At 44.2% G+C, this 144,179-nt stretch overlaps 5 protein-coding genes and 1 long non-coding RNA gene across 11 annotated transcripts in view; 2 read left to right on the forward strand and 4 right to left on the reverse strand.

Annotated features, from left to right (window-relative positions):
* Positions 1-4,359, forward strand: part of ncoa5 (nuclear receptor coactivator 5) — a 12,137-nt gene extending 7,778 nt beyond the window's left edge. For 3 of the 4 annotated variants that reach the window (XM_089011221.1, XM_089011223.1, XM_089011224.1), the window contains 7 exons: positions 39-290; positions 370-470; positions 1,276-1,405; positions 1,465-1,667; positions 2,317-2,521; positions 2,742-2,833; positions 3,136-4,359. In XM_089011221.1, the coding sequence (XP_088867347.1) occupies positions 39-290; positions 370-470; positions 1,276-1,405; positions 1,465-1,667; positions 2,317-2,521; positions 2,742-2,833; positions 3,136-3,887 (1,735 nt within the window). In that variant the 3' untranslated portion in view covers positions 3,888-4,359. The remainder of the gene's footprint in view (positions 1-38; positions 291-369; positions 471-1,275; positions 1,406-1,464; positions 1,668-2,316; positions 2,522-2,741; positions 2,834-3,135) is intronic. The other variant, XM_089011222.1, reaches the window with a different exon arrangement.
* Positions 4,360-5,814: 1,455 nt separating this feature from the next.
* On the reverse strand, positions 5,815-76,672 carry slc12a5a (solute carrier family 12 member 5a). 3 transcript variants are annotated; one of them, XM_089011216.1, is made up of 26 exons: positions 76,224-76,672; positions 37,853-37,953; positions 36,482-36,619; positions 32,364-32,510; positions 25,222-25,276; positions 24,577-24,707; positions 21,143-21,390; positions 19,960-20,171; positions 19,659-19,826; positions 18,842-18,940; positions 18,589-18,646; positions 18,342-18,516; positions 18,133-18,251; positions 17,832-17,930; positions 17,624-17,743; positions 17,237-17,341; positions 15,991-16,159; positions 14,998-15,193; positions 14,015-14,184; positions 13,805-13,936; positions 13,226-13,333; positions 12,292-12,417; positions 11,233-11,441; positions 10,937-10,951; positions 10,644-10,777; positions 5,815-10,303 (listed from the first exon to the last, which is right to left on the reverse strand). In XM_089011216.1, exons 1-26 carry the CDS (start codon positions 76,381-76,383, stop codon positions 10,212-10,214), a joined length of 3,486 nt encoding a protein of 1,161 aa, XP_088867342.1. In that variant the 5' UTR covers positions 76,384-76,672; the 3' UTR covers positions 5,815-10,211. The 3 variants fall into 3 exon arrangements, with proteins under 3 accessions (XP_088867342.1, XP_088867343.1, XP_088867344.1); XM_089011217.1 differs by having other exon boundaries at positions 11,233-11,408; positions 76,224-76,670; XM_089011218.1 differs by lacking the exon at positions 76,224-76,672 and adding an exon at positions 54,201-54,436.
* A 1,852-nt stretch (positions 76,673-78,524) lies between these two features.
* Positions 78,525-105,644, reverse strand: sox13 (SRY-box transcription factor 13). The gene is made up of 13 exons (XM_089011228.1): positions 105,269-105,644; positions 93,334-93,554; positions 92,763-92,859; positions 92,173-92,345; positions 91,063-91,131; positions 89,556-89,658; positions 88,553-88,617; positions 87,682-87,832; positions 87,083-87,213; positions 85,563-85,668; positions 84,413-84,577; positions 83,032-83,248; positions 78,525-81,057 (listed from the first exon to the last, which is right to left on the reverse strand). Exons 2-13 carry the CDS (start codon positions 93,550-93,552, stop codon positions 80,775-80,777), a joined length of 1,779 nt encoding a protein of 592 aa, XP_088867354.1. The 5' UTR covers positions 93,553-93,554; positions 105,269-105,644; the 3' UTR covers positions 78,525-80,774.
* On the forward strand, positions 87,839-96,471 carry LOC148889818 (uncharacterized). The gene is made up of 3 exons (XR_016116751.1): positions 87,839-88,018; positions 91,529-91,639; positions 96,395-96,471. It is a non-coding gene; the product is annotated as an uncharacterized LOC148889818 (long non-coding RNA).
* Positions 105,645-113,617: 7,973 nt separating the features above from the next.
* Positions 113,618-120,642, reverse strand: LOC148889819 (cell division control protein 42 homolog). Its single transcript, XM_089011248.1, has 6 exons — positions 120,487-120,642; positions 118,742-118,867; positions 118,475-118,547; positions 118,155-118,264; positions 117,383-117,580; positions 113,618-115,298 (listed from the first exon to the last, which is right to left on the reverse strand). Exons 2-6 carry the CDS (start codon positions 118,844-118,846, stop codon positions 115,209-115,211), a joined length of 576 nt encoding a protein of 191 aa, XP_088867374.1. The 5' UTR covers positions 118,847-118,867; positions 120,487-120,642; the 3' UTR covers positions 113,618-115,208.
* Positions 120,643-123,320: 2,678 nt separating this feature from the next.
* Positions 123,321-125,397, reverse strand: snrpe (small nuclear ribonucleoprotein polypeptide E). The gene is made up of 5 exons (XM_089011254.1): positions 125,241-125,397; positions 124,486-124,512; positions 124,337-124,399; positions 123,640-123,718; positions 123,321-123,500 (listed from the first exon to the last, which is right to left on the reverse strand). The coding sequence occupies exons 1-5, from the start codon at positions 125,292-125,294 to the stop codon at positions 123,445-123,447; spliced, it is 279 nt and encodes a 92-aa protein (XP_088867380.1). The 5' UTR covers positions 125,295-125,397; the 3' UTR covers positions 123,321-123,444.
* Positions 125,398-144,179: the final 18,782 nt, after the last annotated feature.

The raw sequence follows: 144,179 nt of genomic DNA on the forward strand, positions 1-144,179 counted from the left end.
GAAGCTGGAGATCTCACTAGTTCTGCCTTCTTACTCAGGCCATTTGGCGGTTACGGGGACGGCAAGGATCCCCGGGCTCGGTCCCGCTCACCAGGGTTCCCCCGTGATCACCGAGATCGCGACCCTCGCGAACCCCGAGATCGCGATACCCGTGACGGAAGGGACCCTCATCGAGATTCCGGCCGAGAGCATAGGACAGGAAGCCATCCCCGGGACCACGAGTACCGATACCGCGGTCCAGAGAACCGAGACAAGGACATTAGAGGCGGTCCTAGTGATCCCGCCTACAGGTAAAGTCTACCGACTGCGGCTGGAAGAGACCTCGTGAAAGACTTTGCTGCTGAATCCTTCTTCAATCATTTGATACAGCAGAGAGGAATACGAGCGTTACCACCGTGGTGGAAATCCCGCAGATGACTACTATGGCAGAAGAAAGGATGACCCGTGGAATGGCCGGCGTGAGGCTGAAGGTATGTCAAGTGATGGGACATTTTCCCCCGGGCGATTGCACGTTGACTTCACGCAGCGTCTGAAATAACGTCTGCCCGGGCGCCCGCGGCGCGCAACGTTTACATCGGGCGTACAACTTACAGAACGTCTCGGCCCGGGTGGCCGACAACTTTTCATTTTCACATCAAATGTTTGCTTTATTCCGAAATCTTCAATTGGTTTGGAAATGTCGGAATTTTGCTTCATTTGGCAATTTGCATACTCGGCAGCCAATCAGAAGCCTGCGGCGAATAACTTGCTTCTTCCGGGTGCATTTCACTTTCCAAAGCAGGCGCACCGAGAACACAAGAAAAATGGATAAGTGGTTCGGAATCCAGGCAAAACCTCAAAAGAAGTTAACAAAATGTATGACGCTACAAAACGTAAACGTACATGAAAAGCAATGGTGGAAAGAAGAGTTGACGTGGCTCGTGGCAAACATTGCATTGTGCCCAACAGTGTATGGACAAAGCGCAACTGGAGCAAACTCATCAGCGAGGGAGATTTAGCAGCAATTAAGCAAGGGAGCATTTGTGCTAAGTACATACATCAACTAGTGTTGTTCTGTTATGTATTCTAATTATCAATCCTTAATACTTTGCAACAATGTTTTTGTTTTTGCGAGTATTCGTCTTATTGTGTTTCAAGTTGTGAAAAATGGGGCAGGCAACTTTTCCGAGTTGTCTGCCCTGGTGTCGGCTAATTTTTTGCCAGGACTGCTTCACGTGGCGCTTTTCGAACGGAAAAAGATGCTGTTTGCTAGCTAGCCTGTGTGTCGACCGACAGATGAGCGCCCCCGTCCGGAAGAGCGGCGCCGTAATGAGCTCTATCGACAGTACTATGAAGAACTGCAGCGCCGCCACGACACCGAACGCCCCGTCGACTGCTCTGTCATCGTCGTCAACAAGGCGCAAAAGTAAGGGCGCGCTTTCTCCCGATCAAAGTGTTTGAACTTAACTTGGTGTTTTTTCACAGCCGGGAATACGCGGAGACGGTCGGACGCAAAGTCCACGACTTGGGCATGGTGGTGGACCTGATCTTCCTCAACACCGAGGTGTCCCTGACGCAGGCGCTGGAGGATGTGGGCCGCGCCCGCACTCCCTTCGCCATCATCATTACCCAGCAGCACCAGCTGCATCGATCCTGCACCGTCAACATCCTGTTTGGCACGCCTCAAGGTAACGCGACCGCGACAGACTTTATTGAGATGCTCTCATCTCGTAGCCGCAGTTTCACGACTAGCTCAACGTAGCGCGCAAAGATGTGCTCAGGTACCACTCAACCGTCTTTCTTTCTATTTATTATTCATGTGAGCAGTTTATGCAATCAATGCTTTTAACCCATTCGATGCCAGCTGATGCGCAAAAATGCGTCTACTCCCGTGCCGTGGTTTTTGTCATTGTCGCACGTCAATCCAAGTAAATCCGCTTCGATTCCAAGCCGCGACAGTTCCGCATATGGTTTACATTAGCTCTTTAACAACAGCCGAAGGTGTAAAAATTGCTAACGTGGTAAATGCTGCCCCCTCGTGGAAGGGAAAAACATTGGCAGAGGTCTGACCGGCGCTTTATCGTCACCCCCAGCGAGAAAAACCAAAACCCGAACAAATTGGGGAATGGCGCTCCATCCACGTTCTGTTTTTCAATTGCCAAATAAATGTGGCAATTGAAACGCAAGAAAAGAAGGCTTTGAACTTTGACACGATTGATGATGTCCCGTGTCTATTTTTTAATTTTTTGGGTATTTTTTTTTTTTTCACACATGATATTGAAATGGCCCATCGTGACTTGAATTTGCTGGGATGAAAATAAGACCGTCTGTCGACAGAGCACCGGAACATGCCGATGCAAGACGCCATGATGCTGATCGGCCACAATTACGACGCCTACAAGATGGAGACCCGCGAGAAAGATCGCGAGGAGATCGCCCGCAAGGCCGCCAAAATGGCCGACGACGTCCTGCTTCGGGAGCCCGACCGCGAGAGCCACCCCACCTCCGTGCTGACGGCCGTCACGCTGCTCGCGGAGAACAGGTCAGCAAACAAGAACGGCAACGGGATTTCACGACGGAACAAACAAAGGTGGAAAAAAGGCAAACGCTGCCCCTTGCGGAGAGAAAAAAAACATTGCCTCGGCCGGCACGAGAAAAGAAAACCCGAGTGGCGCCCGACGTCATCTTTTCGATTCCCCAATAGTGGCCGTGAGTGAGTGAGTGAGTTGAATGTGTGTACTAATTGTTGGCGCCCTTGTTAGGTTTTTAAGGCCCGACGAACTGGAAGGCCTGATTGTGTACCTCACTGACAAACGAGCCAGGCTGACACGAAATCCGGGCGACCCTCACGCAGGTACAATTCATCTTCTCGCTGCTACTTTTTTTTCCATTCCTCCGCCACCTTGCACCCGTGACAGACCGTGACGTGCAAAAAATCCACTGATAGCTCCTATCCTTGTTTTATGTTACTTCCGGCTCGAGCGTGTGGCTGCCGCTGCTCACCCGCAGGAAAAACTTATCCCGTGACTGACTGTAAAGTGTCCTTGGGAGTTTTTTGAAATGGATGATGACGATTATTATCGTCATTCTTCACGGCGTCCAAAGAGGCGATGCGGCGCTCATGCTAACATGCTAACTAAGCTCTTCCCCGGACAGCCCCGGCCCTTCCCTCCGGCGCCGAGGTCCAAGCGGCGTCCGCGGGGCCGCCCGCCATGGGCGCGGCGCAGACGGCCGGATTGCTTCACGGCTTTTCCGCCCGCCCGCCGCCGCAAGCGTCCGGCCACGCGGCGCCGCCGCACTCGGGCCTGGCGGCGCCCCAGCCCGTCTTCTCGCTCCCGCAGCAGCAGGCGGGCCTCGCGGGGGCGCCGTCGTCCCACGTGGGCGTCCAGCAGTCCAACTCCAACCAGGAGCTGCAGGCCAAGATCCTCAGCCTGTTCAAAAGTAGCTCCGGCGCGCAGGGGAGCGCTTCGTCGGGCTCCTCCTCCAACGCCGCCGGCCAATCGCAGGACTACAATTCGGCGCGCCCCGGCGGGGCGGGGCCTCAGGGCTACGGCGGCTCGCTGGGGCGCAACCCTGCCGCCGGCGCTTCTGCGGGTGCTCTTCGGGGCCCGACCAACTCCGGCGGGATCAATTTTGATAATCCCAGCGTCCAGAAAGCGCTGGACACTCTGATCCAGAGTGGGCCGGCTCTCAACCACCTGATGAACTCTGGCGGTTTGTCAACTCAGCCGCAGCAGCAGCAGCAGCAACAGCAACAGCAACTGCAACTGCAGCAACTGCAGCAGCTGCAGCCCCAATTCGCCCCCCAGCACCACCAACAGCAGCAGCAGCAGCAACAACAACTTGCACCCGCTCGACCGGCACCCAACATGGGCCAGATGACACAAATGTACCCCCGACATTACTGAGTCACAACAAACCACCTCCGCATATTTTCTAAACAATTTTAACGTTCCTTCTAGTCAGCGCTGTTGATGTTTTCTATCTTTGTGAATATTTACGTCCCATTGTCGCGTGAGGTCAATGTTATGTTTTTTAGGACATCCTCTGTGATCTTCTCCCAGCACGTGAATGTTTCTGTTCAAAGACTTAGTTTTTCTTTCCTTCTCCATTCATTCATTCATTAAAAAAAACAAAATGGCACCACCACACGACTGCTGTAATAAAATGGGATTGGTTTATTGCATTTTGTGCTGACAAATCTATAAAATAAGAATGAGTATCATCGCCATAGAGAGAAAAGCATTGGAAATGGAAAACAACTTTTGTTTTGTTTGTAAATGTGGTACCATGAAACACAATAATAGATTACATTTTTTTCCAAACCTTTTAGAATATTTCACTTACACTTAACACATCAAATAAACATTTGCACACTCACTGTATTTGATTTATTTACACGTTAGCCCACCCCCAGCGGCCACCTATCAAAGCACATCCCGCCACCAATGAAAGCAAAACAAGAAAAAACAATCCAACTTAAGCACACAATGAGCGATTTTCAATGACCAAACTCTTTGCGACTTCATAAATAAAAGCGATGCCACATTTCAGGCATCCATTTTGTGTTCGTCCACGGCTCCGGTGAATTAAAAACAAAAGTTGGCCAATTCCTGACACGGATGTCACAAATTAAATCTGAAAAGAAGAAGTATTTAGCAAGTTGGCGGGAATGCTGGGCATTTTTTTTCTCCCATCTGGAAAAAAAGAAGACACGTTGCTTCACTTTATAAGCTTTTAGCGATAGCATGTTGATCCCGTCCGTCTTCATCCGTGGGGGTCATTGAGATCTGATTACACAAATCATACTTGGAGAAATGTCTCCAGACGGGACATTCTTCAACCATTTCTCTCCCAAAAACGCCTTGAAACATTTTGCCAAAACATTTTTGTTGTCGAGAGAGAGAAAGAAGGCAAGGATTGTCTGTTTGAAACGTATTGAAAGGAGTGTTGGAGCGTACCAGTTCTTGAATTGAATTTCTGAAAATATCCACAATCTTCTCAACTATTCTAATCATCAAAATTGGCTTTGCTAGCTAGCGTATTTTCCAGTGTATAAGGTCCACCCAAAAGCCTTTACTCTTCCAAAGGTGTCCCTGCTCCTTATACGCCGCTCGGTGCGCCTTTTATGGGGAAAAGTTTGAAAATACACCGTTCAGCCTTAGGCTCCGATGCGACGCGATGCGATGCGCCTTATATACCCCGAAATATCTGGTTGTTTTTCATGTTTTCAAACTTTCTCCGCGTATACGACGCTTGGTGCATCTTATATGTGGAAAAAGTTAGAAAATACAGCATTCATTGGGGGGGGGGGGGGGGGGGGGGGTGAGCCTTATACTCTGGTTCACCTTATACACTGGAAAATACACTAATTTGGCTCTGTTGTTCATATTTTTTTCACAGAAAAATCTAATTCACTGGAGCAAATATTTGCACAATGTCATATTTTATTTTATATGCATATATATAGATTTATACGAATGTAAATATATTTAACATAAATATACTTTGGTACTTATTTCTTCCAGACAATACATGAAAAATAGAATCTTATACTCTACTATAGTTAATCATCATGGTCATTTGGAAACACTTTCAAGGTTAAAAGAAGATTGGGGGGGTGCGGGAATTTACAGTCATGCGTGCGAGCAGGAAAAAAAGAAAAAAAAACAGGTAAATATATTCTTGTCGTGCATGCACACAATGTTTACAATGTGACTGGAGAGCAGCATTTAGCCAGCTGCCATTTTTAGTTTTGAATGATAAGATCGGGTGTGACCTCCTTTGCCGCAATATAGGATGTGTGGTTTTTTTTTTTTTTTTTTTTTGGGGGGGGGGGGGGGGGGGTGTTTTGCTCATCTACTCCTATTTTAGTCCGAGCCCTTGACATCCATTGAAGGACGGAGACTTGAGGAATGATCACCGGCAGCCTTTTTTTTTTGTCTCATGCTACATTTTTTTGCTTGGGGGGAATGGTGGGGGGGGGGGGGGGGGTGCTGTATGTTTGGGTTTGTCAATGCCGGTTCCCAAATTTTGGTGGTGTCCAAGCAGAGCCGCTCTCAGCGTTGGAAGCGCCAGTTTGATCAACCTTTTTGGGAATGACAACTGCAGTTGCATTGCATTTCAAAGTACGTAGCTGGAACGGAACAGGATGAGGAGGAAGACGAACGAACGAAGGAAAGGAAGGAAAGGAAAGGAAAGGAAAGGAAAGGCTTTGTGAGAGAAAAGTCAGACAAACATGCAAGATGTTTTCAAAATAAATGTGGCAAAGTAAGCTGGTTGGACTTGCAAACACTTTTTGTGGGGATTGTACAATGAACATTTTTTTTGGTCATAAAAATGGGAGGAAAAGAAGCAAACCTCGGTCAGAAAAAAAAAACAAAGAGAAGAAAAGACAAAAGTATATTGCACATCAGTTGACAAAAAAGTGGAGTCCACAGTGTTTGAATAATGTACAAGAAAAGACACCACCAGGATGTTAGCGTGTGTGTGTGTCTGGAGTGATTTCTTTCTATGGACACACGAGCAGCCTGAGGCCTTCAACAACAAATTCAACCTTTTCACATCAATACTTCAAATAAACAACAGAACAAGTTACGCTAAAGACAACTATTCTTTTGCCTCATGTATTTAATAATGTTTTTTTTTTTTTTTTTGCAGACCTTTCTAGATCGCCGTCTGGTAACCCCCCCCCCACTTTCCATTGTCTTAAGCGTGCGGCATCACTGTAAAAGCCAGGAAAACAAATAGCGCCATGCAAACGGCAAGTACAAAACACTCAACAGTGGGTGGGAGTATATGTATATACACTGTATATATATATATATATATATATAATATAGACGCTATATATTATATATATATATATATATAGCGTATTATATATATAGCGTCTCCGCTGATATGGATTGTCCATACACTTTTAGTTCTTTATTTCCCAAATGACCAACCGGGCTTGATGTGGTATTTGTATGTACAGTACTAAGACATTTACCAGTACTAGCAGCACTCGCTACAAATGGTTCTAGACATTCGAGCAACACCAAGGGGGAAAAAAAAGCCTTTTTCTTTTGTTTGTGACAGCTCAAGTCATTCATTTCAGTTCAATGTGTGAGAAATATACAATATGCAAAGTGTCTATTTAGAATTGTACTACAGCTGCAAATGATAACCCCCCCCCCCCCCCCCCTGCAGCCCCTAAAGTGTAAGAGGACATAATTGTAGAAAATGGATGTGATGAGGACAATGAAAAGCACACGTCCTTGCTTGAACTATTGCACGTTCGGTCCCAGATGCACAAATCAATCAATCAATCAATCAATCAATCAATCAATCAATCAATCAATCAATCCCTTAGCGTTTAGTCACTAAAGTCTTAATCCACCAGCAGAATGATTGTTTTCTGTTCAAAAGTCAATGGCAAAAAATGATTTGTCAATGGGTGCCACTTGGCGCTTTTGTGGACAACGCTTGTCCATTCTGGATTGTGGGAAGAAGGATCCTTTGCAATTTGACTCCTTCGGCAAACTTGACAGCCGCTTCAACTTTAGCTTTCAGTTGACTTGATTTCATCCAGTCAAGATCATTTCTTAAACACACTTCAGTTGTATTTGTTCCAGCTTGCGCTGTTGTTAAAGCGCTACATTGTATTGTATTGCCGCCCTCACTTCAAGCTCATATAACTCCGGACCCATATCATTTAGGAATGAACTCTTTTGTTCTGACGAAAGAAGAGAATGTCAGGTTTCTAACGCTGTTCTGAATGTGTAGGTAGTTCTAAGAGTCTATCTTCTGTGGCTCCTGGAATTCATGTTACGATGACAAAAACCCTGGCACTGGAGTGGACACATGACATCCTAGTTTCAATTCCCCAATAAATGCGGCAATTTTGCAGCATTTCAGTGTGAAGGAGGTTCAATTTGAGCAAGAATCTACTTTGGTGTCATCTCACCTCTTTACTGTGGAGCAAACAATCAAGCTAATGCTAGCTTAAGACTTGAGACTTGCGCGCAGTACTGTCTGTCATACATATATGCCTGTATATTAAATATGCAGTGTAAATATCTCTGTGTATAAAATGTGTCAGTCTACTGCATAGAAGTCTCTGTGACGGTAAAGAGAGGCCGCTAGCCTCTCGTTAGCCCAGTCGAGAAAAGATCAACGACTTTCCTTATTTTCCAAGAAAACAAAAGTCAGCAGATTTCTTCCCCGATTATATCGAATATTGACTCTGGAAACCATATGGCACACACACGCACACACACACACACACACGCGCACACACACACACACACACACACACACACACACACACACACACACACACACATATATATATACACAATTTTGGCAAAACACGGCACAAAACATGTAGTCGAGTGGATAAACTCTTTCTAGAACATAAATGTTTTTTTTGTTGTCGAGATCCCACTTTTTGCGTGAAGGGTGCAAGTGCACGTGGAGGCAATACCATCAATAAATAAATCAATCAATTACATTTTTCAAAACACCATTTCCAAAGAGCGAAGGACTGTTTAGCCTCCTTTTGTTATTTTTTTCTTTCTTTCTTGGATGTCCCAAAAAAGACGACACTTCTATCCAACCGAGCGCGGTGTCTTGTACATTATTTACACACAAAGGTCGTTGCTGGTCATGAGCGTTTAGCCCCGCCCCTTCCCGCCCCTTGTGATTCACCTTTCTTCATGACGCTAGCCTGCTGCTAACGTGCTAGTCGTCACAGTTTGTGCGCAAGCTAGGCTATCCTTGTTTGTTCAGTTTTTGATCCGCGTACCATTCACTAGGCGCTGGGAACATAAAAAAATAAGGGAGGGCTTATTGTATCTGCTTTTTTTTATCTGAAGAAAACAAACAAACAAAAAAGAAATAGGAAGAAAAGGCCTTGCTAGCATCACAAACAACCTGGATCGTAAGCGCCATCTATGGGTTGTCAAATGTGTTTAAAGCGCTCTTGCATTTGACTTTGTGTATTCCACCTGACGCAGAAGATATGCTTCCCCTTGTGTTAAATGTATAATCACCCGATTATGCTTTAATAAATAAGGATTTTTTTTTTGGGGGGGAGGGAGGGGGGTGTCCAACAAACAAACAAATTCATCAATGTTGAATTTTTTGACTTTCAGCAACTGAAAATGGAGGAAACAAATGGCATTTACTGTATGTCCCTCTTTTTTGTGTTTTTGGCACATCAAAATTCTAGTGGACCCTCTGCACCCTGCCCACCACCTTTTCCAGCGACTCCCGCTCCATGCGCACCCAATCCATTCGACATTTCAACAGCTTCTCCCGTCGGTCGCCATTAACTCTCTAAACAGTAACCCAAATAGAAGTGTATCGTGCCTCCATTTTTCTTAGGATGATGATACTAGTGCAGCGTGTTCTACCCGAGACAAATTCCTTGTGTGTTCTGCTTCGTTGGCCAATAAAGATGATTCCGATTCAAGTGGCAAAAGTTGGGCTGGAGGGCAAAGAGCCACGGAAGCAAGACAAGGACGGGCCGTGAAGTGGCCGACGTGGATTTCAGTTTGTACGTTTGACGTTTTCCTCTTCAGAACTATTGGAATCAAATTCATAACTGGATGAGAAACAAGAAAGCAAATCTGATTTTCCAAATCTGAAGTCTCTGAAGCCATTGTTTTGATTCTGGAGCATGGCAGTTTGTGAAGGCTGGCGTGACATCACGAACAAGGGGGCGGGACTTTCTGAATCTGCCCAGTTTCGAGCTCATTTGTGGCACTTTTGGGACACTTTTGATTGGTATTTGACTAAAAATATCAGCCTGCGTGTTTTGGCTATTTTAGATGCTCTAAAACATTTTTCTGATGTCAGTAAGGGTTGTCGGTTGTCCTTTAAGCATCTTCAATGACTTCCACCCCCCCAAGAATTTCGGGTAAGCAAACGACACAAATTGAAACGAAAAACACGCGTTTGCATGCATTTGCAGCCGCGGCTGGGCTAACGCGCCTTAGCGGCCGACGTCAGCGGACCAAGACCGAACCGAACCCATCGAGATGTGGCGACTAAAAAGCGTCTACGGTTTGGCCCCGCTATGATTCCGAAACCGAGTGGAGCTGCTCGTCATTCATCGGTGAAGGCGACGTGAAAGATGAAGCGGCATTTGAGTGAGACGGACGACACGGGACCTGATGGGTGTGAAGGGCTTTGGGAATGGTCGGGTTGGAAGGGGAGGCGGGATGGGGGGGCCCTGCTTTTTTTCAGGAGTAGATGGTGATGACCTCGCGTCCGCCTCCGCGGACCAGAAGGACTCGGTTGAGGCCTTCAGTGAGGACCTCGAGGAACTCCATGTCTGGTTGAGAACGGTCAAGGAAACTCAAGATGGCGTCACCACAGTCACAGTCGGGTCAATTTATTCTAAGCAGACAAAAAATAAAATAGTTGAATATGAACTTTTTGGGGGGCGGGACTTTCTGAATCTCACCAGTTTCGAGCTCATTTGTGGCACTTTTGGGCCACTTGAAGTCATTTTTAGTCCTGTTTTGCATTTGACTAAAATATTAGCCTGCGTCTTTTGGCTATTTTAGATGCTATCAAACGTTTTTCTGATGACAGTTAGGAAACAAACAAACAAACAACAAAAAAAATGGTGTCGGTTGTCTTTGAAATCAAGCTTTTTGGCAAAAGGATACAGTTCTCATCACCTGTCCGGTTCTTGGGCGGCCCGGGCATGTTTAGCAGGACCAGCTTGGCCTCGGAGGACTTCTTGATGATGACCTCGTTCAGTCGCAGCGCCGTGTGCATACGTCGCACGTTGGACTGGTTCCTGGACGGACACAAAGACGGGGACGTTCGGGACTTGTCAAAGTCGCTCGTGCGGTCGCGGATGACAAGATGCTCACTCGCACATATTTCAATTGTCCTCATCCATTCATGTCATGTCAGAAATAGTTGGGGTGAGGTGAGGAGGATTTGGGGTACTTACAGGTTCTCCCATTCACTGCAGCGGGAGCAAGAAGGGAAAGACGGACATATCAGAACCGGAGGACTCACTCACACTCTCTACTTCAGATTTGGGTTTTTTTTAACGGTCAATTTAAAATGGCGGAGCCACGAGAATGACGAAAACAGAGATTTTGCAGCTTCGTTAATATTGCACAAACACGGTCGGATGTGAGCTGGATTTAGCCAAAGGGCCAGTTTGTGACCCGCGGCCCGGTACCTATCCGCGGTGGTCCGTGTTTGGGTATGGCGTGGTGGAACCCTCTTGCGATCACTCACGGCTTCATGTTGAAGATGTCTTTGATCCCGCACGGCGCGGCAGCGCCGGCAGAGTTGCTGGCGTCCCCGTCGCACTTCTCCGTCCAAGTCATCTGAACCTGCTCGCCGGGACTCTGGGCCGACTGGGCCGAGGCGGGGCCGGCGGTCGGGGTGGTGTTGTCGTGAATCAGTTGCACCTGGGCGGGGGTGGGCACAGGGGGAGAGGCCGACTTTGACCATGAGGACGGATGGACGGATGGTAGCGAGGCCACAGGTGGACATAGGCGGAAATCCAGCAGTGTCGGAATGCGGGTCAAAGTCACAGAATGTTTGAGAGGGACAAGACAAGAGAAGAGAGAGGAAGTGGGGCTTCAACAACAGTTCCACGACTACAAAGTAACACGGTGGCTGTCACCATCTGAGCCTCCACCACCACATTCGGATGCGGCAACATCAACCAGAACCTTCGACCCAGCAGAGCATTTACGTTTTCATGAAACTTTTCGTTTTGGAGGGGAATCCACATCCGCAATTCGACATTTACGTTCGCCGTGGGTGGGCCACGTTGTAGTTCCGCTTGCCTCTTCCAGGGCCCTTATGAATTTGGGGAAACTATTCGAATGTTGAACTATTATTATTATTAGAAATTTTGGTTTGGATTTTAGCAAGCGCCATGGCACTCGACATGCTTGATTTGTTTTCTCGGACCGAATAAAATGATGTGGCGGGCCGGATTTGGCCCCCGGGCCTGGATTTTCACACCTGTGATTTAGAAGGGTTGCTGCATATTTTCAGAACATCACCTTCCATCTATCCATTTTTTTAATCCTTAAGTCGCGTGTGCTGATGGGATGGATTTCGGCTGATTTTTGAACGATGATGTCAGAGATGATGTTTGTCAGGAAACAAATTCTTTTGTATCTCAACGCACTTTGCTCAAATAAATCTGCAAAGTAATAACACACTTGTTGATCACGAGTTGCTCATTTTGGTGTCGATGAGCGAGAATCCCAAACCAAAGACTACAAACTACAAACCAAAGATGTCACCCAGGAAGTTCAAGCCATGCACGATGTTTACCTCCTCCTCCGACTTTTCCTCTTTGCCGGCCGCCGGAGGTTCTTCGCTCACACTCAGCTGGGTGGTGACGGACGAAGGGTTCTTGCGCCGAATGGAGCCACGGGATGAGTCGGTAATGCTCTGGATCTACCAACACACCACGGCAAGAAAGAAAGCATTCAAAGAAAAGAAAATAAAAGAACTCGTTTCAGTTTGTGGTGCGTGCGTGGCTGGCTGGATGGATGCATGGCTTGAGGTGCCCAAGATGAAAAGAAAGGAACTATCGCGGCTTGGAATTGAAATGGATTTACATGGTTCAGGAGATGTGAAACAATCTCTTTCCGTCAATGGATGCTACGGCTTCGTGCTGGATTTCAACCTTTAGATTGTAGCAGACGTGCACATTTCACCACTTCTTCATGAAACAAAGACACTGCAGAAATTGCTAAAGATTGAATGACCGTCTATATCTTTGTGGGTTTGTTACTTTGTTCTTGTGACTTCAAGATGGCGCCGCAAGAGTGGCTGACTTTACAGCAGCTCCTGTATTTTGTTTCCCCTCTTCTTTTTCTTTCCGGTTCCCTTCCATCACTTTGGTGCTGTGAAATGTAAATTTCTCCACTGTGAGACTAATAAAGGCTAATCTAATCTAAAATAATCTAATCTATTCTCATCTAATCTGATGTCAGGCAATGACTCCCATAAAAGTGAAATGTAAAGCAACTCCGATTTGAGCGAGGCAGGTAACAATCGCAAAAGATCCAGGAACGTCTCAGTCCTCTGCCAAGACATCATGGCGTCATGGTCCACGGCAAAGATGCAGAAAAAGAATATGGCGTCTCACTGTTGTGATTTGACCCCAAAAACCCTTCAGTCAAGCAACCCGTCTAGTTCCATTTGCGAGCACATTTTTGGAGTGTCCCTTTCTCCAAGATGAAGAGAGGAACTTTCTTACCTCCCTCTCACGCTCGGTCTTGGTCAGGTTGATCTGTTTCAGCATCTGTGAGCGTTGTTCCATCACCAGGGTCTTCTCGTAGGTGTATGCTGAGATGTCGCTGTCATGCTGCAGGGAAAAACATCAGCGAGAATTGGAGATTGCGGCCAGGGTTAGGGGAATATATATATATATATATATATATATATATATATATATATATATATATATATATATATATATATATATATATATATATATATATATATATAACCCGTAACCCTAATCCTAACCCTAATCTAACCCTAACCCTAACCCCTAACTCTAACCCCGAACCTCTAAACCTAACATCTAATCGTAACCCCATAACCACTAAACTGTAAACCTAACCCTAACACATAACCCTTAGCCATAACCGTAACCCTAACCCCAAACACTAACACCTAACTCTAACCCTAACCCTAACCCTAAATCCAAACCCTAACACCTAACCACTAATCCCAACCCCCTAACCCTAAACCCTAACCCCTAAACCAAACCCTAACCCCAATCCAAATATCATATTTTGTATGTTTTTCAATAGCTGTCTTGGTAAGTCACCATTTCCACCACTTCCACCATGGCGTCGATACGGAGATGATAGAGGAAGGTGGTCAGGTCCTTTTTCATCTGGATGCTGTTATCGTCCAATTGGGCCACGGTGAAGATGCGCATCTTGCACTTCCTCCAAACCTAAGCGTGAATGAACAATCGTCATTGCGCCGGGACGCTTTTTCTTCTGAAAAGAACAGAAATGAGCGTGAGGAGCACCTTGTGTTGGCGCAGAAGGAAAGGCAGCAGCATCAGCATGCCTCCGTCATGGACGATCCACCAAACATCGATGTGGCCTTCGGTAAAGCGTTCGCCGTTGGACGGGAAGGCTGCGATGTTTTTGGGTACGAGCAAGGCCAGGTGAGCTGCAGTAGTTTCTCGCACCAATTCTGCAAGAGGAACACCATAGAATTGGACCTGCAATATTTTTACAATTAATTATCTCGTGGATTATCTCATTCACTGCCAAAAATGTGTCCACTCCAGTGCCAGGGTTGTTGTCATTGTCACTCAAATTCCAGGACCCACTGAATTTTCACTCTTAGGATGACATAAATAACAATACATTTCATTGATACGTAAGTGCCTTTCAAAACTCTCAATGTCACTTTACAGTCACTGGATACATTTTTCTGTGGGTGAGCAGCGGCAGCCACACGCGCCAGCCTTCACTCAAACCAGACGTAAATCAAATAGATAGAAAGCCAGCTAGCTAGAAAGCTATATCGTTAATAGATAGCCAGCTAGATAGCAAAATAAACATTCAATGCAGCGTTAGAAACCTTAGACTCTCTTCTTTCATCAGAAAAAAAGAGGTAATTCCTAAATGACATGGGTCTGGAGTTATCTGACCTTGAAATGAGGGTGGCTGTCCAAAATACAATGCAATACATCCATATTGGTTTCTATAGCCCATTAACAACCGCTGAAGCTAGAACAAAGCGCTAACATGGGGGAAAAAAGGAAATGCTGCCGCCTTGTGGAAGGGAAAACCATTGTCAGAGGCCATGGACAGCGCTTTATCAGCAGCCAAATAAGAAAAAACATAACCCGAATATTTTCAGGAATGGCACGTTACGTCATATTTTCAATTTCCCGAAAAAATGTGTGTATGGTAATGAATGAATGAATTGGATCAAAAATGAATGTTTGCATTTCTGTAAATTGATCAGTATTTGTACATACATGCCAAAGCAACCCACCGACAAAATTCCTCCAGGTCTGGTGCTCGTCGCCTTGTTTCCAATTGCGTGGCCACGACACCAACATGGCGTTGTGCTTGAGTCCGCCCAGACCGCTGGCCTGGAGCAGGTGGGAGGTGGCGTCCCGCAGGTTGGACGAGACCGTCACCTGACAGAAGCCCTTCACCTTCTCTGTCTCCATCAGTTTACGTAGCGCCTACGAGGACGGGAGGACGGCGTGTTGGGGGGACGTTTGAAATTTCAGACCCCAAACTCAGTTATAGTTAGCCACATGAATTGTCTGAACTCATAGACACTCTAACAGTCTACTGTAGTACGGTAGGTCTTCAGGAAGTCATCACTGAAGCTGCTGGCACGTAATTACTGAAACAAGTGCCAGCAGCCATTGCTTTTTGTTATGCATCGCGTCCTCCTGAAGCGTCAACTGAGAAGAGGGAACGCCTAGCCCTAACCCTCACCCCGAACCCCCTAACCCGAACTCTAAACCAGTGGTTCTTAATCTTGTTGGAGTCACCAAACCCCACCAATTTCATATGTTCATTCACCGAACACCTCACTAACTGCAGACTCGACTGAGGTGTAGACCTCTGAGGCGGAGGATCCACCGAACCCCTAAGACCGACTCACCGAACCCTTAGGGTTCGATCGAAACCACTGTTCTAAACCACTGTTGTAAAACTAACCCTAACCCCTAACCCTAACCCCTAACCTTAAGCCCTAACCCTAACCCCTAACCCTAACCCTAACCCCTAACCCTAAACCCTAACCCTAACCCAAACCCTAACCCTAACCCTAACCCTAACCCTAACCCTAACCCTAAACCCTAACCCTAACCCTGACCCAAAACCTAACCCGAAACCCTAACACATAACCCTAACCCAACCTAACTGGAGCTCAGCTGGAAAAAGCCGCACAATACAAAATGTAACTTACAGCATCTCTCGATGAGAAGGTTTCTTCAGCCGTCATCTGTACAAATTTGAAATTGCCTACCTGCTCGGCCCTCTGAGTATGTTGGTAGTTGTCCAGGTAGGTGCCCACCAGGGCCGTGCCCACGATGGTCAGACCCTTGCCTGCCTTGAGCTGGTTGGTCAGCGAAAGCAACCTGGGCTGCTCCACGTTCTGCTCGCCGTCCGTGCTGACCAGCACCAGCAGTTGAGGCCTGGCGGGGGACAAAGCCACAGTACAGGGGAGGGGCCAAAAAAGTCCAGGGAGGGGCAAACTAAACACAACCAGGGCGCCAAAGGGAAGCGGCTGAAGGGGGAACGAGTCAAAAAGAGCGTCGCCTGTTAACTCCTGTTGCTTTTGTCATGGCGGACAGGTGGAAAATTACATAAACTGGCAGATATTAAAGGACAACCGACACATCCGGACAAGTTGCGTCCATCTTTTGTCAAATGACGACTGAGCGCATTTGACAAAGATTCCAGCGCGTGTAGCTACATTTGACTTTTTAAGACTCACGCTGAAAATTCATGAAGTCTTGTTTTCGAGTTGATGACGATGCTCGAAGTGACGTCACAGAGGGAACGCCGCTGACCGAGAAAACGACACACAATGCATTTTGGGTACTTTTTTTTCTGAAAACAACATGTTGATGGCGAAATTAGAAGGAAAACGACATCAATAACGTGATGGTGTCGCAGCGAATTGTGGTAACACGCATAAATAAGGTGGAAGTTGACACAAATTCCCAGCAGACAAATCAGGCCATTTCCAACGGAGCTTGGGTGTCATCTTGTGGATTTTCTGGGCGCTACATTGGAGTACAGATGGCTCAAATTGATACGGAAGGACAAACATTTATGCTTTCCTCTTCAGAACTATTTGAATCATATTCATATCTGGATGAGTAACAAGAAAGCATCTTGTTCTGAATCTGAACTCTCTGAAGCCATTGTTTTGATTCTGGAGCAAGGCAGTCTGTGACGTCACGCCAATATCCTGGCGTGACGTCACAAACAAGGGGGCGGGCCTTTCTGAATCATCCCAGTTTCCAAGCTCATTTTCTTGAAGTTTTGGGACATTTGAAGTTATTTTGATTGGTGTTTTGCATTTGACTCAAAATATCAGCCTGCGTGTCTTGGCTATTTTAGATGCTATCAAACATTTTTCTGATATCAGTTAGGAAAGAAAAAAATGGTGTGGGTTGTCCTTGAAGATTGGCAGATTTATTTTGTTCCTTTCTCTGTCATGAGCCACAAACGCCACCCGGCCATGTTGCGATGCGTGTGTTTACCTCCAGTTCTTGGTGTGGGGAGGACCTTCCTCCAGGCGCATAAGAGCATAACGTGCAGCGCTCAGGGACAGACCTCGGATGCCGTCACCCCATTCCTTCTCCGCACTGAAAAATACACACACACACACACACACACACACATACATTTATTCCATTCTTTGAGTTACCTGTTTCGTGTATTTTTGCCCATTTTATTTCACGTTATTTCTTTTTAATTATTCCAAATGTGATCCAATACATGTTCAATCATGTTTGTGTATTCTTATTCTTTCTGTATTTTTTTTCAATCCACTGAAGGGAAATTTGTTGCTACCAATGGATGTTGACTTCATCAAATGACATCATGAAAACATCTCAATATTCATAAGAATCTTGATTCTCACTCACCCTGCAAACTCAATATACTTGTAGATGGAGCCGGCAATCACCATGGCGACGATAGCGTAGTACCAGGAGCACAGGAACATGAGTGTGAGACACAAGCTCATCCCCAAAAAGGACAAAGTCCTGCGAAGAACAAAAGACACGGGCAGTGAAAGGACGTACGGCATTTGTGGGTAAAAAAAAAAATTGGCAAGGAGGAGAGTTCGCGCACCAGTGGTAGAACTTAAAGCGAGGCCTCCAGTTGGGGGTCCGCAGTAGAGTCTGTAAGGCGCAAGCCAGGTTGACGAACATGTAGCACATCAGGAAAAACCTGATGGGGGCACATCAAATGCACGGTGAGAATTTGCTGGAAAAATACAGGAGTCACAATATGTATTTGAACGGCTTTTCAAACGGCTATCATTTGTATCATCATTTGTATTTTGGAAACTCCATGAAAAAAATACGAGTTTTCACGACAAGCACCAGAGTGCAGTAGACTTCGCTCCTGCGGAACTTTTCAAAGAACTCACATGGACAAGATGGGAGCCACTGAGTCCAGGGAGGCGATGAGGATTCCGCTCTCACAGATGAATGCGGTCAGCAGCAACGACCAAGTTGGCTCCCCGTTGGCCTTCCCGTGTCCAAAGATCTACAAAACAAAATCAAAAGTCGCTCGTGCACGCTTTGAAAGGAGTCGAACCGGTTCTTGTACGCATGCAATAGCGCCGCTAAGACCGACCCGTAGCGCGGGTACGATTCCATCCTTGGCGATGGCCTGCAGAAGACGTGGCGCCCCGGTAAGACTCTGCAGTCCGGCTCCGCAGGTGGAGAAGAAGGAGCCGATCACAATCACCCATGGCGACGGCCATGCCAACGTGCCGATAACCAAGTTCCCGTGCACCCCTTCCCCAAACCTAAAACAGGGTAGACGGTGTCAAACCTGCAGAGTCACCCCGAGATGATTGTGAGCGGCAGGCGGCACTTACTTGTCTCGGAGGACCACGCCATCAATGCAGGCGCCGAAGAGAATGACGCTGGACATATCTGCAAAGGTTTCATTAAGGAACCCTGAAAAAGTTGAACAGAATCCAGTCATCCGTTTTATAATCCGCAAATCCTCACAGGAGTCTTCGGGCACTAGGTGGGGGCCACCCTGGACCGGTTGCCAGCCAATTGCAAGCGGGTCACAGAGTACGGGTCAGTCAATCTGAATAGACCGAGACTGTGCTGAGAGGATACAGACAAAGGAGGTGGTGGTGATAGCCGCGATGGTTCCCACCGGGATGGACTTCTGAGCATCGCGCAGATCGCCGGAGCGGTTGGAGCCGGCCATGATTCCTGGGCAGAAGACCTAACGTCACTATCAAAGGCAAAACAGTTGACGTAAACCAGTGGCGGGCCGTGCATGTCACTCCTAGGCCTTCGGTGGTGCTACGTCTGAATCAATCCAATAGAGGGTGCCGTTGGACAGGAAAAAAAAAAAAAACGTGTGACTTGATACTATCATTAAACTGCTCAAATGTTTACTATGAACGTCTGGAATTGCAATATTATTTGCTATTTTTGTTGTTATTAATGTCCATCTATTCTTGAAAAGTCCCTTGTGAAAGTGGTTTGAACAATGTTATCCGCAACCAAATTAATTTCTTCTCCTCCTTCAGTCATTGTGGCTTGACAAAATCGCTCTTAAATCGACACAAAAATGCTCGCTACAGATACAGTGCGCTAGCTCTGGCAAGTATGCTCTTATCACTCGCGGCTAGTGCCAAAACTAACATTGCCAACTCAAACTCTGATTGGTCAAAGCAACAGAGGCACCGACACCAAATTTCATGTTCAAGGGCCTGCAGGACTGATTGTGAAGGCGTCCAGGTCGATTTCTGACCCAGGCAACAAATGATGGCTGAAACGTGATTGGTGAAATGCTTCAATACGAAAACACACATTTCATAAGAATTCACGGACAAAATATAATTCACATTAGTCACATTGTGATTCCAGTAGAGAAGACCTGACGGCCCACCACTGCTATCAACATTTCAAGGGTGTCATTCACCTGTCACCGAAGGGAAGTAGATGCCAACCAGCAAGGTGAAAAAGCTGGTGATGTCGGCCAGCACGTAGCGGTTAGCATTGGTCAAAGGGTCATCCGGGTCCTCGGCAGACTCCATGTTGACCCGTGCGATCAGGTCCCCTTTTTCGTAATAGGTACCAAAAAGGTTCTCTGCATGGATGACCGCAATAACCATTTTGGTGACTAAACACCGTCCAGAACGGATTCAATTTCTTCCGATTTTTATTATGATGTTGTTGTTTTTTTATTATTATTTGTAAAGAGGAGAGGAGGTGACGCAAACCTGTCCAGATACCGCTGGTCACTCCAGGGATCCCTTGGATCTGTGTGACATTATTGGCGACAAAGTATCTGTCGCAGGTAGCGTTGAGCAAAGACGAGTTGCAAAACATATTCCACAGCTGAGTGGTCACCGTCCCGTTGGCCGTTTCCACCGTCTTGGCGCACACGTCAAACGTCTTCCACACTAATGTGCGGTTGCCCAGTAAACAAACTCTGGAGGAAGAACAGAAAAAAAAAACCAAAACTCACTCAACATGTTCAACTCTTCAAGCGGAAACCGCGTGTCGCCCAAAACAAACACCTCTGACACAGCCGCATTGCAAAAAGGAATACATTGATTTTTTTTCCTAAGAATTCCACACAAAATACCCTATGATGACAACATGAAAGACATTTGGGTAAAATTATTAAAAATCTAAATAATCACCTGTGCATAAGAATTGAGAACCTTTGCCATGAAGCTCAAACATGAGCTCTGGTTCATCCTGTTTCCAAGGATCAACGGTCACGTTGATTCGACAACTTCATAGGATAGTTCCGAAAATCAGAAAATGGCTGCGCACCAACGCTCTCTCTCCGTCCAACCTGATGGACAGTCCGGACTGTTAACAGAATTTGTGGGAACGATCTAAGAAGTCTGTTAACAGGCTTAGGCGACCACCTCTGTCCATTAGGGAGAAATATAGGGTCAGAGCTACCAGCAAAACTTGTTCGCTGACAAAGCTTTTCGGATAAGGAGTGAAACATCTGACACCTCCAAAGAAGTATAGATGACGGCTGAAGAAACCTTTTCATCGATGGACCTCTACCTGTACGACAGATGCTGTGAAGAGGAATGGGAAAAATGGCCCAAAAATAGGTGAGCTAAACTTGTAGCAACCTATTCAAAAAAGACTTGAGGCTGTCATTGCTGCCAAAGGTAATTGCTACTAACCATTCAGAAAACCTTCTGAAGACTTATGCACAGGTGTTTTTTTTTTCATAAATTTACAAACATTTTACATCAATGTCTCTCATGTTGTCATCATGGGGTATTTTGTGTAGAATTGTGAGGAAAAAAAATCAATTTTCCTTTTTGGCAATAGGGTTGTCACATAAGAACATGTGGGAAAAGTGAAAATACTTTCCCAACTTACTTGGGTACGTACGCACCCACTTTGACGTGTGTATTTTTTTGGACTTACGGGAAGTCGGGAGGTTCAACTCCAGTCTTGATGACGCCGGCGTAGACGGCCAGAATGGAGAGAATGACGCAGGCCAGGAAGACCAAAGCCAACTTATTGACATATTTGACGCCGACAAACACCACGGTGGCCATGGAGGTGAGCAGGATGGTGCCGTACACGCGCATGTTGTTGAGCAGAGCCGCTTCCGCCTCCGCGCCTTCGAGGCCTTCCAGTGGGAAAATGGCCGCCTTGGGTACAATGTAGATCTGGACAAGCACACGTGTCACTCACTTTATCACAATTCTTCTTATTTTTATTATTATTATTATTATTATTATTATTATTTAGTGCAAACAACGTAGACATATGTATACTCTACTCTATAACTCGCGGCGCGCGGGCCAAATGCGGCCCCCAAAATAATATTTTGCGGCCCACCTTGGTATGAAAGATTAATGTTAGTGCGGCCCGCATGATTGATATGAATGAAACTTGTTCAATTATTATCATCATCAATTATTTTATTTATTTATTACTGGTTCATTTATTTTTCCATTCATACGTTTAATTCATTTTTTGTGTGTTAAAAATACTGATTTTGAGAACATTGGAATGTTTTATCTGTGATTTTCTTGTGGAAAAACCAATATGGCCCAGCCTCACCCAGACTCTGCCTCCAGCGGCCCCCGGGTAAATCGAGTTGGAGACCCTGCTCTACAGTAATATAAACCAGGTACAAAGGTAGTGTAAAAAGCTATATGTGTATATAAAAATATACATTAAAAACAAATAAAGAAATAACTCAACAAACAAATACATTAGGAATGAAAAAGAATATAAAAATAAATAATACAGTGATACCGCAAACACTTTAGCTGACGAATGTTTCGCCTTACGAACATTAAATTCACTAGAATATAATCTCGGCGTACAAAATAGTTTTCCGCAGATGCACCAAACCACACAGAGCCACAAACTTTGTAAAGTTTTAAGGCTTATTTAGTAGGAAATCATGTTTTATGGGGACCTGGGGACGGATTATTCTCATGTTAATGGTTTCTTATGGGAAATAAATGTTTGGAAGACGAACTTTTTGCCTTACACACACTTTCTGGCAACCAATTAAGTTTGCAAGCTGAGGTATCACTGTACTCTCAATAAAAAGCTTGGCAGGGGCTGCAGAGGTCGGGTGTCAGTCGAGAAGCTCCAGTAGGCTTTCTCTGCCTTTGGTTTTTTTTTGCATCGACATTTTAAAAGGGCCGAAAAGGAATTCAAATGTTTTCCATGTGATTTGATAGCAAGTGCGGCATACTTCTATGCTGGCAAATGCGTTTCCTGCATCAGCGCAGCCGTTTCCTAAAATAGCAGCATTGGTTTCGCGCAAGGATGAAACATATTCAAATCAGCTGGTTTGTTGTTTTTTTTCCCTCTCTCTCTCTCTCTCTCTCTCTCTCTCTCTCTCTGAGATGGGCTCCTTCCTCGGAATAGTTCTTCCACAATGGAAACTTTAAGCCAGGGTTGACCCAGAAGGCGGAATGAAGCTCCAGGCATGATCAAACTCTGCATAGCCATTAAAGAGACATGGGCAGGACGAAGAATAGGAACACAAAACACAAAAACGCACAAATCAAGACAAACACACACACACACACACACACACACACACACACACACACACACACACACACACACACACACACACACACACACACACGCACGCACGCACGCACTTTGGTTTGTTGTTAATAAGCGACGACTGCGATGAGAGATCCGATATTTCAAAGTGGGCTCTTTTTGTCTGGATGTCCCCCTTAATGGCGTATTTGCATAATTAGATGCACAAAGACGACGAAGATGAAACGTTTCATCAGCTGATCAGCGAGGTCACGTGATCAAAGTCGCCGTCTTTCAATTTCACGTGGGACACTTTGAGAGGCTTCAGCGTCGCTTGATCGGAGCCGTTGCTTTCCTTTTTTACAGATCGTAATTTCAAATGCTCAGTTAAAAAAAAATAAATTAACTCATTCACTGCCATTCACAATTTTATTGGGGAATTGAAAATATGACGTAGAGGGCCATTCCACAATTTGTTAGGGTTGTGGGGTTTTCATGCTTGGGTGCTGATAAAGCGCTGGCCAGACCTCTGGCCATGCTTTTTCCCCTTCCACAATTTCCCTTTGTTCCATGTTAGCGCTTTGTTCCAGCTTCAGCTGTTGTTAAAGCGCTATATAAATCAATGTGTATGTTTTGTATTTTGCACAGCCACCCCCATTTCAAGCTCATATAACTCCAGAGCCATATAACTTGGGAATTAACTCTGTTTTCTGATGAAGGAAGGGACACTACGTTTTCGTACGTAGCATTGAATGTTTACGTCGTCCTAAAACTCAATATTTTGCGGCTCCTGCAATTACAGTGACAATGACAAAAACTCTGGCACTGGAGTGGACACATTTTTTGCACACCGTCCGGCAGTGAATGAGTTAACCTGTTGCAGAATAATAATAATAATAATAATAATAATAATAATAATAATAATAATATACAATATACAATATACTTTTCAATACAAGAAAGAAAGAGCACAAGAACGAGTGCGAGAAGGAGACGGCAACAATCCAAACAAGAGCAATAAAAGAACAAGCACAACAGGAGCACCATAAATCAGCCATCACGGACCACTGCAAAAGAGAGAACCACATCATGGACTGGGAGAAGGCCAGAGTCATCCGCACCGAAGACAACAAACATCAGCGCTGGATCAGGGAGGCCATTGAAATCCGAAAGCGAGGACCAAGGACCATCAACAGGGATGAGGGAGCTTACATGCTCTCTACTACCTGGAGCAGCATCCTGGAGGGACGAGCGGACAGCGGGGGGCGTGGCTTGCCTGTCAGTTCTGACAGGTAGGTCACGCCCTCATAGCAACACCAGCTGAAAATGGCGCGTCACAGCAACATCCGTGACACTCTGACGAAGGCGGAAGTAGTCGCCGAAACATGTCAGGTATTTGAACACCGACAATACACTGTCTGTAAGTAAGGAATCTGCTTAACATTAATAATAATAATAATAATAATAATAATAATAAATTTTATTTTCAAGCGTCTTTCAAAGCTCTCAAGGACACTACAGTCACAGACAAGCATAGATAAATAAATACATAAATACAAATAAAATAAAATATAAATAGAAATATAAAATGACAATAAAATATAGATACAGTAAAGTCTCGTTATATCGATATTCTCGGTAGTCGGAAAAAATATTGATGTGACCGGACTATCGATATATCCGATCCTGCGGCATGTAAATTTTCTCCTTGCGTTCATAGAAATAGTATCGTAATAAGCAGTACTATCGATATAACCAGACTTTACTGTATATAAATATCTAAATATTATGTAAAATGAAAATTAAACAATAAAAATGAAAAGGAAGTCTTTTCTGACCAGGAGCAACTCGATGGCACCAAGGATGTACATGGCTCCGGCGTAGGTGGTCCCCAGGTAGAAGCAGATCCCCACGGCGCCCCCAAATTCAGGTCCCAGCGAACGGGATATCATGTAGTACGAACCTCCAGCTGCGCAAACACACCAAGACAAAGTTGAATCCACGTACGGATGTCATCTGAGCGCCACCGCCTGGCACAGCGTGACACAACGGAGCCAAGCGCCACATCAAGTGTTTCCTTCGTGGCTGACAGAAAAAGTCCTCCATTTGTGATAAGCGGGCGGGAACTCATGAAGTTCGTAAGCCGACGTATCACTGTACATTAATTTTTGCTGCGCTCGATATGGAATAAGTGGAAGGGATGAAACATTCTAATGACTTTGCCAAATTCATAACGGCCCCCCGAGAGGAAACCGTAACTACAACGAGGCGTGCGGCCGCCATTTTGATTTGGCATAAATATCATTTGTGTACAAGAATCCCAGATGGACGATAATAAGCGGGGAACGTCAAGCTGTGCTCACTGGCTAACTAGCAAGGTGCGATCGGCCGGTAAATAAATAAATAAATAAATAAATAAATAAAGACTGGAAATTTGGAAGCGGACTGGTGCCAAATGGCAATTGTGTGGTGTGCTCACCCACCTGGCACGACTCCATTGGTGGCGATGGCGCTCATGGAGATGGCAGTCAGCATCGTCTGCACAATGGACAGAAAAAAAAACAAACAGGCGGCATTTCAAAAGCGCTCCTTCAAACATTTAACCTTCAACTCATTCACAACTTGATTTGGCACGTGAACATACGGCTTAGAGAGCCATTCCCAAATGTGTTTGGGTGTTGGTATTTCATGCTTGAGTGCTGAAAAAGTGCTGGCTATAGCCTCTGCCAAACTTTTGTCTTTTCCACAAGGGGGCAGCATTCTCCTTTTGTCAATGTTAGCGCTTTGTTCTAGCTTCAGCTCTTGTTAAAGCGCTTGAAAGTGGTCTCAAAAGTCACTTGCACTCTTTGGCATTTGAATCGGCATGATTCCAACTTGATTTTACTCCCTGCTGCTTTCTACTATCTTTGTCACTGCTTTATTGAAATAGTTTGTGAAGCCTTACGTCCTCAATCTGGAGTCCAGGGGCAATGTTTTTTCAGCATTCCTCGGCTATATCTATCTATTTGCTAACTAGCTGGCTATCTAGCTAGCTATATATTATCCGGCTGGCTATTTAGCTTGCTAGCAAGCTAGCAGGTTGGAATTGAAGAAAATAACACACCCCCAATATTTTGGAGAGCGGGGACCTATCATAGCACTGCCACGTCTGGACAGTAGGGATAAATATATGGGGCCAAAAGTACCAGCAAATTTTAGTTTGCTGACAAAGCCTTTTGGATAAGAAGCGAAACGTCCGACACCTTGAAAGAAGTCCAGATGACGGCTGAAGAAACCTTTTCATCGAAAGACTGACAATGCAGTGACTTCCCGGCTAAGATGGATGCCGTTTCCCTCTCAGCTCATCCGTCCCGGCGAAGGTTCTAATGTCGTTCGTGCCACCTAAAGGGCCCGCGTGATGACCGGTTAAGCGACCAGCGTCAGGGCTCAGGTTCTTGCCGCTAATGAGGCGACAAGCTTTCCTCCCACCGCAGCAGATAAGGCCCAAATTGTTTAATCTGATGCTGCGGCAAAGTCGCCCGGTTACGTGGCCAATCGCCGAATGGCAACCTGTGCGGATGTTGAAGATCGCATTTGAAAAATGGAAGACTTGCTCCCGTCGTCACTAAAAATGGTTGAGACAAGGTGACACGTAAGCGCCAGGATGTCTCCAATCCTCTGTGTCATTTTTTTGTCCCAGCGTCCTTCATTTCTCCACGCCGTTCTCCGGCTGGCTGTCAGGGACGTTATGAAATGTCATCCGTCGGCGGATGTCTTTGACTCAGTGAAGCGCTACCATCACCCGACCGGACCTGCAGTCAAACTTTCCTGCCGTCAAAGTACGTCAGGACGGAACTGCTTGTGGAAAATTCCTGAAACGTTCCGTCTGCGTCAGCTCTCGGTCGTACAGATCGATGAGAAGGTTGCTTTAGCCATCATCTGTACTTCTTTCAAGGTGTCGGACGTTCATGAAACATTCTTCTCCGGAACTCCTCAATGGTAATTTGCGGAAAAGGTTAAGCGCTTTAACAACAGCTGAAGCTGGAACAAAGCGCTGACATGGAAAAAAGGGAAATGCTGCCCCTTTGTGGATGGGGGGAAAAAAAATCATTGCCACAGGTCTGGCCAGCACTTTATTGGCACCCAAGCATGAAAAAGTAAAAACAAATTCGGGAATGGCGCTCTATGTCATCTTTTCAATTGCCCAACCAATTTGGGAAATGCAATGAATGAGTTTCTTAAAAAAAAAATCCAAGTATGAGAAAGCTTTGTGTGTACACAAGCTTTACCCGAAATGACTCAAATTCACATTGTTTGAATTTTCGTTGTTTGTGTGAACCATTTGATTTGGGAAACATGTTGTAAAGCGCGTGCGATGAAACGTTTCATGAGTTCGTGGCCACCGACTGCAAAGGACATTTTCGATCTGCTTTCATCCTGAGCGAAGCGCTCCTCTTTGGCCTTCGGTGGACCGAGAGGAGACGACTTGTGACGCACGCGTATCCCGCAGCACCACAACTTTGCTTCATTAGCACGCTTCGCTACGCCCCCGTCGTCACATGATTTGTTCTGGCGTCTCGCAGGGGGGGGGCGGGCGCCTGATATCCTGGCAGAGGGCAAAATGGACTCTCAGGTGTGCGCGGTGCATTCAGCCTGGTTTGGATGAGGGGAGGAAATAATCAGGGTGCAAAATGAAAACATAAAAAAAGGCTTCCAGAAAATTGAGGAAGCGTAAGAGATGAGAGGAAAAGAGAAAAAAGGATGAATTACTTACCCCCCCCCCCACGTTTTCCATATACAACCCCCCCCCCCCCCACCGCCACTTCCTCTGCTGCATTTGAATTCAAGACCTGGAAGTAATGAGGACGGCCAGACAACACAAGGCCTTCCATCTCGCATATTAAAGCTCATTGTGTGCAAGCCTGCTTTCATTTTCCCTGATAGAAATATTACAACAATGCAGTGTGTATGCGTGCGTGCGTGTGTGTGTGTGTGTGTGTGTGTGTGTGTGTGTGTGTGTGTGTGTGTGTGCGTGCGTGTGTTTCAAGCCACTTTCACATCTGTCATGCGATAACGAATGCTGTTCATTCCATGTCCTGTGTTGGAAATGTTAAAAAGACATTTAGCTTGTAGTAGACGTGCACATTCCACCATGGCGTCCTGATCCACTGCTGAAAAGGACACTTTGATCCTGTCCTCTTTCATCTAGAACTGCTTCATGTCACAAAGAGGGTATAGCAAGTGCTGAAGAATGAATCACTCTCGGTGTCTTTGTGCTGTCATATTATTTGATTTGTAGTTTTTTTTGTTGTTGTTTTACTTTATGTGTTGCCAGTCATTTAGTCTCTATTCAACTTTTTGAATGGATTTCGACTTACGACCATTTTGACTTAAGACCGTTTGGTCGGAAAGGAACTCGGTCGTAAGTCGGATGTATAAGGCGCACCTTGAATGAATGAAAATGTTTTCCAAATATAATATATAGCCTATTTTCCGGGGTATAAGGCACAGCCTTGATTTTCTTCAAAAGATGAATACGCCTTATATGTGAAGTCATATTGAGCCACAACAAGTCTCGCAACAGGTTTCAGCAGCCATCGACCGCATTTTCCCCCATCTCCAGAAGTGGTGCGTAACCCAACCCCGACTTTAGCGCCTTACAATGCGGTGTGCCTCGTATTTGGAAAAACGTTATATATTTGAATATATTTTGGAAACATTTGTCACTCATTGAAGGTGCGCCTTATAGTCCGGTGCGCCTTATATATGGGAGAAGTTAAGATTGGAAGCTGAGCTCCCCTTGATCCCCTTCAATGTTTGACGGTTGCACGAAGCACTATCTCGCCCTTGTTGGAAGATGTCAACCGAAATTGTTCCTTCTTGGGGCTTGCTTTAGCGTGTCTTCTATTCGCTTTCACTGAGCATTTTGGCACGACTGAACATTGGCGTGCGTGTGTACCAACGTGTGTCTTTGTGTCTATGTGTGTGTGTGTGTGTGTATGAGGGAGCCTAGATTCTCTTCCAGCACTGTGTGTATTTATAGAACAACCCCCTCAAATGGTAAAACTCACACACACACACACACACACACACACACACACACACACACACACACACACACACACACACACACACACACACACACACACACACACACACACACACACACACACACACACACACACACACACACACACACACACGCACACACACATGCGCACACACACACACACACCCTGAGAGAGGCGTGTTTCTTATCAGTCACACTGCTGAGATCATTGGAGAAGCCCTCGAGTGATAATCCTGAGCACGGACGGTGTGTGTGTGTGTGTGCGTGTGCGTGTGTGTGTGTGTGCGTGTGCGTGTGCATGAGTGTGTATGTGTTGAAATGAAAGACAGTGAGGAAATGTGAGTGTGTGTTTGTGTTGCTGCCACTGCGAGCCAGCTCGGAGGTTGTTTTTTTCCTCTTTGTGCCCAATGTTTTCATCACGCTTACAAGATCAATATAAACTGGGATGGATGTGGGGGGGGGGGGGGTCCGAGTGACATGCAAAAACATGCACAAGAACTAGAAACTGTGTGTGTGATTGTGTGTGTGGACCCCCGCCCACCACTTCTCTCCCCTCCTGTGGTCTTTACATAACATCACCGCAGCGGACACCTCCTTCGCCCCCATCATCACAAAAAATGAAAATCCACAGGAGATGAAGAGGTAAAGCGTGCGGTACGCCTCAACTCGGCACCATTGAAAGCAGGAGCTCCGCCACCTTTGGCAATGTTTGGACAACAGTCTGTGATTGAGATATTGTAAGGCCAGCAGAGAAGGCCTCGCAGGCCCTGATGGCCCACCACTGCTTAACTCATTCACTGCTATTCCCCAATGTATTTGCGAATTGAAAATATGACCTAGAGCACCATTCCCAAATGCAGTTTTTCTTGTTTGGGTGCCGATAAAGAGCTGGCCATGGCCGGTGGCAATGTTTTTCCCTTACACAAGGGGGCAGCATTTGCCTTTTGTCCATGTGAGCGCTTTGTTCCAGCTTCAGCTGCTGTTAAAGCGCGACATCAACCAAGATGTACATGTAGGTAGTCGGATTGATGTTTGGCAGCACGGTGGTTAGCATGTATGCCTCACAGGTGAACAATCAATCGCAAGCTGCCGCCGTAGCACATGATGTTTTTACCATGATTGAATGTGTTCATTTTAACTCATTCACTTGAATGTTTGTAAGTTAGGGAGCGTCTGTAGACTGTCTGTATTGCCACACAAGGTGTTCCTACCCTGAAAGCAAAGCTCTAAATGAAATATGTCTTCAGGCAGAGCAAAGTGATCTCTGTTTAGCACAAACGAAAGCAGTAAGCCAGAAATCGGCGCAATCTGTTAAGCCATTCCTCATATATATTTTAGTCATGAAAATGGAGGACTTGAAAGGATTCGCTAAGACCAAAAAGTTGTCAAGCGCTCAGAGAACACGTGTCGTGACTTATTCAGTGTCCGCTAATGTTTGGGTGCTGCGGCAGCTTCGTTGCACATTTGAAGATATGACCATATACGCAGCTTGCGAATGCAGAGCAGCTCGGCACGCTCAAATCTCAGTCGGCGCGTGACTCACGTGATGCCGGGATTCCTGCATGACTATGTCGTGCCGTCAGGGACATCATGCGGGACTACCTCTCACGCGCACTCATCAAACTACGCTCATATGCATTACTGATGCATTTTCAAACATACTTTGAAACCGCAGTCATGGCTGAGAGCGCTTCAGTCATGTCACAACATTTCAGGGGTGGATGAAAGTATTTCACTTTTGGCTGTTTCGCTCAGTGTGAAAGTTGTTAAGCTGAGAGGTCATCCTAAGATCCTTGATGGTCCCTCGTACTCATGCATGGCCCACTCTCACACATGACTGAAATACTCTCATTTCCTTTTTGTGTGTGACGTCATTTCAGTCTTGCCAAAAGTGTTTCCCTTTCTTGAGTGATTGTCAACCAGTTGCTTATGAGAGATCATCAGGTGTGCCTCGCAACCTTCTCCAATGCCATTCACCAATTCGCCTGTGTAAGCTCTCAGTCGTACAGGAGTGGTCCGTCGATGGAAAGGTTTCGTCAGCCGTCACCTGGACTTCTTTGAAGGTTCGCTTCTTATCCATGAGGCTTCGTCAGCAAACTAAAGGTAGTTTCGGCCATATATATATATATATATATATATATATATCCCTGCTGTCCAGACGTGGCGGTGCCGGACTCTGCTATGATTGGTCCCTGCTCTCAGGTTGGGGGGAGCAGAGGACTAATCCCTCCGGCTGATTACCTCTATTGTCCTGACTGACGACAATTGAGAAAAAAATCTATCAAGCGCTGTATCTAGCTATCCAGCTATCTAGCGCTCTAACTAGCCAGCAATCTAGCTAGCTAGCGCTCTGTCTATCTATCCATCCATCCATCCATCCATCCATCCATCCATCCATCCATCCATCCATCCATCCATCCAAGCCACAAAGGTCACGGTGGCTTGGAAAACCAAGCAAGTAAGTAGCCGCAAAGCAATCTGGAGTGTTTGGGTCTCCGGTGGGAACAGGTCGATGTGACCTCAGCTGGGGTCCGGACGATCTCAGCGCACAATAATGGAATTCCCCACTGAGGCTTGGAGCATGCTTCAAAAGAGCAGGATGCTTGAAACGCACACTCTTGAAGGTTAGCTCCATTTAGCCAAATAAATGTCACCTTAAAGAAATGCCAAGTGTTTTTTGCACATGAATTGCAGCTTGTCATGCGCACAAAATTTGGGCAAAATGACTCTCGTTTGTCACTAAAGCCTGATTTGAGTTCTTGCTTCATTTGCGCGAGCACGCTAGCCAACTGGTCAGCACTTTGGATTCAGTCGGCTTTGATTACGCTTTGCAATAATAATAATAATAATAATAATAATAATAATCCATTTGATTTCTAACCGCCTTTCAAAACCCTCAAGGTCACTTTACAGGATAAGTTTTTCTGTGGGTGGGCAGCGGCAGCCAGACACGCCATCGTTCACTCAACCGGGAATAACTCAAATAGATCGGTTAGCTAGTTAGCTAGCTAGATAGATAGCTAGACAGCTAATAGATAGCAAATAGATAGCTAGCCAGGTAGCCAGCAACAGTGACCTCGTTCAACCGGGAATGACTCAAATAGATCAAGTTAGCTAGCTAGCTAATAGCCAACTAACAGCCAGCCAGCTAGCCAGTTAGACAGCCCACAAATAGCAAATAGATTGCCAGCTAGATAGCCAACAACGATGACCCCATTCAACCGAGAATGACTCAAATAGATCAAGTTAGCTAGCTAACATACAGTATGTATTTTATTTTGAACATCCGCCCCCATTTCAAGCTCAGATAACTCCAGACCCATATAACTTAGGAATGAAGGTTTTTTTTCCTTTTTCTCACACATTCCAATGCATTTGAAGACAATGGAAATAAGAGAACAAAATGGAGTTGCTTCATTTTTCTGACGACTCCCTTGCTTTTTTTTTGTCCCTCCCAAAAATCTTTCCAAAATGCTCATAACATTCATCACACATGTCAAAATAATCGTCATCGGCCGGCGACCAGTTGCAATGCACCTTGTTTCTCCCCTCAAGAGACAGACAGGAAACACTTACGGTGGTGCAGCACATGAAGACGATGACGAACGTTCCGACGATTCCGCCGATCCCAACAAGCCAGGTCATCCTGAGGAAAAGGATGACGCCAAAGATGTTCTGGATGCAGGGCAGGTAGACGCCCATCAGGGTGCCGAGCTGGGGAGCCTGCCGGGGGGGGGGGGGCACAAAAAAAGTCAAATATACAAAAGAAGGGAAATGTAGGGCAAATTCTCACCAAGAAGAAAGTCATTCAGGATTTTAAATTTGTTGTCCCGATCGCCGTTACTTGCTCTCTCTCTCAGTGATGGAGGGAGGATGAGGAGGAGGAGGAATCTACAAGATTTGGTCCAAAAAAGCTTTTTCTTTCTGAATTCTGGCGAATATCCATCGGGTGGATGGATATTCGCCAGAATTCAGAAAGAAAAATAATTTGGACGATTGAAAAGTATTGCAGTCGATAACAAACCACGTCTGCACTCAAAGAAAGGGAGTGACAAAAACTAGTCCGCCAGCCACTGTGGCGCTGCGTGGTTTTGTTTGTCAGCCAAGACGATACGCTTGCAAATGTAATGTTCGAGAAGCGAAGAGTTGGTACGCTGATGCATCACTGTATGAGTGGGAAAAAAGAGTTGCACAATCGGCAAGCTATTTTCATTAGCGTAAAGTCTGCTCGCAAGAACCTCCTTGGACATCCAGAGTTGGCGATTGAAAAGGCAACAAATGGAAGGAAGACTTGCACTTGTATGCATTCAATCAGTCGGCTTGCTCGCTCGGGAGGGAGGGGGGGAGGCGACATGCACTCACACCCTTCTCAAAAGTGCTGCTTTTCTATTTTCTCTCAATTGCTGTTTCCTTTACTACACGCACACCAACACGCACGCATGGACGGGAGGCAGCAGCAGCAGCAATCATTTCCCGCGGGAGCGTCGGGAGGGCCGCAGGTAGGCCAGCAGGGCACCGCTGCCATTAAACAGCTGCTGCCCACCCAGAGCTGCAGGTGGAGGGGGGAAGCGGGGGGGTGAAGTCAGGCCGCAGAATGCTTATTATAAAAAGAAGAAGAAGAAGAAGAATCCATTTCATTTCTAAGCGCCTTTCAAAACTCTCAAGGACACTTGACAGTCACGGGATTATTTTGATGTGTATTTTTTAGGCGTTCACTCAACCCAGAAGTAACACAGAAGCAAAGTTGTGAAAGGAAAAGGAGAGGAAAGAAAGAAGTAGAAAAACAAAATACAGCAGCTGCTGGAAAGCCAGCCACTCTCGCAGCGCCATCTTGAAGTCCAAAAACAAAACAAAACAAAAAAAAAAAAGGCAATTCTTCCTCATATGCTGACCTTAACTCATTTACTGCCATTCGCGTTTTATTTCGGGACTTGAAAATATGATGAAGAGCACCAATGGCGACTTTGTTTGGGTGTTTTTTCTTGTTTGGGTGCCGATAAAGCGCCGGCCATGGCCTCTGGCAATGCTTTTTCTTTTCCACAAGGGGGCAACATTCCCTTTTTTTGCAACGCTCGCACTTTGTTCCAGCTTGAGCGCTGTTTGGAGCAATACGGACGGATGGCTTGCATGTCATTTACACAAAAGGTTTCAAATGCACCTTAAAAGGCTCAGCTCACTGAATGTTTCACAATGACTTGTTTTAGGTCGGTGACAAAATGCACAATTATTCTTCAAGGAGGAACGACTTCATTCCTGGGAAGAAGGCTTGTCACGTGGTAGACAGTCGATGAACAGGATTGGGTGAGACTGGCAACCAGTTCAAGGTGTCCCCCAGCGACTGCCCTAAGATGGCCGGGATCGCGAGTGAAGATGTAGCTTCTTTGTGTGGTCATCATATTTGTTATGTGCTTTTTTTTTCTTTCCTTTCATAACTTTGCTGCTGTCTGACTTGCAGGTAAAGTGAACGCTAGCGCAAACGGCCGCCGCTGCTCACCCGCACAAACAAATCCCATGACTGTAAAGTGTCCCTGAGAGTTTTGAAAGGTTTATTATGATTGTAAATAATAAAGAGCATCTCGGGGAGGTTGGTTCTCAGCAAATGGCTGGCAAATGATAGGCTCTCTACCTCCACCTAACAACGCGTCCATGCGCAATGATAAGAAATCCCGCACACATTGCTTCAAAAATATTGTCGTTGTCTAAGTTCCGACTGGTCTTTTTACGGCCTCTGCGTTCTACCACATTCACGTCGTTACCCTTCATTGTGTTTTATTATTGTCATGCAATAATGCCAAGCCTTTACACACAACCAAGCGCACGCACGCACGCACGCACGCACACACACAACCACTGGCCTCCTGATGAGTCTCGCCATCATCAGCCTTTCATGACGATCTATCTTGATGAATGTCAGTCACTTGGTGTTTTGCGCAGCTAACCGCTTAGCTGACATTTCACAGCACGCTTATTGTCCTCCTAACACACCATGGGATTATTCTTCCCGACATGGTTGGCCTTTTGCAAAATATCCCTTTTCAGCCTTCCTTAAGTTGTTGATTTGTCTTTTTTTTAGTTGTACTTTTAGTTTGAATTTGAATTTGTATTTTTTTATTAATTGTTATTAATCTTATTATTTTTTTTAATTATTATAACTTTATTATTATTTTATTAATCTTTAGAAATAGGTATGAATTTTTATTACAGTTTATTATTTTTTATTAATTTTCTTTATTAATTTTTATTAATTGTGATTAATTTATTAATTTTTATTACAGTGTATTAATGTGATGAATTTTGTGATAAATTCTTATTACTAGTTTATTATTTTTTTAATTAATGTTTATAATTCTTTATTAATTTTTATGACAGTTCATTAATTTTTATTAATTTTTCTTTGTTAGTTTTTATTAATTGTATTAATCCTTATTGCTTGTTATTATTTTTTGTAATAATTGTTGTATTAATTTGTTATTAGTATTTATTAATTTTTATGACGGTGCATTAATTTTATGAATGTTCTTTCTTATTTTGTATTTTTTTTATTTTGTTTGTTTGTTTGAGTGAAAGTGTTGCAGGTTGTGGGAAGTGACATGTGACAAGGAAGGAAATCGTCAATGCTGATGAAGCACCTGAGCAGACACGACGGGTCAAAGGCGGCGGAAAAACTGTCAAGCTGTCAACATTGCGGCAGGCCGAAGGCAAGAGCTAACAAAGTTCCGTCCGCCTGCGAAGATCCATCCGAGGCCTTGCTTAGACAGACGCCTTGCCAGCTTGCTTTTAAGCGCCGTCGGCTAAAAAAGTCCCGAGAAGCAAACTGACACAAATCATGCTGGATAATGTGATGACCACTCATTAGTGGTTGACATTTAAGATTTAAGCCACACAGAAAACACAAACCGGAGAGTGACAATGTCATTTGAAAGTGATTGACAGATTTTGTTCTCATCGCTCGCTCGCTCGCTCGCTCGTTCGTTCGTTCGCTCAGCAGACTTTCTTGAAATAATATTCACAACAAGATTAACTCATTCACTGCCAATTGATTCGGGAATTGAAAATATGACATAGAGAGCCATTCCCCAATTTGTTCGGGTTTTGGTTTTTCGTGCTCGGCTGCTGATAAAGCGCTGGCCAGACCTCTGGCAATGTTTTTTTTTTTCATTCCACAAGGGGGTAGCATTTCTCTTTTCGTCTATGTTAGCGCTTTGTTCCAGCTTCAGCTGTTGATAAAGCGCTATGTCAACCAATATTGCATTGTATTTTGGACAGCCGCCCTCATTTCAAGCTCATATAACTCCAGACCCATATCATTTAGGAATTAACACTTTTTTTTTCTGACGAAACAAGAAAGTCTAAGGATTCTAATGCTGCATTGAATGTTGATGTCGTCCTAAAACTCAATATTCTGTGTGTCCTGGAATTTAATGACAATGACAAAAAGCCTGGCACTGGAGCGGACACATTTTTGCACCTGGTCTGGCAGTGAATGAGTTAAAAAAATATCTGTTGTCAAGGCAAGAGAGTTTGTGTGTTCTTAGTCATCTAAAAATGGTGTTATGTTCTTACATAGTGGATGTGGGATTTTGTTTGTTCAGATTTCACAGGCAAGAATAATAATCCTCACGTTCATCCGGTTTGAATGTTACTTCCAAGGAGCAAGATGGGGTCAAAGAAGAAGGCAAAGTTGTAATAAATACCTTGACGGGTTTCTTGCGGGATGATTCAGCCTCATTGTTCTCTGCTTCCTCGTGCTCTTTGCTCCCTTGCGGCAAGTTGGAGTAGTTGGCCAGGCTGCTGAGCAAAGACGACACCATTGGACTGGTGTCCATTTCCTCCTACGGATGCGCAAAACAACACAATCAGCATCGAATGCCATTGAACTATTTCATATACGCATCCTAAAACATCCAATCTTATTTCATTTCGACTCATTTCTATCTTAAGGCGGTGGCGGACCGTCAAGGCCTGCAAAGCCTTCTCTGCTGGCCTAAAAATATCTGAACCACGGACTGATGTTCATTAAAATGGTCTTTTGGCTTCCTTTCTTTGCTTTTCCCCTGTCACGTTGCTTCCTGCTGTGTGTTTTCGTATCGAAGAATTTAACCAATCACATTTCAGCCATCATTTGATAGCAGGGTCAGAAATCTACCCGGGACGCCTTCACAACCAGTTCTGCGGGCCCAGGAGAATCAAACTGTTTCTTTAACCTTCTCGAAGGTGCTCATCAACGTCACAGTTTTCGCTAACTATGATTGGCTAGTGACTAGTTTGCGAATACTGCTCTGATCACCAGTCGCTAGTAACATACTGGCCAGAGCTAGCACGCTGCGTACATAGCTAGCTGCATACGCACATATATTGTGTTGATTTAATAGCAGTTTTGTAAAGCCACAATGGCTGAAGGAGAAGACGTGGATTTGGTTGCAGATTTACTGTGAAAGCCATTTTCAGGATGGATTTTTCAAGAAAAAAAATGGACATCATTCATGAAGAAAGGTCGGTCAATTATTTCCTAGCTAACGGTACCCTCAAGCGGACTTGTAGTAAACAGCACCACACTATTTTCAGTCTGGATTGATTCAGACATAGCGCTACTGAAGGCCCAGCAATGAAATCCACAGCCCGCGACTGGGTTAAGGTAAATACAGTATTTATCCAAAGGACGTTTGCATTTTACATCGCACACACTGATAAAATGCGTCAATGCCATATGGTCGTGTTAATGTATGCACGATTTGAGCCGGCGAATAGCAGGGCTTTTCTGCACGTTGGTAGTCTCACCCTAAAACCCATTTGACCTCCCTCCCTCCCTCCCTCAATCCGTATGAAACACTACCTTTCCTCAAGCCAAAATGGCAACAGTACAACAGGGACCATTTCGGTGTATTTGTGCCGAGGTTTGTAACAAATTGCCTCCCTTTTACACGTTGATCTCTGCACTCGTGAGAGAGAGAGATTAGCTTGCATTAAGCCGACGCTCCCGTGCGGCCTTCAGGTTGTTGTTACCGACATCGATCAACCAGGGCCGCTATCCAAAACATGAGAAGGATCCTTTGGGCTGCCAGTACCTCAAACAGGGCCATGTTCTTGCCGTCATACTGCTGGCTCTTCTCCGCCGCCGCGTCGCTGCTGTTGATAAACGGGCTGCTCTCCTTGGGGTTACTGTCACCTGAAAGGAGAGAAAATAACGGTTTGCTTTGGGGACGCCACCAAAACGGACAGCTAGGACGGCGGGGGAAAAAAATCATTGGCACTGCCCTACCCACTCTCGAGGACTTGCACACTGCAAGAATCAAGACAAGGGCCCGGAAAATCCTACTGGACCCTCCGCACCCTGCCCACCACATTTTCCAGCGACTCACCTCAGGCTAATTTTGAATTACATTAATGCCTATCACCTCATCAGCATGACTAAGCATATAAGGTAACAAAAGTAAGAGGTCTGACGTACGCACGATCCATATTAAACCTCACCCCACCATGGCGATTTTGTGAAGGTTTTTGCTGTTTTATATAACTAGCCCCTTTCAAAGCATCTATTTTCTTTTGCGAAGATTTTACCCTCAGCCATCAAATGAGTGGTTGCTACCTTATAGGTGAGGTGCATATGTACTGCAGATTGAGGCCCACGAGTATCATCCCTGCCATGTTGATCAAGTCTTGTTTTGATGCCCAGAATTGAAGTTGCATTTTCATCCATCCTTGCTGACGATGCCTCATTCTGCTGATTGTGGTCAGACGAGAACACCAACGCCGTCGTCTGCCAGCAAAGAGGCTGGAGGTCTTTTCGTCCTCGCTCGCTCGCGACAGGAAGGATTAAGGTCACCTTCATCTAAATTCCAGTCAAATCGGGATTGCAAATGGATGAACATGACGCCAGAGTGACGTTCAGACAACACAGCATAGAGCTTTTTTGGGGGCGGAGGTGGGGTGGGCGGGGTTTATCATGGCGACGGATCACAAGCAGAATTTGATGAAAAATGATTTGCATGCTGCCAAAGTTACAACACTCATTTTGGTTGATCGCTGTATCTTCTCTTCTGAAAACCTATGATGGGCAACTAAATGTGGGTGTCTGTTTTACACATATAATACAGTGATACCTCAGTTTACAAACACTTTAGCTCATGAACTTTTCGCCTTCCGAACATTAAATTCGCAAGAAAATAATCTTGGCATACAAACTAGTTTTCGGCTGACGAACCAAACCAGACAGCCGTCACCACCTTTCTTTGAGTGCAGACATGGTTTGTTAGCGAGTGGAGTACCATTGCTTTTATGGCACTGAAAAAGACCCCACCACAGGCTAATGTTAAGCCGAAGAGGACACAAAAGAAAATGATGGTCGAGCAGAAGAAGAAAACACCAACAAAGTGTGCGTTTGTGTGACTTAGTGTCACAGTAAATCGACCATTGCTAGGTGTGGCTAAGGGTGTTGTCTAAGCAATGGTCTCAGGAAGTTTGAAAAACTTCTGTTGATTAGGGTTAACAGCAGGGGACAGTGTAAGTGAGGGTATTATCGCCGAGAAAGCTCGGCAACTTCACTCGGATATCATCAAGAGGCAACGACATCAACGAACATCGCAAAGGTCAATAAAACCACTTTATTATATTGTACAGTTTATTTCTTTCAATACAATCCAATAGCATGTTTATTATACATAATATAAAGTATATTTGGTGTAGTTTTAAGGCTTATTTAGTCGAAAATTATGGTTTAATGGGGACCTGGGAACGGATTATTCTCATTTTTAATGCTTTCCTATGGGAAATATTTGGCAGACAAATCTTGCGCTTTACACACACTTTCTGGGAACCAATTAAGTTTGTAAGCGGAGCTATCACTGTATTATTTTTCCTTAATAGCATTTCAATGTTCCAAGCAGAATCCAACATGGCCTCAGAGTGTTTGTGCAGTCAGTAGAATGTGAAGAGGACATGCGAATGCTGAAGTGTGTCCAACGTTCTCCGACAGAGCTTGACAATCAGACTGCTTGAAGTGACGGCGGTGCTGGGAATGTCCCGCCAGGTGTACGCTTCTCGCTTCAAAGGATATAATAGCCCTGGCCACAGCGCCTGCTGTAATTGGCCAGACCTGGCCAGCCCGAAGGTGGCTTCAGAAGATGGAGAAAGAAAAAAAGAGGAGGTAGCGATGGTAGCACGGAAGGCTCAAAAAGATTGAGTGAGAAGGGCAGTTTGGATTACATCGTGGGAAGGTAATTGATACAAGCGCAAAGGTGCTATGTTTTGTTCCTTTTTATGAAGTGCCAAGTCAGTATAAGGGCAAAAGCATTCATCCATTTTCGATCGGTGCAGTATGAAAGTATTCAGACGGATGGACACTCCACATGGTAGGAATTTGCTTTTGCGTCAATTGTCTATGAATGAAGGCAAAAAGCTGCCGTATTTTCCGGTGTATACGGTGCACCCAAAAGACTTGATTTTCTTCAAAAGAACCCTGCGCCTTATATGCCAGTGCGCCTTAGATGTGAGGTCATAGTGAGGTCTTGCCACCACTGACTCCATTTCTCCCAATCACTAGCCAATCATAGTTTGCGAAAACTGCTTTGATCACAAGCCGTTAGTGACAAGAGCATATTGGCCAGAGCTAGCACACTTTATCGGTAGGTGAGCTAGAACACCTACACTGTCTGTAAGGAAAGAATCTGCTTAACATTCAGCAAATATATTGTTGTGTTGATTTTTGTCAACCCACAATGGCTGAAGGAGGAGAAGAGTTCGATTTTGTCGGAGATTGACTGTTCAAGCCGTTTTCAAGACGGACTTTTCAAGAAAAAACGGACGCCAATAAGAAAGGTGGGTCCGTTATTTCCTGGCTAACGGTACCCTTAAGTGGACTTGTCGTAAACCACACCACACTTTTTTCAGTCTGGCTTGATTCTGACATAGCACTACTGAAGGCCTAGCGATGAAAACCATGGCCTGCCACTGGTTATTATATCACGTAGAATTACAATGCAAGACACTTCCAACGTACGAGTCCGTACGAGCATGTTTTTAAATAATGTTCAACTTCATACTTGTGAGAAGACGCTCATACAGAGTAAAACAATGGAATGGATGATTCGACGGCGCTCGCGCACCAAAAACATAAAGACTTCCACAAACACACAAAGGAGCCTTCTTCAGTGTGCCTGCGACAGATAAGACTGCCGCATTCTGAGATTTATCAGGCTGCTCGGGAACAGGTGCATTACCTGGACGACCCACCGAAGGCCCGGCCGGCCATTTGCTGATAGTGTGACTCTCAGCTTTTTATTTGTGTCTTAGTGACCGCTTTGCGCAGACACCCGCCACAACGCTTGGGAAAAAGGGAGGGAGGGGATCATCCTGTGAAGACAAGCAGATCTTTGCGGATATTTCCAGCCTCGGGCAGACGACTAAATAAATAATGAAACAACTGGTTAGCAGTTACGAATTGAAAGCTACCAGGCTTTGCCGCTCCATGGTGACGACAAGGCCTCTGGGACAGGCTAAGCTATCACCTAGAATCGCCATTCGAACGTCTATAAAACTGATCGGAGCTATCACCTACAATCGCCATTCAAATGTCAGGAAAACTGATCGGAAATTGATGATGTATTTACACCTTGTGTAGAAATATCCATTGTCGCTAGCCATTGACATGTAGGTCGAGAAATTATCAGTGGTGGGTCGTGCATGTCACTCCTAGGCCTTCAGTAGTCTGAATCAGTCAGCTGCGAATGTGGTGTGATTTACTACACGTCCACTAGAGGGTGCGGTTGGCCAGGAAATAACTTGTGACTTGAAGAAACTTCAGAAATGAGTTTCCTAAATATCTGTTTTTCATGTTTGAAATTGGGTTCCCACGGGGCATATATTTCGCACACGTAGTCCCCACCAAGTAGCAAAAACTTGTAGGGGTGAGTGGAGGCAAGCCAAAACCTGTGGTGTTTAATGACAATGATGACTGATGCTGGACTGTCCTTCTCACAAAGGCTCTTTTGTACACACGTACAGGCGCACACACACACGCGCACACACACACACACACACACACACACACACACACACACACACACACACACACACACACACACACACACACACACACACACACACACACGCACACACACACACTCAAACACACGTGCGCACACTCACATTGGGAAACTCAGTTACAGTGACTGATATCCGTCCTTGGTGGCTCTTTAGTCTCTCATCAGTCATCACAATCTGAGATCACCAATGTCATAAAAAGGTTTGACCTGAGAGACACTTTGTGTCCCTGCCCCCTACACACATTTGACAGTACTCCTTTGGGAAAAAAAACAGGATTGTTTTCTGCATAAAAATGAAAGGTAATTTTGCCAAGTGACCCCAAAATTGTGAACCATGTCCCTCTTTGCAAGATCCTCATTCCATCTTCATGGGGGAATTGGCTTCCAAAAACGCAGACACCAAGAATTAAGAAAAGGAAGTATGACTTGGAAGTTACAACGACGGCAATGGAATTTTTGGAGGAATTTTCAATCCTTACTTCCGATCCCGATAGTGGAAAATTGCAAGTCAGCCATTTTATGACAATCTCAACAAGCAAACACCACCTGTCTCACCCTAAACCCATATCCATTCACCAATGACCTATAAAGTTAAAAACAAATGGTCAACTTCATCATTAATGCTAGCCCATATAGTTAGCCTAAACCCCACCAATGCACCATAACTACAACTTGTAACCTCAACACCTTATCAAAACCACTTTGAATTATATTACTTCACGAGTTATTCTCATTTTAGCTTTTTTTGTTTTTTATTTTGACTTGATTCTTATTTCCACTCTTCACTTCTTTTTATTTATCTAGCTATCTAGCTAACTAGCTGGTTATCCCGCTGGCTACATAGCTGGCTGCATAGCTAGCTATCTATTTGCTATTTATGAGCTATCTGTTAGCTGTCTGGTTGGCTATCTAGCTAGCTATCTATTAGCTGTCTTGCTAGCTATCTGTTAGCTATCTATTGGCTATCTATTAGCTGGCTGGCTAGCTAAAAGATAGAGTTACTTCCGTGTTGAGTGAACGCTGGCACGTGTGGCTGCCGCTGCTCAGCCACAGAAAAACTTTTCCTGTGACTGTAAAGTGACCTTGAGAGTTTTGAAAGGTGCTGACAAATGAAATGAATTATTATTATTATTATTATTATATAGCTAATAAATAGCGAGCTAGATAGGGAGCTAGCTAACAAGATAGCTATCTAGATAGCTGTATAGCTAGATAAATAAATCGAGAAATATTATAGAGTTTTGGAAGGTGCTGACAAATGAAATGAATTGTGATTATTACTATTATTAGGTATTATGGGTTTTCTCCATCACTGGAAATGATGACTGTTACATTGATGGGAGACAAAAAAGCCCAAGCCTCCCATCACCGCTGACACAACGGAATGAAAATGCGTCGTCTTTCGATAATGTGTCCGGAACATCATCTACACATTCATCGAGCCTCTAATTTGTCAATTGGTTCAAAGCAGGAAAGACAGGCTTCGCTAACAGTTGCTGTCTCTCAAAGTAAATGAATGTTGTCTCCTCAACAACAGATGGCAAGCGTTACAAACGATGCAGTTGCTTACAACTGTCATTATTTAACAAAATACGTTAAAGCATAAGGTGTGGACGCAAACGCAGTTGTCGTTGTCGCTAAAGGAAGGTTGTCAATTTCCAAGAGAAATACCCATGAAATCTCACAGGAATAAATGCAAATTAGTTATGTAATATATATGTCGTTGAATAAATAAAAATGAAAGTTTCAGTCACCATCTTTAGGTGATGTATTAGCCTGTCGTATTTTCTTTCCCAAGTATCACCATCATCAACAATCTTCACAATTTAGGCGCAAGACCTGGACTTCTTATGTCGACACCACGTAGGCGTACTCATGAAACCAGAGCCAGGGATAGAACAGTATAGGTACCTGTGACTGGAAAGTGTCCTTGAGAGTTTTGAAAAGCGCTTAGAAATGACATGTATTATTATTAGAATAAACCGGCTTCAGGGAGTGGTCCATTGCTCCCCAGAGCTTAGATCAGGGACCTATCGCAGCAGGGGTCCGGTACAGGGACTTATCAGAGCAGAGGACCTCTGTCCATTAGGCATATAGGGCCAGGGTTATCAACACAACTTTAGTTTGCTGACGAAGCTCTTCGGATGAGGAGCAAAATGTCCGACACCTTCAAAGAACGGCTGAAGAAACCTTTTCCTCAATCAACAAGGACGGTATCCATAAACAAATGCTGAAATGGTCTCCAGAGACGAGACAACATGACGTACGGACGACAAACAAAGAATGAGCAAGTTGAGTCCAAGCGAACATCCCGCCCAGCTGAGACAGCCGTGACTGATGTGCGGTAGGCGTCGTTCTGTCCCTCGGCTTAACCTTTCGCCATCCGCAAGACGCCGTCTTCTCCCCAATATGTTTTCCGTGTCTAATCCCTCTTCGCCCTCTGGAAGGATAAAAAAAAATGTCCTAACCCCTTAATTCCTTCTGTCTCCGCTATCGTCATGTCACACCATCATCTTGCCCCCCCCACACACACACACACACACACACAACATGTTTCATAAGCAGCTGCAGAGACGGCAGGCGAAGGCAATGCAGTGCCGGTGACGCAGTACTGTTGAGCTCTTCTTGAGCACACGTCTGTCATGTTCAAAATTCACCGATGAAATGTAAAACACCAAACTTCACGGGACATTTGAGAATACTGTCAATCTGTAGACCAGGACAAAGAAGTGCTACATCATTGCCTCAAATTAACTCCTTCACTGCCAGACGTGTGCAAAAAGGTGTCCGTCCACTCTAGTGCCAGGGTTTTTGTCATTGTCACTCCAATTCCAGGAGCCGCAGAATGATGACTTGTAGGATGACATCAACATTCAATGCAGCGTAAGAAACCTTAGACGTGAAGGTTTCTTACGCTGCGCGTCGAAGAATCTTAGGCTATGGTATGTCCGTTTTTTTGTGTGTGTGTTTTGTGTTTTCCAAGTGTGCCATTGGAGCTGGAAGCAGAAGACGGCTTCTTTGATGTGGATGTGCATATCATGTGTTGATGCTCCTCGTCATCCCCTTTGAAGATGGAATAACGTCGTCCAAATCAATAAAAAAAGAAATAAATGGCGCTTAATTACCCGCGGACACGACGAGGCCGCACGCGTGCACGCTTTCCAAGCCTCGCTCGGGCGCAGCTGAAGCTCAAAGCGTCGTGTCTGAATGTGTTGTGTTTGGAGGCGCTTCCACGACCGCCGGGCCCCGCGCCGCCTCCCTCTCTCGTCCCCCTTTTTTGTGTGTTATGTAACCTACCTCCAGAACGGTAGCGCGTGTGTACGTGTGTGGGTTCTTCTTCTTTTGGAGTCATGAAAGATATTATGAGAAGCTCCATATTGGAAAAGCGGCATGAAATTCGTTTGGCGGACCTACAATCAACCTCAGGTACCTCCAAATGGAATGAGAATTTGACGCAAAATGAAGATAATATTGCTAACACAGTCTCACACGTGTTCCTGAGAGGTAGCACTTACATTAAACAATTAGATTAGATCAGATCAGCCTTCATTAGTGTCACTCCATACCAATTTGTCACGTCTTTTTTAGGTTACTAGCGCAGCGTGTTCAACCGGAGACCATCTTTGTTCGATATCTTGGAGCTTGTATATATTACTGGCATGAGCTGACCGGCACGACGGGCTGCTGCACTGCACCAACGCCGCCTTTACGAGAAGCGATGGCGTGCGGCAGGTAAATAGAGGTCACTTTTGGAAAGAGGATGACAGAGGAGGACGCATGAAAAAAAAAACACACACACACACACACACACACACACACACACACACACGCACACACACACACACGCACACACACACACACGTTTTCACTACATGGTGGGGACAAGTTGTGCAAGGGATTTGCCCCTTGGGAACCACACACACACACACACACAAACTTCAACGCTTTCCTCCAGAGGTGATTTATACAACGTGTCCCCTTTGCAAGTGTTTGCATTTAAAGGAGGATTGTTGATGTATTACCTGAGAATGCACTGGCAACCCGCAACCTACAGATGGATGCCTTTGTATCACATTTAATTCCAATGTGTGTATTTGTGTGTGGACTGAGAGGATATGACTCAGTTGTGCTTTCTCGTATCATCAATAAAGTGTGTGAGGAGGACAGTTAAGAGTTATGGGTGTGCCAATGTTTGCGTTTGTCAAAGATGAATACAGTCATACCTCGGCTGACGAACGCTTTAGCTTACGAACGTCTCGCCTTACGAACATTAAATTTGCGAGAATGTAATGTTGGCATACAAACGAGTTTTCGGCAGACCAACCAAACCACGCAGCGCCACGGTGGCTGGCGGACTAGTTTTCCACACCCACTTTCATTGAGTGCAGGCATGGTTTGTTATCGAGTGGGGTACTTTTGCTATTATGGGACTGAAAAGGACCCCACCACAGGCTAGCGTTAAGCCCAAGAGGACACAAAAGAAAATGACGGTCGAGCAGAAGAAGGAGATCATCGAAAAACACCAACGAGGTGTGCGTTTGTGTGACTTAGCATCCCAGCACCAGTATGCTAAATGGAGCATTGCTACTCGTGGCTAAAGCTGTTTCTGTGTTGTCAAAGCAACGGTCGCAGGGAATAGAAGAGTTTTAAAAAAAACTTCTGTTGATTTGCATGAACGAAAAGCAGCTAGCAGGGAACAGTGTGTGTGAGGGTATTATCGCAGACAAAGCACGGCAACTTCACTCGGATATATTCAAGAAGCAATGACATCGACCATCACAAATGTAAATAAAATGACTTTATTATACAGTACAGTTTATTTCTTTCATTACAATCCACTAGCACATTTATCATACATAAAATAAGGTCTATTTTGTGTAGTTTTAAGGCTTATTTAATAGAACATTATGTTTTATGGGAACCTGAGAATGGATTATTCTCATTGTTAATGCTTTATTATGGGAAATAAGTGATTGGCAGACAAAGTTTTGGCTTCACACGCACTTTCTGGGAAGCAATTAAGTTCGTAAGCTGAGGTATGACTGTAGACAAACACAACCAGCACATACCAAGTGAGCTGATTGATCCGAGCCAGATTTATCCACTACCGCTCAAAGGCAATAAAGAATGACTGTCCGATAGCTCTCGAAAAGGGGTGTCGAATCATGATTGACGGCCTTGTTGCCTTTTTTAGAGGAAAATGGCAAAAAAAATGGCAAAAAAAATGGCCCAAAAGACAAGTAGGGTCAAATTTCGACGGAGGTATATTTCTGCAAAAAGCATGAATCCCTCTCAAGGTGTCACTAGGAACAAGGAATCCAAACAGCAATCCATACAAATTTGATCACAGGCTCCATTTGCGAGCAATGACCAAAGCTGAAAAGTTTTCACCGCACTGAAACGACTGGACGGTTCTATATTTGGCTGTGGAGTCTTGTCCTAGTTTTCTGCCTTTGACGGAAGCAATAAGTGATTCTGGAGATGACGAGACGCGTCATTTCGAGCTTGCCGGCATCCAGTCCCGGCGCCCTCAGCAGAGGTCCAAATGAATCTTTCAGATCCTTCAGTCAACAAGCGAAGCTTGATTAAAAGGAGAAACGAGGTGACTTGTCACCTCGGCTTACGTTTGCCGAGGCGAGAGATACTTTGTGACTCGGAAAGTCGCATCGCGTAAGGAAGTCAATGACAGCAGAAGGACTTTAAAATTTTAAGGACTTTGAGCGCCGCATTTCTTCACCTTGTGATCCCTTTATGCTCTAGTAAAACCCACTTAGGACTCAGGAAGACTTTTTGACACATAAACCCGAAAGAAAGTGTGATCCCAACATTTTGTCCAGATCCTGATCAATCCTCTCCAACCCAAAGTGATTCTGGTCACAGGTAAACCCTAAGTCTGCTGGAATCGGTGCACAATCAGGTGCGATACGGACTGAAATTCCTTCATGCCAGCCAATCGCAGGGTACATGTTGACTAATCAGCATTGCCATTCCAAGGTAAAGCGCACTGCAACGGCGTTGACGAAATGCCTCAGAAAAAAAACAAGGTTCTTCTTAGAATTTCAACAAAACAACCACAGCGATTTAAAGGAAGTGTACAATGTGTAAAAGGACTTTACACTCCAACACCAACATTATCTCCAGACGTTTTCCCAGAAGATTGTTTCTCTGTAAGGCTCCATTTTAATGATGAGCAGTTATCAGAGGGTGGCTGTTGGAATAGAGACTATTTCTGCCAGAAATGCGGCATGTGCGATGATTGCGAGGCTGCATCTCATTTCAAAATGTGGGAGGATTGTCGGTAGGTAGGTAGGTAGGAAAATAAATGGATGATCAAAATCCATTTCCATTTTGTTACCATACGTCTGTGTAAGCTCTCAGTCGTACAGGAGTGGTCCATCGATGAGAAGGTTTCTTCAGCCGTCATCTGTACAAAAGTGAAGGTTTCGGACGTTTCGCCTCCTATCCAAGAGGCTTCGTCAGCGAACTAAAGTCTGACTGGTCGTATCGGCCCCATTTAAATTTTGTTACCATTCAACTTTTCTTCTTTTGTATCAACGATACCATGAAAACACACACAAACTATGATTGGCTAGTCACTAGTCAATCATAGTATCACTAGCCTCTTGTCATACTTTTGTGTGTTGATTTCATAAGAAATGGATTTGCTTGCAGAATTACTGTTAAAGCCATTTTTAAGACGGATTTTTCAAGAATAGGAGGACATCATTAAGAAAGGTTGGACAGCTCCGAAGCTAGCAAAAATAGCAAAAAAATATTGCAATTTTATAAAGTTACCATGAATCCACATCTTCATAGTAAAAATCCCAAAAGTTTAATGACAGTATTTCTTAAATTTCATCAAGTTATTTCCTGGATAACGGCATCCTCTAGTGGATGTGTAGTAAATCACACCACGCTCGCAGCTGTGAAGTGGTTTAGACGTAGCACTACTGAAGGCCTAGGAGCTACATCCACTGCTAATGGGATATAGCCGTTCTACTTGTATGCCATAAATATACCATGACTGTGCTGAAAGGTCTTGCTCATGAGGAAAGAAAACTAGTATCTGGACTTGAATCTGCTCTAACAACCTTCCAAATTAGTAGCACAGTTTGTGCACGGCTTTGCCTCGCTAGCGGCTGTGTTAGTAGTCCTCCTAGTGCACACAACGTCATACAATGAGTGGAAGCAGTCATGGAAAAAGAAGTCTTTGTACAAAAGGTATTCTATTAGTGTGCCCTGGTGAGTTTTTTAAGTTGTAGTATACATAGTAGTGAGGGCATCGAGCGTAATACACATCCAGTCCTCGGGTACGTAGCCCCTAAGCTGGATATCATCTCAAATAAATGTTGAAAGGACTTTCCGTGGTTGCGGACGATGACCCCAATTGAAACGAGTTTCGGGGCTCTGCGCGCCGAGACCACGTCGGGGGCCGCCGGTGAATTGCCGCAACCAGACTTTTGCTCGTCAGCACTAGCGAGGAGATCATAACCGTGTAGCACATTGCAGCTATTAGGATTTACACGCGGGCCGCGCATGAGTGGCCGGCGAGCAGCGGGCGCACGTTAGGGACAATGAGCATACATCAAATGTTGTGATTGGAGACAATATCTGCACAATTGACGGCGTACCCAGCGAAGGCGGCGGAGCTAAGGAGCTAAGATGGCTTTCCGCGCAACGACGTGGAGAGCTGGAGGAGGGAAAAAAGATGGTGGAGAGCGAGTGAAGCCATCCAAAAAAGAAGCGGCGGGCAGGTGAAAAGGAATGCAAAGTCGTGTTGCCATGGCAACAAGACCAGGATGGAGGACGCAGATGCAAAGGAGTAGAAAAGGAGGGCGAGTGCGCCGCTCCACCAGCCTGCGGGTGCCGTCTTGCCGAATTAGAGACAAGATGAGACCCGTGATCCCAATATGGATTGATCCATGATCTAACTATTTATCTCTTTTTCCAGTATCCATCCCTCCATCTCACTATCATCCATCTTTCCATCTATCCATTCGATCAACTACCTACCCACCCACCCATAGATCAATAGATGGGTGGCTCCCTCGCTATGTATTTGTTCGTTTGATTGATCAATTGAACAGATAGACATTTATTATTATCTTTCTACTCTCTCTCTACCTAAACCCTACCTACCTATCTATCTATCTATCTAGCTAGCTAGCTAGATAGATAGGTAGGAGTTATCAGCCGACAAAGCAAATATTTGACTCTTCACTTCAAGTTGTGAAAAATGGGGCAGGCAATTTTATGGCCGGGCAGGCAACTTTATGGCACAGTTGTCGGCTAACGCTAACTAACGCTCCACTCAAGGGAACAGCGTCGTAAATATTTCACGGTCAGATGACACATTTCATCCATACGTCCACTTTGCCTGCTTAAGCCCGTTTCAGCCAAAAGGCGACCAAATCGAGCGTCAGATCGTCGCCGCCGCCGCCGCCGTCGGTCTGATGCCTTTTTTCAAGTGGCGTTTGATTGCGCCGTCATCGGGAGCGCTGCAAACATGTGACATGTTTTGACACGTGCTTGAATTCTGAATTCAAGTGGCCATAGGGAGAGTCGGCACAGTTCCGCTCAAGAAAAGAAAAAAATCAGCAATATAACAGCATTTATTGACAAAATAACGGCTTGGTAGAAGCAGCTTTGATAACTAATGAGCGAAATATGAGGTACAAACTGGGTTTTTGACGATTTGTTACTTTCTTTGGTGCTTTGGGATTACAGATTCAACAGCAGCCATGACAAAAACAAACAAGGTGGACACTAAACAAATCCTTCCAGATTTCTCCACACTGTGATTTGGCGACACTGCACTTGTCAAGTTGAAGCAATAGCAAGAAAAAAGCGAAAAGAGACATGCTTTTTTTTGTAATTGATTTGAAAGAGAGAAAGAAAAACAGAAAGAGAGAGAGAGCTTCAAGCTTCTGTCCCATTCCAGACACATAGACAACTACACTAGAACAAAACGGAGTTTTCTATCCCTCTACTAACTACTACCTATGGAGATAGATTGACACACACGCACACGCACACGCACACGCACACGCACACGCACACGCAAGGTTGCGGCCATGACAGCATTGCAGCGAACGACAAGATGAAAGTGCGGAAAGGATGTTTTATGGAGCCGCCGCCAATTAGCCGATTTCTCCACACAGGCAACATGACGTACTAACCAGCGGTTAGCGCGTACGTTGCCAGCACTAGTTTGCTGTCTCATTTGCTGTTAAACGTCCAAGCGCCGCCGCCGTGACATCAGCGCCCGCCCGCCCGCAGGCAGCCGGCCGGCCGTCCGTCCGGCCCGACTGAGCGAGAAATCAATGGCGGGCTTTTCATTAGGCTTCCATCTCTTCACTTGCTAACGTCCGACGCGGCTGCAAATGAAGAGCGCCGTCAAGGACTCGGCCGCTCGTCTCTCACGCAAACACAAAGAGGAGACGTACCGGCGCAATGTGCAACGCCACACGTTTTACGCCATTTTGGGTCGCCGCATTCATCAAGGAGGAGACTCGGCCGAGCACTTTGTTCCAATATGCCGGCACTCTTCTTGATTGGGAAGAACTTTTTACATCCATAAGCCGCGTCTGAAACTCCTGGCAAAGAGTTAGCCGACAACTGTGAAAAGTTGCCTGCCCGGCCATAAAGTTGCCGGCCCCATTTTTCACAACTCGAAACACAATAAGACGACTAATCGCCTCCCCAAAAAAAAAACGTCGTTACAAAGTATTAAGGATTGATAATCAGAATATATAACAGAGCAACACTTTAAAATGTTGCGAGCAAAAATGCTCCTTTGCTTAATTTATCGTAAATATCCCTTGGTCGTTTATCCATACACTGTCATTTTCCACAAGGCACGTGAACTCCTCTTTCCACAATGCTTCTAATAATAATAATAATAATAATAATAATAATAATAATAATAATACATTGAATTTCTAAGCGCCTTTCACACTCTCAAGGACACTTTCCAGTCACGGGATAATGTCAGTTTACGCATTGTAGCGTCATAAATGTTGTTAGCTTCTTTTGAATCTTTCTTCTGGGGTTCAGGTTCTGTGCATCTATTTTGGAAAATGATATGCAAAAATAATGGATGCACGGCGGTAGAGTAGGGCGACTGGTTAGCCTAACGGGCTAACTGCGCAGAGGCGCTGGCTTCCATTCTAGCTCCGGCCTTTCCCGTGTTCTCCCCAAGCCAGTGTGGGTTTTCTCTGGGTGGTTCCGTTTCCTCTCACATTGCCAAAAGCTTTGTTGTTCAAGTTGCCGGAAGATTCCAAATGTCCCTTTGGTGCGATTGTGAGCGTGAATGCTTGTTCCGTGATGTTTCTATTGATCCTGCGATTAGCTAGCAAACGGTTCAGAGGGCACTTGCCCAACGACAGCTGGGTTAGGCTCCAGCATCGCCGCCACTGCGGTGAGCATAAGCGGATTAGGAAATGGATGGAGAGAGAGAGAGAGAGTAAGAGAGAGAAAAAGAGAAAGAGAAAGAGGAAGAGAGAGAAAGACAGAGAGAGAGTGAATGAATGAAGCGGGTTAAAAAGAAGCAAGACATGCAAACGACCGCCGATGCCTCCTCCCATCCTGGGTTACCTCGTTGGCATGATCCGAGCGTCCGATAGAGACTTTCGGCTCGGACGTGCAAGAATGGCCTCGTGGCTAAATCATGGCAGCGGCACGCCGCACAAGCCTCAATGATGATGTCGCGCTTTACATCCTCGCCTCAACACCAACAAGCCAAAAAAGAAATCCAAATACATCAAAGATGCCTGCGTGAGGTGAAATATTCAAGCTGCACGCACGGCTGCTCTATTTTTATCAGGAGACGCTCACAGGTGGAGGCAACAAACGGATGGCGCCCTCAATCTACCCCAAAAAAAACAACAAAAAAAACATTTCCAACAGCCCAAATTCACATTTTAAACCAAAATTAAACACGTCACAGCCTGTTTGCTTTCATGGAAGTGTGTGTGTGTGTGTGTGTGTGTGTGTGTGTGTGTGTGTGTGTGTGTGTGTGTGTGTGTGTGTGTGTGTGTGTGTGTGTGTGTGTGTCGGCCTGCATAGATGCACGGCTGAATTTGAATGTGACTGAAATGAAGTGTCAGGATTTGGTGGGGAGGCTCCCGATACCTTGGCTTACAAACTTAATGGGTTCCCAGACAGTGTGTAAGGTGAAAAGTGTGTATCCCAATCATTAATTTCCCATAGGAAAGCATTAAAATGAGAATAATCCGTTGCCAGGTCCCCATAAAACATCATTTTCTAATTTTCTCAGCCTTAAAATGACACAAAATAGACCTTATTTTATGTATAATAAATGTTCTATGGTATTGTGATGAAAGAAATAAACCGTACTTAATAATAAAGCCGGTTTATTGACCTTTGTGATGGTCGTTGATAGCTTGATGGAATGGAGTGGCCGCTTTCATCAGCATGAAACACTTGATGAGGAACGTAGCCTCCTTCTTCCACCATCTTGAGGAATGATTCCTTGTAAGCTTTAGCAGCTTTCTGCCTCACCATTGACGAATGACACTATGAATCCCTGTACGACGCTTAAAGTTCTCGAACCGTCTGTGGTTCCAGGTTGCCTCTTGACAATATCCCAGTGACGTCGCCGTGCTTTCTCTGCGATAATTTTACCTAGTTCTTCATCAATTGTGTTCTGTTTAGCTGGTTTGATAGTTATTTGCATCAAGTGTACAGATGGCTTGTGTGCGTTATTTGTGGAGGATGATTGATGGGATATTTTAACCTTGCAGTCTACACTCCGCCTTTGAACCACCAATAAAGTTGAAACGAGGCCAAATTTCACTGTTTTCTATCCATTTTCTCACTCTCTCTCTGTCGTCTGCCTATCTATTGTCTATCTACTAACCCCCCCCCCCTCACTGCTGCGTTCTTGACCAATCACGTGCGGCTTTCACCAAAGACTGGGGGAGGGGAATAGACGACCAAAAAATAGTTGACTGCCATTTCCATGTTAGGAGAACGGGCTCGTTCGCGAACAACACATCCTCATTGTGGCCGAAAAATAGTTCCTATGCCAAGATGAAATTCTGGTGAATGTAACGTTCGTAAGGCCAAAAGTTGGTGAGCCGAAGCGTCCGTAAGCCGAGGTATGACAGTATACGGGACCAACGCATTACTATTCTTGTCACAGCATCTTTGCGGTAAGAGGAAGGATGCAAGCCCGCCGCACACATCCTTTTTTTTCCGTTACTTCCAAGCAAGCATCGTATGCGCAACATCCACCATAACTTGTCATGTGATTACATAACCCCCCCCCCCCCCCTGCAATGAACAGATTGGCGCACGTGTGTGCGTGTGTACATGCGTGTGTGTATATGTGACACATCCCGTCGCTCACCCTGATTTTGCACTGCGCCGTCGCCCTCCTCCGTCTCGGTCAGGTTGTTAAGCATCCCGACCAGGATTCTTCTTCTTTGTGGCGGTCAGCGATGGCAGAAATGGCGGTGGAAATAATGCCAAGACGCTTTTTATTTGGTTGACTCAGCCTCCGCGCTCCTCTTGGATGGATGCTCAAAGAGGTCGAACGGAGACAAGGATTTGGTTTTTTTTTTCCTGCCCTGTCTCTCGTTCTCTCTCTCTGGTTACGTCCTCCTCTTGACGTCTCTTGTAAAGCGTGACTATCTCACTGGCTGGGCTCGATCGCCGTTACTCGCTCTTTCTCTCAGCGGTGGAGGGAGGATGAGGATGATGAGGATGAGGAGGATGAGGAGGAGGAGGAGGAGGAATTTGCAGCATTTGCTCCAAAAAAGCTGAACTGGCCCGAGTCATTCCATCAAAAATCGCCACAATTCAGAAAGAAAAATGATTTGGATGACAAGTCGTGTTGAGCTGGTCGCATCGACTTGTTGCTAGGCAGATTTCGCAAAGGCTCGAGTGTGGAAATCTCTCAGAGAAAACGAAAAACCAAAAAAAGGTCTTTGAATGGTAAGCTTGAGGCCCGGTGGAGAGAAGCAAAGCGTGAAAAGAAAGCGACGCAGACGTGCATGCAAAAAAAAAAGAAAAATGGCAGCCTTGTTATTTATCTATGTGCCTTCTGCCCGTCTCACCACGATGGGGTGCAGAGCTTTCAGCCGCTCTGCTCCCAAACTCTGGAACTCACTTCCAGCCAACATCCCTTCCTACTTTCCAATCCCATCTCAAAAGACATCTGTTTAAAATTGCATTCATGCCGCTATTTTATTATTTATCTTTTTATTTATGGTTTTATTGTTCTGTATATTCTACTTTTGATTGGAAAGTGTCCTTGAGTGTTCAGAAAGGCGCTTTGAAATTAAATGTATTATTATTATTAAATGGCACAATAATAAAAAATAAAATTAAACCAAATAAATAAATGAATAAAATAAACACATGTAAGATCTTGGGTGGATTATATTATTATATATTATATATTATTTCCATCCATCCATCTTATCTTCACAAGACCACAATGACCTCTGCACTGTGAGGTCAACACACCATTTTTCTTGAGTGACCGATGCTGCCCAGAACTCATTCACTGCCACTCATGAATTTATTCAGGGATTTGAAAATATGACGTCGAGCACCATTCCTGAATTTGTTCAGGTTTTGGTTTTTTTTTCTTGCTTGGGTGCCGATAAAGCAACGGCCATGGCCTTGGGCGTTTTTTTCCTTCCCGCAAGGGGGCAGCATTTCCCTTCGTTTTTTCCATGTTAGGGCTTTGTTCCAGCTTCGAAACCAATATGGATGTATTGCATTGTATTTTGGACATCCGCCCTCATTTCAAGCTCATATAACTCCAGACTCATACCATTTAGGAATTCCTTCTTGCTTTCTGATGAAAGAAGAGCACAATGATAATAACAAAAACCCTGTCGGCGGAATGGACGTATTTTTGCACATCGTCTGGCAGTCAATGAGTTAAAATGAACACATTCAATCATCATGTGCTAAGGTGGCAGCTTGTGATTGATTTTAACACCTGCGAGGCACACATGCTAACCACTAGCGCACCGTGCTGCTAAACATCAATCAGACGACCGACAGTAAATGAGGCAATGTGTCAATTTACATAAAAAATGCAGAAAATAAAAAGACAAATCTTCATTTATCCACTGGGAGTTAGTGATTACAGCACTGTTGAAGAATTACAGTGTGTGTGTGCGTGTGCGTGTGTGTGTGTGTGTGTGTGTGTGTGTGTGTGTGTGTGTGTGTGTGTAGACTGGCATGTAACTACGGGGAAAAGGGTGAAACTGACAGAATTATTGAGCTTGGGCGGTGGACGGCGAGATGCGAGATACGTGATGAAAAGAAAAAGAGCAACCTGACGCGTTGAGGAGAGAGAGAAGCGAGGAGAGAAAAAAAGAGGATAGGATGCACTCAAAGGGGAGCCAACTTGTAGTTTTTGTCCTCTCCAGAAGGTTGTTTGCATGTGCCATCCATCCATCCATCCATCCATCTCTGCCCCCCCCCGCTAGCATCACTACATTCAGTCCTGATTCGTCTTTCTTTCTTTTTTTTTGATGAATTCCATTTGGTGCAAAGGAGCAGGAGGGAGGGGGACCAGCAGGAGGGAGGATGTGACCCACTTTTATCTGCTCCAAATGAGAAAAAAAAAAACAAAAAAAAAAAAACAAGGCCGTCATGGAGACTGAATGAGAAGCAAAAGCAAAAAAATCAAAAGGCTCCAAAGTGTGGTCAAAGATGTCGAGACCATCAAGGTGCTTCCGGAAGCTCATTCATGGCCGACGGGTCATCTACCACAGAGCAGTTGATTTCATCAATAAATAACTGACTACGTACTTAAATAAATAATTAAACACATAAATAAATGAATACATAAATAAATAAATGACTAAATAAATGACTTCATAAATCAATCAACCAACCAATCAATAAATAAATAAATAAATAAATAACTTCATCACTCAATCAATCAATCAATCACTACATTAATAAATAAAGCAATACATCACTAGATAAATGAATAAATTAATAAATGAATAAATAAAGAGTACATAAAGACTAAATAAATAAATAAATACATAAATGAATGAATAAATGAATGAATAAACGGAGTAGTTGTTGCTGTTGTGAAAGCACTTTGTCAGTAGTCAATAAGTGCTGGATTGATGGTGACCTGCCTGGGCTGCCTTTGCAGATCGTGACTTCTTCCACATCAACTAAAATGTGTTTGGTCAATCATATAAAAAGCACGTGAGATTGCAAATGATTTGCGCGCGAGTTTTCAACCAAGAGGATCGGGAAGAGGCATCCATCCATCCATCCATCCATCCATCCATCCATCCATCCGTGCGTGCGTGCGTGCGTCTTTTTCCCCTGGCTGCCGTCTTTCCTATGTGACCTTTGGCGCGCTCCAAAGGTCAGCTCGTCACTCCTGCCGCATGGCCACTTTTACGCCTTACTGAGTCCTCCTTCCGTGGCCAAGCCAAGACTTTTGACATTTCTACCACAAACACCCAAAAAAGGAAGGAAGGAATCCTCATGTTGGGTTTTTTACGCTCCTGTCCATTGGGGAATGAGAGGTTATTGTCAGGCAGATACTATTTGAAAGTCGTCCATGTTGAAGACATGGAGTCAAATCCTCCTAAAGACTTTCTATGACTCCGTGGTGGCTTCGGCCGTCCGCTATGGAATTGTCTGCTGGTCAGGAAAAGCCTGTAGACTGTAGTGGTCAAGAGGGCCGGTTCTGACCTGGGCTGCTGGCCGGACTCTCCGGAGGAGGTGGGCAACGGACGGAAAAGCTATGACGGACAGCCCCTCCCGACAGCACTGGGTCGCTCCTTCGGCCAGAAACTGTAACACTCGCGCCGTAAGAAGGAGAGGTACCGCCGCTCCTTCCTACCGACTGCTGTCAGGCTTCGCAATTCTCAATAATCACGTGTGAAAACCAAAACAAAAACTGGAAACTTGTACTGTAAATATGGCTTGATGCAATACAGCTATATATATCAATATACCTTTCTTGATACTTGCACTATGTACAAACTTCGAATAGTTTGTTTTCGATCCTTTCACCCCCACCCACCCGATCCCCCTTTCAAATTGCTGCTGCGGACTGCAAATGTCCCCATTGTGGGACAAATAAAGTTTTTCTGATTGACATTCTTCAAATAAGGCTCAAAAAATACAGGGAAGATTAACTGCCACCCACAAATTTATTCGGGAATCAAAAATACACTGATACCTCCTTGGCTTACGAACTTAATTGGTTCCCAGAAAGTGTGTGTAAGGCCAAAAGTGTGTATTCCAAACATTAATTACCCAAAGGAAAGCATTAAGATGAGAATAATCCATTCCCAGGTCTCTTTCTAAACTCAAGAACTCAAGATTCTGCGGGTTGTACAATTCGAGCGACAGCGACAAAAACCCTGGCATGGCACTGGAGTGGACACATTTTGGCACGCTCACAATCACACCTCGGGACAATTTGACATGCCCGAGGCCCAATGGAACGCTGCGCCTCTGCACCGTGAAGTCGACACGACACGCTTAGCGCTCGACCGTTGTGCCGCTTTGAAGGTAAATACTGGATTGTCGGCGACGGCGAAAGCAAAAGCCTTTCATCCATTCGGCATCGTCCTCAATATGGACTCCATTACGGTGGCGAGCGGGAGCAAGTTGGGGAGCAGGTGCCATTTACGCCACACGTGCTCCAATTTGCCACCACTTTCATCTGGGTTGTTTGTTCCATTTCCACGACCAAATGAGCGGCGAGAGACAATAAAGCCGTGCGGGCTTGTTGTTTTTATGCCGTTTTTTTTTTTTTTTTGGGGGGGGGGGGGGGGGCTAGGCTTTGCTATTTCTGGACGTGAAAGTCTTTTGTAAATGCAGCTGATACATTTGTTTATGGCTGCTATCCCATAGTTGACCAGCAGATGGCTGTGCTTTATTTTTCTTGACATTACGTTGGGTTGTTGTCCCTTCCGGTACAGATTTACTTTCCGCTTCCTTATTTAAGTTTCATTTTTACTGAGAAGACGGCGAGAATGGACATGCTTTATCGCTGTACTGTTTAGCAAAAAAGATCAAAATGATGAAGATGAAAAACTTCCATTTCGGACGGAAAGCAGGCAAAGTGTTTTATTTCATTGGTGTAAAGTCCAAATGCTTATGTGTAAATAGTAGCTATATTGTTATACTTGTTTGTAGTTCTGCGGTGGTGGTGTCGTTGCCGATTGATCATGCAAGTGAAATCACATGAAAGAATGAAGCATCAGTACAAAGAAGCGGAGTCCTCTGTTTGGAATGGAAGCACGTCTGCTTTTCGAAAAGGCAGCGGTGGAAAACGACACACACACACACACACACACAAATCCACAGTGCCGAGAATATCCACAGTGCGAGCGTTTTTGTGTCTCAATTGGACGACGTCCGAGTGTGATGATGAAACATGAAAATGCTTGTCAGTCTAAAATAAGGCCTCCCCCCCGAAGCAGAATGAAATCATGTATTCGGCAAGAGGCTTCAAAGTAAAATGTCGGTCCCAAAAGGAGACAACTAGTTTAAGCCGTGATGCCGTTATATGTCGGTACATTTTGTCTATTTTAAAATGAAAACAAAAACAAGGTGTGTTTTTTTACGTAGTTTTCGGGGTTGTTTAACTCATCGACTGGCAGACGACGTGCAAAAATGTGCCCACTCCAGTGCCAGGGTTTTTTTTTTTTTGTCATTGTCACACCCACAGAATATGACGTTTTAGGACTACATCAGCATTCAATGCAATCAGAACAAAATGAGTCAATTTCTAAATTATATGGATCTGGAGTTATATGAGCTTTATGTAGCATTTTAACAACGGCTGAAGCATAGAAAAATGCTGCCCCCTTGTGGAAGGGAAAAACATTGCCAGAGGTCTTACCGGCGCTTTATCGGCACCCCCGCAAGAAAAACCAAAACCCGAACAAATTCGATAATGGCGCTCTACGTCATCTTTTCAATTCCCGACTAAATGAGTGAATGGCAGTGAATGAGTGAATGTTTGTGCCTTTATAATAATTGTATTAGGCAGCTTCGGTCGTCACTTTCATGCACGATCCTGATACGATTCATTTCCAAAACAATCAAGCAACGCACACGCGAGCGGCCAACCGAATCAGCCCATGGCGGAGGTGGCCCCGCCCTCTTTCACCTCCGGGACACTGTGATTGGATCAGTGGACACCTCCGGCTTATGATAGGTGATAATGTGCTACGTATTTGCCAGAGGTAATTGCGGGGCCAATCTGGTCCACAAATCTGCAGCGGTGGTGCGCCTCCGCCTGGCCTCCGACTCTCTTAATAGATAACAGCATTACAGCCGGCTGATGCAATTAGCACTTGATCGTGGCGCAACGCTGTATTTTTTGGCCGTTTTTCTCACAGGAGTCACTCAATAACGTGTGACTCACAGGTGCTACATTTCCCGCTAAATTGTACTGTTTTAGTGCGCGGCCCAGGGAAATGACACATCCAGATGAGCGCTTTATCGGCACCCCATGAGAGACAAAAAAATGTGAGCAGTTGACATCAATCATGGCCATATCGCAAAAGTAAAATTGCAGTGAGATTGTCTTCGTATTAACTCATTCACTGCCAGCCCCAAATGTATTCGGGAATTGAAAATATGACAGAGCGCCATTCCCAAAATTGTTCGGGTTTTGGTTTTTCTTGTGGCTGTGTTGATAAAGTGCTGGTAAGACCACTGGCAATGTTTTTTCACTTCCACAAGGGGGCAGCATTTCCCCTTTTTATTTTTCATTTTAGCACTTTGTTACAGTTTCAGCTGTTGTTAAAGAGCTATATCAACCAAGATGGATGGATGGATGGATGGATGGATGGATGGATGGATGGATGGATGGATGGATGGATGGCTGTACCTTTATTCGTCTCGCAGTGGAGAAAACAGCAGCAAAGTTATGAAAGGAAGAGGAAAGGAAAGAAAGAGGTAGAAAAAAAGAAAGGAGCTGCTGGAAAGGCAGCCACTCTCACGGCGTAAAAAGTAAAAAAGTACTTTTTTACTTGAAGTAAAAAAAATAAAAATAAATAATATGACAACACAAAGACACAGAGAGTCATTCATTCGTCATCACTTGCTGTACCCTCTTTGTGACTTGAAGCAGTTCTACATGAAAGAGAAGAGGATCAAAGTATGTATTGCTTTGTATTTTGTACAGCCGCCCTCATTTCAAGCTCATATAACTCGAGACCAATAAAACTTGGGAATTAACTCATTTTTTTCTGATGAAAGAAGAGAGTCTAAGGTTTCTAACGCTGCATTGAATGTTGATGTCGTCGTAAAAGTCAATATTCGGAGGGTCCTGGAATTCAAGTGACAATGACAAAAACCCCGGCACTGGAGTGGACGCATTTTTGCACGTCTGGCAATGAATGAGTTAAGAGCCATGCTTTCCATCTGAGGCAGAATGGTATTACTCGTTCTAATTAGCAGTGGTTAACTTGTTTTTACAATGTACAAAATGCGTTAAAAGGTCTGTCGCTGGCAATGCTCCACATAAGGTATTCAAAGCGCTTGTCACGTAAGCTCAGTCACAGACCGATGACACAACATCAGGGGCAAAGTGGAGTTTTGGTGGGATACTCCTCAATTATTCTTTGACATGCTCGCAATGGCCGGCAATCAAACCACCAAGCTCTGGTTTGGGATACGAGCGCTCTGCCACTGAATGGATGCTCGCGTGTTTGTCAAAACTGTAGTACGACGCTTGTCCACGTCGACTTATATTGTTCATTAAAGCGCACATCCACGATGCCAAACGTAGTTTCACGCAACATATGGAGGAGACGCAATGAACGTGGATGAAATATTGATGAGCGGGGCATGTATCAACACATAGCCACAACATAGGCAATATTCCGCCACAATGAATATTTGATGGGAGGAGGTGACTGTAATATCAGTTAGATGTGAACGCTATCGCACTTACGCTAGTCAGGCTGACGTGCAAGACAACTGAACACGCCTGTCTGTCGGTCTGTCTGTCTTTCGGTGGCGTTGTCGGCACGCATCAGCGCGTCTCGCTTGGAGTATTAGTCCAAATCAGTGCCTGTGTTTTTTTTGCACAGGAGAGTAATTTCGTCCGCATTCGACCAAATGATAAGGCCTCCGCAGTGGCGCAGCACGGAGTGAAGACGGGCCGTTTGTGTTTCCCTACAGTTTGCCCTACAGATGGATATGATAGTAGCGCCGGCAAAGGAAGGAACAAATCTCATACGTCCGCACGAACAGTCGCATTCCCAATACGGACATGAAATGATCAACATTTCTAATGTTGATTAAACACGGTCTGATATTTTTTACAGTGACGTTGGAAGTAAACCCTTGGACTCAGGAGACCAAAAACGTGTCATAATCAAAGAACTTTCTGTCAATAGCCAAAGGACAAGTCACGACTTGACATTCACTAGAAAGACTCAAGTCGAAACCAACCTCGGTTTACTTTTTTTGAACAGCTGGTCAAAGATTGATAATCTTTTCAACAAACAAACATATTTCAGGGACAGCAGTTACTACATCAGACATGCTATCCGGCTACAGGTTGTCGTTATCGGTACACTAAAGGTGTTCAGGGGGCAGCGCAGGGCAGAGCTGGCCCTCCTGACCAGTCGGTCCAATTTCCTCCAGCCCCGGCCGAAGATGCTAACTTACAGATGATGCTACCATGAATGGCTGAGGCCATCATTGAAGAAGTGTGAGGGCAACAAAGACATTTTGATGTCAACTAACGAGCAAAAGTGACAAGACAAAGTGAGAACTGGGCCAAGAATCAGTCAGCCAAAACTGACAGCAAACAAGATGATGCGACGCAGAATATGCTAAGAGGAAACACACACTGTCCCGAAGAGACCGGGGCTGTTACATGCGGGGGTGGTCTTGTGCAAAGACCCGAGCAGAGTGGCGATGCGAACGCTGCCTCTGGTGAAACCTCCCGAAGGATTTAGCAGGCAAGACACTGTGACATGATGACCTGCAGGTGACAGTCGCATCTGCACCACCATAACACAATCAGTCTTCGTGTTGAAGAAGTCTTCTGCTGGTACGTAACTTAGAAAAGGCCACCTTCAAATTAGCTGACTTAAAGAACCACCTCAGATTCAATCATGACTCTTCCATACCGGTAAGAAGCAGTAGAATCTGGGAAAGTGCCTCGTTTCCAGATAAGCAAAGTTTCTGACGCAGGACAGTACAACGAAAGGTATCTTTCATTTAGATTTCCATTTCAAGGCAAAGCAATTATTTTTCTTACAATCCACACCAACAGGTTACGGTTTGCCTCAGGAGATAAAGCTATCTAGGATGAAATACAACGTAGGTAGTGGGAAATGGGGAGATTTTTCCTCATCAACCAATCTGATTTGATTTGGGACTCAGCAGTCATGTCTAGGTATGATCACGGAAGGTCTGTTCTGAGCCGAGTATCCACTGTAATGCGGGATCAATATTAATGACAAATGAAATGTGCACAAGAAAGAAGGCATCGGATTCGTCATGTGTCTGACCCAACCGAGCAATGAGCAGACCCAGCGTAGAGGATGGACGAGGAGGACACTTAGTTTTCCAACCTTCCTTCAACGTGGTTGGATGCAATAGCAAACCACCGACCGGTGGTTGATGGATTCGCGCGGCGAGTCGGTTCACATACAAACGTGGCGCTCTACTCGGGGGTATGGATGTAGCGCGCCCTCCCGGAGGAGCGCTGACGCTAATATGAATGATTGAAAGGCATACGGTGGTGGACAAGGGTAAAGAGATGAAGGTTTAGCTGAGTGGTGAGGAACAAGAGAGGGGATAAAAGGAAAGATGGAGGGATGTTAAGACGTGAGACGAAGAGGCGGAAAGTGGCAACGGAGGGGGGTAGACATACCAAGAGTGGAATCAAGGGTTAAGATTGAGAGAATGTAAAACACGATCCAGATAGAAAGAGGCTTGCAGTTAAGGATTGGGGCTCCGCAGTGAATATGACGGGGATGTTGGGTAAAAATAGCCCAGGGAAACGGGACAGGAGTCCTCCGTGATAAATAATACGCAAAGGAGCCGAGGGGAAGAAGAGGTTGGTTCTCTTAGGTAATATTAAAATGAAGGTCTAGATTCTGATGTCTCGGGGCCGTTATCGTATGACGGTGGAAGCCTATCACGTGGCGTGAAGTTGCTATTTTAGATTTATCATCAAGAAAAGTAAATATTTGAAGGTCCAATATGAAGCCAAGTGAGACGAGAGAAAAGAACATGTTTTAAAAACCATCTGGGTCCTTGATAAGTGCCAAGATAGGAGGTGTTTTTATCCCCACAAGATCCACAGAGAAACGAGGCCTATACCATGCAGTCTTGACATCAAATATTCACAAAAGGGAGAAAAGGATGAGGATGGATTCCCCTGTGCGTCATGACAAGGGTGGGGATGTTTTTTCTTTCTTTACGGAGACCCGATCAGATTTCACAAACGTCTTTTGAAGCTAAGTTAAATTAATTTAAAAAAAACATCAGTCTTAACACACATAATACTAGAGGTTAATTATTCAATTGGTTTGAGGCATTTGTTAATGGGCCCTTTGCTTTGTCCGAGAGAGAGAAAGAGAGAGAGATGGATGGATGCATGGACGGATAGACGGACGGACTGACTGACCGACCGACGTTCCGTCGGTCCCCCACCATATACCTTTCAACCGATGGACCGACAGACCAACGGACGGACGGACGGACCGAGGAACGGACAGATAACAAAATTGATATTGATATAGATATCAGAGTGTGTATCTCATTGAGTTCAGTCCAGACATTCTTATTAAGCGAGGTACAAGAACACCAACAATCCGTTTTAATTTAATCAGAGAAGGCAAAGGGCCCATTAAGGAATGCTTCAAACAGAAGACCTCGAATGATTAACCTCTCGTATGATGTGTGTTAAGACTGATTCCCCCCCCCCCCTTGACAATTGTAAATATTAAATAGAAACAGTACATGATAACATTTGTACAACCAAAGAATGTGCGCACAAACTGTCAGAAACTCATCTGCATGCTTGTCATCGGGGATCTCGACCCGATTGCAGTTTGTCTTGGAAGCCAGTGTTCATTCTAAGCGGCACACTGAGCAATTGCACACTGCTGTCGCCACCTCGGTGCACACCGTGGCGCTGGGCTGGCGCGTGTTACAGTCCCTTCATTTCCACCCCAGTTTCATCTACAAAAACGCACAGCGCTTCTCTAACAGTAACTCGGTCGTGAAACCGATGGGGCAAATTCAGGAGGTTGAAGCATACATTGAGACATTCATACACGTGTGTACTCATACTCATCACTGATGGCACTGCAGGTGACACGCGGATCACTCCATTCAAGATGTTCCAAAAGGTTAGGGTTAGGGGATAGGGGTTAAAGGTTAGGGTTAAGGCAGTGGTTCTTAAACTGGGTTGGATCCAACCCGAGAGGTTCGGTGAGTCGGTCTCAGGGGTTCGTTGGATCCTCTGCCGCAGAGGTCCACCCTCAGTCTACTCTAGACTATATTAGTCTGCAGTTAGTGTGTGCAAGTCATTGAAAGAAAGGTTCGGTGAATGAGCATATGAAACATTTTGTGACATGTTTTCTTTGACATTTTCCAAAAACTGATTTTAAAAGTCTCCGCGTGTGCATCAAACTCAATGATATTAGAGAAGCCGGTTGCGTGATGCTTTCTTTATCGTTATTAAATGCAGCATCCTCACACAATTGACTGTGCGTGGTTGTGTTTGTGTGTCGATGCACATTTGTTTTCACATAAACAGCCTCATCTCGCCGTCCACCCTCATGTGGGGGGGGGGGGGGTACAAAAGAGTACACAGGAAAAGGATCCGCAAGCGCAGGCTAAAAATGGAATCAAAGTGCTTTCCTCAGGAAGAGAAAGCGGCATTCAAATATTTAAATGACAATGCGGGTGTGACATTGAAGCCTTTTAAGCACATCCTTCAAGCCAAGTGGAAGGCGCTGAAGGGAAGCTGTGATGAAAAGTTGGATAAAAACGTTAGCGCTTTTATACATAGAAAATATATTTGTAGAGTACTGTATATCATAGTACCGTATTTTCCGGTGTAGAAGGTGCACCCAAAAGCGCTTGATACGCAGGTGTGCCTTATATGTGAGTCACAACCGGTCTTGAAACTACTATCAGCAGCCACCGACTCCATTTCCTCCTGTAGAAGTACGTAGTGCTTGTACATGCTGGATATATGAAACGTAAACCCAGGGTCGACTGTAGCGCCTCATAATGTGGTGTGCCTTCAAACTTTTACATATTTCTATATTATATTTGCAAAACGTTTTTTCATTCATTGAAGATGCACCTTATAGTCGGGTGCGCCTTATACGTATATGGAAAACCTTTGATTGGGGGTGCGCCTTATGCTCCGGTGAGCCTTAACCACCGTAAAATACGGCATATGGCACGCTTGACCACCACGATATTATTGGACCACCACATGCGTAACAAACACAAGATCCTTCCTCCGCAGCAATTCCACCTCTCTGCTTCAGATGTCGATGGAGGATCCGCAGATCGCCATGGCAACGGTCCTCCTGCCCAACCTAGCGTGTTGTGGATCTCTCTCGTTCTTGCTTCTTTCCATCTCTCCCGCTCTCTCGCTTTTCCGATGTGGAAATAACCCCGCGTGGCTATGCTACGTGTCATGCTATGACTGGATGCAATTACATAATTCTTCCATGTGCGCTTGTGTCTCATCACGTTTCATCAATGCTGACTTTTCTCTCATACTAAGAAGCATTGACCTACATTTAGCTTAGCACAATGAAATATTTGAAGGAAAGCAATCACGAGGGTTTTCATTTTGTAGATGCGTGTTGGGCTGCTTGTCCTGTTCAATAAATAAACTGCTCAAAGAATGAGTGTGGCCATTTTGTAAGCTCAACGCAAACATGTTATTAATTTGTTGCCAACATTCCATTTTTCCTTATGGAACATAACAAGAATGAGTCTGCAGGGGTCTCGGCCAGATCGAAAAGAGACAGAATAGAAGTGATCATATTTCACGCCGTTGTATGGTTTGTTGGCCGTACACTAGGCCCGCAATGGAAGCAACGAAAGTCTGGGGTGAACAGACGCAGCCTGTTAAACTGTCATCCTCAGGTAGCAGATCTGGCCTTGGGAGGAATTTAGCTAAACAACTTCACGGGAAGAGCTCATTAGCCAGGTTACAAATCTAGCAGTTCATGGAAAGACAACCCCGTAAAATGTCTACGATCTGTTGGTTTATGGATATTGGTGCTTGTAACATGGGATGTCCACGGGCGTGGTATTCAAATCAACAAGCTAAATGTTGAAAGCAAACACAAAGCTGTAGCATCCATTGAAGAAAACAGATTGTCTACTGTCACCCCACGTAAATCCGCTTCAATTCCAAGCCGCGACAGATCATGTCGCGTAACGCCACGTATGAATGCACCGCATTAACAGTTGACATCTATCAACACAAATTTGATGGTGTTATTTAAGAGTACAATTGAGTTGCCTTGGCATTGTCGGGCTGTGCCGAGCGGAACGTCAGAGCAGAGCAAGGATCCTACACGCAGGCTGAGAATAGGCCAGCCGGCGCTACTGCTTTTGTTGCTTTCGCCGTTTTTGCCGCCGTTGTTCTCGTTCCAACCGCAGAAGCAGCGAGTAGTCGCTGAAGTGAAATGAATGACTCCATCAATCTCCCACGTCGCGCTCGCTTGCCAAGGAGAAACCAATCAGGGAGGCCGGCCGCAGAGGCCAGAAGCGAAGCAACTCTGCCGGACTTGACTGAGCTAATTACATCATTTTCTCCTCATTGTGTAAAACCATCCAAATAATCTTAAAATGCTGTTTTGTTGACCATGCGGCAAAATCCCACTCTGTAAAAATCAACAAATAAGTATCCCAAGGAGATAGTTTCCTTGACAACACGGCATCCTGGCACATCCAATAATAGAACAGTGTGACGTGGGATGCCGTGGCTTTCTTTTTTCAGAAGAGACAAAGCCAGAACACTACGAAGTGGAACTGGAAGTCCGTTACGGTCCCGTCGACCCCCGAGCGGTTGAGGAAAGACCCCGTTGACCCCACGAGAGCCGACAGACCCCTGAAGCAGAAGCATCGCGATTGACGCGGCAACGGGAATGGCCATAAATACTCAGCATCACATCTGGTTGTGTGGAGAGCGACGTAATTGGTCAGATCTGATTCGATTAGCGATGCGCAGAAACAGCCTGCGACAGATTTCAGGCGCTCTGTGCAAAGCGAGTGCTGAAAGATAGGTCTGGACATCCATCTCGTCACCTCCACCGGGGACTGATTACTACCTCTAGAAATAACACAATCCACAAGTATGAAGGACACACGAGGAATTTATCTCTGGTAGAACACGCTACGCTGCACTAGTATCGTCATAAAAAAAACATAACAACTAAGTATGGAAGGAAGGTAAGTGGTACTGATAGATATTCATAATCTAACAGGACCTCGCGGGAACAAGCGTGCAAAGTATCCAGCAGAGCTAAAGTGATCTTATATCAACCACAAATAACGGCTTTTCACTCATCTATCTGTGGCGGCGACGTATATTGATATGAAAAAGATTCAAATGTCCTTCGACCAAACAGGAGAAGGTAAAACGCACCACTTTCCAATGACTGAACAGATTCAACACTAAATTAACTCATTCACTGCCAGACCATGTGCAAAAAGGTGTCCACTCCAGTGCCAGGGTTTTTGTCATTGTCACTGGGCTTCCTGGACTCACAGAAGATTGACTTTTAGGAACCCATCAACATTCAATGCGGCGTTAGAAACCTTAGAGTCGAAGGTTTGCAGGTCTAAAAGTCTAACGTTTAGACTCTCTTCTTTCATCGAAAAAGAGTTAATTTCTAAATGATATGTGACCGGGTTATATGACCTTGAAATGAGGGTGGCTGTCCAAAACGCAATGCAATGCAATACATATTGGTGTGTATATAGCGCTTCAACAACAGCTGAAGGTGGAACAAAGCGCTAACATGGAAAAAAGGGGAAATGCTGCCCCCTTGTGGAAGGGAAATAACATTGCAAGAGGTCCGGCCAGCATTTTATCGGCACCCCGGCAAGAAAACCCCAAACCTGAAATCATTGGCCCAAAATGGCTCTAAAATGTCCATTTCAAACCAACATGGCCAAGTGGCTGGGGAGAGGGAAGTCTGGGCTTCCCTACTGAAGCTGCTGCCCCCGCGACCCGACCCCGGATAAGCGGCAGAAGATGGATGGATGGATGGATGGATGGATGGATGGATGGCCAAGTTCATCTGTGGGCGTGGCTCTTTCGATTGTATTTGTGAATCGACTCCTCACAGACATTTCTAGCAAAGATGCCAAAGTAAAAGCAGCTTCTTTAGAGCGCAACCAGAATATTTCTTGTAAAAAGAACGGGATCATTGAGGAAAGATGAGGATTCCGCCTCGGACAGAAAAGGATACAAACACACAGTGAACAACAACTCTGCAGTATTCTGTCACCCAGCAGAGCGCCAAACAAAACGTGTTTGCCAGAGTCGGAGTTCAGTCCGTGAACAGAACGTGTCGTACGTCGTCGCGGCCAAAGTCTCGACAGGTCCCTTTTCAAAATCATCCGGAAAGACTAGCTAGCTAGCTAGCTAGCTAGATGACCTTTCGTGCTTAAAAACGGCAATGTCAAGTACATGCGCCAATCATAAATGTTGCTCACTTGAGCTATCAAGCTATCTCACTCGCTATCTCGCTGGCTACCTAGCTAGCTATCTGTTTATCTATTTGGTATCTAGCTAATAGCTATCTGTTAGTTATCTATTAGCTAGCTAGCTAACTTTCTATGTATTTGAGTTATTCTGGGTTGAGTGAACGCTGGCGCACGTGGCTGCCGCTGCTCACCCGCAGAAAAACCTAACCTGTGATGGTAAAGTGACCTTCAGAGTTTTGTACAAAAGAAATGGATTATTATTATTACTGTATTATTAGAATAACAAGAAACACACAGCCCAACTCGTTGCAGAAATGGCGTGGTCGCATTCACTGATGCGCGCGCACACGCGTACAACGCATCCATGCACACGCACGTCATCAAGCGGCGCCCAATCGTGCAATCCGTGTCATTAATAAAGCAAGACGGTGCCTTGGAGAGGAGTTCAGGCGTGAAAGACAAAAGCGTGATGTTATGTAACGGATGCAACGCAATTGCGAATCAGGCACCCCACATTCGGCTGGAGCTTTTTTCACCACTTCAAGTGGAGCCTTGCTGTGCTGTATGGCATGCATATTAGCATATTTGACAATAAAGCTGACTTTTTGACTTTGAAATACGTAGCTGCCATTGGGATGAGCCGCGCCGGACGCTGCCTTTCACCTGTTCTGCTCAGGGTCAAGTGTGTGTATGTGTGTGTGTGGGTGTGCGTGTGTGTGTGGGGGGGGGGGGGGATTTGATACATATCACCCACCGTGATCATTCCAGTCATCATTTATTTATTGATCCAATTCATAGATCGTCGTAAGGACCAAAATGGAGATGATGGAGCTCCCTCTGCTGGTGGAAACGACGTTTTAGCCATTTTGGCAACTAGAAATGGACAAGAGTCATCAAGGGACAAAGAGCAGGAATTTAGTTTTAAAGAAATAAATAGATACATAAACACGTCAATAAATAGATAAATAAATAAATAAACAGATAAACTAATAAACAAATCAATAAATAAACAGATAAATAAATAAACAGATCAATAAATAGATGCATAAACATATCAATAAAGAGGAAAATAAATCAATACATAAATAATGGATGAGATGAGATGAGATGAGTTTTTATGAGTGTGGCAGTGGACGCATATGAAAGCAGACAAATGCTTTTTTTGGTTTGTTTGTGTAATTGAGGAGCGGAGAAGCGCCGCTGGCGCATCGGCAGGTGTGGCTGACCTCTTTTGCCTCACTCCACTTCGTGGCTTTTTGACGGCAGGCAAACGAGGCCCAGTCAGGAATACCAAACCTCTTTAATCAATGGCGAGCGTGAGCGGCGGATGCCCAAGAAGGAAACTGGGACGCTTGCCTCATTTGAGACGTTTGAGCAAGAGATTGCCCCGCGCCTTTTTATTTAGAGCCCTTTTTTCCAAATGGCCCGGCGCTTTATTTGAAATAGAAATGGCGGCGACGACGACGACGGTCGCACTCGTTCTCGCGCCTTTGTCTCTGGCTACCTTATGATAAGCCTCGAGAGGGACGAAAGCCAGGCCCCAAAAAATAAACCACTGAAAAAGGCCGTTTGCCTGCAAGATTGTGAGTGAGAGAAAGAAAGGGATGGCGAGGTAGAAGGAAGGGAGGTGGGGGGGGGGGGGGGAACCTGCTTCCTTCCTTCCTTCCTTCCTTCCTTCCTTCCGCCAGACGTCTTCCGTCGTGGCCATGGACCAGCCACTGCAATGCAGCAAAAGCAAAAAGGGGGAGCCGGCTTGGAAAAGGAGTGACGAGTGACGAGTGAGACGCCAACCAACGACACACACACCGGATAAATAAAATACACACAAGGGGGATGGGGGTACTTAGGGGGGGGGGCACTTGTTTCAAGAGAAAGAACTCAGATGAGGGATGCCATGCCATTGCGAGCGAGCGTGCAAGCGTGCAAGCGTGCGAGCCATCAATCCACATCATGACAATTTGGACTGGCAGAGACGTGGACAAAGCAACAGCTCACTTTCTTACTTGGAAGTAAAATTCACTCATTTTTCATTTGTTTTTAATCCAGATAACACATTAACTCATTCACTGCCAGATGATGTGCAATAATAATACATTTCCTTTCTAAACACCTTTCAAAACTCTCAAGGTCACTTTACACTCACAGGATAAGTTTTGCTGTGGTTGAGCAGCGCCAGCCACACGCGCCAGCGTTCACTCAACCCAGAAGTAACTCCAATAGATAGAAAGATAGCTAGATAACTAATAGATAACTGATAGATAGATAGATAGATAGATAGATAGATAGATAGATAGATAGATAGATAGATAGATAGATAGATAGATAGATAGATAGATAGATAGATAGATAGATAGATAGATAGATAGATAGATAGATAGATAGATAGATAGATAGATAGATAGATAGATAGATAGATAGATAGATAGATAGATAGATAGATAGATAGATAGATAGATAGATAGATAGATAGATAGATAGATAGATAGAAGGGCCGTGGTTCAAACAGCCTCAGGGTTTAGGTTTAGGGTTAGGGCTTAAGGTTAGCGTTAGCCTTTCGGAAATGACAAAGTTCAACGGCAAGCGCCGTCGGCCAGAACTCTTCCGTCCACAGTTTACTCGCTCGCTCGCCCGCCCGCCAAATAAATGATCTCGTAGGGCCTCCTTCAAGCTCTCATTGTCAACGGCGGCGCCTCCACTTTTGGTCAGTGAGAGATCAAGAGAAAGGTCACGCAGACCGGAGAGGGAAAAAGGGGCGCAGCTGAAGGCGGGAGATAAATAGCCCGTCGTAGCTCAATGGAAGCTCTCGACGTCCGCGCTGACTTGCCAGGCTTGCTAAACGGCCAAGGGTCAAAAGGTCAAAGTCATCAGCATGGATGAGACGAACGAGACTGTGATTTTCCAACAGCTCTTTGTCAAAGATCAACGGGTGAGCCGTGACAAATGAGACCATTACATTTAAGGTATTTTCAGTACAGGTATAGGTAACATCCCACTTACGACCGGCGTGACTTACCACCACCCGTACTTACGACCGCTGCCGCCAGAACGGTTTTTTTCTCCTACGCCTGGCAAAGGCTGTAATTGCGATGACATGGCTAGTTGATGTAGCATCTTTTACTAACGCTAATGCTGATGTCACAATTTTGGAATATAGTTATCGATGTGGATTCAGTTCGGTGCAGTTTGTTCCAATTCAAATGAGTTCAAAATACGCACGCACGCACACACACACCAGGATTTCTGGATTTACTCCCTCTCTTCTACTGCTACCGTTTCCCATTACTCTTCTCACTGTCTCTTTTACTCGCATACACACACACGCACACGCACACACACACACTCGGTTTTTTTCCTAGATGATTCTGATGTACTCGAGCAGTCTGCAATAGCGTTGAATGAAAAAGAGGAACATCAGCGCCTCCTGTGGTTGTTTTAATGCACATGCAATTTAAGTGATTGATTGCAATTGGAGTGGTTGATTGCTGGCATTTTTTAAAGTCTCTTGCACATTTACACGAGTTGCTTTAAGAAAGATTTCAAAATAGTCAACATGGACTTGCCATCAAACAAACGTCAAATATGAGGACGCAAGTGACACCATTGGCCATCTTCTTCCCTGGATTTACATTGCCATTCCAAATTGTAATCTTAGTTTGTTTGTTTATTGTTCACATATTTGCTCAACAAACACATGTAAAAACCGGCCGTTTTTTTCAGTTATGAATTCCAATCCAATCTGAAGATAACAGACTCCACGTCTACAGTAGTTTCCTCTTTATGTCTGTCTGGTAGACATCTAAAGCGCTATATAAATCAATTTGTATTGTATTGTATTCAAATCGTGCCGCCTGAGAGAAACATTACATCTGAATTGTCTCACTTGCATCCAGTCTTTGATTGTCACTGCGCTCAATTTGTCTTGTCTCACGAAATTTCAGATCAAATGTGAAGTGACTGAACGTTTGGGACCTTCAACTTTGGATGCGAGCTGACCCTCTCACCTCAATAAAACAAACACTATCGGTCTTTTTTTTCAGCGTCCGCGGTGCCGCTCACCTGGCTCGGCAAAGAGGGAAGTGGCCTCAATCTATTTGAGGCCACTTCAAGGTCAAAGGCGTTGGAGAGGGAACGGCGGATGGAGGGAATGCACTCGGCGGCCACAGCAGACTCGCTTTCTCACAAATCAAAGCAAAGCAAAGCAAAGCGAAGCGAATCAAGGGAACAACAATCCTCCCATAAAACAGCAGCAGAATGTCAATGGCGCACTGAAGACATTTGACACAGCAAATGCAATTGACGGACGGGAAGGAAGTACCCACATTCCCACAACCGCCGCAAATGTCTGCCTTTTCCCTCCCTCGCGATCAAAGCACTGGACAACGTGGCCGCTCACCCCAGAATCATGCATCACCATCCGGCCTTTGCTGGTTGACTTTGGACGGTTTGTTTGAAATATGCGCACAGTTGAGGGTGACTTTCTTGAGTTTTGCAAGAGCACGTCTGAGATTGCCCCGACGGGAGAGGTGCTGTGCTGTGTCGCCACAGCAACCCGCAAGCTGGTCAAGGAGATGCAGTGCTAGCTAGCAAGGGAGAAAAATGAAAACAAAAAAACAAGTCCTTCAAATAAAAGCTAGCAACAACTCATTTGACGACAATGAAGTTCAAATCATAGCGAAAGAAAACAGATGCTTTGAAAGGGAAGTAAAAAAAAGCTATTGTCATAAAACAGCTAAAGCCTTCACTCAATCGCCATGGTGGGGAGCGGTTTACTTTGGATCACACTTCTGAGATCGTCACCACATAGGTTTAGTTATGCCGATGAGGTGATATCGGAGTAAATGGGGCAATCGGGTCCTCTCCTCCCCTCAACCTTAGAGCAGGGACCTATCAGAGCAGAGGTCTGGCAGCGCCACCTCTGGACAGTAGGGATATATACTATATAAGGCCAGAGTTACCAGCAAAATTTTAGTTCGCTGACGAAGCCTCTCGGGTGAGAAGCCTTGAAAGAAGTCCAGACGACGGCTGAAGAAACCTTTTCATCGATGGACCACTCCCGCACGACTGAGAGCTTACACAGACGTCCTTCAAATAAAGCACTCCTTCACGTCCCCAAGAGAAAACGAGATGGAAAGATAGCGTGCAAATGGGGAAGAATAGCCACGTGCATCTGTCCAGAGCCGTGACGGTTGCATTGACATGCAACAACAACAACAAAATGGAGATGCTGAAGAAGCATAAAATAGCGTGCTACTAATTGCGCAGTAGTGAAGTGTAGTGACTGACGAAGGCACATTTGATAGCTTTAGGGCTTCCTGAAAGGAGAAAATTCAAAGTGCCGTGTAGATAATATCATGACCTCGTTGGTTCATTGATACGACAGTAGGCATCCGTGAGAAGGGTGATATGAGAGATCAAAATCAATGCTAGAAAATGGCTGCCGACATTTTCAAAGCTGCTCCTGACACCGCGTTTGCCAAAGCAAATAAATGTGCAAACTTTGGCCTTTTTGGATCGGATTGGCCTTGATGAGGCTCACAGTGGAGAAATGTATATTTCATTTCACATCAGCAAAGCGATGAAATTCAAAGGAGTAGGACAAGAAAATACAGCGCTGCTGTCGAGGCAGCCACTCTCGCAGCGCCATCTTCAAGTCAACAAAAAGCAAAGGACAAATAATGTGACATGACACAAAGGACGCAGACAGTCATTCCATCTTAAGCAGTTTATGTACCCTCTTTGTTGTATGAAGCAGTTGTAGATCAAAGAGGAGAGGATCAACGCATCCTCTTCACCAGTGGATCGGGGACATCATGGTGGAAGGTGCACCTATGCTTCAAGCTAAATGTTGAAAGCAAACACGGAGCCGTAGCATCCATTGACCAAAAGAGATTGTCTCACATCTCCTGTCCCGCGTAAATCCGCTTCAATTCCAAACCGTGACAGAATGAGTTGTGTGCATGGTCATGGAATTCATTTTAAAATGACTACAATAATAATAATTACATTTTGCATTGTTTCATATAAGTGGGATTATTATGAATATGATTATTGTTATTGTGAGTGTTTGTGTTGGTGGTAGTGTTGTTAATATTGTATATATTTGTTGTACTAAGTTCATCCTGCATGTCTACTTGATATCTAATTTAAATCAGATTCTTTACTTACAGACAGTGTAGGTGTCAGCTATTTGAACACCTACACTGTCTGTAAGTAAAGAATCTGTTTTAAATAAAAAAAATGTATACATTATATTTATAATAATATAATATAAATGTTGCTGTTTTATTATTATTATTATCATCATCACCATTATCATTAGAGTGGCTGCCTTTCCAGCAGCTCCTGTATTTTCTTTTTCTACTTCTTTCTTTCCTTGACTCTTACTTTCATAACTGCTGCCGTGAAATGCAATTTTCTCCACCGCGAGACGAATAAAGGCACATCCAATCCAATACAAGACATCCTAATTTATGATTCTGATAATTATGTAGTTCCCGATCAACTGGATTCACACTTGAAAACAACACGTGTTTGCACACAACACTATGGCAGAAAAATCAATGCAGAAGAGGGGGGGGGGGTGTGATGTGTCATCTTAAATGTCATCTTGCTTGATCGTCATCACGGTGACCTTTTGGTGGCCCGTTTCGCGTTGAAGCGGCACACCTGCTGCCAGCGTGCGTCCTACCTTTCGGTGTCACCGCCGTGGCCGCCGCCGCATCGTCGTCCGACTCGGCTCCGCTCGGATGCTTGTCAGCCTCGCCCTCGAAGAGCAGGTTGACTTCCCCGCGGATGTCAGCGGGGGGGCCGGCGTCGTCGCTCTTGGAGACGGTGAACCTCTGGCTCATGACTGCCAAGGCGACGCGAGGGCTCCGGACAGCGCGATTCGGCCAACAAAGCGCTCCTGGCTCGGCTTTGTCGCGACGTGCGTGCGTGCGTCAACCGCGAGAAGGTTCGATCCTCGTCAGGTGAGAAGATGCACCGCGGAGCGATTCGTCCGTCGAGCGGTGTCCTCCGTCTGGAAAGGAAACATCCGGGTCCTCGTGCCACCTAAAATGAACCAAGGAAAACACGTTTTGATCTTCTTTATTGACGACGTGATTGCAACGCACGCAAGGACACGCTACGTGACGTAATGACGGTCTCGCTAACATTCGAAGGGGCCGAAGTAGGCGTTGCTATGCAACAACTTCAGCCGGCAAGCAGTGCGGCCAAGGGTGGCGGAACACTATCAGGTACGCCATACCAACCTGTCAATACCCCGTATTTTCTATCAGTATTATTATCGATCATTTCAAATACTGTTTAAACTTTTCTAGGGCAATCGTTTAGAATGGCAGCTATTAGCCAAGATTGACGGGTATGCGAAGGCAATGCAGAAAACGTATACAGATTTGTATGTATCATTGACAAACGGTTCAAATATTAAGAGTATGTTTCTTGAACCTTTTTTTGTTTTGTTTTGTTTTGTAGTCGTGATTTCCGAATGTATGAAATGGAATTCCACATTGCTCGATCTTATTGTCCAAAAGTCACACCGGGTGGCGCCATTGAGCCACGCTTCCCGTTTGTCATCTTTTCTGAAGGTCCTCTTTCGATCAAATAATTGGACGTCCGATATTGTATTGCGTGTCATTACATATCATGCGCGCTTTAAAAAATATCGCAAGCCGTGTAACTATTTCGATCTTTTATCATCCGAGTGTCGACACGCAGGCGACCGAAATACTATCGTCTGTTTTGAAACGACTGGCGTTTGGTTTGGATATGGCGCTGTCGGATAGCTTCTTGCTGCGCACCAAGGCATCGCGGTGTCGTTTCATCGAAAGATAGCCTTCGCGATATTGCCTTGAGCTCACCGTCGTCGCTTTCTTTTTCCCACCACTCACACTCGGGCATTGATCCGGATCAGAATATTGTACTGGGCGCAATTCGGAGTTTGTATCATTCAGCCTCTCGGAGGAACCACACAATCAGCTACGTGTTGCTACGCGGACGAATATTGAATTACCCTCAAAGTCTTAAGAGAATGGACACCGCAACAATGTCATCGTTTTTCAGAAAACGATTCAAAAATGCTTTATACCACTTTTTAAGTGACTTTGGCGAATTTATCACGGCGCACTTGACGATCTCTCACGGCACACTCGTGGTTGAAAAACAAACTGAGTTCGACTACGCTACCTGGTAATCAGGCACTCGTGGTGTTTCCAGATGATTTTGGGCTCACTCGACTGGTCCTGCGCTGCCACCTCGTGGCTAGCTAAGCTTATGGTTAGTGCGACCAACTTTATTACAATATTTCTGCAGTGTGTTTTTCGCCTGTGCGCGAGCGTTATGTTGTCCGTGTGTGCATTTGTAGTTGCTAATGTTTGCACTTGCTTGTGCGTTAATTGCAGCATGTCTTTATATCGTTTGTCATATATATATATATATATATATTTTTTTTTTTAATTTGCCAATGTATGATTGTCGATATGTTTGAATGTTTTTTGAATGTTTTTGTGCTTGTGTGAACCTTTCCCGAGGTTTCAGCTTTCGACCGTTTTGCTTCTGTCGGCCACAATAGGAATCTTTTGTTTGCATACTAATTAAATTACGCACGTTGAAATGCATCGCTTTATATTGCATTATTTGAATAGTGGCCAATATTTTGTATGTGATTTAGGACTTCATTTTAAAGTGCACTATATTATTTTACTCGATGCTGCTCAGATAAGTTTGATATATTTTGGCCATTTAATGTTGTTTGTTATTGTGTTTTTCTCAAGCGTGACACTATGCGAAGCGTTATATGCTCACGACAGTCGATTACCTGCGAAATTGGATTGGATTGGATTGGATTGGATACGCCTTTATTAGTCTCACAGTGTTCTGAAATCGAAATTCTGAAAAAAAATTCTGAGCACATTTGTTCGCAGTCACTTTTCTTTCAATCTAATGTTTTGCTTTTCAAAATCCACTGGGTGGTGCTAAAGGGTAGAATAATAAAAATAATAATAGATTTCATTCATACGCTCCTTTCAAACCTCAAGGTCACTTTACAGTCAGAGTATACGTTTTTCTGTGGGTGAGCAGCGGCAGCCACACGCGCCAGCGTTCACTCAACCCGGAATAACTCAAATAGATACAAAGCTAGCTAGCTAGCTAATTAGATAGATAGCCAGCTAATATATAGCTCGCTAGATAGCCAGATGCAAAATGCATTTGTTTAGATTTTATTTTTGAAGAGAATAAAAGCCCACAATAACAGAAAAGGTACACTTTTAAATTACACCGTCTTTTGTAAAACAAAATAAAGTCTCTTTCTGTATTTACAAAGTGGAGCTATAGATCAATTCCTCAGCAACGAAGATAAGATTGTGGGTTTTCCTCTGTTTTCAATCCAGCATCCTAAACTCTGACAGGTTTTCCCCACTTTTGTGGAAGGGAAATTAAATCCAGTGTTCTGCTGTTAGGTTGTAAGATTGATTTGAAGATGCAAAATCCTCCACGTTTTCCAGCACTACCTTGCACTGCCGTTAAAATGAAGCAGCCATTTTCTTTTTTCACATTCACATTAAACTGCTTACGGACAACTAAGAACTCGGTTTACAAGCAAAGACATTTTTTTACACGTAAACTGCATGAATATAAAAAGTACAGATTTGGTTTCCAGCATAAATCAACAGTCGAAGTATCAACAGTCGAAGTCTTTGTTTCACTTGGTAAGATGAACATTGGGAACCCAAGACTAAGCCCTCCCACCAAAACAAAACAGGGATGCAGACAACGTTTACATTGTTCCAATAACAAGAACATACCATCATGAAATCGAGAGAGAGAGAATTTGTGCAGGGTATCTGAAGAACAGTCAGGTACACTGCAAAGGTGCATTGATAACAGTCAAGAAACCTTCCAGAAAGTAAACACAAAAGGGAGCTCGATATACTTTCCAACAAAGCAAATCGTGAAAATATTAATTAAACATATATACATATATCAAAAGAAACGTATAAGGCAGTTGGAGCGAAATGCAAAGCGTTTGTCTGTTTTGTGATGACCTGACTTGAACAGCAGGAGGCAGTGCTGCTCTACTAATGAGTCCAACAAGCCCAAACCAAAGGAAAAAATGTGGATTGTTGGTGCTTTGCGTGTGACTTTCACAGTCTTTTTGAATGGCAACATGGAGGCAGGACAAGACTGTACCTGATAGATCTCATTTCATGATCTGAGCCGCTCCTCGTCACGTCATCGTGGTCTCTTAACTCATTCACTGCCAGACGACCTGCAAAAAATGTGTCCACTCCAGTGTCAGGGTTTTTGTCATTGTCACACCAATTTCAGGACCCACACAATATTGACTTTTAGAATGACATAACCATTCATGTAAAGGTTTCTTCAGCCGTCATATGTACTTCTTTGAAGGTGTCGGTCGTTTCGCTCCTTATCCGAAAAGCTTTGTCAGCGAACTAAAAGTTTGCTGGTAGCTCTGGCCCTTTTTTTTACTGTGTATGACTGACTTTTAGGGCTACATACACATTCAATGCAGCGTAAGAAACATTACACTCTCTTCTTTCATCAGAAAAACAATAGTTAATTCCTAAATGATATAGGTTTGGAGTTATATGAGTTTGAAATGAGGGTGGTTGTCCAAGATACAATGCAATACATACATATTGCTTTATGTAGCGCTTTCACAACAGCTGATACTGGAATAAAGCGCAAACATCCAAAAGGGGGGAATGCCGCCCCCTTGTGGAGACTGCGACCAGTGCTTTATCGGCCCCCTAGCGAGAAAAAACAAAACCCTAACAAATTTGGAAATGGCGCTCGACGTAATAAATTCGTGAATGGCAGTGAAAGAGTCAAAACGGGTAACATCCGACTTAACGACTGACTTCCGTTCCGACCAAACGGTTGTAAGTCAAAACGGTCGTAAGTCCCTTCAAAATGTTGAATAGAGACTCTGAGGCTAAATGACTCGCAAACTCCCCCTCTTAAAATGTTAAAAATGGGGTCTGGAGGTCGTGGTCGTAAGTACGGGCGGTCGGTCGCAAGTCGGACCGGTCGTAAGTCGGACGTTGCCTGTATGACCTGGTCCGAAGTAGAAGTGGACTTTTGACATGAAATGAGCGAGATAAGAGCTCGCCTTGATGTGAATTGGGTGTGCCTCATTTACACGAGAAGGCGTCTTTCCAAAATTCGGCTAGAAAGCCACTCCTTTTTCTCTCCAGTGGATTTGGAATTTGGATTCCTTTCAATCGGTGAGAAGGACAAGTTCGCCCTCACTTCTGTCCCCTTTGTCACTTTCCTCGCCTTCGCTGTAGGGCGCTCGCTGCCGTTGTGTGTCCGCCTGTCTCAAGCGCGGCGCCGCAGACGCGGTTGCGGCGGGCGGAGCTTGGACTGGAGCTTGCGGCAGGTAACGCTCCAGCAGGGAGGAAGGAAAGGACGCGGATGCCACGGAGACGCCGTTCCCGGCGCCGCCGCTCCGGTACAATGCGTCGTTGTGCGAGTAGCGGAGGGCTTGAGGTTCTGCTGGACTGGATACACAAGACAAATGGACAAAAATAATCATGTGTACAAATAAACTAACAAAGTGACGCACAAAAAAGTGCATCGATTTCCTGCGTCTTGTATTGTGATGCGCCACATATATGGGGTGACAGTCTTAAAGGACAACCGACAGCACTTTTTTCTTTCCTAACTGACATCAGAAAAACCTTTGATAGCATCTAAAATAGGCAAAACACACACTATGATATTTTAGTCAAATGCAAAAATGACTTCAAAGTGTGCAAAAACTACTTGAAATTGAAGCCGGAAGTGGCCAGTTTCAGAAGGCCCCCCCCCCCCCCCCTGTTCGCGGTGTCACCCCAAGACAAGGTCTTGCCTTGCTGGAGAATCAAAACAATGGCTTCAGATTGGGAGAAGATGCTTTCTTCTTACTCATCCACTTATCAATATGACTCAAATAGTTCTGAAGAGGAAAGTATGAATGTTTGCAATGTCGATTCAAGAATTTATTCCGTGTCATTTTGAGGCATCTGGAGAGAAATGTCGTGACAAACTCTTTAGTACTCACAGTACCCAAAAAAGACAGAAGAGGGCGACAAAGCTCTGTGGAAATTGTCTCCTGGGACGTTTTTTTTTGTCAGCGAACATCAAATACGCTTACAAGTCTTGGTGCAACACACACCCATTCACCATGGCGTTATTGTTGCGTTTTCCTTCTAATTTCACCATCAACACCAAGTTTTCAGACCAAACAAAGTACCGCAAAATGCATTGAGGTGATGCAAGCTATGTCCTTTCTCAGTCAGGGGCGTTCCTTTTGTGACGTGACGTCAGGAATCGTCACCAACTCAAAAACAAGACTTCCGGAATATTCAGCGCGAGTTAAAACGTAAAATATAGCTTTAATATGCGTCGGAATCTTTGTCAAATACGCTCAGTCAAAGTCATTTGAAGCCATTTTCCAAATGATGGACGCAACATGTCCGGAGGCGTCGCTTGTCCTTTAAGAGGGAGGACAAACGTTTGTAGTCTGCTGCGGTGGATTTGGGTGTGTGCTCACACAAAGGCCAGAGGATAAGAAGGTATTAGTCAGGAATCTTAAAAGAAGCGCTCGCCGCCCGTCAATTAGTGAAATGCTTCCAACAACAATTTTCTTTCTCGTCACAGGAGGAAATGTTGTTTGCAACAAGGAAATGTGCGCAGACAAAGTGTCCTTTGGAAAAATAAATCATCACCCGCATCAAACCTCAAACATGCTGCACTCTTTGTTTTCACTTTCGTTTTGTCGATTCAAATTCTTCTTTAATCGTACATTAACTCATTCACCGCCATTCACAAATTGATTCGCAAATTGAAAGTACGACGTCCATAGGGCGCCATTCCCAAATTTGTTCGGGTTTTCTTGTTTCATGCTTGGGTGCCAATAAAGCGCCGGCGATGGCCTCTGGCAATGTTTGTTGAAAGGCGCTTGAAATAAAATGGATTATTATTATTATATAAACTAATATGTATGTATGTATTGTATTGCATTTCAAGCTCATATAACTTCTTTTAACTAATCTTTTTTTCCAATGAAAGAAGACAGTGTAATGTTTCTATCGCTGTATTGAATGTTGACGTCGTCCTAAAACTCAATATTTTGTGGGTCTTGGAATTGGAGTGACAATGACAAAAACCCTGGCACTGGAGTGGACGCATTTTTGCACATGGTCTGCCAGTCAATGCGTTAATTTCGACGCTGTGGCCTCGCTTGCATGAAACAAATGGCAGATATCCCCGTTCGAACATTCTGGCTGATATTATAACAATGAACCCACTGGTAGATTATTTGGGAGAAATCTGTATCAACATGCGTACGTCACAGACAAAAGCTAAAGCGCTAATGTTGGAACAGAACGTGCTAATGGTGAGCATCCGAAACAGTCACAGTGCCAACTTTGCTCTTCTTCTTTGACAATGCAAATGAAATGTTTGATGGCGTTTGTGTGTTGTCTTCGTACCTCCTGGCGTAGGTCGTCCTCTGTTCTTGTCTGCGACTCTTCATCATGGCTTTGTACTCGCCCACCCTCAGCCGCCGTCCCTCCACAATGCAGGTGCGTTTTGGCCGAGGTTTGTATTTGTAGTCCGGGTAGCGTTCCAGGTGCTGCCGGCTCAGTCTGGCCTGCTCTTCGTAGTAAGGTTGCTTCTCCTGGTTGGACATGGACTTCCACCTGGAGCCTAAATGCAAACGTGCAACCGTCAACCAGGGCAGAGGACAGCGCAGCACGGGAGTGATGGAGGCCATCTTGTGGCTTTGTTACTTTCAAATTGGAGAAAGGACGCTTCGAGATGGTTCTCTGACGTTATGAAAATAGGGACAAATTGCTGGACACGGCGAGGTATTGTCACAAAGGACACCATCTTGCCTTGCTCATTGAACTGAACTCATTCGCTGCCGTGCCCAAATTTAGTTGCCAAATGAAAAGCGTGACGGGTGGTCGGGTTTTGGGTTTTCGATAAAGCCCCGGTCAGACCTCCCTTCCACGCATTTGCATTTTGTCCATGTTAGCGCTTTGTTCCGGCTTAAGCTGTTGCTAAAACGCCATACAAATTCAATATGTATTTTGTACAGCCGCCCCCATTTCAAACACATGTCACTTCAAACCCATATAACTTAGCAATTAACTCTTTTTTTCTGATGAAAGAAGAGAGTCTAAATTTTCTCACGCTGCATTGACTGTTGATGTAGTCCTAAAACTTAATATTCTGTGGGTCGTGCAATTGGAGTGACAATGACAAAAACCCTGGCATGGCACTGGACTGGACTGGACTGGACGCATTTTTGCACGTAACATGCAGTGAATGAGTGAGTACATAAGGAAAGGATATTCAAAGTTTTAAAAAATGGTATCGCTAAATGCTATCAAATCTTTATGTCCATTGAAAAACAGAAAGCGGGCTGACTCATTCATTGCTTTGCTTCAGACTCAATAAATAAGAGTGAGAAAAGCCACCACACTTTCATGACAAATACTGTTTGGACAGCCTCCCTCCACTGCGCAAAAGACACATTATGAGCGACACACAGAAACGCCGACATGAACATGAAGGGGGGACTGCAAAACCTTTCATCACGGGGGACACCCTGAACCAGGAGTCAGCCAATCACTGGGCACACACAGATGAACAACCATCCACGCTCACACTCACATCTAATGACAATTTTGTGTTCAATCAGCCTCACGCGCACGTTTTTGGAACGTGAGATGGAAACGGAATCGCTGGAGAAAAGCCACGCGGCCATGGGGAGAACACGCATTGACACACCGGCTGCCTGCTGTTGATACCCCCGTGTGTCCGAATGGAAGAAGCCACCCCCTCCGTCCGCCGCGATGGACTCACCCAGGATTTTGCTGATGGAGGAGTTGTGCATATCAGGAAAGGCCTGCAGGATTCTGCGCCGCTCATCCTTGGCCCAAACCATGAAGGCGTTCATGGGTCTTTTGATGTGACCCGACGAAGGAGCGGGACGGGCTTCGGAGTAACTGCCGGACACCTGCAGGATGCCTACCAGGCGGATGGCCGTGTGTGTACAAGGCGCACTCTCAATCAATGTTGGATTTGCAAACTTTTTTCATTTATAACACCGGACTATAAGGTGCAAAAAATCCAAATGTAATATAGAAATACCTTAGCTTACAAACTTCATTGGTTCCCAGAAAGTATGTGTAAGGCACGTTGGTCACGTGACCAAAAATCAAACAACACGCCGCTGACAGATTTCGCTAATGGTGGTCTTGAAATCCTTAAGCAAATATTGATTCAGCTTTAAAGGACAACCGACGTCTCCGGACAAATTGTGTCCATCATTTGTAAAATGGCTTCAAATGACTTCTACTGAGCGTATTTCACAAAGATTCCACCGCATATAGCTAGATTTTACTTTTTAAGACTCGCACTGAATATTCCGTAAGTCTTGTCTATTCCCTACGTCACTGAAGGAACGCCCCTGACCGAAAAAAGGACACATCGTAGCGGTCCTTCCATCACGTCAATGCATTTTGCTGTACTTGTTTGGTCTGAAAACTTCGTGTTGCACCAAAAACGGGCAGAAGAGGGTGACAAAACTCCGTGTAAGGAATTAATCAGCCTGTGGAAACGGGCTGATGTCAGTTAGGAAACAAAAAAGTGATGTCGGTTGTCCTTTAAGCTGCTTTTGTATCGATATAAGCAGAGCAAATTGGCTGGCGGGAGATGAAAAGGGCATCGTAGTAACCGGATGATCGTACTAACCGGAACTAATTACATCATAAAAGACTAGAAATTTGCCGGGAAATGAAAATAGTATCGTATGAAGCAGTACTATCGATGTCGCGAGACTTTACTGTATACACATATAAGGCGCAGGGTCATCTTTTGAAGACAATCAAGGCATTTGGGCGCGCCTTATACACCAAGGAATACGCTATATGTGTGGAATTGTTTTGTCATGAGCAAATAATATTTTCGCGCAAAGGCAATTTTTGCCCCTCCCTGGTTGGCGTCCACTTACTCTCAGAGTCACTGCTCAGGTGGTCGTCGGCGGGCAGCGACGTGTGCCGCTCGTCGCCTTGCTGGGAATAAACATTTTGCTCGGCACAACGAGGATACTTGCACTCCTGCAGGAAAAAAAAATCATGCAACTATTAAAAGTCAACAAGTTGAATTGTCATTGGGATGAATCGGTGAGAGGCTTTATGAGGGCGTTCCCTATTGAGTCATTTTGAAACATTAACTTTACACACGTGAAACAAACAAGCTGTTGTTCAAAATAAGTGCGAATAAAGAAAATGACGACACAATAGAGCAAACCTGTCAACCTGACTAACGCCTCCATTTTGTCCTTACTTACTGAGAAAAAAAAAAAAAAAAAAAAAACAGCCGTGTGTACTATTTGATTGTGCAATTTTAGGAACATCATTTCACATGTAAGCATGAATACTTTGAACAAGTTCCAACATATTTCGAGCAATCATCAAGTATAGAAATACCTCAGCTTACGAACTTACTTGGTTCCCAGAAAGTGTGTGTAAGGCCAAAAGTTTGTCTGCCAAACATTTATTTCCCACAAGAAACTTAAAATGAGAATAATCCGTTGCTAGGACCCCATAAAACATAATTTTCCACTAAATAAGCCTTAAAATGACACAAAATAGACCTTATTTTATGGATAATAAATGTGCTATGGTATTGTAATGAAAGAAATAAACTGTACTGTATAAGAAAGTCATTTGTTGTCAAGTTGCCGTGCTTTCTCACTCACACTGTCCCCTGTGAGCTGCTTTTCGTTAATCCAAGAAGTTTTTCAACCTCTTCTATTGCCTGAGAACGTTTCTTAGACAACAAAGAAATACCCTTAGCCACACGTAGCAATGGTCGATTTAGCATGCTGTTACTGGGACGCTAAGTCACACAAACGCACACCTCGTTGGTGTTTTTGGATGATCCCCTTCTTCTGCTCGACCGTCATTTTCTTTTGTGTCCTCTTCGGCTTAACACTCGCCCGCGGTGGGGTCTTTTTCGCTCTCATAATAGCAAAAGTACTGCACTCGATAAGAAACCACATCTGCACTCAAAGAATGGGGTTGTGGAAAACTAGTCCGCCAGCCATCGTGGCGCCGTTCGACCGTGTGGTTTGGTGTTCATCCGCCGAAAACTTGTCCGCGAGCCACCGTGGCGCTGTGCGGTTTGGTTCGTCGGCCGAAAACTAGTCCGTTAGCCAAGATTACATGCTCGCAAATTTAATGTTCGTGAGGTGAAAAGTAAGCTGAGGTATCACTGTATCTTTGTTCTGGCTATGACTGGCTCTGGCTTGATACCAGAGCGAATGGCGCAATCAGAGCCAGTCGTAGCCATTCGTACACACGTTGAAGCGGAAAAATCCAGAGAAGATTGTGCATCCCGTCCATATACTACGTGCAACTGGCTACCAACGTTGTCAAAACAACAATAGCAAATAAATGGTTGTCATGGCAGCCAATGACAATATTGGTGGTGGCGCACAGATCATTTAGCGTTTGTAGATTTGCTGACCACTTTTCTGCTGCTTTGTCTGTCCGTTTCTTTTTGTCGCTCTCTCTCTTGGCCTCCAGCGTGGTGACTCCTCAGTAGTTGTTGGGCATCGTGAATGGCCTGGCTCACAACATCACTGTCTCCCAGTAAATCTTTGGCCACAAAAAAAAAAAAAAAACACAGAGAGACAGAGACGTTATATTTTAAGAACAATAATACATTTCATTTATAAGCGCCTTTCAAGGTCACTTTACAGTCACAGGATAAGTTCTTCCGTGGGTGAGCAGCGGAGGCCACACGCGCCAGCGTTCACTTAACCCGGAATTACTCAAATAGATAGAAAGATAGCTAGCTAATAGATAGCTAATAAATAGCCAGTTAACTAGCTGGATAGAGAGCTAATAGATTGCCAGCCAGCTAATGTAAGCCGAACCTACAGAAGCAAAATATTGAAATCTAATAAATCTACGTTTTTTTGGTCAGAAAAACCCATTTGCCGCAAGTGTTCCAAAAAAAAAACGTTAATCAAATTGTGAGATTGAGCACGTCCACGTGACTAAATCAAGTTGAGCTTGTGATTTGATGGCGTCATAGCAAAATGACGGCGAGTCCAAACTCACTGAGGGCAGACCGTGATGGGCTGTTGGCTGCATCCTTTGACGCTTCTCTGTGCCTGCAGGTGCTGTGCGGCCCGAGCGATCCCATCGCCATGCATTGCGGACTGGGCGCTTTCCCACACTTGGACGTCAGGTTCAGGGGTTGACCGCCCTCCTAAACACAGAGTGAAAGCAACTAAGTGCATCGAGTTCATAGTGAGGATCCGTTCAAGGGCTGTCGGTGTCATAGCCCGCGATGAGAAGAAACGGCCGGCCGCGGCTTGGAATTGAAGCGGATTTCCGCGCAGATCAAAACGGGGCGGATTACAAAGCTGCAGAGGATCCTGAAGAATCCACGATGGTAAAGTGTGTTAGACTCCAGAGGGTTGACGTCTCACAGAAAAACTGGTTCTTTGGATTTTTTTTTCATCCCTCTTGGACCTTTTCAAACACACCTTGTACGCATGCAATCTATGCGAGCGTACGTGTCAATCAGGCATGTCTGAACGTATCCGTCACACCCAAGGTCGTATCTTTCTTTTCTCTTTGTATACTCGTCTTTTGTTTAACGAGCTCTGGTAATCGGTCGCTAGCTTGAAAAGCTGCCGTCCTTACTCCCACACTTACACAAAAGAACAAGAGATGCAAGCCTTTAAAAAACAGGGTGTGTTGTGTTTGAGAATTTCGGTAGTTCCTGAACAGGAAAATCAGTGAGTCTGTAGGTAAGGTGTCATAACAGCGCTGTTGAATAGTACACAAACACTTTCATTTATAGCTTCCACAATGAGATTTGTACTTGTCTGAGTGTCTAAAGAAGATGACCAAACAATAATGACCTTGGATAATTTGAGTATCATTCAAAAGAACGCAAACAGCAACAATTTGGATGTGATACCTGGCGGGTGGAACCGCCGCTCCTCTTAACAGACGTGGATAGCAGTTGCATGGGGTAGTCCACAGCTGGAAAAGATCACACATTTTAATAGGAAAAAAAAATACCCTTTGATTGGTGCATATATATCATCATCTACCAGTGGCGGGCTGTGGATTTCATCGCTAGGCCTTCAGTAGTGCTATGTCACACACGCAGCATGATTCAGACGGTCTGAATCAAGCCAGACTGAAAGAAGCGTGGTGTGATTTATGACAAGTCCAATAGAGGGCACCATTAGCCAGGAAATAACTCACCGACCTTTCTTCGTGATGTCCATTTTTCTGAAAGTCCGTTTTGAAAATGGAGTTATCAGTAATTCTGCAACCATATCGATTTTGTCTCCTTCAGCCATCGCGGGTTGACAAAAACTGCTATTAAATCAAATCTATATGCTTAAGCAGCTCACGACCCATGCAGTGTGCTAGCTCTGGCCAGTATGCGCTTATCAGTCGTGGCTAGTGATACTTTGATTGGCTAGTAAATAGCCATTCTTGTGACTAGCCACTCTGACATTTCCAGCGCCTTTAAGCAGGCCTTTGGTTGCCAACTCGAACTCTGATTGGTTAAAGCAACTGTTTATCGACATTTATTGTTATGCTCCAGGGCCTGCAGAACCGATTGTGAAGGCGTCCAGGTTGATTTCTGACCCTGGTAATAAATGATGGCTGAAATGCGATTGGTTAAATGCTTAAATGCGAAAACACACATCTGGAAGCAACAATATTTACATTGAAAAGTAATGAAAGGAAGCTGAAAGACAATTTGGAATGATTTCATAAACATTTATGTACAAAATACAATGAACATCAGTCCTTGATTCAGATATTTTTAGGCCAGCAGAGAAGGCTTTGACGCTCCGCCACTGTCATATACACCCTTGCTATTCACTCATTTTCTAAAGCATTTGGAAAGCCCTTGCAGTTTGTTTTTTGGGGTGTGCATGTGTTTTATTGCAAGGACTCACCTGGCTTGCATGGGATTGGCTGCAACGGCAAACTTAGCGGTGGTTCAGACGACACTGAAATATTTTGGTGGAACGCGGGGATCATCACGTAGGGCATGTTGACCTGTTGGGACACATGATTAAATGATTTTTTGCTATGGAATGAATCATTATAATTGCCGTAGTTTCTGGAATACTGTATAAGGCGCACCTTCAATGATTGACATATTTAAAAACGTTTTCCAGACATAAGGTGCACCGCATTATAAGGGCCACCTTTAATGATTGACATATTTTAAAATATTTTCCCAACATAAGGCGCATGATGAGGCGCATGGTCAGCTTTTCAAAAAATATGTTCTTTTAGGTGTGTTTTATAATACGGTAATAATCCCAGTTTAATAAAAATCATATTTGGCCGTCATTTTAAAATACTTAATTTAATTGGGAAAATATCGAAATGTTTGTATTGGTTGCCACAATAAGAGCAATTATGTAAGATAATGATGTGCTTTCACAAGCTGAAATTGGCTGCCAACCAGTTCAGGGTTGACTCTGCCAACTGCACAGAGACGGCTGGCATGGGCTCCAGCATGCCTGCGAGCGGTCTGAGGATAAAACACTTCAAAAGATGGATGGATGGATGGATGGATGGATGGATGGATGGATGGATGGATGGATGGATGGATGGATGGATGGATGGATGGATGGATGGATGGATGGATGGATAATTTCACAAGGCCATTTTGCAGAATCTGCTTGCGGGCCGCACACATGAAATTTGCTGTGCACCTACTGCTGTGCATTTATACACTTTGGTGCAATACAGTTTATTCTAATTCATGCATCAGATACACAAAGTTGTATCTGAATTGAAATTGTTGAACTCATTCACTAATCAATTCAAGAATTGAAAATATGACGTAGAGCGCCATTCCCGAATTAGTTCGGATTTGTTTTTTTTCCCCTATATAAGGTGCACCAGAGTATAAGGTGCACCTCCAATGAATGACAAAAGTTTTCCAAAAATAATATAGAAATATATCGATGTTTTTTTCTAATAAATAATACAAAAATACATAAAAGTTTTCCAAATATAAGGCACACCACATTATAAGGTGCTACAATACGCACTACGTCTTCTGCGGTGAGGGGGGGGGGGGGGGGGGGGTAATGTAATCGGTGGCTACTGACAGTAGTTGTGAGACCGCAATATGACTTCACATATAAGGCGCACCGACGTTTAAAGGACAACCGACGTCTCCGGACACCAGAAAATACGGTACTTCAGTCATGAATATTTTCTTACATGAATTGTGGGACGAATAAAGGTTTTCTGATTCTGATTCTTTTGTTATGGAGACTTTTGGGGTATATTTGAAGGGATCGAATTGGAAAGAAATTCCAACATGACGGCAGGCGCTTGTCACAATTTGTCATATAAGACAGGCCTTCATTTAGTGAGTTGGTTTGTGCGTGAGAGAGAAAGTGTGAGAGAGAGAGAGAGAGCATGTGTATTGTGGTCGACCTGAATCTGCTGCTGAAGAAGGTTGATCTTGTGCTGCTGCTGGATCAGCTGCTGCTGTTGTTTGGCAATCTGAGACACAATCCATGTGTTTGTTACACGCATATAAACAAACACACATCGTGTCTTGCTGCATTGTACGTGACACACGGTGCACAATGTGAGCAGGCTCAGGATCTTAATCAGGTGCTCAAACCGCAACAATGCACTTGTACTGCCTTGAGTATACTGTACTTACACGCAAAAGTGAGGCCCTTTTTTGCTGTCGACTGAAAACAACTGAGTGATATCAAAAGATGAATCGCAAATGAGAATATTGTAAAAAATGTACGTTATTTTACTCATTCACAAATTCCTTCTGAAATTGAAAATATGACGTAGAGCGCCATTCCCAAATTTGTTCTGGTTTAGTTTTTTCATGCTCGGGTGCCGATAAAGCGCTGGCCATGTTTTTCTTCTTTTCCACAAGGGGGCAGGATTTCCCTTCTTTCCATGTGAGCGCTTTGTTCAAGTTTCAGCTGCAGCAATTCTCTCCGAACTGCCACCCCATTCCATCAAGCCATCAACGACCATCACAAAGGTAAATAAAACGACTTCATTATACAGTGCAGTGTATTTCTTTCTTTACAATACAATATCACATTTATTATACATAGAATAGGGTATATTGTTTGTAGTTTTAAGGCTTATTTAGTTGAAAATTATGTTTTATGGGAAGCTGGGAACGGATTATTCTCATTTTAATGGTTTCCTATGGGAAATTAATTTTTGGGATACATACTTTTCGCCTTACACACTCTGTCTAGGAACCAATTAAGTGTGTAAGCCAACGTCCCACTGTAACTCTTTTTTTCTGATGAAAGAAGAGGGTCTAAGGTTTCCAACACTGTATTGACTGTTGATGTTGTCCTAAAAGTCAATATTCTGTGGGTCCTGGAATTGGAGTGACAATGACAAAAACCCTGGCACTGGAGTGGACACATTTTTGCACATCGTCTCGCAGTGAAGGAGTTAATTTCCACGTATTTGAATGTGAAATTTGATCCACAATTGAACAAGATTTAGTTGTTTTGACCTTTTCTATGTCAGCAAAGCGAGCAAAAAATATCCCACCTGCTCTTGCTGTTGGCGGGCCAGCTCCATTTGTTGCTGTTGTTTTTCTAGAAGCAAGGCGGCCATGTTCCTCTGCTCGGAATGGGCACCGAGTAGTTGTTCCCGTAGTCCGCTCAGTTGGTTGATCATCATCAACAACTGGAGCTCCTTCTCCGCCAGAGACTCTGGGTTCCCTGGTTGTTCATACAAGAAGAAAAACATGACATACACATGTCTTTGTAGGAAGGACAACCGACACCATTTTTTTTTTGTTTCCGAACTGACGTCAGAAAAACGTTTGAGAGCATCTAAAATACTCAAAACACGCAGTGTGATATTTTTAGTCCAATGCAAAACACCAATCAAAATGACTTCAAGTGTCCCAAAACTGCCACAAATGAGCTCAGAACTGGAGAGATTCAGAAAGTCCCGCCCCCAGTTCGTGACGTCACGTCAGGAAACTCCTTCACAAACTGCCTTGCTCCAGAATCAAAACAATGGCTTCAGAGAGTCCAGATTCGGAGAAGAGGCTTTCTTCACACAAGCTTCGTTGGAAATGGGCTGATTTGCCTTTAAGTGTGGCACAAAGTGAATGAAGACTTTGGACGGACCTTCCTTGGCTTGCCCTTTTGGTGGATCCTGCAGCTTTGTCTCCTTGAGCATGACTTGGCCTTGTATGTGGGGCAACTCTTTACAAGTAGAATCGTCCTGACAAGAAAAACACACATCGTGAGCAGGGGTGTTTTGTTTGTATTGTTCAATCAAGATTTTTAAAAACGTGGACGCGTCTGGTAAAGATCTATGCAAACTGGACTGTTATTTTTGTGTAGCGCTCCATTGTGAGTCGACGTTGTTGCTATTGTTTAATCACCCCGTGACAGACAGAGACAGAGAGAGACAGACGTTTTTATGTTCATGTTAAAATTGCTGAGATTTAAACATATTAGTTTGTTTTTATAGTATTTTACAAATGAGCTGCTCTTTGTGTGTGTCTGTAAAATACCTAAAACAAAGTTGTTTTCCAGACTTGGAACGAATGAATTTGTTTTACATTGATTATAATGGGAAGTGCCGATTCGGTTTTCGAACAAATCCGTTTTCAAACAGGTTTCTGGAACGAAAATTGAGGTATCAGGAAATGTCAGAACTATGCTTGCTAGCTTGTATTTGGGGCGTTCTTACCAAAGGTGAACAGGAGAGAGGTGGTGTAAGCTGACGAGCCACCAGCGGTTGATTCCCTGCCCAGTCGTGAGAGGGGGACATCTTGAGCGTCGGTTCAGCGTGGTTGAGGATTCCAGGTCCTCGACTCATCTCCTCCTCTTCCAATTTGACACCAACACACGTCGCGCCGCCGTCCACGTCGGAGAGGAGGTGCATGGCCGCAGGGCTGGCCTCAACCATTCCTTTTGAAACAACACGTACAATTATCTGTCACTGGGCGTCAATAAGCTTATGATTCATTTTTACTCGGATGCTTGACGTGTTTTCAGTAAATTCAGCAAATTTGACACCAGGGAAGGAAGGTTTCACCCATTGACCGCACCGCCGAGTGTTTCCGTTGGGTTAAATCGTGTTCTTTTCTCCTGGTTCAGGTCTTCATTTGTGTCATCTAAATATTCAATCAGCAGGAGGCAAGGTGATAGACAAAAAAGAAGATTGATTGATTGATTGATCAGGCAGCTCGAGAATGTTCTTGATGGGAGAGTGGAGAGCAAAGCCAAAAGAGAGAGAGAGAGAGAGACAAGAGCGCTCGGCAGTGACGTCACTTTGGAAAGGACCTATCATCTGCTAGATACAATCAGGAAGATTTATTATTAGCTTAAAGGACAACCGACGTCTCCGGACAAGTTGTGTCCATAATTTGTAAAATGGCTTCAAATGACTTCTACTGAGCGTTTTTGACAAAGATTCCACCGCATGTAGTTAGCTATATTTGACCTTTTAAGACTGGCGCTGAATAGTCTTGTTTTTGAGTTGGTGACGAGTCCTCACGTTACGTCACTGAAGGAACGCTAGGTCAGTATCATCCAATCAAAATTGCGCTTTCAGCCAACTGCCGCCCAAACAGGAAATGAACAGTGAAAAAGCGAAAATACGCATTGAGTTTGATCTGCGAGCCAGATGCAATGATCAAAAGAGCCATATATGGCTCGGGAGCCATAGGTTGCCCACCCCTGGTGTCGAGGTTGCGACCAAATTCCCACATTTGAACCAAAGTGACTGAGAAAGTGTCAGTGTATCTCAATATGTCGATTGTTCCTAGCTCTGCAGCCGGTGAAAGAAAAGCACAGTAGATGGCAGGACAACAATAGAACAAAAGAGAACACGCAGACACACACAAGGGCAAAAAGTGCAGAGGCAGAAAAAAAAAGCCATTGTTGGAACGTGGGGAACAAAGGAAGCAAGGACAATGGGGGAACAACGGACAAAAGCCGGCGGCCGTAGGAAACGGCCTGCATAACAATGCCAGCGGAATGCGCCGACCAACTGGGGAAAAAATGTCAAGCGCCGCCATTCTGCAGGAACAGAATGATGATTAGAAGAAGCCCTCCTTGGTGGAACCTGCAGCGCGAGTCCAAACAATGCCGCCAGTCTACCGGCGTTCCAGGTTTCAAACCTGCGCTTCTGTATGCTTGTCTTCCCACGCTCAGGCGGACAGTATACGTGTGAGGATGCATTTCAGCGATGGCGGACCGTCAAGGCCTGCACAGCCTTCTCTGCTGGCCTAGACATATCTGAATCACAGACTGATGTGAATGATATTTTGTTTATGAATGCGTATACAATAATTCCAAATTGGCGGACCGTCAAGGCCTGCAAAGACTTCTTCATACCTTTGACGATTATTACTTATGGATGATAAGAGAACCCCATTGACTTAAAGGTCAACCGACGCCTCCGGACAAGTTGTGTCCATAATTTGTCAAATCACTTCAAATGACTTCTACTGAGCGCATTTTACAAAGATTCCAGCGCAAATAGCTAGCTAGATTTGACCTTTTAAGACTCGCGCTGAATATTCAGGAAGTCTTGGGTACTTTTCTTCGTCTGAAAACACTGTGTTGATGGCCAAATTAGAAGGAAAACACATCAATAACGCCATGGTGAATCCTTGTGTGTTGCACCAAGACTACTATTGGATACTTGTTGACACAAATTCCCAGCAGACAAATCCGCCCATTTCCAACGGAGCTTGGGCGCCATCTTGTACATTTTCTTGGACGCTGCATTGGAGTCGAATTGGCTCAAATTGATACGGGAGGACTTCTTGAATCGATTGCAAACATTGTTGCTTTCCTCTTCAGGACTATTTGAATCCTATTCATAACTGGATGAGTAACAAGAAAGCATCTTCTCCCAATCTGAAGCCATTGTTTTGATCCTAGAGCAAGGCAGGACGTCCTGGCGTGACGTGGCGAACAAGGGGGCACGACCTTCTGGAACTTGCCATTTCCGGGGTCATTTTGATCCTAGAGCAAGGCAGGACGTCCTGTCGTGACGTGGCGAACAAGGGGGCAAGACCTTCTGAAACTGGCCAGTCATTTTGATTGGTGTTTTGCATTTGACTCAAAATATCAGCCTGCGTGTTTTGGCTATTTTAGATGCTATCAAACGTTTTTCTGATGTCAGTTAGGAAAGAAAAAAATGGTGTCGGTTGTCCTTTAAAATGACAACCAGCTTGAATGAAAACGTTTGAGCGGTTGCCACCATGGTTGTCCACCGCGAGACGAATAAAGGGAGATCCAAGCCAATGCTATCTAAATGATGGGTGTCTTTACATGTTCCGCACTTGAACCACAAACTAGTTGAAGCAAAAAAATGCACGTTGAATTCATGACAATACTTTGACATGATTAACACACCTGTCAGTCAACTGTCATTTGAAGCAGTGAGAAAGCCCAAAACGGCGTTTAGCTCAGAAAAAAAATGCACATCAGCCTGGGGTGCTTGAACTGAGGTATTGATGGTTGGATAGGGCGAGAGGAGCGCTAACACCCAGCCACGTGTTTTGTCCCACGCTGAAAACGACCCCTCGGGTTTCCCGTTCAAAGTGTCACAGGTGGCGTTCACACGCTCCCTTTGAGAGTGGCTGCCTGTGTGACATCCAACGCCTCGGTATGCAGACAATTTATGCGACCTACTAAGTCGTTGACAGTCAGGAATGCGCGTCAATGCGAATTGCTGAAACAATGTCGTCAAGGGCAACAATGTAAGACTTGTACATCGCTCGCTTTTGTTTCAGAAGTCGACTTTGCCGATCTGCAGCTGACTGCGCCAGAATGGATGGCCACTCAGATCGCCACTCAGCGTGTCCATGCGTGACGCTAGAAGAATAGTAGTGCCGTCTTGCACCTCACATTTTACCAGAGGCGGACCGTCGAGGCCTGCAAAGCCTTCTGTACTAGCCTAAAAATATCGGACTCACAGACAGATGTTCATCATATTGTGTTCGTGAATTCTTAGGAAATAATTCAGAATTGGCAGACCGTCAAGGCCCGCAAAGCCTTCCCTGCTGGACTAAGAATATCTGAATCACAGACTGATGTTAATTATATTTTGTTTATGAGTTCTTATTAAATTATTCCAAACTAGCAGACCGTCAAGGCCTGCAACGCCTTCCCTGCTGGACTAAGAATATCTGAATCACGGACTGATGTCCATATTTTGTCCGTGATTTTGTATTAAATAATTCCAAATTATCTTTCAGCTTCCTTTTCCCCTGTTGTGCTGCTTCCTGACGTGTGTTTTTGTATTTTAGCATTGAACCAATCACATTTCAGCTCTCATTTATGACCGGGGTCAGAAATCAACCTGGACGCCTTCACAATCAGTTCTGCAGGCTCTGGAGCATCAATGTTCTGGCAAGGTCACCTCTATCCATTAGGGACAGAGGGCCATGTTTACCAGCACAACTTTAGTTCGCTGACGAAGCTCTTCGGATGAAGAGTGAAACGTCCGACACCTTCAAAGAATTTCAGATGAGGGCTGAAGAAACCTTTTCCTCGATTTTTTTGTGTGATTTCTGAAAATGTTTCTTTTTGATTTAGGAACATTGGAAAGAAGATGTAACATCACAAGACCTAAAAAAAAAACCTCTCCAGGAAATTTTTCGCCCTTTACCTTGTAAATTTCCACCATTTTTGGGCTTTTTTTTTTAAAGCAGATTTTAACCAACGTTTCATAGAATGTATTTGATTGCCTTCAAACTTGGGGTATTTCATCTAAGACTTTTAATGTGAAAAGTCACTGGAAGCTTTTCACTTTGGTTGACTGAAATCTCTGCGTTTCTTTGAGAATTGAAACCATCTTCTCCAATCACAAGAAACACTAACAAGTTGCCACACATCAAAGAAAACACGTTTGCCTTTTTGAATAATGGAGCTCCTGTCAGTTGCTTTTCTTGTACTTTCACATTGGCGTTTTCTTTTTTCTCCGCACCCGGCAATGCAACTTGTCGGAATGATATTGTCTCCTTTCAAACGCCTGAGGCAGAAAAGCACAATGGACGGCGAGCCACGGCCAAGTGTCACAATCAACGGTTGCTGTTGTTCTTGTGACTCAAAAGACAGACGGTGACTTGGTCATAAACAAACATTAAAATACAGCTTCTCATACGACATCAATTAGGGACCTGATTTTCATCTCGGTGAACTTTGTATGACAGTCAACGGGGCGCCAGCATGATATCACTTCACTTTATTTGCAGTACATGTTTGTGTTGTTTGGAGGTGTGAATACTTTTGCATGGCAATGACATTTTGGCAGCTCGGGTTTCGCGGCAGAGAGCCAGCGCTGTAATTTGATTTAGACAAACGCAAGCCGACGTGCTAGGAAATGTTCAAACATTAAGAACAGTTTTCTTAGCGTGATTGCTATGCTAGCTAGTGCATTCTGATTTTTGCCAATCCCAGTAAATAACGGAAAAACAGACACATATCATTTAGGAATTAACTCTTAATGTTTCTTACGCTGCCTTGAATGCTTATGTAGTCCTAAAACGCAGTATTCTGACGGTCCTGGAATTTATAATAATAATACAGTAAAGTCTCGTTATATCGATATGGGATATATCGATAGTCCCGGTTATATCGATACTATTTCTATGCACGCGCGGAGAAAATTACATGCAAACAGGGTCGGATATATCGATAGTCCCGGTTATATCGATATTTTTTCGGACTCCCTTGAATATCGATATAACGAGACTTTACTGTAATAATACATTTAATTTCAAGCGCCTTTCAAAACACACAAGGACACTTCATAATAAAAACAAAGCACACAACAATAAAACCATAGTAAAATGATAAATAATCAGATTAAACTAGACATTGAAAGCAATTTTAAACAGACGTGTTTTGAGGTGGGATTTGAAAATAGAAAGGGAGTCAATATTGCGGATGTTGGGTGGAAGTGAATTCCAGAGTTTGGGAGCAGAGCGGCTGGAAGCTCTGCATCCCATCGAGGTGAGACGGGCAGAGGGCACATAGAGGTGAAGGGAGGATGAATGTGAGTGAAAATGACAAAAAAAAAACTTGGAGTGGACCTATTTTTTGCAGGTCTGGCAGTGAATGAGTTAAAAAGCAGCCATTTCCCTCTCAATGGATGCAACTCCAGGCGAACCCCATCCGACACACGCACCTCCAACGAAACAGGTCAGCCTTTGTCATGGCTAGCAAGAAGCCACCGTGGCATTTATAGAAGCCGTTTGAGGAGGAAGAGGGTAGACAGAACAGACTCCCAATGAAGAGACAGAACAAGAGAAAGGGAACAGTGGATGCGTCTGAAGGCCACTATTCTTGGTTGGGTTTTTTTCTTACTTGACAAAGCGCACCCCCAACGCTCCACCCTTTCCATGCTCTGCTCCTTGAGGGTAATCCAGACAAAGGAAGCCCGACTCTCACAATGTGCTCCCTCCTTTAGCCTGCCACACTTTATATCCTCACTACATTCACTGCTTCTTCTGAAGAGCACCGCTGTGTGTGTGCGCATGTGTGTGTGTGTGTGTGTGTGTGTGTGTGTGTGTGTGTGTGTGTGTGTGTGTGTGTGTGTGTGTGTGTGTGTGTGTGTGTGTGTGTGTGTGTGTGTGTGTGTGTGTGTGTTTCATGGCACTCCAAATAAGAGTGGTGGGGGTCTGTGTTTGTTAAGGGACTTCTAGGGCAAGGGGCCAGTAGCTGTGAGGTGTTACTATAGAAACGCCTTTGAGCACAACAGGTGATTCTACTGGAGGGGGGGGGGGTGTTCATCTCCACGGTAGGAAACAACGGGAGGCCATTAGTCTTTGTGCGCGACTTTGTAGAACGGCGTATGCCACAAACAACTTGGTTGCACAGGCCTTAACCAGGTCCAATAAGACACAAATCATGTCTGGAGTCGCTTGCTGACCACCTTCATCACACACTCGCTACTTTGTACGCAAGCCCTCCATACGGATGATGCCGTACTCTTGCACACACACACACACACACACACACGAAATTAGTTATCTTCAATAATGCCGTTTCGAATATGATTAAAAATGGACGTCACGATTGTGAAGAAGCAATTGCTCATAGCAGTTCATTTGTGTCCATTATTCGAAAAAAGTTGTAAGGTACAATGGAAAAGAAAATTACAGTGATACCACAGCTCACAAACTTAATTGGTTCCCAGAAAGTGTGTGTAAGGCATAAAGTCCGTCTGCCAAACATTTATTTCCCATAAGAAACCATTAAAATGAGAATAATCTGTTCCCAGATCCCCATAAAACATCATTTTCTATGAAATAAGCCGAAAACTACGCCAAATATACCTACTTTTATATATAATAAATGTGCTATTGTATTGTCATGAAAGAAATAAACAGTACTTTATAATAAAGTGGTTTTATTGACCTTTGTGATGGTCATTGATGTAGTTGCCTCTTGACGATATCCGAGTGAAGTTGCGGTGCTTTCTCGGCGCTAATACCCTCACTCACACGGTCCCTTGCTAGCTGCTTTTCGTTAATCCAAATCAACAGAAGTTTATCAACCTCTTCTATTGCCTGAGACCGTTGCTTAGTCAACACAGAAACACCCTTAGCCACACGTAGCAATGGCCGACTTAGCGTACTGGTACTGGTATGCTAAGTCACACAAATGCATATACTTTGTTGGTGTTTTTCCATGATCTACTTCTTCTGCTGGACCTCAATTTTCTATTGTGTCCGCTTTGGTTCAACACTGGCCTGTGGTGGGGTCTTTTTTGGTCCCATCATAGCAAAAGTAGGGATTGATTCGAGCCATTATCAACAAAGTCACTTTTGGCATGAGCCACATATTAGCTACCGTTTCACTTGGGGGTCTGTTATGACGGAAAGCATCGAGAAATAACTGTTGATTTAACTCTTGCTTGCTTGAGTTACTGACATGGGTTGTTTGGCGACAAGAAAAGACTTTGAACGGCATATTTTCCGGTGTCTATCTCTACCTCAACCTCCATCTGTGTCTGACCTGATTGGCTCATAAAAGAGGTCATATAGAGTATCTTTTTTGAGTATGTGGACCAAAGCTGCCACCCAGAAGGTAGAGGAGAGGGATTGATGTCCTGCCCAGTATAGCATCATCCCTCTCCCTTTTTGTGGATTTTATATAGAGATCTATCCTCCAAGCAACCACCCCCCGCCCCCTCCACGCCATCTTCTGCACTAGATGTTGCACAAGTGGTGAGGATGTCGAAATTGATATCTGAATTGCTGCTACTCAAGGCGACGTCATTAAATGATGCCCCACAAAAGATGGACGGGACTGGGATGACATGACATGACATGAGATGAGATGAGATGAGATGAGATGAGATGAGATGAGATGGGACTGCGTTTTGTCGCAGCCGCTGAATCATCTTTTGGATGGTTTTCTTCTTTATTTATTATTTTTTTAACTCATTCAATGCCATCCCTGAATTTTTTCAGGGCGTTAATTAAAACCATTGAAAAAATAAAAAATAAAAAAAATAAAACATAAAAAAATAAAAAATAAAAATAACAAAACCTAACAACAATAAAAAATGAAAAAAAAGAACAAATGAAAAAATTGAAAATTAAAAATCCAAAATCAAAACTCAAAATTTAAAATTTAAAAATAAATACATACATGAATAAATAAATAAATAAATAAATAAATCCTAACTATAATAAAAAGACAAGACAAAATGAAAACAATAAAAAGCATGTCATATTTTGCATTTAAAATTAAAAATTAAAATTTAAAATTTAAAATTTAAAATTTAAAATTTAAAATTTAAAATTTAAAATTTAAAATTTAAAATATGACATGCTTTTTATTTGTACCAGTTCAGATTGTTTTGTTTTTTTTGTAGAAAATCTTGACCGTTTTCCATTTTGATAAATGTGTGTCACCAAAATAAATGAACAGGTTTTCTGTGTCTTGTGTGAGTGACTCATGTTTGCGACGTGGCATTATAATAATCATAACAACAACAACAATAAGAAGAAGAAGAAAACATTATATTTTAAGCGTCTTTCAAAGCTCTCTAGGGACAAGCATAGGTACTATAATAAATAATAGCACCATTCAGAAATGCGGCGTGGATAAAGCTGTCAAAAGTCATCGTTTTGTTGACTCGGGCAGGGCAACCAACAGGAGCAGGAGTTTTTAACCTTCAACTTTCTTGTGAGTCATTGTATAAGACAATGCAGTCAGGGGTGTGTGTGTGTGTGTGTGTGTGTGTGTTGGGGTGGAGGTATCTAAAGAGATCACAAGGCTTCCACGAACAAGGCATTGTTCTGTTTGATTGGCTAGGCCTCACACTACGCTGAACAACTGAAGGAGACACACACACACACACACACACACACACAATGCCACTCTATTGTGGCATTCACTGTGGACTCCTGGTTGAATAGGATTGAGAGAACAATGTCCAAAGGATCTAGGAGGTCAGGATGAGAGATGAGTGAGTGAGTGAGTGAGTGAGTGAGTGAGTGAGTGAGTGAGTGAGTGAGTGAGTGAGTGAGTGAGTGAGTGAGTGAGTGAGTGAGTGAGTGAGTGAGTGAGTGAGTGAGTGAGTGAGGGAACAGCGGTCTTTGTCTGCTTGACTGCCCTCATGGAGGTGTTCACTCCATCACCAATGACTACACACACTGCAGAAAACTAGCGGGATAGCAAACTCGCATGTTTGCCCGTACTCAGTCACAAAGTTTCAGAAGAGAAAATATAAATAAGGTCTCACACGACACAATGAAATATAACACACACACACACACACACACACAAAAGATATTATTACATCACAGTAAGGAGTATTAACACATTCACGAATTTATTCGGGAATTGAAAATATGACTGCGAGCACCATTTCTGAATTTGTTCGGGTTTTATTTTTTTTTTTTTTCATGCTTGGGTGCTGATAAAGCGTTGGCCAGACCTCTGGCTATGTTTTTCCCTTCCATGAGGGGGCAGCATTTTCCTTTTTCCAGATAGGCGCTTTGTTCCAGCTTCAGCAGTTGTTAAAGTGTGATATTAACCAATATGTATGTATCGCATTGTATTTTGTACAGCCGCCCTCATTTCAAGCTCATATCACTCCAGACCCATATCATTTAGGAATGAACTCTATTTTATCTGATGAAAGAAGAGGGTCTAAGGTTTCTTAGGCTGCATTGAATGTTTATGTAGTGCTAAAAGTCAGTCTTCTGAAGGTCCTGGAATTCAAGTGACAATGACAAAAACCCTGGCACTGGAGTGGACACTTTTTCAGAATCAGAATCAGAATCAGAATACCTTTATTCGTCCCGCAATGGGGAAAATGGCATTTTGGCCCATTGTCTGGCAGCGAAGGAGTTAAAAGCAATCCCGGCACAAACATTCGGCGTGGGGTCATTGTTTGTGCTGTGAGCATTGTTAATGTTTGTTTCTGTCATGGTTGTGTTTGTTTTTTACTTCAAGCGTGCTTCTCGTTTGCTACTTTGGATTGGCTTTGTTTCTCCAACTTCCTCAGGCCTGGATTATGGAGTCCTCCTCCTCTGCCTATTTCTTTCTCTCGTCCTACTAATGCAAACGATGTCTATTTATCTATTCATCTATTCATCTTTTCAATCCGTTTTGAAAACCTGCATCTACGCCCCCAACCCAAAACCAAAGGAGAGCGAGGTATTTCACCTTTGAACCCTACCCCATTCTATCTTTCGATGTTTTGTCTACTCGAGGTGAACGGGTTCATACGGGTTGGGAGGTAACTGGGACGAATCCTTCCCCGCGTCCGAACCACCCAAGCACGCTCATCGGTTGTTTCAGTAGAAATCTAGTGTTTCGCCGCAGAGGTCAGGAGTTCAAGACCCGGTCCGGACTGCCTGCCTGCGTGGAGTTTGCGTGTTCTCTCTGGGCCCGCGTGGATTTCCTTCGGGCGCTCCGGTTTCCTCCCACATGACCCAAAACATGCACGGGAGGCTGATTGAACACTCCAAATCGTCCCTCGCTGCAAGCGTGAGCCCAAACGGTTGTTTGTCTCTGTGTGTCTTGCGATTGACTGGCAACCAATTCAGGGTGTCCCCCGCCAGGTGCCCGAAGACAGCTGGAATGAACTCCAGAACCCTCGTGACAAACAAGCGGTCCGGAAGATGTCCGATTGCTTTCAATAAATCGACAAATGGAGGACACCGTTGTTGAAAATATCGATGAAGAAAATGGCAAACAATGTGAACAAATCATCAAGCTTATGGGAGAATGTCTTATGGACAGATGAGAGCAAACTGCAACTTTTTAGCAAGGCACGTCAGTTCTATGTCCAAATTGAACACTTTCTCCAAAGCGACGAGGAAGCCGTCGCGTGTGCGCTATGTCGTCAAAACGGAGCAATGCAAGACACCTGTTGAATCATTTGAACAACCAGCTCCCAAAGTGGAAGGAGACCTTGCGCAGCGTAGCCCACGTAGCCCTGAGCTCATAACTTGCTAATAACTGGCCGGCAGACATCCGAATAAAAGCATGTTCTTGTTTCATCACTCACATGCAAGGAGCGTCCATGCTAATACCTTATGTTTACATTTTTTATGTTTACATGATAAGGCATATCTATTTTTCCTGATAGATCCATTTATGAGTTGCTTGATGTATATTGATTTTTATTCTGTATGTGTTATAATGTTGAATAAAAATGATAATGATGGGAAAAAATGCATGTTTCAAAATTTTCTATGAACTCATTCACTGCCAGACTTGCAAAAAGGTGTCCACTCCAGTGCCAGGGTTTTTGTCATTGCCACTCAAATTACAGAATATTGACTTTTAGGACGACAAAAACATTTCATGCAGTGTAAGAAACCTTAGACACTCTTCTTTCATCAAGAAAAAAAATGAGTTATTTCCTAAATTATATCGGTCTGGAGTTATGTGAATTTGAAATGAGGGTGGCGGTCCAAAATCCAATGCAATACATACATATTGGTTTATATAGCGCTTTGACGACAGCCGAAGCTGAAATAAAGTGCTAACATCCAAAAGGGGGAATGCTGCTCCCTTGTGGAAGGGGAAAAAATTGCCAGAGGCCATGGCCAGCGCTTTATCGGCGTCCAAACAAGACAAGACAAAACTGGAACAAATTCGGCAATGACGCTCCACGTCATATTTTCAATTTAAAACTGAGGTAGTGAACACGTCACACCAGTTGACGGTTTGACCTTCAGAAGCTGAGCCTGGAACTTCGGATATTCAAGGATGATATGAAGTTACATGAAATACAAAACGAAAAAAAAAACCCGTGATTTTTACTCTTCAATTGAAAATGTTAAAAAAGGAAACAAAGCAGAAGTCGTGTCACTGCATTTGAGTGGAATTCATTCATTTGCTTCATCATCGTCCCAAACTCTTGATTGGCTCTTTTGCCAGCATGGATTCCTGCCAGACTCCGACGCCCGAAAAGAAACACAACAGCAAAGTTGCCGACTGATAGCCACGCTTCGAAACTAAAACCCGAATAATCGAGTTAGAATCCCATCAAGAAAGACACGGTTGTCCTAACGTGGAATTAATTATACGTTTCAAGCGGCAAGTTTAGCTCGCCGTTAAATCAGAATAATAAAGGAAGGAGAGAGCAGAAAGGGAGAAAATAGTCAAATAGTGATTCAGGTGACACTTACCAGACAGTCCGGGTGCTTTTTAATTAAAAAAAACTCCTCAAGAAAAGCAAGACAAAGTTCGTCTTCTTTCTTTTGCCGGCGTGTAAACGAGATGAGGTTCAAATGTCAAACGATTCAATCCGGTTCTTGTTCTGACGACGTTCGGGGTTGAGCTCAACAGTGTCAACAGTGTCACGCCGACTCCGCCGACGAAAATACGGCGTCGTCCTCCGTCGTCGTCGTCGTCGTCGTCGTCTCATCCGCAGCCAAGCTGGCGTGGAAAGCACAAAGTGCCAGAGAGAAAGCAGTCGGTGGCGGCCCAAAAGCTCGGCTCCCACTTAAAGGGCGAGAGTGGGACTCCAGGTTGAGGTTGCAACCGGAGTGGGGGAGGAGCGAGGTGACAACCAAAAATGCCTTCTGCTCTTTTTCTTCACGCCAAATGCACCAATTTGTCTGTGAACTATTGACGAGTTGCTACCTGTCGTTGGTTCCTTTCAAACAATGTAAAAGACTTTAAAGCAGAGGTCCCCAAGCCCCGAGCCGCGGACCGGTATCGGTCCGCCGGTCATTTGGTACCGGGCTGCTCAGAAAGAGTAAATAATTGACATCAAATGAACAATGACCAGATTACATCCATCTATGATTTACTCTTGACGCATGTCAAAACACTTGTCTAGGTCACGTGATACATACCGCGAAAATTAGCCCACCGTAAGCTAGCAAAATGAGTAAAAAAACAAACGTCTTTGGAAAGTTTCTTGATGCGCCGGTCCGTGAAAATATTGTCTGACAATAAACTGGTCCGTGGCGCAAAAAAGGTTGGGGACCACGGCTTTAAAGGACAACCGACCCCATTTTTGGGTTTCCTAACTGACATCAGAAAAACGTTTGATAGCATCTAAAACACACAGGCTGATATTTTTAGTCAAAGGCAACACACCAATCAAAATGACTTCAAGTGTCTAAAAACGACTTCAAATTGAAACCAGAAGTGGCCAGTTTCAGAAAGCCCCGCCCCCTTGTTCGCGATGTCACTATTGGTCACAAACTGCCTTGCTCCAGAATCAAAACAATGGCTTCAGTGAGTTCAGATTCGGAGAAGATGCGTTCTTGTTACTCATACAGTTATGAATAGGATTCAAATAGTTGTGAAGAGGAAAGCATACATGTTTGCAATGGATGAAAGAAGTCCTCCCGTATCAATTGGAGCCGTCTGGACTGCAATGTAGCGCCCAGAAAATGCACAAGATGGCGCACAAGCTCCGTTGGAAATGGCCTGATTTGTCCACTGGGAATTTGTGTCAACGTCTTACACCTTCTTTATGCGTGTTACCGCAATTGGCTGATTCACCATGGCGTTCTTGATGTCGTTTTCCTTCTAATTTCGCCATCAACACGGTGTTTTCAGAGGAAAAAAAGTACCCAAAATACATTGTGTGTGGCTTTCTCGGTCAGGGGCGTTCCCTCCGTGACGTCACTTTGGGCATCGTCACCAACTGAAAATCAAGACTTGCTGAATATTCAGCGCGAGTTTTAAAAGGTCAAATATGCGCTGGAATCTCAAAGTCAAATGCGCTCAGTAGAAGTCCTTTGAAGTCATTTGACAAATGAGGAACGCAACTTTTCCGGAGGTGTCGCTCCAAAGGAATAGAAGAAGGACATTCTTTCGGATTCCAGACAAACCTCATGGTAAAGAGGAAAGAAAGAGTGAGTCAGGTCACGGGAGAGAGTGTGCTAGATAAGATAAGATAAGATAAGATAAGATAAGATAAGATAAGATAAGATAAGATAAGATAAGATGGAAAGAAAGATAGATTGAAAAAGAGAAGATGAAGATGGTGGCGGCGGAGAGGTTGATTGCGCTGGCGGGCTAGTTGAGGTGCCATGTCATTTGTAGATCCCTCCTCCCAGTTTGTTCCTTTGTGCCGCGGCCCAGCAGGAAGCGCGAGCTGGCCAGACAACAATTAACAAAAGAGCTGCGAAGAATACAATTGGCCATCAATGGCCGAGCATCGGCCTTTGTGCCAGTCACCATGGAGACGGCACAACACCGCCGTACGGCCATTACAAAACACTGTTGGCTTTTTTTCTTCCTTTTATCGCTATTCGCTATACACTTGGTGTCATTGTCTCTTGTTGAAACACGCTCCTCCAGAAAAGAAATGGCCGCCTTTTGCAGATCGACGTCGGAGTGGTTTTTATTCAGAAGTCTATTTTATTGATTGTTGTATCAGAATGAGAATGAGAATCATCATTATTGCCAAGTATGGACAAGGAATTTGTTTCCGGTAGAACACGCTGCACTAGTATCGTGGTCAAAAAAAAAAAACTGCTAAGTATACACTTCCATTTTGGCTACTATTGAAAGAGTTCAAAGAGTTAATGGTGACAAGGGAAGAAGCTGTTGAAATGTCTGCTGGATTTGGTGCGCGTGGATCGGTAGCGCCTGCCTGAGGGGAAATCAATGTTTGTCTGTGACTCTAGCTTAATTTCTGCTTTCTATCTATAATTGTATTTTATATGTCTGATTGTCTATGACCGTCCGGTGTCCTTGAGAGCTTTGAAAGGCGCTAGAAAGAAAATGTATATGTACATCATTTGTTGTTTGTTTTATTTTTGTTTTGACTTCAAGATGGCGCCGCGAGAGCGGCTCCTGTATTTTGTCCTTCCCTTCCTCATCCTGTATTTTCATCACATTTCTTGCAAGATTCATCTGGCTTTACAAGGCCAAATAAAAGCAAAAGCACGGAGAGATGCTGCGGATTAATTTTGAAATACTACTTGTTTGGTCAGTGTTGAGAAATCCGTGGAACAATATGACATTTCACCTAAATTTGGAAGGTACACTAACGACCGTGTGAGATAAACCACAAATACACCATCGGTGTGAAAAACCTTCAAGCGTGCTCTGCTGCACGCTTGGGCCTCTTTCAATATCTATCGCGTGTGATTATTATTTTCCATCTTTAGCAAATTTCACAACATCCACCTGACACATCGAGACTGAATGACACTTGTCGAAATGTTTTGTGTGTCAGATGCTTTTCTGTGATAAGAAAAGCCCGTCATGTTTCTCAGAAACAAGCACATTGCAGTATCTTTCATTCTGTAATACAATTCACATGTAAACATCAATACTTTGAACAAGTTACAACAAATTTCTAGCAATCATCAAGTACGTATGTTCTTTGTTGTCGAGCATTGTGGCTATTTTTGCTGTGGACAAATTGGATGTGTCCGCAGCAAAAAAAAGAAAGAATGGGAATTGGTGTTCTTACGATGTATAATCTATAATGTGATAATAATCACGGCGAAAAAATACACGGTAAAATATTTCATTGAACTGATTTCAAAATAAAATTCCACTTGACCGGAACTTGCCTTTCCGGAACGTTTGTTTCTTCTCGAGAGTTTTCGCACGGACTTGTTTTCTCGGTGGTTACTTTGCTTTTTACCAGTAGCGATATTTGTTATCATGAACATGACTGCTCATATTTAATGAGCAAAACGGAATCGAAATCATCTCCAAATTATAGTTAACGGTTTTTCCGTTTTCCGTACAAACTTTCGTGTATGCCGCGCACATCTAAAAATGTGCACAAATGTGGCCACTTGACTGCTATGCTCTCAGAGGCTTTCTGGTTGTAAAAGTCTTTCTAGGAAGATGATTGTGTTTCAACTGGACGGGGCAGCTCGTCCGGCAAGAAATAGACCCCCCATCAGCCCCCCCACTTTAGCTTTGGTCATGCTGGCCGGGTTGCACTTTGCCCTTCGCTAATCGGACGCAAATAACAAAGCACGTAAAAGAGCCGCTTGTGGAAAGCAGGCATAGGTGCGCAAAGGCTGTCGGGGGCCCTCAAAGGGGCGAGCGCGCGATGGATGGATGGATGGAGAGGGAGGGATTCATCGAGTTGAGGATGGACAAGGGGCGGGCGGAGAAGTCTGCCATTGCCACTGGCCGCTGGCCACGGCCCACACAAAGGCAGCCCCGAAATAGCCCCCTTCTCACAATGAGACCTGCCACTCTGTCTATCAGATAATGTCTCATTGAAAACACCGGAGCCATTGTGCTCCCGTCACCAGCGCCATTGTCCACAGAGCGCCCCCCCCCCACCCCCACCTCCTTTTTTTCCATTGACACGGCACGATTGTTCCTAGCCTCGTGCTTTGTCTCTCGATCTCCCCCTCTCTCTGTATTGTTCTCATTTCATTACCGCTTCTGCTTTTGTTCGGCATATTTTGCCACTTCATTTTGGAGCCACTGCCAACGTGTGTTTGCCTGCGACCGTGTGAGTCGGCGTCATTTTCAAAAGTGGATCAAAAAAAAAAAAAAACAGGAAGCTCGATGAAACGGTTCACTGAGATGAAGTGAATCTCTTGTAAGCGTAACGGTGGGTGACGGCACGGCACGGCACAGTATTTGACCATGGAAATATGAAAAGCGGTTCCGATTGATTGACTGTCATCAAATCAATCCCGTGTTCTTCCGTCACGGTTTCGCCCAAGCCGCCACAAAAATGGACCAAATCTGACTTTGACCGACAGTTAGGACGGTGGAAAACACATCATGAGCACCGCGCTCGCCACTCTTGAGGACTCAAAACAAGGGTGCTGAAAATCCGACTGGACCCTCCGCACCCTGCCCACCACCTTTTCCAGCAACTCCCCAGTCCTAAAAGTCAATATTATTTGGGTCCTGGAATTGAAGCGACAATGACAAAAACCCTGGCACTGGAGTGGATACATCGTTACACATTGTCTGCCACCGAATGGATTCATCTAACAAATAACGAAATAAATAAAAAGCCATTTTGGATTTCTCTTCCTCCCAACATCAGTCATTGATTCTCTTCCCGCCTTCAAACCTATTTACAATTACATTCTCTTTTGTTCTTGTTATAATTTGATCTGTGATTGTATTTGTGTTTTGTGATTTTAAAGTGTCCTTGAGAGCTTTGAAAGGTGCTTCTTAATAAAATGTATTATTATGAATAATATACTTGGGCGTTTTTTTGAAATTACATTGTCAATGTATTGACAACAAATTGACAAATGAAGCGTGATTTGCAGCAAAAGGGGCGTTCCACTTGAAAAAGGAGCAAGGTTTATCTTTTCATTTTCGACCTGTCCATGTGAGGCCGGATTTAAATTAGGGCAGCTCATTATATGAAAAAAAAAAAAAAAAAAAATAGTGCAATGGTGATAATGTCCCATCCAATGAATTCAGAATGCAAAATATGATGCATAATAAAGTGCAATCATATCAATATTGCATGTGGTATGTGTGCAGATGGTAATTTTTTCGTCTCATTAAATGCAAAATGAAAAGCAACGTGTGCTCTTTTCACAATCAATATTTGGCTTGTTATAACACCCTTACATTAATAATTGTCGATAATTAAGCAGAAAACGCATTTAGTAATCTAGTAATTGCCAGAATGCACTGAAGCTAATGCACCAAAGCCCTTTTGGCCATGTTAACTAAATTATTCAAGCAGAGCGACTGTCTTCTTTTGTTGTCGTCGTCGCAACTCGTTCCGAGCGCGTTGGCCAGCCCGGCGCCGTCAATGGACACACAGCTATTTGCTATCTATTAGCTATCTAGCTGGCTGGCTGGTTATCTATCAGCTATCTAGCTTGCTATCCACTAGCTGTCTACTAGCTAGCTAGCTAGCTGGCTATTTGCTATCTATTAGCTATCTGGCTGGCTACCCAGCTGGCTAGCTATTTGCTATCTATTCGCTATCTAGCTGGTTGGCTATCAGTTATCTAGCTCGCTATCCACTAGCTGTCTATTAGCTAGTTAGCTGGCTAATTGCTATCTATTAGCTATTTGGCTGGCTACCCAGCTGGCTAGCTATTTGCTATCTATTAGCTATCTAGCTGGGTGGTGATCTATCAGCTATCTAGCTCGCTATCCATTAGCTGTCTATTAGCTAGCTAGCTAGCTGTTTGCTATCTAGCTGGCTCGCTATTTGCTTTCTATTAGCTATCTAGCTGGGTGGCTATTTATCAGCAATCTAGCTCGCTATCCATTAGCTGTCTATTAGCTAGACAGATTTCTATGTAGCGATTTGAGTTAATTCCGGGTTGAGTGAATGCTGGCGCGTGTGGCTGCCGCTGCTCACCCACAGAAAAACTATCACGTGACTGTAAAGTGAGCTTGAGAGTTTTGAAAGGCACTTAGAAATGAAAAGTATTATTATTATTATTATAAATGTGTTCTATTTGTGTAGCCGTCGAGCAACAGGAGCCTATCGTAAATCTACTACTGTATAGCGGCCTATTGACACAAGTTTCCATAAACAGTTGTTACTCAATAAAAGAATTAATTTGTGTAAGGCCGCCGCTGACGGAAGCAGGTGTTTTTAGATGACAAGTGCAGGAATTTGTGTTGACCCGGTAACTGCCGCGCTTTGTTTTGGTGGCCATTTTCTTTTTCAAAGGTGGACCAAGGCAAGACTGCCACAGAGCAGCCATTTTAGCAAAGTGTGTTTGTGTGAACATCCTGTCCGTCAATGGGACAGGAAAGAAAGTAAGAGCCACGGCAGGTTGCGTCTGCCCGCTTTTGTCGGGGGGGCATGGGTCAAGTTGGTCAGGTGAAGGTCAAGCAGGTGAGACAGACAGGAGAACAAAGAGGGTAGCCCCCATTTTTCCCATCCCCTCTTTCCACTGAACAATCAGCAACAGGAAGAGGAAGTGATGCGCAAAGGCGCTTCAGCCAACTCTTTGGGTGGCTCACATGAGGGAAGTGAAGGTGTGAAAGACAGAAAAACAAAATGGCGTATGTCTGGATATATTTAGTGACTTCGTTTTTTGTTTACCCGCTACCCCCCAATAGCATTCTTCCAAAGCCACGACGTGTAACTGGGCTCTTCTGCGGGTGAGCAGTGGCAACCACACGCGCCAGCGTTCACTCAACGCAGAAGTAACATCAAGTAAAACAAAAACAAACTAGATAACAACTCAACCCGAAAGTAACAAAGTAAAAAAAGAACAACAAAAAAACGTAATTATTTTCTTTTTTTAGTTAGCTTTGTTTATTACAGTACAGTTATACAGTTTAGTTCTTTAATTACAATACAATAGCACATTTAAAATAAGGTCTATTTTGTGTCGTTTTAAGGTTTATTTAGGAGAAATGTTTCTAAAACTTAAAAGGAACTAGAATTATAGAACAATTATCCGTCAGACCAGACGTACACGTATTCACTTTTGTTTCACACATAAGGTAATTGCGCTTGCTAGCAAAACTGTTCCTTGGTTTTATTAGCTATCTAGCTGGCTATCTATTAGCTATATGGCTATCTAGCAAGCCGGCTTTCTAGCGAGCTATCTAGCTGGCTATGTATTAGCAATCGAACCGGCTGGTTATCTAGCGAGCTATCTCGCTTTCTATCTATGTGGGTTACTTTCGGGTTGAGTGAACACTGGCACGTGTGGCTGCTGTTGCTGACCCACAGAAAAACTTATCCTGTGACTGTAAAGTGACCTTGAGAGTTTTGAAAGGCGCTTAGAAATGACATGTATCATTATTACTATTATTATTTCGAACATTCCATCAGCGTCTTTTTTCATACTGGTTTTTGTCAACCCACAATGGCTGAAGGAGGAGAAGAAATGAATTTGGTTGCATATTTCTTGGCTTTTCAAGAAAAAAAGGGAGCTCGTGAAGAAAGGTCGGAGGGTTATTTCCTGGCAAACGCTGCTCTCTAGTGGACGTGTCGTAAATGACACCACAGTCGCAGCAGAAATCAAAATGGTCGTCGACAACTTTGATGATGTGACATGACAAAAGCTAAAGAGATCTCAACTCGAGACATTTGCTGCACAAACTCGTTGGGGAACTGAAGCTACTTGTTTGGTAGTCGATATATTTCCCCCTACGTGGCAAAAGGAAATATTAGCTATTAGCACCTTTCAAAACTCTCAAGGACACTCTAAACAGCGCCATCTAGTGACTTGTTACATCGGATGCCTCACGCCAACGTAGAGTCCAACTGAGCGAAATCTTGCCGGCTCATGAATAAAGAATAATTAATAATAATAATACATTTCCATTATAAGCGCCTTTCAAAACTCTGAAGGTCACTTTAGTTACAGGATACTTTTTTCTGTGGGTGAGCAGCGGCGGCCACACACGCCGGCGTTCACTCAACCCGGAAGTAACTCAAATAGAATAGTAAGACAAATAGCTAGGTTGGTTGCAAGGCAATAGATAGCTAAAAGCTAGCCAGCCAGATAGCTATTGTGCGGTATTACAGAAAAGACCATGACAATTGACTTAGCACAATATTTCTTACTAATGTCTTCTTAAACAAAATATGATTTGGTTGCTGAGGCGCAAAAAAAGACAGTTGAAATGGTAAAGGCAATTAAGGTATAAGTTTAATATTTTTAAGAATGCATTATACAAAGAACAAAGACTTTTGACAAAAGCAATGTTTTTTTTTTTTTTTAACCAAACCAAAACAACAACAACAACAACAAAAGGTATGATAGTTGGGCTGCATGTTAAGCCAACCAACTCTAAGTCACCATTAAAAGAACACGCCAAATTTTCATCAACGAGTCCCTCGGCCATTAAAAAGGTGTCATTATGTTTTGTTTTTCTAGGTAAGGAATGCAAAGTGTCAATTCAAAACGTTTAGATTGGGAAGCAATTTGGGAGGAGAGCAAAACAACAACAAAACAAAGTATAGCTAGCGCGTGCCAAAGAAAATAGTGGGCTCCAAAGTGGATCCTAGGCGGAGGCGTGCGTGCCTTCTCACGGCGAGCTTATTCAAAAAGGCTCAGCGTCCGTTTTGACGACTTTTATTCTCTCAAGTGATTTTGTGGACAACACTCAGATGGATTGCCAATCGCTTCCTGTGGGCAATGCGGGACTGAAGATCTGGCTGCACTCTCCCTTGGTCCCTCCCGTGCAATGCATGAAGAGGACACTTTTTCTCACACTGTTCAACTTAACTTCCCTGCATCGATTCATCTCTTCACCATGAACAACTAACTCCAGACAAATAAAGCGAATGCGAGCTGATACATGAATTGGCATTCAGACTGGGCTTTGCCTCATATTAAAGCGTCCGTTCAGAATGACACGCTAGCCTTTGCGTGAAACGAGACGTCCATTGTGTGCGAGTCGCGTGTTTGGGGTGTCGGCAAACAAAAACGTGAGCACCGGGAACTTCAGAGGGAAATAAATGGTCACGGTGCGGCGGGCACTAGGACCGTCCGCGGCGCCTTTCAGTCAAGAAGATTTTGGCACACTTTGGATCCACTTGCTAGCAGTTGAAATAAAGACGCGTCTACAGTCGGTCGCGTTGCCTCATACTCATTTTCTACCGCTACACTGGATGACGTCGGGGTCAGCGGCGTACAAAGTCCGAAATGAGTACACGCAACCGACCGACCGACTGTAGAAGTGCTAACAAGCGGATCTGAACAAGCGCGCCAAACCATTCTTGGCTTCAACGCGGCCGTGGCTGTACGCCCGCTGGGCGGGGTCCTAGCGCCCGCCGTCACGGAAGCATTTCCTCCGGAGATACCCGGGCAACAAGCGAGGGTGGGAGCGGGACTCCGCGATGGCTGAAGACAACTACCCGGTTGAAAAGTAGATCTGGCCACAACGCGATGGCGTTTTGAGCAATCTACTGAAAAGCTCCATTTAAATTCTACGTCTACGGACGTCATAAGGTCGGTAAGCTCAGAATCCCCGTCAGAGGCAACGGCTGTCTGCGCAAAGCCCGCACGGCCTCCCGGTGAGGCCGACCTGATCTTCTAGCCCCAAATCAGACTTCTTATTGCGGAGACGATTAAAAACTTGGTTGACTGAAATCCTTCTCTCAGCCGTAGCAGAAGAATGGAAATGTGGAAGGAACTATGTGTGGGTGGGTGAGGGCAAGTACAGATGGATGCAAGAGTATGCGTTAGAGGCGTGCGCTTTGAAAAAAAGACGGCCTTTTCATAGCAGCGCGCATTTGCGGCTCTTCTTGGGCTCCGGGGGCTCCAACGCAGCCAATATCGCCTCATCAAACACATTCTTTAGGCCTTTCTGCGGAGAAACAGAACAAAACAAATACACGGACTAAATAAGTGAAAGAAAACACGCGGAGGGCTAACAGAGATCAATCCGTTTTGAAGTGAAAAAGGGCGCGCGTCTTTGGAAACGTGTCCAAATAAGACGAGGCGACGCACAGCGGCATTGGCTCAAGTGTGATTTGTTGAGTATTCTGCAGGCCCATTCCAAAATTAGCTCATCGCTGATCCCACGCTGCGATTCCACAAGAATCATGTACAAGCGGACATTTCAAAATGGGAACGCCGGCGGATATTTCTCCTCAAGTCTGGCCAACTGAAATGAAACTGTCACATCATTTTTGAGAGAGAGAGAAAAAAAGAAAACAAAAAAACCTGCTAATGTGATGAGCGGCTTCTCAAAAATGAATATCTGATCGCCCTGCGCTTTAATCAGTCGCTAGGAAGAAGCTCCCACTTCCAAAAAGCTCGGCGAGCCACGGTCGAAAATTAAACGGCTGCAATTCGCAGTGGACGGAGGAGGAGTTGTTTAAAACAAGCAGCATTTTCTCTGTCTGCATCTCGGGAGGTTCGAGGGCAGCGAGGATAGCTTCATCAAAGACATTCTTCAGCCCTCGCTAGAGTGACAAGACAACAAGATCTCAGTTAGCGTGCAAAGAATTGGACGGGATGTGTACAAAGTAGGCCTTAGGTACGTGCAGTCGGAGAAATGTAAAGACTAAGACTGTACAGGAAAAAGGAAATTGACGTCAGCAACTTTGCCGGGGGGTAGGAAAGAAGAAGGGGTGAGGGAGGGAAGGAAGGAAAAAGCTTGAGAGTGCGGCGGCAGGGGCCAAACGCTGCTTTAATTCACACCATTGTTCCGAATCGTGACTCCCTTCCTTCAAAAACTACACCACCATAAAGGTTAGCGCAGAAAACTTTCAGAATAATCCATTTCATTTCTAAGCGCCTTTCAAAACTCTCTAGGACACTTTACAGTCACAGGATTTTTTTTTTTTTTTGTGCGGGTGAGCAGCGGCAGCCATTCGCGCCAGTGTCTTTACACAAGGACAATTATTTGTATTTTTTGTGCTTAGACTGTCATCAACCTTTGATTATTTTAACAATAAATACGCATGAAAATTTTCTGCTCCAAAAACGATGAAAGTCCGCTTCTACAAATCCATCCATTATCCGCTTAGCGCTGCTTTTTTCCTCACGAGACTCGCGGGTGCGCTGGAGCCGATCACAATTGTCTTTGGGTAAATGGACACATTTTAGTTCACGTTAATCGCCGTGTTAGCAACAACAGGGAAATTAAAAAAGAAGGCCAATTTTAAAATGGATGGGCCCCAATTTAATTAGATTGTCAAAGTATAAAAAAATGATTAAAAAAAACAAAGTGTGGGGTTGAGGGTGTGTGTGGGTGGGACACAAGTAAAGATAAAGCTTATTAAAGGACAACCGACGTCACGTTTTTGTTTCCTAACTGACATCAGAAAAACGTTTTATAGCATCTAAAATAGCCAAAACCAGGATGATATTTTTAGTCAAATGCAAAACACCAAGAAAAAATGTCTTCAAGTGTCCAAAAACTAGTTTCAGAAGGTCCCGCCCCCTTGTCCGTGATGTCACGCCAAGACGTCTTGCCTTGCTCGAGTCCCAGACAAAGGCAAAAGATGGCGCCTAAGCTCCTTTGGAAATGGGCTAATGTGAGTTTTCCTGCTAATTTCGCCATCGACACGGATCAACGCAAAGTTTTCAGACCGCAAAATGCATTGTGTGACCTTTTCTCGGTCTGGGGCGTTCCTTCCGTGACGTCACGTCAGGAATCGTCACCAAGTCAAAAACAAGACTTCCGGAATATTCAGCGCGAGTCTTAAAAGGTAAAATCTAGCTATATGCGCTGGAATCTTTGTCAAATACGCTCAGTAGAAGTCATTTGACCAATTATGGACACAACTTGTCGGGAGGCGTCGGTTGTCCTTTAAGCATTGTTTGCAAAGGTTGGGTTGGAATTTAGACATGCATTTTTTCTCCTCCATTTTCTTTTGTCTTGCAATAAAAAAACCGACATATTGAGCATTTTCACAAGTGGCTGTAGAAGATGGACGTTACCTGGGTGAGGGCTGAGCACTCCACGTACTTGACAGCTTTGAGGTCTCTGGCAAGTTTCTCTGCCGTCTCTGGAGTGATGGGTTTTTGCTTGTTCTTTGCCAGCTTTTCGATGGTTGAGGGGTCATCTCGTAAATCAATCTGGGTGCCAACGAGCAGGAAGGGGGTCTTTGGACAATGGTGAGTAATCTCTGGAACCCACTGGATACACAAAGACATTTAGGTAGCCATATGAATGTTGTTATGATGGAAATGGTGTCATGTCAGGTTAAAAGGGTGTGAAGTCAAAATGCACGGCAGAATATGCATCTCATTTTTCACCTCGAGCTATAACGGCCAGGGCAAACAACTACTTTCAATCGCAGCATTTTGTTGGACAAATAGATCATTCCGTACAATAGGTGCAGCGCCTTAAAACATACCTTACCGATTTTACCGTTACAGCGTGTATGACTGTGAATCGCCTCGCTTGTGCATATGTGTGAGGCATGTTGCTCGGTGTGCACCGAGCCTAGAAATGAAACCACTAAAAAGGTGACATTTATCTGCCATTTTGTATTGTGTGTGGCCAGCAGTTCTGAATAAAATGACCGTCTCACATCCGTGACGTGCTTTCACAAAGTCGATTCCTGTTCAATCCACGCGGGACACAAAACACGACCGGTGTGCAATACAAAAGTGACAGTATCATTCCAAAATGCTTTTTACCGCTAATTTAAATGCACACAATCAAAGAGAGGAATAAAGTCAAAAGAAAACGGCGGCTAGACCTTGCCTTTTCTTTGACGTTTTCAAATGACGAGGGAGACACGACGGAGAAACACACAAGGAAGACATCTGTCTGGGGATAACTCAGAGGTCGTAACCTATCGTAGTCTTCCTGACCTGGAAAAAGTACAAACAACAATGCGGATGGACCACGTGTCAAAAAAAATATAAAAATAAGCAGCCTTCATACAACCAAAACTACCATCTCCAGGCTGGAGTGAGGAGTAGAAATTTAAAGAACAAGTAGTCCCCAAAGCTGCATAAATATATATAATTGCCCTGGATACACAAGTATTTGTTTAAAAAAAAAAAAGATCAAATGCATACCTGCAGTATCAAATAAGCCCAGTGTGTAGGGCTCCCCTCCAATCATTACAGTTACGGCATAGTTATCAAACACCTGAAAAACAAACAGAAAACTGCGTGAACCATCTACTTCCAGTATTGTAAATATATGCACACGCATACATTCTAAATAGAGATTCCGCAACATTAAAAGTCTTGGCTGAAACTGAAAAGCAAAAATAAGGGGGAAATCTGTGTTGCGAAGCAGTCCACGCGTAGAAATAAAAAAGACAGGTTCCAAATACTTACTGTGGGTACATATTCTGAAGGAAATTTGTTGGTGGTGTATGAGATCAGTAGGCAAGTTTTACCGACGGCACCGTCGCCAACGACAACACACTTGATGGTTTGCATTTTTCACAAATCATTCAATACCTACAAGACCAAAAAACAAACACCACATTTGCCATTTATTTACGCATCATAATTCACACAGTAGCTCAAACGGGAGCAGTAGATCTATTCATATCTGTGATAATGTCATGCGTAATTATGATGTAGCATATCCCAATGGTTGGTACTTGTATATCATTAGAAAGCTGAGATGTCAAATCATTCTCTTTTTGATCATGCCAAAATCTATTTGGTGAAATATCGTGTCACTTTGTCCCATTTTGTTACGTTAAGTCAGACCAATGGAGATGCATCAGCTTGGATATCAGAACAGCAATTTAAAAAACAATGTCCACATATGAATAAAATCATTTGTATGCAACAACGCAGCCTGAGAGAAAGCCATTTATGTGTTAGCATCGAGGTTCTACATCACCAATTCAACCCCACTAAATAAGCCGTAGTAAACTGATATAAATGTACACAAAGGAAAACCCGTCAATGCAGAGTATACTGAATGAAATTGTTTGATATTGGTCACACAACAACACTGTTTTTAACAAGGCATTTCACTTCATTAGCAAACAAAAAAGTAAAGAGTTTTGTTCATGTTACCTTGATATTTTAACATGACATATGTGCGCCTTAAAACATCCCTCCGATTCAAAACCGAATGAACACTTTCATGAAAAATAAATTCAACAAATTGGCGTCTTCATAAACTAATGGCTCGAGACGTCATTTTGCGGTCATGGCTACTTCACGTGTTTCTGGCCCCACAGAACTATCATTTGGCTTATTTTTTTTTAACACAATAAGCGACGTGCTCGAGGTGGAAGGAATGTTTCCCCGTCGTGTCCAAAATCATCACGTTTGACGAAAATGGAGAACGACTGCAAGATCGCAGGGGATCGTTGGAAAAGCGGCTAGCGTTAGCTTAGCTACCCAAGTCGAATGTATATTTAGGTTATTACTGGCTTCAATCCGCCCCATTTTCCTGTCGGCTGGCATACAATCGATGAAAACATTGGGGCGATCGGGCCCTTTTGGATGTCCTGTCTGTCTGTCTGTCTGTCTGTTGTCGTTTCCACGAAAGGTTCCAAATGTTTTTCAGTTACGACGTTTCAACGCAAGCTGCTAACCGATGGCCCATTTCCAGTCATGTATATAAATACATATATATACGTATTTAAAAATCCCAACTGACTACGTGTTCAACTACCACTACAATTGAAAATCAAATCACAGTCCATTTAAAAAAAGCATATATATGCGTTGTAAATTATTTAACGGATGTGTTAAACCGATGGCCCGTTTCCAGTCATGTATGCATATATATCTTTTAAAAATCCCAACTGACTACGTATTCATCTCCCACTATCACCTCCACCTCCAAATCACAGTCCATTTTATATCTAGCTAGGCGTTGTATAATAATAATACTGTTGTAATTATTAAACGGATGTGTTAAACCGTCTTGGCTAGCGACGAGACACGAATCAAACCTGCTAGCAAAGCCACCGGGCTAATCTTAAAGCGATGTCACCGACATCTCACACAATCGAGCGATTCCACGCACATCACAACTTCCCCGCCGACGTTAGCTTCTTTATAAATCACGAATAATTATAAATGGATCACTTTGTGGAACGTCCCCTTACCGTATCTGCCAGTGGCGTCTTGGCGTCTTGGCGTCGGGCGTTGGCAGCTCCACTCCGAAAAAGCCAAAAAGGGGCTTCCCAGGCAACCAAACAGGGACACACTGCACAACGCTACACGACTGCCAAACTAAACCCAATTACGTACATTTTGGGCTCGCCGTCGATGTTTTATGGTTTACATTGTTATTTATATGTACGTATATAGATCGATACGTATTAAGAATAAAGAGATAGATAGACATCGACAGATATTTTTTGAAAGTGTGATAATTACAATACGAGATGCCAGCTGTTTCGTAAGTGACGTCAGGAATCACGTGATTTTTTTTTCCCTCGCTGGTAGGCAAAAGCAACAATGGCGAGTATGGACGAAGTGAATTACTGTAGCATGAAATCTGAACAATGCTCCGATCATGTGCGAAAGCTACCGCTAGAAGTACGAGAGCGACCATTTCAGAAGCTGGGACATCGTAACGGAACTTGTAACTTGCCGGATCCTTTCAATTTGAAGAATGGATGGGTTGACGATCCATCATTGTGGCTGGACATTACTTTCACCGATTTTTATTTGTACCTCGTCGATGCTCCCGGATATTTCACTCACGATAGTTTGAAGGTATACAAGTCCCTCAAAACTTATGAATACGTTTATATATATATATATATATATATATATATATATATATATATATATATATATATATATATATATATATTATATATATATATATATATATATATATACAGTTTTTCTGATGTCAGTCAAGAAACAAAAAAGTGATGTTGGTTGTCCTTTAATACACAGTATGAAATGTACAGTAATTTTCAAAATCATCACGCTTCAGCAGACAAAACAATAAACATTGTTGCATTCATATACAGTATAGTGGGCATGTACATAACACTGCAACGCTTACATCTTACTGTATTATGTATGCAATTTAAAAAAGTCATCAATCTTCTTCTGATTCCCATTTTAATATAAACACTTCTATCTTGTTTAACATTTCTAAAAAACCTGATGCATTTTCTCTGGATTCCAAGTAAGATCGCATGTCCGAAGCACCTTGCAACGCTTGTGTCTTTGTTGCAAAACGTGTGCATTGAGTCGGTTCTTCATCTTCACCCTCATCCTCCTCGTCAGTACTGGGTTCTGCTGGGGCATACTTGCCTTTGACAATAAATTGTAATTTATCGGTACCCGTCATGTTAGCGCACGGCATGATTCTAAGTCTTTCTTTTGAACGGCAATCCTCATCCTTGCAGACGTATGATTTCTCTGGCTGCAGCTTGTAAAACAATCCAGCGTTGTATACGTCGTCGGGGTGGTAATCCGTCAGCAGCTCTTGCAGTCTGCCATTGTGCCAGTCGTCAACTTGCTTGTGATCCACTTTCTTGGCCTCTCCAGTAATCTTGCGCAGCTTCAGATCCTTCCAAAGTCAAAAAACAAAGTCATCTTTATTGTCAAATACTGTATGCTAATATGCACGACATACAGCACGGATGAAACGACTGTCCTGTCGGACCCGGCGTGCAAGGCACTTAGAATGACTACAAACATGAAAAGGCCAATTTGCCGGGAGAGCGAGGGGAGCCGCTACGTGTTGACGCGCCGCCATCTTGGGAAAAACAAACATGCACGACAACACAAAGACACAGATTCATTCATTCATTCTTCAGGACTTGCTATACCTTCCGTTCCTTGTAGCGAGTTAACCAGCCTTTGGAGCATTTAAAGTCGTCATGGCCCAATTCTTTTGCAAGCTCTTGGGCCTTGGTCTGCAGCATGACTCCTGATACCGGGATGTTCAGGTTCCTCGCTTGCCTCATCCAGGTATCCACCGCGTCCTCCACATCGGGGTGCGCCGACTTTCTCATCCTCTTGGAGCCGGGCCCGAAGTCCAGCGTTTCGTATGCCGTCTTGATTTTATCCTTACTCTTCAACCACGTTGATAAAGTATTTTGCGGCACGTCGAATTCCTTCGCAATAGATGATTTGCTCCGCGTTGGATTCTCCTCAACAGCCACGATTGCCCCGTACTTCGTTCCGAGATCACAATTCTTTCGTTTCGCCATAGTTGAAGACGGTAGCAAATGTCGTCCGGTACACACGAGCTGGCGTCTGAAAATGAAAATGGCGTCTGCTACGCGGGAGCTGGTCACGTGACCAAGACACGTGACCAAGTCGACCACTGGCGCGACCGATACAGATTTCGATAATGGTGGCACGGTATAGTGTAGAAACCCCGAAGCAAATATCGAGTCACCGTACGTATGAAGCAGCGCGGGGGGTAGTGGCGAGCACGCGACGTCACGGTGCAGAGGTGGCGAGTTCAAATCCCGCTGCGGTCTCCCTGTACGGAGTGAGGATGTTCGCCTCGCCTGCGAGGGTTTTCTCTGGGTCCTCCAGATGAAAAATAAAACATGTATGATATGACATGCTTATTGAACATTCCAAATTGTCCCGAGGTTGAAGTGCGAGCGCAGATGGCAACAGGTTCAGGGTGTCCCCGGACACTGACTATCCCACAGTAACCCCAGTGAGAATAAAGCTGTCCAAAAAGCGAATGAATGAATTATTACAATTATTAACTGCCAGAACATAACATACGAAAAGTAGTGCAAATGATATTCAAGCCCAAATGCCCCATTTAAAACCACATTCAGTCCGTCGATGCAATTCTTTAGAATTTGTTTGGACGTCTGGTCGAGGCTTGACCGACACGGTAGATGTATTATAACAGTCTGCCACTTGATGGCAATGGCGGCACAATGGCCTAATTTCTCACGCAAGCGGGAGGGAATAATGACCCGTGAAAGGAATCCCCGAAGAATGATGACAAAGATATTTTTTTAATGTTCAAAATGAACACACATTGTAGAAATTAACAGCACGTCACAACAAAGGTGTAAAACAAAGGGAACGCATGGCTCTCGAATGCTTGGGATTTGCGGATGTCACTTGGACACACTTTGCAGCAAGGTAATATTATCTCCTTTCAACATGATCCTCCCTAGAAGAAAGGGGAAGAAAAATAAACGGAATAAGCAGACATAACCGCTTATCGCTCAAAATGTTCCCACCAACTGCCCGAAGACAACTGGGATAGGCTCCATCACGTTGGCAACCCTCGTGAGCATCAAAGTTCTTACCCAGCGGTTTCCTGTTTCTGGTCTTCATGTGGACTTCCTCAGAATCCTCAAGAACCAAGTTCATGTACTCATCAAAACCCTGAAAATCCAACACAACATGAACTGCAAAACTGACCTCCGAAACATTCGTTGGCAAGCCTTCTTCTGCATTTGGAAAAAAAGAAAGTACATTGGTAGTTTTTTTAACAACGGAAATGGCTGCTGCTGCTCACCCGCACAAAATAATTACGTGCCTGTAAAGTGTCCTTGAGCGTTTTGAAAGGCGCTTAGAAATTCAATGTATTATTATTATTATACCATTTTAAGAGAAGTAATTCATACAATCAATGTACATTGATTTAAAATGCATATCAGAATCATCTTTATTGCAAAGTATGTAGTACACACACAAGGAATTTGTTTCCAGTAGAACACGCTGCACTAGTACTACTACTTGGACATGAAGTTAACCATAACTCATTTGCTGCAAGACGATGTGCAAATATGTGTCCACTCCAGCGGACCCACAGAATATTTATTGACTGTTAGAGCTACCTCAATATTCAATGCAGCGTAAGAAAACGTACACACTACTCTTTCATCAGAAAATAAGTTCATTCCTAAGTTATATGGCTCTGGAGTTTGAAACGGGGGCAGCTGTCCAAAATACAATACATCCATATTGATTTATGTAGCGCTTGATGGGAGGGGGACTTACAATGATACAGCCCTCTATTCTGATGTTGACCTGCTCATACAACCACACCTGAATCCTTGAGCGCTGCGGATGAAAGGAAGCCGTTCATTTTGAAATGCCAGCAACAGTATCAGCCAGCACAACAAAGAGAGAAAATGATCATGACTTACATTCTGGAGATACCTGAAGATTAGGTTCTGATTGATGCAGTTAAACAAAGTATTGAAGTGTGCAGTGATAAACAACCACACAGAACGACTGCACGTACTGTGCGCACGGATTTAGCTTGGATTGGCCTTTATTAGTCTCACAGTGGAGAATTTTACATTTCACAGCAGCAAATATGCTGCTGCTTATCTGCAATTTTATTTGGATTCATCAAATGAAAAGGCGAAAGGAAAATAACGTTTACTGGGCGAGTTGCTTGTTCTGTAGCCACAAAGGGACATGTGTAGTACAGAGGGTTGTGTCCGGAAGGGCATCCGACGTAAAAGCTTGGCCAAAACGAACATGCGGATCAAACTTCTAAAGATGGAGGACACTGATTTGCTGTGGCGACCCCTTGAAGGGAGAAGCCCAAAGGAAAAGAAGAAGAAATGCTGGAATATGAGGACGACATTCTGCGAGTTGTATTTTTTTTGTTTTTGCCTTGCAGCAGTAACAACACAGATGTAAAAATTCGCCTATTTTATCTTATCGTTACTATCATTCGTTGATCGTGGGTTTCGCCGGTTTACTCAGAAAGTCAATACCAAGATTAGACTATTTAAATAACGTTTTAAAGACTGTAGTTGTTCGCCTTTTCAGATGAATACAAATAGAATGGCTAACTCGGCTATCTCTGGCGATAGCATTAGCTTAAGCGTTAAATGTAAATGAACAACTTCCTATCGTTGGGAAAAAATGCAAGAGGTAAAAAGGATACAATAGGCTGAACCATAACCTTCTGAACCTTCTGTCCTTGTCCTCGGTACGCCATCCTTCTGAATTGTTTCCACGAATATCTGGAGACGTTTTTTTTTCTCGGGACAAGGTCCTCGTCCTCAGACAGAAAGAAAACGACTCACACGCGTTGAGCTCAATGGCGGGCTTCCGTTTGCTTCTTGACGAGGAAAGGCGTTCTGTTTTCCAAACAGCGCCGCTCCTGCTGGGAGGTCGGTACTACACGTAATTCACGGAAGGATTCCTACATGGTTCTTGCTAGTGAAACGATTTCACGAGCTAAAGTCCTCCGTTTAACTTAAACCTCCAGCCAGAACCCCCATCAGGTTTTTTCTTCATTAAATTATGAAGTTTTTAATGAATGAAGCCATCCTTTAATGTCACACAGACTAGAAAGGTATAGGAGACGCCAGCGTGTCGTCATTTGTTATGATCACGTGATCGGCCAGCAAAAGTCAAGTAAACACAACAGTTGTCCGCGAGTGCGCTCATTGTTTTGTAAGCTTATGCGTTTCATTTTCGGTTTTGATGAATGAAAGTCTTCGCGTTTTAATACGATAGTGATATCGTGTGTGGTTGTTGGCTGTACAAACCGTTTTGTGAAAGGATCCAGGTTAAAATTTCACCGACGACCGATCGCCGAGGGAAGAAAACAGCTCTGGCTTCAGGCCATTCATCGAAAGAGTCGTGCACAAGAACATCGCGGAGGTCGAGTTTGTCGAGATCGTTTTTCTTCAGGTATATATATTTGTGCAGAGAAAAATAGTGAATGTTTTTTGAAAGTAAGTTGAAATTCAACTTGGTGCATTGCACGCATATCTTACTTATAACAACAACAGGGTGAAAACATACATTTTCGATATACTGCATCATGGGGCTTGGCATAAAAAATATCCAGTAACTTTAAGAAGCTGTGATTTAAATGGATATACTATTTAGCTGTCAAAGGTCGAACAAGGGGACCACAAGTTTCCATTTTCCCACTTTCCGCACTGGAGTTGATTTTAGATTTATTTGGGGTCACTGCCAGATGTGTGGACTGCACTGTAGTGTCAGGCAGAATGTTGAAACGTTCCTCCACTAGATGGCAGACGATACACAGCGATGAGATCTAGTTTTTGTGAATCTGGACTGCTCTGATATCCCCCCCCGCCCCACCCCCAATGTGAAATATGTTGCCTGGCTCACTAAAGCTTTTGGAAAACATTTTCATCTGCTTGTCTTGGACACCCTTTTTAATGTTCGCGCGCAAGCTATCGTTGTGCATCAACACTGCACCGAACCGATTCAAAAGGAGAATGGCGGCAGCGTGAGGTCAAACCGTCACAGAAGTGCACCGCGCACGCTGGTTTGAAACAACAACATCCTACCGGTGACCTCACTCCCTCCTTTTACGGCTCATTTAACATCTCATCTCGTAGTGGACCATTAAACCTCAAGCGAGTCGACGACATTAGGCTCTCTGGTCGGCTGTCTCAAGATGAAAGTTCCCTTAGAAGACGGTCCAAAGAGCGTTAATCACATCTACTTCCCGTGCCTCGCATCCTGCAGATTGGTTTACAATCGATGTCCGACAGAAAGCACTCGTTCGGGGCGGAGACGTCGGTTGACGGCGTGACCGCGCGGGGGTGAAAAGACAAACACCCGGACTTTGTTTTCGCTCAAGATGCCCGCTCTGCACAGTTGAGCAAAAACAACACATTTAGGCACCGGTTCGTGTCTTTCTTTTCGGGAGGCATCCGGGTTCGATGGGTTCTTCCTGTCATTTATAAATTGCGTTAAGCATCTTATTGAATTCGCCCCTTTCTCACACGCTGCTAAATGTTTTGTATGGATTTTCATTAGAGGCAATGGAGTTAGCTATGATGCTAAACTGTCTGAGGCAGCCGCGTAGCCTCCACCTGAGAAAGAAACAAAGTCCATTTGACAACAAGTCAATGGGTCTTCATCCAAGATTTCAATTCACTTATTATCTCAATTTTACCAGAGCTAACGGGGCAATCAGAGTCAGGCATAGAACAATATAGGTAATCAGACAGAACAAAAGAAGTCATCAGCTTAATAATAATAACAATAATACATTTCATTTCTAAGCGCCTTTCAAAACTCTCAAGGTCATTTTACAATCACAGGATACAATTTTCTTTGGGTGAGCAGCGGCAGCTACACGTGCCAGCATTCACTCAACCCGGAAGTAACTCAAATAGATAGAAAGTAACCTCGCTAGCTAATACATAGCTAATAGATACGTACGTACTCGTTCATACAGCCAGAGAGATGATAATAATAATATTAGTAATAGTATTACTAATAGTATTAGTAATAATAGTAGTAATAATAGTCAAAGTAAAAAAAGTCAAAGTCAGCTTTATTGTCAAATATGCTAATATGTAGTAGTAGTAATATAGTAGTAGTAGTAGTACTGGCTAGTAGTAGTTGGCTGGCTAGCTGGTTATCTATTAGCTAGCTTCCTAGCTACTATTAGCTAGCTAATGGCTAGCTAGCTGGCTATCTAACTTGTCCTGTGACTGTGAAGTGAGAGTTTTGAGGAGCACTTGTAAATGAAAATATTATTATTATTATTATTATAGATATCAGAATCAGAAAGCCTTTAATAGTCCCACAATGGGGAAATTTGCCAGCTAGATAGCAAATACATTGCAAATAGACAGCTATCTAGGTGGCTAGCCAGTTAGCTTCAGTGCTCGCCCCAACCTTAGAGCAAGGACCTATCAAAGCCATTAGAGCTGTTGTCCATCAGGTGTGTGTATATATATATATATATATATATATATATATATATATATATATATATATATATATATATATATATATATATATATATATATATATATATATAGAGAGAGAGAGAGAGAGAGAGAGAGAGAGCCAGAATTACCAGCACAACCTTAGTTCGATGACGACGCTCTTTGGATGAGGAGCGAAACGCCCGACACCATCAAAGAAGTACAGATGAGGGCTGAAGAAACCTTGTGATCCATGACCAGAATGCGGCCCACTTCAACCTCTGAAGGCCCAAGTTGGGTGCCCCGCCAACGTTGCGCAACCCCAGCTCTCCCCGTGCTGTTTAGATTTCCGTGATGAGTCCAACGTGGCCAATCAGACTTCCAGCGAGTGGCCTTGAACTGAAACCGGAGACTTTTGAAGCATCCCGGGAAGCCGGCGGGAGCCCGGCCCACGTTAATTGCGCTGGCCGGCCCTCGTAGTCTAGCGAGTCCAATGCATTTAGTCTTTCTAATTGGGCCGCAATTTCAGTGTTTATGTTGGCGCAGGTTGCCAGAGATGGAGCCCTTGAGTCCTCCGGCCAGATCGACCAAAGCCACCTTGCGGGAGGAAACCCTTCAAACCTTTCAGCTGGGGCTGGGAGGAAACAATCGCCAGCGCAGATAAACATTGCTGACTTGCTTGAGCATTCCTGCTATCCTTTATTATTATTATTATTACAGTAAAGTCTCGTTATATCGATATTCAAGGGAGTCCGAAAAAATATCGATATAACCGGGACTATCGATATATCCGATATCGATATAACGAGACTTTACTGTATTATTATTATTATTATTATTCAGCCCCTATCGCAGACCCTAAAAATGTTCTACACGTTTTTTAGCAGTTGCCCTGTCCAGTGTATGCAAATATATTTTTTTCCTTTCCTCCTTAACTCAACTTCAACTTTTGAACACACCCAACAGACAACACACAGACTGGTGAAATCAAATTTTTGGGCATAATTCCCCCCGACCATCAGCTAATTTACGATGCACTTTTCCAATGCGGCAAAGCAGCCGCAGTCTGAAAGCCACTGAAAGATAAATGAAGGTACACCAGGAAGGTTTTTACGAGTGGTTGGTATACACAAATGTTTGTGTGGCGGAGGCGCTCACGTCTTGTTAGCGTGACGGGACACCAGAGAGGTTGCGACAGCGTGTTGGCATTTATTGGCGTGGCCCCGCCTGACGGGGGCGGGGGCAATGGGGGCATACCTGTGGCCGCCATGTGTGCTCAGCAGGCTACGTGGTGATCATTAAGCAGACGCGGAAGAGGCAAGGATGAAGGTTGCGGTTGTCCATGCCAGCTGCTGACTCAGCCAACACGTCCTCACAAATAATCAAACACTCAATGTACTGTATTTTCCGGTGTACCGCGACCGCCAGACCCTTTGAAAAAAATTCTACGCCTGGCACCGCAACGCGCAAGCGTACTACGATTTTGGCCAGCCAGCACGTCACACACTCGCACAGCAACCTACTGCGTGACTACACTTAAGACAGTAGTTATACAGCGCAGATACCGTCTCCAAACTGTCGACAGTTTGGTGTATTCGATTGAAAACGTTGCTGAAAAACAACAGAATGACATCACATACCATCTTGTCGTGTAAACGTCACGTCAACCCTTTCGAATGGATTTCGACTTACAGCTGTTTGACTTACGACCGTTTTGTCGGAACGGAACCCGGCGGTAACTCGGATGTTACCTGTATTTGTTTTTGGACTTCTTTTTCGAAGAACAAGCCATCATGACGAGCGTCACCTCAGTGATGTCTTTTGGGAGTCCTCGTCAACGCACTTTGGCACCGGCCCGCCTTTCCCGCACCTTCTTTTCCACTCAGCAGTCCAATTAAAGCTGATTTAAGGCTTCACCTGCGTGCCCATCGGCAAGGGGGGGATTGGTGCTTGCGCGTGAGTGACGCCTTGATGAGATAATGACCCGCCGCACACAAACACACCCAAACGCACCGCCACGGGTCTTACCTGCAGTCTGGTATATATTTGAAATGGGACATACCCCCCCATCCCCCCGCCTGACCCCGCTTTTGTGAAAAGGAAAGGTCACGCCGACAGTCCGATCACTTTGAAGACTGAAAGGCGCTCATGAAAATGGAACACGGCTCCGCTAACTCAAGTTACAAATCTCTCGCTTTGTACTTAGATGTGCAGGATGATGACATGAGGTGAATTTGTACAGGCTGAGTTGGCCGCCAATCTGGGAAAAATGCTTCTGAGTCGATTGTTTTTCATGAGAAATGTTCAAAACAATCTGTCGAGGAAAAGGTTTCTTCAGCCGCCGTCTGTACTACTTTCAAGGTGTCCGACGGATGAGGAGCGAGACGTCCGACACCTTACAGATGACGACTGAAGAAACCTTTTCCTCAATGGACCACTGAGAACCGACACAGACGTCAAATCAATCTAGTCCATGATTAAAGGACAACCGACGCCACTTTTTTGTTTCTTAACTGACATCAGAAAAAATGCTTTATAGCATCTAAAATAGCCAAAAAACGCAGGATGATATTTTAGTCAAATGCAAAACACCAAGAAAAACGACTTCAAGTGTCTTCAAATTGAAGCCGGAAGTGGCCAGTTTCAGAAGGTCCCGCCCCCTTGTTCGTGACGTCACGCCAAGACGTCTTGCCTTGAATCAAAACAATGGCTTCAGATTGGGAGAAGATGCTTTCTTGTTACTCATCCAGTTATGAATATGATTCAAATCGTTCTGAAGAGGAAAGCATCAATGTTTGCAATCGATTCAAGAAGTTATTCCGTGTCATTTTGAGGCATCTGGACAGAAATGTAGCACCCTGAAAATGCTCAAGGTGGCGCCTAAGCTTCGTTGGAAATGGGCTGATTTGTCTGCTGGGAATTTGTGTCAGTGAATATCCAATAGTTGTCTTGGTGCAACACACAAGGATTCACCATAGCGTTATTTGTGTTTTCCTTCTAATTTCGCCATCAACACAAAGTTTTCAGACCAAACAAAGTAGCCAAAATGCATTGTGTGTCGCTTTCTCGGTCAGGGGCGTTCCTTCAGTGACGTCACTTAGGGCATCGTCATCAACTGGAAAACAAGACTTCCTGAATATTCAGCGCAAGTCTTAAGAGGTCAAATCGAGCTATATGCGGTGGAATCTTTGTCAAATACGCTCAGTAGAGTCATTTGAAGCCATTTGGAAAATTATGGACACAAGTTGTCGGGAGGCGTGGGTTGTCCTTGAAATTGACTTGAGCGCCAGCCAGCCAGCAATCACCCCCAGTTCTCGGACTCTGTCTCTTTGGGTGGGACTCTGCCTAACCATGTCAGACAGACAATGTGGGGGAGGCAGAAGGGGGGCACGCCACGGTAGGGAGCGTAGGTGAGGGTTCAGAACCCTCTGACATTCACGCCGTGGCCCTGCAAGCGGTATCAGTGGCGACTCGGGACTCGTCGCTTCCAATCATCGTCACGCCGTCCAGAAGCAGCCCGAATCTCTGGTTTCAGCTTTCGCCGGAGTTTCCCTCCGATTCTCATTAAGTCCCATGTGTTTTCTTCTTCGACTTCTTCAGGAATGCAGAGGCTTCTCACCCTTGTACATTGATACCTCAGCTTACGAACTTAATTGGTTCCCAGAAAGTGCGTGTAAGGCAAAGAATGTGTCTTCCAAACAATCGATGAAAAGGTTTCTTCAGCCGTCATCTGGACTTCTTTCAAGGTGTCGGACGTTTCGCGTCTTATCCAAGATGCTTCTTCAGCAAACTAAAGTCTTACTGGTACTTTCGGCCCTATCTATCTATCTATCTATCTATCTATCTATCTATCTATCTATCTATCTATCTATCTATCTATATATATATATATATATATATATATATATATATATATATATATATATATATATATATATATATATATATATATATATATATATATATATCCCTACTGTCCAGACGTGGCAGTGCCGGACTCTGGGAGCAGAGGACTACTCGCTGCAGCTTTTCATCGATGGACCACTCCTGTACAACTGAGAGCTTACACGGATGTCTTCCAAACAATAAATTCCCAGAGGAAACCATTAAAAATTAGAATAATCCGTTTCTGTCCCCATAAAACATAATTTTCTACTAAATAAGCCTTAAAACTACACAAAATAGACCTTATTTTATGTATAATAATTGTGCTATTGGATTGTAATGAAAGAAATAAACTTTACTGTATAATCAATTTGTTTGATTTTCTGTTGTGGTGGTCGTTAATGTAGTTGCCTCTTGATCTCCTTCTGCTCGACCGTCATTTTCTTTTGTGTCCTCTTCGGCTTCAAACTAGCCTGTGGTGGGGTGTTTTTCAGTCCCATCATAGCAAAAGTACTCCACGCGATAACAAACTATTTCTGCACTCAAACAAAGGAGGTGACGAAAACTAGTCCGCCAGCCACCGCGGCGCTGTTGGACCGTGTGGTTTGGTTCGTCCACCAAAAAGTAGTTTGTTCGCCAAGACTATATGCTTGCGACTTTAATGTTGGTGAGGCGAAAAGTTGGTGAGCTAAAGCGTTCGTAAGCTGAGGTATCACTGTTCAAGGCGGCTTTTTTTCCAGACAGTTCTGTTCCTCTCATCTTGAACGATTCCTGCACTCCGCGTTTAGCTTGGCTATCGGTGCCGCGCTTGATGGTTTATGCATATTAAGCGGTGGAGTTGCTGTGCCTTGAGTTCGTCTCGCACTCAATCCGTCTACGCCGGAGTGACAGCAGAAAGGTTCCCAGTCCTCCTTTTGCTGCCACGGGCGCTTCAAGTATTTCACTCTCCCTTCTTGAGATTGGAAAGGAGGCCATTTGTAAAGCCAGCCAACACTGCGGTTTGAGGAAAAAGAAAAGAAGAAAAGCCTCACTCCGTTAAAAAGGCGCAAAAAGTGTTTGTTTTAATTGGCGCCTACATTTCATTGATTCACGCTGTCAATTTTCCAGTCTTTTTTCTCCTTTCGTTCCAACTGTTTTCAAATTTTCTTCTTTCTTGTCTGGTAAAGCAATTTTTCTAAAGAGATATTTTGTGTCTATATGTACCGTGGACAAGCGTTAGCTGAGCTTTAAATCACACTTTATGATGTCAGAGCGACGGATTGCTAAATAAAGCAATTTAAAGGACAACCGACGCCCACGGACAAGTTGTGTCCATAATTTGTCAAATGGCTTCAAAGGATTTCTACTGAGCGTGTTTTACACCGCATAGAGGTAGATTTTATGTTATTAAGACTTGCGCAGAATATTCCCGAAGTCTTGTTTTTTAGTTGGTGACGAGTCCTCACGTTACGTCACTGAAGGAACGCCCCTGACCGGAAAAAAAGGACACATTGTAGCCATCCTTCCATCACGTCAAAGCATTTTGCTGTGCTTGTTTGGTCTGAAAACGTCACGTTGCACCAAAAAGAGCCAGAAGAGGGCGACCAAGCTCCATATAAGGAATTTATCAGCCTGTGGAAACGGACTGATTAATTCCTCACAGGGAGCTTGGTAGCCATTTTCTGCCTCTTTCCTGGGACGCTACATTGCAGTCCAGATGCCTCAAAATGACTTCTTTAATCAATTGCAAACATGTATGCTTTCCTCTTCATAACTATTTGAATCATATTGATCAATTAACGATCCATTTCTTGAAAAACAAACAACAGCAGCAGCTTCCTCTGCAACTTGCAGTCAAAACAAGAAGCGGCAAAAAGGCCGGCCGGCTTGTCCCGCAACGCTCTTGCTAATCCAAGCCAGATGTGTGTAGCCAAAACTATTTGTGCTCTGCGCACCCCTCCGCCATCACCCGATTCCACTCTTTTTCTGCCGTGGCTTTTCTTCCACTTTTCTTCCCCCGTTTCCTGTCTGAGTAGACGGCCGGTGTTCGGGGGTCGCGATTTGGCTCTCTTGTCTGCTAGCTGTCCTGCTTTTTTCGTACCAGAGCAACCTTTCCCTTCGTAGCTCTTCTAGTGTCGCTTTGACGCTTTCCAGGCGAATCGGGTTGCCAACCGCAGCGGTGCGGAGGTGTTGGAGTCTGCTGAGACACTCTGATGTCTCAGCAGACTCTGCGATGATCGCAAAAAGGAGAGATTGAACACAGCTCTGTGATAGATGAAGGATTTGCCCTGCCTCTCGCGCAGGACACTCACCTGGAATCTCTTCCATGTTACCCTTGAACCTAAACAAGAATAGGTGCGCACAAATGTTTGGATACATGGCACAGGCACAAATGTGTTTCTTTGAGCAGCTACACTTTTTTCCTGTTCTGAATCAGATGATTTGTTAGCTAGCTGGCTAGCTAGCTAGATAGCTAGATAGGTAGCTAGATAGATAGCTAGATAGATAGATAGTGAGCTAGATAGCTTGCTAGATCTATAGCTAGCTAAATCGATAGGTAGATGGATGGATGGATGGACGGACGGACCCAGACAGACAGACAGACAGACAGACAGACAGACAGACAGACAGATAGATAGATAGATAGATAGATAGATAGATAGATAGATAGATAGATAGATAGATAGATAGATAGATAGATAGATAGATAGATAGATAGATAGATAGATAGATAGATAGATGGCTGGATCAAGCGATCGATCGAACAAGTGAGATTTTTAAAAAGTGTGATAATTACAAATGAAGCAACGTGCTAGCCAGAGATAAATTAAAGCTCAAGTTTCCAAATTAAAACAATATTGGAAAAAAGTTTGGTGATGGAAAAAAGCTCATGATCTTGTTTTGTTGATAATAACAACGGTGACCAAGAAATAGGCTTGGCTGTTCGTTTAATTTTAGGCCGTTATCATTGCGACTTCCAACAAAGTGAAATTAGCCACTGGATAAAAAAATGCAACTTTTGTCTCTTCCCAATCGGCTTCCTGTCAACCTGCACTGACCCGGCGCGGCGCTCACCATCGCTAATGGTGAAACGTTACACCCCCCCCCCCCCCCCCACTTCCCTGCGCAAAGTCTTGCGGAACCACTTCCATTCGCTCCGTTTGATGTCGAGTTTATTTGGTGAAAAAGGAAAAAAATAATACAATTTTAAAATAATAAAAATAATAATAATACATTTCATTTGTGGAATGGACTCTCAAGGTCATTTTACAGTCACAGGATAAGTTTTTCTATGGGTGAGTAGCGGCAGCCACATGTGCCAGCGTTCACTCAACGCAGAAGTAACTCAAATAGATAGAAAGCTAGCTTGCTAATATATAGCCGATAGATAGCTAATAGATAGACAGATAGCTAGCTAGCTAGATAGATAACAAGCCAGCCTGATAGCTAATACAGACCAAATAGATAGCTAGTTTGGTAGCTAGCTAGATAGCCAGCTTTTACATCTCTAGGCTGAGAAGAAACACTCGTATCATGCTGGAGATGCAAAACAACATGAGCGGGCTTTCTTCCTCTGTTGGCCGCCACTTCTGCTACCAGTGCGCTATTTTAGGCTATCTTGCTCGGCCTCTTTTATCTGAAACGCAAAGAGCCCCCCCCCCCCGGTGTTGTTGCTGCAGCTCACGCACGGACGGATCTTGATGGCAAAATGGCTCCTTAGAGAGCAACAATAAAAGTTGATGTGTGTTTGAAGTGGGACTTGTGGCTCGCACTAATTTGCTGGCTCCTTGCCCCGTTGGTTCTTAGGCATTACGCGACGCTTGTGTGGCATGATAGAATTAACTCCCGACTCGCTTGAATTGAAAGTTGAGCGACTCCGATTCATTTCCTGTGCAGGCCACCAGCAGATGCGTCAAATGTTTTTCTTGAGAAGCTTCATCGAGAATTTAAAAAAAAACAATAAAGAACAAATTCTTACGATCATCTGATGCATTAACTCATTCACTGTGTGACAATGTGCAAAAATGCGTCCGGTCCAGTGCCAGGGTTTTTGTCATTTTCCCTCAAATTCCACGACCCACACAATATTGACTTTTAGGATTACATAAAAATTCCATACAGCGTTAGAAGTCTTTGACTCGCTTCATTCATCAGAAAGCGTTAATTCTTAAATGATATGGGTCTGAAGTTATATGAGCTTGAAATGAGGGGTGGCTGTCCAAAATACAGTGCAATAGTGGTTTAAATAGCGCTTTAACAACAACATTGAAAAAGGGGAAATGCTGCCCCCTTGTGGAAATGAAAAACATTGCCAGAGGTCTGGCCAGTGCTTTATCGGCACCCAAGTGTGGAAAAACCAACACCCGAAGCAATTCGGGAATGGCGCCATATTTTCCATACCCGAATAAATTCAGGAATGACAGTGAATGAGTTCCTATAACTTGTGCAGCAGATCCTCGTACATTCCACCGTTTGATTTTCATGTCTTCAAAATCCATCCATCCATCCATATATACAATCATATAAAAGAAAAGCGCTGAGGCTTGAGGCCATGTATCAAGATAGACACCGAATAATAGCTGACTTCTTGCATTGGGATCTACTATATAAGTCCGTGTGTAGCGCGACGTTATTTTAGGACCTGTTGAGAGAAGCTTGAGTTGAATGCTTGACCTGTTGTGGCGTGGAGGGGGCTTTACTGCCTCACTGTGAGTGGGGATGGAAGAAAGAGCAAAGGGGGGGGGTTCGTATGTGTGTGTTGAGGTTTGGGGGGACACTTGTGGGAAGGAAAAGACTCTCATCGCAAGGGATCAGCTTGTGTAAACATTCAGGTTAATGAAGCTCAGTGGGCCTAATCCTCAAACCTCTTTCTCACTCTTCCTTCACAGACGGCCTCACCCCTGTTCTCCCCTTTATAACCCCCCCCCCCACACCTTCCATCCTCCAGCGTAATCTCTAGCAGGAGTGGGCACTGTCAATCAAAAGGACCTCAGGGAGGAACCGACTGGAAGGCGTGCGGTTGCGTGACGGAGAGGCTGCCAGAACCACCAAAGTGGCGTTGGCTACCTGGGTTGCTTCAAACCAGATGAAGGTGGACGATCGGGATGGAGACCTGGACTTGGGGATAATCGGGAACAAATGAGCCATACGCAAGGAAGAAGGGGGTGGGGGGGATGACAGAGATGGGATTGGGAGGCGGAAAGGCTTTTCCATTCTAAGCTCTGCAAACGCTGACATCACACGTTGCGGATGCCCTAGCACATCAAACATGCCAGCTTGAAAGGACAAGCGACACCTCTCGACAAGTTGCGTTCATCACTTCAAATGACTTCAAATGACTCCTACTGACAAAGATGCCACGGCACATTCAAGCCATATTCTACCTTGTAAGACTCGCACTGAATATTCAGGAAGTCTTGTTTTCCAGTTGATGACGATCCCTGCTGCCTCTGCCCCCCCCCAACCTGAAAGCAGGGACCTATCGTAGCAGAGTCCGGCACCGCCACGTCTGGACAGTAGGGATATACTATATATAGGGCCGAAACTACCAGTAAGACTTTAGTTCGCTGAAGAAGCATCTTGGATAAGAAGCGAAACTTATCCATCACGGAAATGTAACTGACACTTGTAGTTGGTACCTACTCTGTATTGACATCATAACTGCAGTTGACGTTTGCATAAAAAGCAAAAGGCCAAGCACGACGAAACCCGGCTGCTTTTCTTCTATACCTTTCCCGTCGCAGTAGTTTGAAATCCAATCATGTCAATCTCTATTTTGAACAAAGCTGCTCTGCTCATTTGCAGTTTACTGCGACAATCCCTTCGGCATCGATCCCTACAATCCTTCATTTGCTTTCAATATGGGGTCAAAGTCAGTTATTCTACCGTCTGAGTGTGAGCGCAGATATGTCCGACTTCTCTTTCGCAGATTTTGGGAGATTTTCCAACGCTTCCAAGTCCAAGTAACCAGAGATGTGTTTTGGTTTGGTCTTAAAAGCCTCCTCGTGTTCAAAAAGTTATAAAGCAGACAGACTGGGTTCTGCTGCGACAGATGTTCATTTGTCTTTGTCATATCGAGGTAGCGCTAACAAACTCAGCGCTGAAATGCAAGAATAAGCAGATGCCGAGGCCACTCGAAGGCCATGTAGCCATCAAGTACTTTGAGGAAATTGTTTTCTGCGTCAATTGGCTTTTTGCCGCTCTTTGACTTCAGCAATACGTCTGTATAGACTCTCGGTCGTACAGGAGCGGTCCGTTGAGGAAAAGGTTTCTTCAGCCCTCAGCTGTACTTCTTTGAAGGCGTCGGACCTTTCGCTCCTCATCCATAGAGCTTCGTCAATGAACTCAAGTTGTGCTGGTAACCCTGGCCCTATATCGCTAATGGACAGCGATGGTCGTGCCAGACCTCTGCTCTGTTTGGTCCCCTTGCCCGTTAGGTCTATGCACTGGGGAGCAGTGGACCACTTCCTGATGTCAATCTGATGACCTCGATTGTTCTGTCCCTGGCTCTGGTTTCACTATTAGCATGACTAAGCCTTACGTGGTATCGGCCCAAGAAGTCTTTTGTAAGCGGGGTCTAAATGAAACCTTAATGGCGATTGAGTGAAGGGGTTTGCTGTTTTACAAAAAGGGCTTCTTTGACTCCTCTTTCAAAGCATCTATTAACTTTAGCTACGATTTTACACCTCACTGTCATCAAATGAGTAGTTGCTCGCTTTCAGGTGCAGATGTACTCCAGGTCGACACCTTCAAAGAAGTACAGATGACGACTGAAGAAACCTTTTCCTCCTTTGACTACAGAGTACTTGGACTGAACTACAGAGACCTTGGACTGAACAGAACCTAGAAGCTCGTACCCCTACTTATCCTTCAGCATAGATAAGTCACGAGCGGCCACGCATATAGTACTTTTCGTCCAGGTTTGCAGCACTTCAGTATCCCCAAGGATCTGGAAACAGCAGACTGACACTTCTTTCCCTCTGAAGGCAAGAAAAATAGAGCAAGTCCAGAGCGAGAGGTCATCATACTCATTTTTACGTCAAAATCCGAAAGAGGAATGTTTCCCAATGGCAACAAAGAGTGGCATTGTGGGTAATTTTCAAAGCCTACCCATGCCATGACTAATCGTGGCGGTATTCATTTACGCTGCATCTCAGGTCTTTGGTGCCGTTCCAGTTTCCTCACGTCTCCTTTTGGGCTTTTTAGTCTGCCCCTCCCATCGGCTGAAGGTTTGGCTCGGGCTTTTATGAAGCTTGAGTTGACAATGATGATTTATGCGCCCATGCGATTTATTTCTTCTCATAAATCAATGCAAGGGAGCAAGTATGGCAGCCACACCCCGTGGGACCTCAATGACCATGCCTTCAAATTCAGACCGGATGACATTGAAGGGATATTCAAACTTGCTGTCACACAACATTACATCTTGAAAGTTTTTGAAGGAGACCTGGATATGCATCAACTTGACCAATAATCTCACCTACCCATGATGCTTTGCACAGCATTGAAAAGGGAACCGACTCTTGATTTCACTTCACCAAATACAAATACAAAAGCAGCCATTTTCTTAGCCTCACTTTGTTTAGCGGAAAGGTCGGTACTGTTGGGCAGTCTGGAGCCTCGACGCAGAGCACCGATGCGCATGTGGAACTGACGCGGCTTGGAATTGAAGCGGATTTACAGTAGGTGGGCCAGGAGATGTGAGACAGTGTCTTTTAGTCAATGGATGCTCCAGCTTTGTGTTTGCGTTCAAAACCTAGCCTGTCGCAGACGTGCACTGGTGAAAAGGAGGCTTTGATCCTCTCGTCTTTCATCTAGAATGGCTTCATACAACAAAGATGGTGCAGAAAGTGCTTAAGATTGAATGACTATCTGTGTCTTTGTGTTGTCATATTATTTGTTCTTTCCTTTTTTTGTTCCGCGACAGTGGCTGCCTTTACAGCAGCTCCTATATTTTGTTTTTGCTGCGGTGAAATGTCAATTTCTCGACTGTGAGACAAATAAAGGCTCGTGTAATTTAATCTAATGGCTCGTTTTTCATTGTACATACATGTTAGGGTACCAGTTTCCTTGTGAAGAAACACAGCAAATTTGTTTTTGGCAGCGGAATGAGGGAATTCATTTCAATTCTTTTTAATGTGGAAAGATGATTTGTGACTGAATGAACTGAAATCATTTCTCACAGCACCACTGTACTCATCGCAGCACTGGTGTTAACATGCGACCCATCATCTTTTACTTCATCCCCTCTCATGTGGACCACTTGATGCGTTAACATTTCTGGGATGCAAAGCAGAGCTGGATGAGAAGGTTTCTTGAAGAAACCTTCTCATCGATGGACCACTCCTGTACGACTGAGAGCTTACACAGACGTAAAGCAGAGCCTGGCCAAGTCTTTTTACTCGGAACGCAGGCATATTTGTGTACCACTATCATCCACAATTATTATTATTTTTTTGATGAAACACACGTGGTTTTGTCCCCGGGCATGTCGGGCTTCAGTGCACACAGCTGTTTCTCCTCAACTCCTTTGTTTTTCTTTACTCAAGAGGTGCTTTTGCACAATGCTGATCCTTCCGAAGTCGTCCACCGCAAAATTCTTGCCTTTTTTCTTCAGTGGACATTGGATCAAAATGGACATTTTGGCCTTCATGGTGGACGACTGGTGAGCACATCCGCCTCACAATGCAGAGGTCCCGGCTTGCGATCCAGGCATTTCCCCAGTAGAAGAAGACGTGCGTGACCCCAGCCTCGACTATAGCGCCTTATAATGTGGCGTGCCTTATAAGTGGAAAACTTTTATAGATTTATATATTATATTTGGACAACTTTTTTTTCATTCATTCAATTGGCGCTTTATAGTCCAGTGCGCCTTATCTATGAAAAACATTTGAAAATCCCCCGTTCAGCGGCGGTGTGCCTTATAGTCTGGTGCACCTTATACACTGGAAATTACGGTCATTGGATGTTTGGAAAATATAAAGGTGGATAAAGTAATTTGGACAATCTAGAAAACAAATGTGAGTAATTAAGTTTTGGAATGTTGTTTTTGTACTCTGTAAAATGACTGGGCTAAAAAGCTTTGGCCATAAAAATTCCAATCCTTACAAATTGTTGCGCGTCACATTTTTTGTTGTTGTTTCACCTCAAATTTATTTTTGAGAACACACTCAAATGACAGCCTGCTATTGTTTAACGAAAACAGAGTGACAAGAAAGACATTTCTTAAAAGTGCGTATCAACATTGCAACACTGCCATAAATTAGTGTCATCTTTCACATTGTAGCAGCCATCACGGGAAATGATGTTATTATGATTAAGTATGCATGCTGATCGCTGGAAAGAAAAAAACTGGTCCGGATCAAAAACACATTTCAAATAGACCCGACTTCCTCCTCCCGGTGTTTGAATTCTACTGGGAAGATTTACGTGTTGGATTTAGGCTCCATCATTCATCTCTCGCAGTCTTGAAGAGAATGTGGAGACACCAAGCTACTAATAACCTGCTGGTGGAAGCCTGAGCCTGATCAATAGTACGGATCAGGTTTCTGGTCTACATGAGAGAAAGTGCAACAGCAGCAGCGGCAGCAGCAGCTGTTTGGAACTGAAAAAATACTTCCTAGTTGTAATGTGGGGCTTCACATATGGGTTTTTTTTTCTTACGTTCCTTTTGGTTATTTTCTTCGGAGAGAACAAGTTGTGAGATCGAGACAATCCTTTGTTTTGCAGGAGAAAATAAGATCACATATGATTTGGGTGAATTTTTGAGTGCATCTTTCACAAAGGCAGTGGCGGAAGTAGAAAGAATCCACCTGCGCACATCATAACACTAGAAATAATTATTAATGTCAAGTTTAAAATGATATTTTGAAAGGACTTATTCTAAAAATATACTTTTTTAATTGTTAGAAACCCTCCAGGACTGGTGTCACAAAAGATGAGCCTTTATATTTGTTTCAATGGACAAATTGACATTTCACAGCAGCAAAAACAAAATAGAGGAGCTGCTGTGAAGGCAGCCACTCTCACGGCGCCATCTTGAAGTCAAAAACAAACAAAAAAAAGTAATAATAATAATATGACAGGACAAAGACATTCAATCTTGAGCATTGTCTGCACCCTCTTTGTTCTATGAAGCAGTTCTAGATAAAAGAGGAGAGGATCGAAGCCTCCTTTTCACCTGTGGATCAGGGACGTTATTGGTGGAATGTGTACGTATGCTTCAAGCTAAACAAGCTAAAACACAAAGCTGTAGCATCCATTGAGAAAAAGAGACTGTCTCACATCTCCTGTCCCACGTCAATCCGCTTCAATTCCAAGCGGCGACAGTTCCACAGACGCCGCAGACTGTCCGACAGCACTGACCTTACCGCTGAGCAAAGCGGGGCTATGGAAATGCTGCCCGCGACAGGCGCAAAAAAAGCACAATGGCGATGACAGTCAAATGGCAATGCAATCCCAATCAAAAACAGTGCTGGCATATACGTGCATTGGTGGCATATTTCCAGAACTCAAACTGCATGCTACAACATTCATCCATTGCACTTCTGCCAGGTTGGTGTTATGATCGTCACCGTAAATGATTCCAACCACAGCAGCGCATGATGCGGCGTCTCGTCTCTCACATCTGCCGACCATCGACGGAGACCAGCAAAAAAACAACAACAGCATTTCTTCCCAAATTCAAAGCATACAAGTCAAGCCGCGTTCAGAAGCAGAAAACATGATTCACACACTGAGACACGCAGCCGTCTGCTTTTGCGGCTCCCTCAAAGCCCATTATGGTCGCCCAGAAGAGCCGCACATTCTCCGCAACGCACTCGTCGGCCAAGCGTCATTTGGAAAACGCCGCCAATTTGTCAAAATCGCAGCGCGCCTCGTGGTGCTACACAAGGAGAGTTACACTTTGTACTCAGAGCGAGCGAGGAGTTGATGATGGTGTTCAGTTAGCTAACGAGGGGTAGCACATTTATACATAAAATAAGCTATATTGTGTGTAGTTTTAAGGCGAATTGAGGAGAAAAAAATGTTTTATGGGGACCTGGGAACGGATTATTCTCATTTTAATGGTTTCTTATGGGAAATAAATGTCTGGCAGACAGACTTTTTGCCTTAAACACACTTTCTGGGAACCAATTAAGTTCATAAACTGAGGTATCACTGTACCATATTTTCCGGTGTATAAGGCGCACTGAGGTATAAAGCGCACCCCCGCACAATGAATTGTATCTTTTCCATTTTCTTCCATACATAAGGCGCACCGGACTATGAGATGCACCTCCAATGAATGAAAAAGCTTTCCAAATATAATATAGGAATGTATAAACGTTTTCCAAATACTACGTGTAAGGCACACCACATTATAAGATACACAAGATATTCTAAGCATAGTAAAATAAACATGTCAGCAGACTGGGATGTATACTGACAATGTGCAAAAGTGTTTCATAAAAAAACTGTACACAGTGCAAGTATCAAGAAAGGTATAGTGATATATGTAGCTGTATTGCGTCAATCCATATTCACAGTACAGGTGTCAAGTGTCCATTTTTTTCACACGTGATTATTGAGAATTGCGAAGCCTGACAGCAGTCGGTAGGAAGGAGCGGCGGTACCTCTCCTTCTTACGGCGCGGGTGTAACAGTTTCTGGCCGAAGGAGCTACCCAGTGCTGTCGGGAGGGGCTGTCCGTCATAGCTTTTCCGTCCGTTGCCCACCTCCTCCGGAGAGTCCGGCCAGCAGCCCAGGACAGAACCGGCCCTCTTGAACAGGCGCTACAGTCTTTTTTTCTGTCCCGGCTGGTGAAATAAGGCGCAGAGTCATCTTTTGAAGAAAATTTGCTAGTCCAATTGAATCCAGTGATCGTGCCATGACATGAACAACAGCTCTAATCTCATCAACCGTAACCATCTGTTACAGTTATCTATTATGAATGAACTCTCGATGAGGGAACTCACTGGCTTATCAATAATTCAGATATCTGATTGGAAACACAAACCCCACTTAATCATCTGACAAGTAAAGAAGCTTTTAAAAGATGGTGTTCTTTCAATGAGGTGTATTGACGAAACCAACCCGGGGGGTGACTGAACTAATTGTCTCGGGAAGGCTGCCGCTGGAGCTGAGTGTTTTTAACCCCTTGCAACCCTTCCCCCTCTACAACTAATACTCGCCTAAAAACTCGTCGATTGACGCATTGGTGGGAGCTGCCGTGTTTGGGAGAACATTTAACTTGTTCAAGGAACGTCTGGTGGAAAAGTGACGTATTCGCCCTAGCCACTGTCGAGGACTTGCACGCTGCAAGAAACAAAA

Source organism: Hippocampus bargibanti, linkage group LG12 (genome assembly GCF_051943395.1).
Source record: "Hippocampus bargibanti isolate YZ-2025 linkage group LG12, ASM5194339v1, whole genome shotgun sequence".
Taxonomy (NCBI): Eukaryota; Metazoa; Chordata; class Actinopteri; order Syngnathiformes; family Syngnathidae; genus Hippocampus; species Hippocampus bargibanti.

What these genes read in the sequence shown, in the direction of transcription:
- sox13 (XM_089011228.1), bottom strand. Translation starts at nt 93,552, where the DNA reads ATGGTTGAGGCCAGCCCTGCGGCCATGCACCTCCTCTCCGACGTGGAC. An exon ending in AAAAGGGCAAGCCAAGGAAG is followed by an intron (nt 92,346 to 92,762) that starts GTCCGTCCAAAG and finishes ATGAACAACCAG; the next exon opens with GGAACCCAGAGTCTCTGGCG. An exon ending in AGGACGACCTACGCCAGGAG is followed by an intron (nt 81,058 to 83,031) that starts GTACGAAGACAA and finishes TTGTGTATCCAG; the next exon opens with TCCAGCAGAACCTCAAGCCC.
- LOC148889819 (XM_089011248.1), bottom strand. Translation starts at nt 118,846, where the DNA reads ATGCAAACCATCAAGTGTGTTGTCGTTGGCGACGGTGCCGTCGGTAAA. An exon ending in CTTCAGAATATGTACCCACA is followed by an intron (nt 118,548 to 118,741) that starts GTAAGTATTTGG and finishes TTTGTTTTTCAG; the next exon opens with GTGTTTGATAACTATGCCGT. An exon ending in GGGCTTATTTGATACTGCAG is followed by an intron (nt 118,265 to 118,474) that starts GTATGCATTTGA and finishes TACTTTTTCCAG; the next exon opens with GTCAGGAAGACTACGATAGG.
- slc12a5a (XM_089011216.1), bottom strand. Translation starts at nt 76,383, where the DNA reads ATGAGCCAGAGGTTCACCGTCTCCAAGAGCGACGACGCCGGCCCCCCC. An exon ending in GTGCCATCGAGTTGCTCCTG is followed by an intron (nt 21,391 to 24,576) that starts GTCAGAAAAGAC and finishes GTGCTTGTCCAG; the next exon opens with ATCTACATTGTACCCAAGGC. An exon ending in TCCTTCTGCGCCAACACAAG is followed by an intron (nt 13,937 to 14,014) that starts GTGCTCCTCACG and finishes ATTCACGCTTAG; the next exon opens with GTTTGGAGGAAGTGCAAGAT.
- snrpe (XM_089011254.1), bottom strand. Translation starts at nt 125,294, where the DNA reads ATGGCGTACCGAGGACAAGGACAGAAGGTTCAGAAGGTTATGGTTCAG. An exon ending in TCTTCAGGTATCTCCAGAAT is followed by an intron (nt 124,400 to 124,485) that starts GTAAGTCATGAT and finishes TTTCATCCGCAG; the next exon opens with CGCTCAAGGATTCAGGTGTG. An exon ending in CAGAAACAGGAAACCGCTGG is followed by an intron (nt 123,501 to 123,639) that starts GTAAGAACTTTG and finishes CCTTTCTTCTAG; the next exon opens with GGAGGATCATGTTGAAAGGA.